The sequence below is a fragment of the Herpailurus yagouaroundi genome, unplaced genomic scaffold (genome assembly GCF_014898765.1).
Source record: "Herpailurus yagouaroundi ecotype Mexico unplaced genomic scaffold, PumYag 141, whole genome shotgun sequence".
In the NCBI taxonomy this organism is placed as follows: domain Eukaryota; kingdom Metazoa; phylum Chordata; class Mammalia; order Carnivora; family Felidae; genus Herpailurus; species Herpailurus yagouaroundi.
The window spans coordinates 38807493-38951671 of NW_024412396.1; the positions used below are offsets into that span (position 1 = coordinate 38807493).

Genomic DNA, 144179 nt, shown 5'->3' on the forward strand with positions numbered 1-144179 from the left:
TGCTGTGGTTATACGAACAATAGGCATGAACACATACAGGGGAGAAGGGTTTTTAACAGTCATCTGGATTCAGGAATCATTGAAAACAGCTGCAGAGATGATACACCAAGAGGTATGGTGCTTTATCAATACCTTCAGTAAGAACAAGGAAGTATTGATAATGACCCAAAGTGCGAGAGTTCAGAGACTGATAGACTACTCCACATGGTTCACAGGATCACCACAAACAACCTAAAGGAGGCTTGGATTGGAGGGCAGAGCACTGAACATCACTACAGCTTTACAAACTCTTAAATGAAAAGCCAAAGATTATCATTGGAGGGTGGAAATCGGGTGTAGGACACTCCTTGTTTGTGACTCACCATGATTCTAAACACATCCAGGTAAACAGTGTGGGTTCTATGGCCAGAGTACCAGTGTGAATCACAGTTCTGTCACTTCTCAGCTGTGCCAACTTTATCTCTCTGTGTCTTGGTGGCCTCATCTGCAAGATGAGAATTTAATGGTACTTATCTCATACAGTTGTGGTAAGGATGAAATATGCTAACATATGCCAATATATAATATGTACTGGATTATTAGTCATTATGATTATTATCATTACAACTATAAGTAGTAATATTATTATTACTATTTTTTTTACTCCCCTTCTTAACCAGGTATGGAGCCCAACTGGCTTAAGCCCATCAGCATACCTCACTTAACCCAAGTCAGAGAGAAGCTTGGCCCCTTGTATAGGAAATACCGAGGTATACACTCTCTTCCCTACCAGGCTAGGTAGCTGAAGAAGTCAAATTCATATCCCTTGTGGCTGGAGAGTGTCCTGGAGATGCTAAAGGCCAACTTATAGGCCCTGAGGATAGAGCCCACCAGAAGTAGGAAGCCAAGAATGAATCCTAGTGGCAACATTAAGTGCTAGTTCAACCAAACCCAAAACCAGCTTCCCTAGAATATTGGGTTACATAACTGTAAATCTTTTGTAGCATACACTAATTTGGATCTAATTTTGTTTCTTAGATCTTGTATATACCTATGATTAAATTTATAGAGATGTTATTAATACATCTTTATTTAGGGGCGCCTGGGTAGCTCAGTTGGTTAAGCGTCCGACTTCGGCTCGGGTCATGATCTCATGGTTCGTGGGTTCAAGCCCTGCATTGGGCTCTGTGCAGACATGCTCAATGTCTGGAGCCTGTTTCCGATTCTATGTCTTCCTCTCTCTCTGCCCTCCCGTGCTCTTGCTCTGTCTCTGTCTCTCTGGGGAGGGGAGGGGGGACATTTAAAAGACAAAGAGCTATTATTTGATGAGGATTCTCTCAGAGTCTACACAAATGGGGGCTTCGTGACTTCCATCTAGTTCTTAACCATATATCTTAGTCCATTTGGGCTGCTATTACAGGATACCATAAACTGTTACAGACAACAGAAATGTATTCCTCACAGTCCTGGAGATTGGCAAGTCCAAGATTTAGGCACCGGCAGATTTGGTATCTGGTGGAAACCTGCTTCCTGGTTCATGAACTGCTGTCTTCTCTCTTCACAAGGTAGAAGGGTCAAGGGAACTCTGTGGGGCCTCTTTTATAAGGTACTAATCTCACTCATGAGGGCTCTACCCTCACGATCTAATCACCTCTTAAAGGCCCCACTTCTTAATACCATCACATTGAGTTTCTACCTGTAAATTGAGGTGGGGGGGGCGGTAATAAACACTCAGTCCGTAATTAATGTAAACGTGTAAAAAGGCACAAATTTGAAGAGCAACTTTAACTCAAATTATAATCACATATGCCCCGAATGCTACTCCAGCATTTCACAGCTTTGTTAAACAAGTCTTCTCTACATGCATTGTCTGAAATATCACGTGACAGTTTATCCAAGACTTCCCCACTGCTTTCAGGCCCTAGTCAGGGCTCTTGCAAGTGCAAGTAATAGAAATCCATCCCAAGTCAATTTAAACCAAAAAGATAATGCAATGGCTTGTTCAAAAGGGAAATTCAGAGTTATGCTAGGAATAGTTTACATCCAAGAGCTCGAGTTATGTGATCAGGAATCTGTTTTTCTCTCTTTCACCCATATTTTTCTTTAGTATAATGGCAAAAAGCATGAGCTCTAGAAGCAGGCTGCCATATTTAGAATCCTGGATCCACCACTAACCAAATCAGCTGAGTTCACTTTGCCTCTGCTTTTTTATCATAAAAAAATGGAGAAAATAATAATATTCACCTCATAGATTTGGGAGGAGGATTAAATGAGTTAAAAATATAAACTACTTTATCATCATCATTATTGTCAGCATCAGGTGGGATCTTTCCACCTGGTGATCCTTATGCGATGATTAGTGAGAGAAATTCCAGAGGAGAAGAGCACCTATTTCCAGAAAGCATCCATCAGTGAAAGCCCCAGAGATCATTCTTATTTGCCACACCTGGATCGTGTACCCACTCCTACACTAGATGGTGGGGTTAGCCTGAGCTGAACAACTTGGACTGAAAGTAGAAGGTAGAAGGAAAATTGGAGTGCCATTACCAAAAAAGGAAAGAGACATTAGATTGGCAAAAGCAACAAACGTCCACTACAATGTCAGCTACACCCTAAGTATTCAAATAGTAAATAATAGTAGTTGCTGTTTTATACAGTGAACAATAGCATTCATGAAAAGGGCACAGCCTCTGAGCCATGTTGTGAAGAAAATTCCTTTATTGTTGAAAAGGTTGGATTTGATAATGATAAAAAGCCCCTTCCAGGCTCGAGATTGAGGTCTTGAAAGATTTTGAGACATAATAAAAAATAAAAGTAAGACAGAAATAAATCTTCGGGCATCTACAGAACGGGCAGCAATTATCACGAAGTCTCCACTTTTGAGATAACAAATAAAGGACGGTATTGAGCATTTGCTTTAATTGGAATTAGCCATGAATGTTTTAGAGATGTGGGCAGTTTTGAAGGATCACCTTCTTTTCAATATGAAAGAACAAAATAAGGTTGGATAAAAGCTTGCATATGTGAAATCTACAAAAACAAAACCATTTTAAGCATATTACCAATTTTCTCATTATAAAGTCAGTCAAGATTATATTATTTTATCATCAAAATTGCAGTATAAAGAAGTTACCTTTAGACTTTCAGAGTAGACAAAAGAGATATACATCTCACGACATGGATTAAAATTTTTTAATTTTCCCAAAAGTGAGGTAAAGTACAAAATAATTTCCAAACATAATATGATCGAAAACAATTGAAGCAAATTAAAACCCACTAACATTGTTGAAAATACCCACAGTGCTTTTAATAAAGTCAGCACAATAGTGAATAGAAAATTCACAAAAAAGAAAATTTCATAAAATTGTCCGGAAGATAAACACTTGGCAAGAATTCTCCATCTTGACAATAAGAAGGGAGTCTTTTCCAGGGCACTCAACCTGAAAGCCCTGTGTCTTCTCACGTAATGACTCTGCCTACCTTCTTCTGCCCCTGGTTGCTGGGGTAACAATCACAGAAGACATTGTCTTCCTTCCTTGGTCCTGGGGGTTTTCACAGATTTGTTTGAAGCTGTCTTCTTTCTCCTCTCTCTTCCACTTATCCTACTGGGATTTGGTTTCCAGATCTTTCCTCCCAGGCCCTATCACGCACAAACACCAAATCTGAGATCTGAGCTGAGGTCTCATTTAAGCACTGGTAGTCTTCTGTCTCTCTTTATTGATGCAGGTGATTTCTAGATGCAAATTAATTAGCAAAGGAGCTGTTCAGGAAGTGTGATCAGACACATTAAATACACAGAGTAGAATCACATTTCCCTCTGCATTTAGTGTCTCACCCACAAGGAGTGATCGGTAACCTGCAGGCTCTCAGGAGGATTCATTTATGGGTTTAATTCAGTCACAACAACAAAAACACCTCCTTGTATACAGCAGAGTCCCATGTACCCTGCTGCTGTTGAGGTGCCCTTCAAGTCCTCAATCTTTGTGTTACTTTTTCATGTAATAACAATGCATCCTAAGTGGAGGGCAAATTTGGAGTTGTTTTTCTAGCAGAGGTGAAGATTTACACGAATCTTTCTCGCTTTGCCCAGTAGATCCCACATGTAAAAGGGCAATAAGATGTGGCAGGGCCCCAAGCACACAAAAGTTCAGCCTGTGGCAGTGACACTGATGCTTTCCCACTCAGACAATGACCAATCCAATGACCTTGGGCATCTTGGGCCTGTATCACTAACAAATTGAAATAATCACCAAAGATCTTTGAAGAGATAGAAGATCTGTATGCTTGAAAACTATAGAAAGCTTATGAAAGAAATTGAAGAAGACACAAAGAAATGGAAAAACATTCCATGCTCCTGGATAGGAAGAACAAGTATTCTTAAAATGTCAACATTACCCAGAACAATCTACACATTCAGTGCAATGCCTATCAAAATAACACCAGCATTCTTCACAGAGCTAGAACAAACAATTCTAAAATTTGAATGAAACCATAAAAGACCCCAAATAGCAACAGCAACCCAGAAAAAAGAAAACCAAAGCCAGAGGCATCACAATCCAGGACTTCAAGCTGTATTACAAAGCTGTAATCATCAAGACAGGATGGTACTGGCACAAAAACGGACACATAGGTCAATGGAACAGAATAGAGAGCCCAGAAATGGTCCCACAAACGTATGGCCAATTAATCTTTGACAAAGCAGGAAGGAATATCCAAAGGAAAAAAGACAGTCTCTTCAGCAAATGGTGTTGAGAAAACTGGACAGCAACGTGCAGAAGAATGAACCTGGACCACTTTCTTACATCATGCACAAAAATAAACTCAAAATGGATGAAAGACCTAACTGTGAGACAGGAAACCATCAAAATCCTAGAGGAGAAAACAGGCAACAACCTCTTCCACCTCGGCCGCAGCAACTTCTTACTCAATGCGTCTCTGGAGGCAAGGGGAACAAAAGCAAAAATGTACTATTGGAACCTCATCAAGATAAAAAGCTTCTACACAGCAAAGGAAACATTCAACAAAACTAAAAGGCAACCGACAGAATGAGAGAAGATATTTATAAATGACATATCAGACAATGGGTTAGTAGCCAAAATCTATAAAGAACTTACCAAATTCAACACCCAAAAAACAAATAATCCAGTGAAGAAATGGGCAGAAGACATAAACAGCCACTCTTTCAAAGAAGACATCCAGATGGCTAACAGACACATGAAAAAATGCTCAACATCACTCATCATCAAGGCAATCCAAATCAAAACCACAATGAGATACCACCTCACACATGTCAGAATGGCTGAAATTAGCAACTCAGGCAACGACAGATGTTGGTGAGGATGCGGAGAAAGGGGAACCCTCTTGCACTGTTGGTGGGAATGCGAGCTGGTGCAGCCACTCTGGAAAACAGTATGGAGGTTCTCAAAAAATTAAAACTAGAACTACCCTATGACCCAGAAATTGCACTACTAGTTATTTATCCAAAGGATACAAAAATGCTGATCCAAAGGGGCACATGTACCCCAATGTTTATGGCAGTGCTATCAACAATAGCCAAACTGTGGAAAGAGCCCAAATGTCCATCGACTGATGAATGCATAAAGATGTGGTATCTATATTTACAAGGAATATTACTTGGTGATCAAAAAGAATTAAATCTTGCCATTTGCAACAGTGAGGTTGGAACTAGAACGTATTATGGTAAGTGAAATAAGTCAGTCAGAAAAAGATAAATATATGATTTCACTCATGTGGAATTTAAGAAACAAAACAGGTGAACATAGGGGAAGAGAAGGAAAAATAAGATAAAAACACAGAGGGAGGCAAACAATAAAAGACTCTTAAATACAGAGAACAAATTGAGAACTTCTAGAGGGGTGTTGGGTGGGAGGATGGGCTAAATGGGTGATGGGCATTAAGGAGGGCACCTGTTGGGATGAGTAGTAGGTGTTATATGTAAGTGATGAATCACTGAATTCTCTTCCTGAAACTATTATTTCACTACATATTAACTACTTTGAATTTAAATAAAATTTTAAAAAATAATTAATTGAGGGGCATCTGGGTGGCTCAGTCAGTTAAGCATCCAACTTCGGCTCAGGTCATGATCTCACTGTCCGTGAGTTCGAGCCCCGCATTGGGGTCTGTGCTGACAGCTCAGAGCCTGGAGCCTGTTTCAGATTCTAAGTCTCCCTCTCTCTCTGCCCCTCCCCTATTCACGCTCTATCTCTCTCTGTCTCAAAAGTAAATAAACGTTAAAAAAAATTAAAAAATAAATAAATAAAAAATAATTAATTGAAATTTAAAAAAAAAAAAAAAAATCTTTGTTTGACTCCAAGATGGCTATTTCTACAAGCTATTCCTGCTCCATGGCCTTAACAGAGAGACAACTCAGCACCACCTCAACCTTAAACTTGTCTACCTTCCAAAACATACCTCTTCAATCCGGAAAAGCAGGAATCAAAAAGGAAATTTCTTTCCAAACTTAACTGTCTCTAGATTTTCCAGTTAGTAGGAATTTGAAAGATTCCTAACCTCTGGGCTTCCGTGGAGGGAGGCCAAATGTTTTTTCTAATAATCAGAGCATCCATAAGCCTGGAACAAAGCTTTGTATTCAGAATTAGGGTATGCAATAGTGAAATACAGAACACACACACACACACACACACACACACACACACACCTATACCATTACTGGCCAAATCAGCCTCTTCTGGGACAGAAAGAAGTCTCTACCTGCCTGAGATTCACAAGTAACTACTTCTATCAGAATTAAGAGATTTGGCAAAAAAGAAAAATCCTCCAAGCAAGAAAAAGGAAAGCCATTTCTAGAACTCTAAAAAGACCATATCCAAGAAAATGTGGCTGATAAATGATTATGATATCATATCACACGATATATGACTATAAAACGGGCAATAGCCAGAGGCTGAGTACAGGTGGTCTGACAAAAAAAAAAAAAAAAAAAAAGGCACAGTTACATGAGGGTTCCTGATAATAATGCCTCACCTTTCTTGGGAGCAGCTGTTCCAGTCCAGGTCAGTCCTGGGACAATCTGTTAAGTTTTAGCAGTGCTCCAACTGGTGTTAAGGGTTAGGTCCTGTGGGAGATTTGGGTCAGAACTCCAAGAACTACGCAGCCCCTTTCTGTCTCCCACCTGCCCACCACTAGAGTCCTGATTTCCACATTAGCCCTAGAGAGGGCTTCCTGTGGACCAGAGGGTGACTCGAGACTGGGCTGGACATCTCAGAATCACCATAACCACAGCACATCTCACATTCCCGAGACTGGAGTCAAAACATTCTCCTACGTAGAGTCTAATCCAGAATCAGAATATCTGATCCAATAGGGGTGCCTGGATGGCTCAGTCAGTTAAGCATTTGGCTCAGGTCATGATCTCACAGTTTGTGAGTTCGAGCCCCGCATCAGGCTCTTTGCCATCGGTTCAGAGCCTGGAGACTGCTCCGGATTCTGTGGCTCCCTCTCTCTCTGCTCTTGTCCTGCTCACACTCTCTGTCTCTCAAAAAGTGAATAAATGTTGGGGCGCCTGGGTGGCGCAGTCGGTTAAGCGTCCGACTTCAGCCAGGTCACGATCTCGCGGTCCGCAAGTTCGAGCCCCGCGTCGGGCTCTGGGCTGATGGCTCAGAACCTGGAGCCTGTTTCCGATTCTGTGTCTCCCTCTCTCTCTGCCCCTCCCCCGTTCATGCTTGGTCTCTCTCTGTCCCAAAAAAATAAATAAACGTTGAAAAAAAAAATTAAAAAAAAAAAAGATAAAAAATTAAAAAAAAAAAAAAGAAAGAAAAGAAAAGAATATCTGCTCCAATTGCCTTATTTCCCTGTGCAACTTGTAGTTTCAAGCACAAAAGAAAAAAAAAATAGGCAGGGGAGAAAATTCTGGCCAGTTTTATTAAAGTCATACTAAAACTGAAAGCAATCAGAAGAGTCAGAAATTTTGGCAAAAGTGCTCTGTTGGCACTTGGGAAAATTCATGTGAAGCCAAAGCCCGGAGTACAAGAGGGAGCCAAGGAATTGAGATCTCAGAAAAAGCAGGAAATATCGCCCAACAAAATTTCACCACGTACTGGTAAGTTTGTGTGAACTTGGTGCTGGAGGTAAACCAATAATTAATGGCTACGAAACCACCACTCGATCATTCAAACGGCCCAAGATCCTTAGAGCACAGGCATCTGGTTGAGAACGTGTCAGCAAATGGTTTTCATACCACTTGTAAATTCATAACTACAAATTTTGGAATTAAAGTATGTTCTTGACCATTCTACCTGGACAAGGAAGGAGTCACAGTTCTGTGGACTCATGGACCCTAGAAGAACGAGGCTAAATTGTCTTTTCTTTCTTTAAATTCTGTTACTCTGGCTCAGGTCAGTCTTTTGATATTTAAAAAGATTTATTCTCACATGCACAGTGTGATCCATATAATCATCAGACTAGTAAATTTTTAACTTTTTTGCCCTTTTCCATAGGATGTCTCAAACATTTTTTTTTAAATAAATATTCAATTTGGGAGCAGCAAACAGTGAAGAAACAAGTTTGTTTTGAGAAACACAGCCAACATTCTCAATAGCCATGCCCCATCCTTGCATACAATTGGATCTGACAGATGTACCCATCCCTTGAGTTAGAGATAAAGGACCACAACTGGCAGCTTCCAGTCTCTTAAATGTCCCAATTTGTAGTCACATAGCAATTGGCATGAAGTTAAATATCTGTGTCTGATGGCATAAGGTTTAGGTTATACACAGATGTGACTAAATTTCACCCAATCCAACTTCTCAGTTCTCTTAGGCCACATGTTCAGTGGGCCAAGGCCTATCTGTAGCGTAAGAATGCAGGCTGGGCAGCCGTTGTTCGAGAACTCCATATTTGAAGGGAATATTTACTCCATGCCATATTTACTGGCTGATCTCAGGGACGAGCTCAAAGTCAGAACCCCTTCAAAGTTCTGCCAAACACACATCAGCACAGTGTGTGCTCAAGTGGCCTTGTTCATCTTCAGTTTGGAGTTCTTAACACTGTCAATCACTCCTTTACCTGCATAGACTCGTTTGGAGGCCACCCTCACACTTGAGGGTTTTTTTCTGGAAGAAAAACGTAAGTTTTCAAGTTGCCCTTTTATTATCCCATATGCCAGATGTTTCCAGTAGAACAATGAAAATAAAATTATATAAATCACATGCAGTCACAGGTGCCTTCAAATGCTCCCGCACAACACTCAACACAAAGAATCCAGCTTTCGTGCTGCTAGCATAACCTCAACCAACTAAACTATCTCTCTTACTTAAAACTACCTCTAAACTCTTCAGGCTGTTCACCAGTATTTGGCCCCCTCCTTCCTGGCACATGGTAGGATTATACTTCTGACCCTGTTGAACCTAGCAAGGGTATGTGATTTGCTTTGGTCAACAAATGCGAGCAGAAATGTCACCTTGAGAAGGAAGTTTTAGGAGCCGATGCCACTTGACCACATTAATTTCTTCCTCTGCCAAGGTGATCATCAATGTTCTCAATGTGGCTGCTCCACCAGTCTAGCTCCCTGAATGAGCATGACAAAAATATGCAAAATAGATAACAATGCGAGCAAGCAATACACGTGTTACTTTAAATAATTGAGGTTTGGGAGTTGTTTGTTATGGCAACACAGCCTAGGAAAAAACTATCAGGATCCTGAACACTATGGTGAATGTTACTATAATCCAAAACAAGAAATTTGCAGCTATATCTGTTACACTGTAGCATATATATGTGTATGTAAAATTATATATATATACACACACACTATAATGCTACATATTCTATATGATATATTATTACATTATATATATTATAGTTAGCCACCAATTAAAGTAGACTTCTCTCCCATCTCCTCCATAAAATAACAAAAAAACCTCCCCAAATCAATTGGATGATCTAAATTGCTTGAAAATAAGTGCTCACGAATCTCAAAGAAACCAATTCCCCCATAAAAACAAGTACTTGATCCATTTGTCAAAATCATTTGCAGAGTTCCATGTCTTCTCTAAGACCAAGTACATTAATCAAACACAGGGCTTCAAAGGGGCTTCATTCTGAGCAACCCGACAGACAAATAAATTAGCTGCCAATGGCTCCTTTATAATGGAAGAGAGCCAAGCTGACCCAAGGGGAAAGGAGTAAATCACAGAGGGAACCTTCCAAGCAAAAGCAGCATTTGGGGACCCGAAGCAAACCAATAAAGCCTTCCCATATACTCTTGTTTCCAAGAGTGTGAGCCAAGCACATGTGTGTTTATTCTCTAATAAGAAGATGCAAACGTCTCACATCTGGTTGATTTCTTAGGTGCTACAACCATAAAGATGTCTGTGTCTGGAATACCCGCTGGAGCGTTGTGCTCAAATGTGGCAGCTCATAAACCTGATGGCACACATCATAGCTATGATCCATAAGAACGTTTCCCTCTGAAACAATGCACTTCTGGAAGGTTTTCTTCTCTGTCGCCGGGATGAAATGCTTGAGGTTTCTCCTGTAGGTACGTGAAGAACTGTCCATTTTTAATTTGCAGAGCTTTTCACTGGTGACTCAGTGAGGGATGATGTCATATGTTATCCCACAACGGCTGGTGTGGTTCTCTCTGCTCACTTAAACCATTCCCTCTGTTTCTGTGGCAGACAGCGCTCTCGAGTTTCCATCTTTCGTCAGCTTCTTCCCAGCCAGCCCCAGGCAAACAGCCTCCCCAGCAGCAGATGAAGCCGGAAGTCTGACAGCTTGAGTCTGCAGTGGGACCCCTAGTGTTTTCCCCGCTCCATGCCCTGGCCGCGTTCCCCGCAAGTACAAACACACACACACAGAGCTCCCATTGTTGCAGCCTTCCCCAGCCCACTGAGCCTAATATGGAATGCAGCAGGAAACCCATGATTTCCTGATACTCCGCAAGCTGGAGGAAGCAAGGGGAAAACTCCATTAAAAAGCCCAGCTTTCCTCCATGTTAGATGTAAAGTGGAAAAGGGGGGGGGGGGTTGATTAGCAGAACTGAAGCCGTCTGGAAGAGCACAGCGAAACCCTCGGGCTGTTGAAATTTCTAGACTGCCAGGAAGCCCCTAGAATTCAGAGAAAATGAGGGTTTCTTAACTCAAACTGTAGGGAAAGGGGACACGTGCTTTTAATCGTTCTCCCCAACGTGCGCCACCTTTCTTGGCCAGTATGGTAAGCACGAGGGCAGGTGCCAGCCGCCTGGGACAGGTCTGTGGAATCCAAGGCAACCTAAGGAAGGCAGCGTGATCTGGAGCCTGCCACTCGCTTCCCGCGCTCCATGGGCTCTGGGAGAGGCAGGAGAAGGAACAGCAGCTGCAGGGTCACAGCAGCTGGAGCCGCCAGGATGAACTGCGAGGAGGGAGATGACAGCGGCTGCGGCTGCAGGAGCACGGAGGAGAAGAAGATGTTGAAGTGCGTGGTGGTGGGCGACGGCGCCGTGGGGAAGACCTGCCTGCTCATGAGCTACGCCAACGACGCCTTCCCAGAGGAATATGTGCCCACTGTGTTCGACCACTATGCAGGTAAGAGGGGGGGGGGGGGGAGCCTGTCCCTGCACACGCGGGGAAGATGCGGGCGGCGACACCCCAACCGCAGAGGGGCCTGCTTGATTTCCAGGGGCACTGATGGGCGCGGGCCCGGCGGTGGCCCCACAGCGGGGCGGAACCCACGGCCGAGGGCTTTGCTCCAACCCTTAGGACACTTTGTGCATCCCTTCGTATCCAAAACTTTCCTCCCCACTTCAATCAAATGAGTAACACTGGGAAACTAACCCTGAACTACTCCTCCAGGCTTTGGGGCGGGAGATCTTACTCAACGTTGGCCTGAAGAGTTAATAACTTTTTATGTGAAAGTTCTAAAATGTAGTGCAATTGCAACACAACTTTTTCACCAGAAAGAAAGAAAGAAAGAAAGAAAGAGAGAAAGAAAGAAAGAGAGAAAGAAAGAAAGAGAGAAAGAAAGAAAGAAAAACGTAGGCTACTGTAAACTTGAAGAATTTCATGAACTTGCTTTTGAGAAACAAGATTTGTTTTGGAAATTAAGAGAAAAAGTAAGAAAATGGAAAAATTGAGATCAGTTAGCACACTGACAAGTACACCTACAAACTTTAGAACATTCAAAAAAAAAAACAAAACCGATGAAGTTGTGGCTACAGTATTTTAACTGTCATGCCTTAAAATGTTTTGTGTCCGATTTGATTGAAAAAAGAAAGTTACCACTAACCACGCAACTGGTGAGAGAGGTATTTTTGCCACTTTTCATATATTTACCTCATGCCATTTCATAAATGAAATGGTAAGATTAACAAACATTAGAACACTCATTTTTCTAATGAATTCATTTGGTGATGTACTATTGTACTTTTATGTTCCTAGGGTTATAGATGGGGGGAGTATTAAAAGATTTTAAATATCTATTAGGCAATCTGTATCTTGAATTAAAAGAAACATCTTTAATGAATATGTTTTTAAAGTAAAAATGAAGATAAAAATAAAATTTGAATCATTTTAAAGTATATCCAGAAAGGATCAAATCGGACACAAAATATTTGAAGGCATGACAATTAAAATACTGTAGCCACAACTTAACTGTTTGGTGTTTTTTTTTTTTTTTTTAATGTTCTAAAGTCTGTAGGTGTATTTGTCAATGTGATGACTGATCTCAATTTTTCTGTTTTCTTTTTCTCTTAATTTCCAAAACAAATCTTATTGTTTCTCAAAAGCAAGTTCATGAAATTCTTCAAGTTTACAGTAGCCTAATTTTACAACTTTTTTCAACAGAGTGATCAGGTTGGTGAGTTATCAAAGATTTGAGATTTCACAAGAGGAAAATTTCCCTTCCTTCACCTTGGCTTTGGGTCAGGTTCAGCAGGGGGGGAAGTGACACAGGAAACCTGTGTGAATGTTGGCTTTGCTATGTGGCCATTTGAAATCCTCTTTCTAGAGGAAGTAGCTTCTTTTCCACAGCTAAACAATCACCTAGGTCCCACCCTTCGCCTATATTTACATGATTTATGACAATACTACATAGCAGATAGAGAGAGAATCACAGTGAAAATAGTATCCACTTCCCAGAAGGTTTTTCTATATTTGTAAAAATTAAGAGCAAGTTTTCATGCTGATTCCCTTAAGTTTTTCTGAAAATATGACTATGCCAAGAGAAGAACACTTTAATGAGAACAGAATAAAGAGAACAGGAAAACTTTTATGCGGAGAAAAAAGAAACTAATAAAATTAAGAGGTCTGGGACTTAAGTAAGTTACTAAGACGTGAACTTCTTAGCAAAGGTTTTTTTATTCGACACCCTCTTTCTGCCAGGAAAGAAAAACTGGCTGGTACCTAATTTCAACAACTTTTAGATCAAAGGAAGGGCCCAAAATATACTAAAGGGAGAGGCTTAAGTGCTTTTGAAAATGATGCATCCTGATCCCCATCTATTGGTTGAACTAATTATCAGTCCAGTATAAGGAAGAGAGAAGACAAAACCAACTTTAGAGATAAAGTCAATTTATAAAAAAAATATTAGAGATCAAGCAAAGGCTGAACTACCACCAGTTTCCACTAGGACCAAGTTATTTTATGTTTCAATTGTGTACATACTTACTGTTATGTGAGCATCAAAGCATCTTTTTTTTTTTTTTTTTTAATTTACATCCAAGTTAGTTAGCATATAGTGCAACAATGATTTCAGGAGTAGATTCCAGTGACTCATCCCCTATGTATAACACCCAGTTGAACATCGAAGCATCTTAAAGATTTTGGCTACTCTATGATTTCACCTCTCAGGAAATCACGGTCACTTTACCCAAAGCCATACTTTGCACGTAGTAGACATTCCCAAACACTGTTACTTTGATTTACACTCTGTACCTTTCTAGGTACACAATCATCTCACAGGCTTTCAGTTAGGTTATAAAGGAAATGAAGACATGAGCCTCATACATCTAGGGTCACAATGAAGTGAACATTTCCATTCATAAAGAAATCTTCCCCATCATAAAGACACGCTCCTTTTACCACTGCCCTTCCCATATATGAGCTAATTGAATGTAAATCCTTACATGAAAACCTTCAGTCAATTGTCAAAGAACTAATGCTGTCTTCCCCATGTGGAAAAGCATCCAGTACCCTGTCCCTGGGTCCTACTGGCCCATTCTGAAAGGACAAGCAGCAACTGAATTACCGAGTCTTTAAAATACTGCAGTTCAAGGGACACCTGGGTGGCTTAGCTGGTTAAGCGTCCAACTCTTGATTTCGGCTCAGGTCACGATCTTAGGGTTGGTAACTTCGAGTCCCGTGTGCCAGTGCAGAGCCTGATTGGGATTCTTTCTCTCTCTCTCTCTCCCTGCCTCTCTGCCCCTTCCCTGTTCATGTGCGTTCTCTCTCTCTCCCTCTCTCCCTCTCTCTCTCTCTCTCTCTCTCTCTCTCTCTCTCAAAATAAATAAACTTAAAAAACAAAAAAAAAGTAAAGAGAAGAAAAACGCAGTTCAAGTTAAAGAGAGCCTGTCCCTTGAAGATTTTTCCATAACAGTGGCCCATCCCAGGAAAGTGGAGATATAACAAGAAGGGTATGAAGCATACCACTCAGGATGGCAGGCATTGAAGCCAGACAGCCCACTTCCAACATGGGCACTGCCATTGCCGTGCTGCCTTGAACAAGTTATTTAACCTTTCTGTGCCTTAATTATCACAAATGGACAAAAAAAGGACCATAAAGGCATTAGGAGTGTTGGTGAGGCAAAATAAATAATAACATGTGAAGTTCTTAGAACAGTGCCTCACACATGATAAGTGTTAGGTACCTAGCAGCTACTATTATTAAGAATAAGTTCTTGGGGTGCCTGGGTGGCTCAGTCGGTTGAGTGTCCAACTTCAGCTCAGGTCATGATCTCACAGTCTGTGAGTTCGAGCCCCACGTCGGGCTCTGTGCTGACAGCTCGGAGCCTGGAGCCTGCTTCGGATTCTGTGTCTCCCTCTCTCTCTGCCCCTCCCCTGCTCATGCTCTGTCTCTCTCTGTCTCAAAAATAAATAAAGTTATTAAAAAAAAAGAAGGAATAAGTTTTCTACACTTGCACACAGTTATGAAAGGAAATTAAAATGTAACTAAGAGGTAAAGACTCCAACAAAGAAAACTATAATTCTAGTGGTATTTGTCAAATGGAGTAGGGTGTGATAAATGCATGTGTTGTCTTATAATACAGTTATCACATGTATTGATAATTGACAAATATGCATGAAGTAATAGTAGCGGGATATTAAATTGGGAGGGGAAATCTCAGTTTTGCATGAGTCCTTATGAAAAAAGTTAACCAGATAGAAAAAAAATTTTTTTTTACGTTTTCTGAATCTTAGTTATTTTCCCTCCACCCAAATGTACGTCTCCTCCAGGCATCTTTCCTTGACTGCATAAGGAGAGCTCCTTGTTCCATCTTCAACCTATCTCCAGAAATGTGTTTACTTTGTAGAAGACGAACGACTTCAACCCTGCAGAGCAATTTGTCTGTTTCCTTGTGTTTCCCACTCCCACCGTGCTCTGAGCTCCTGAGAGAAAGGGTAGTGTCTTGCCAAATCCCACGGTCAGTTCTCAGTCATCATCTACTGGATGGCTTAGAGGCTTTTTTTATGGCTAATTACTATCTCTCTGCTTGGTTTCTGGGATAACAGGTTCTCCTGGCTTTTATTCCCCTCACCTGGCAAATCTCTGTCCATCTCCTCTGCCGCCTGCCCCATCTCCTCCCCACCCCCATTATATGTTGGCACACCTCAGTGTTCGGTCCCTCAGTTCCCTTCCCTATTTTGCTCATGCCTAAGTTGGTTGTATCTAGTCTCATAGCTTTGAATATTATTTATATAGCACCAACTCCCCAGTTTATATCTCTGGCTTTGAGACTCAGATTCATATATCCAGCTGCCCATTTGAATATATAATAACATCTAATTTCTCAAGCTGTTAAAAGAAAATTCTTTAACTCCTCCCATCTATTTCTCCCCTAGTCTTCCCCGTGCAAGTACACGACCACTACCTTCCACCCAGTTGCTTAGAACAAAAACTTTGGTATTACACTTGACTCCTTTCATCCTATGACAATACCCCCCACCCTCTCCATTCAAACCGTTTGTTATTACCCTGTTACTACTGTTATTACTTTGTTACTACTGCCAATCAGCGCAACATTCAAAATACATCTCAAGCGCCATCAGTTCTCGCCACCTACATTGCTTCACTCTTGTCCAACTCACCTCATTTCTCATCTAAGCTAGTGTGCTCACCTCTCACTTCCCTGCTTCCCAACTTGCCCTCCTCTCGTCGGTTCCCCACACAGCCGGAACAGGGGCTATCCATGGCCCAAATCCTCCAATCCCTTCACACTCAGACCCCATCAGTTATCATGGTCTACAAGGCACTCCATGACTTGGTCCCTGTTACCGCCATACTCTCCTCTTCAGTATTTCTGCTCTAGCCACACTAGCCATCTTGGCATCCCTCAAACACACCGATATCCCACTTTCCTTGAAGACCTCACACTTGCCCTTCCCCCAGCCTAACACTATTCCCCCAGATCCTCTTCAGCTTCAATTGACCACATTATTGAACACATTCACACACAAACATACACACACACACACACACACACACACACACACACACAGAGTCACTCTTTAACCACTTATCCTGCTACATCTTTATTCATAACATTTCACACCACCTGGCATCACCCTTACATTTATTTGGTTGCCGTTTTTATCCCACACTGGAATGTAAACTCCATGAGGGCAAGGACTTTGTCTTGTTCACTGCTCTGTCTCCAGCTTTTAAAGCAGAGCCCAACATACAGTAGATTCTCAATAGATAGTTATTGCATAAATGAATTAGTATGTCTTAGTCATCTTTGTCCCTCCAGTGCTTAGGTAATTTCTGGCCCATTGAAACGTGGCTGAATAAACGAATAAACTGCTTGTCTGATCTTTAGGAATGAACATGTTTGGAAATTAATTACATTTATTCTATTTTTGAACTATTTTGTTCATATTTTAAGTATCATTTTATCTCTACTGGAATTGTAACATAGCATTGAGTTTTCTTGACCTAAGCGGCCATTGTCACAGCTGTTGAATAATGTAACTCTGCAATGTGTACATTTCATTTGGAAGCAGATGAGCTGAAAATTGTTCCATATGCATTATAGTTCAAAGCCTACCTAAATTTTGGGTGGCTCCCTCCAAGACTTATAGTTCTTATATACAGAACATGTTTCAGAGTAACCCCAAGTTCAACTAAGGGCTAGGACTAAAAATTGGGAGCAGTGGGATGAAGGTAGGTAGGACCACTCATACTTTCTACAAGTGAGCCTGAGAAACATCTCTGGGCCTTGCTTCCTACTCCCTTCTAGGATGACTCAAGAATTCCTAACAACATTTAGAGTTTTCACAGCTCACCATGGAACAATCACATTTCTTCTTCCCTCATATCTTTATCTTATCTTGAACTTTGAGTTTTGCAACAGACCGCACCCTCCCTCCACACCCCCCCTCCCCGCCCTCACTGGTAAATTATTATCAAGGGATGTTTCACATAACATATGACATAGGGATAACACCTCCATTTTGCATTTAGTTAGATTGTATGTTGAGTTAGATTATGTCCATGGTTTGTATGTTTATCTACATGGGTGTGTCAAATAAGCCTGATCGGGTTGAAGCCTGTGCACCGTGTACCTCATTCACCATTTCCATCATCCTCTGGCTTAGAATTGATTTTGTCTGTGGCTCTTTCTTCTGTCGCCCATCCCTCCTAGAGTTTGTCAAAAACTACCTGTGTTTCAAGACTCATTTTTGAAGTCACTATTTCCAAATCCAGGCACCTATGCAGGAAATTAACATGATTTATGGAAAGAAGGGAAAATCTCATTGCTCTATCAGCTGAGTAAGATGTAAAAGAAAGTTGTTTTCACAGAGAGCTGGAAGTCCAGTCTAATTTTTCCACAAATTAAATGGTGATCAGTCCAAGATAGACTCAGTCACCACCTGGCCTTAATAGCCAGATCAAGAGGGGAAGCTATGTCCAATCCACAGAGGGGCAGGAAGGAATAACATAAAATAATAGAAAGTGAATGAAAGCAAAGCCCCAGGCCTATAAAGGTTTGTGACATAGTTCTGCCCATTTGTGATTATTTACTCAGGAGTTTCTCTTTTGTTTTTTCTGAAGACACCTGAGAGTCTCTAGAGAACGGATGAGATTCATTCTCTGTAAGCCAAAAGGAAGCCTGAAACAACTCTCATGGGACTATGAAATGAATTACCAGGATTTTAACCTTAGACGACAATATAAAAGAAGTTTGTGTAAGAGGAGACATGAATGGACCAGTGGAATCACTCACTCTGTTCCTTCTAAATGCAGTGATGCTCAAAAACATGAAGTCTTGGGGCGCCTGGGTGGCTAAGTCAGTTGAGCAGCCGACTCTTGATTTTGGCTCAGGTTATGATCTCACAGTTCCTGAGATTTGAGCCCCAAGCTGGTTTCTGCACTGACAGCACAGAGTCTGCCTGGGATTCTCTCTCTCTCTCTCTCTCTCTCTCTCTTTCTCTGCCCCCACTTGTGCTCACTTGTGCTGTCTCCCTCTCTGTCAACATAAATAAATAAACGTAGAAAAAAACCCCACAAAGTCTTATAGATATCCAACCCCCCAAGGTCTCTTTTTGAGGTGGTGTAATGTATAGCTGATGCTTTTTCTGGACCCTTGGAGGCCACACCAAAGGCGCAGTGGCAGGAATTATACAGACAGTTCCTCCTGCAGTCTACACTGAGATGCTTATGAAAGCAAGCACATTCAGAGGCTTCAAGGGTGCAAATTACACTCCGAAAGGCAAAGCATGCTGCAGAGATGGTCAATTTTCAGCCGCATGCTCTTTGGCATAAGAAAAGATAGAAGAGGGATAAAGAAAATTAAGTTTCTGTGACCCAAGAAAAACCATGCCCTCAGCATTGGACACCACATCTGCCATTCCCAGCCCTCCCGCATTCCAGTTTTAGCTGGCAACATGCCAAGGAGGGAGACCAGTCCAGGCTTCAGCGGACAGGCTCCCTGTGACCAAGACATTTCGTTCCACATAGCCTGGCCTCACTCCCTTCACTTCCAGGCTAGAAAACCCTTCATAAATTTTACTACCTACCTGCCCATTGAGGTTGGGCTTCAGGTAAATGGTATTTTATTTCTGGAATAGCTTTTCCAAAATCTGCCATTTCTCCCACTTCGTGTGGGCCAAATAGCGAATTTGGCTCAGGGATGGCCCAGCACATTGGACGTTTATGTTTTGGAGACACTTAGTCTGTTTTACAAAGGCAGCATGAAGGTGGGTGACAAATATAAGGCCTCTCGGGAACAGACAGGAAAGAAAAGTCAACAGAAACAGTCTCCCTCATCAATCCTGACCACAAGATTGCAAGGGTCTATGATGGAGGCTCTGTCCTCGGTGTAAGGATACAGCTTCTGATATTATGCTGAAAATTGACTTCCCCACATACAGAAATCCATGGCACCCCTTAGGTGAGTCAGCAGAATCCCAACAGTTAACTCTCTGGCCGTAACGCAGTCAGGATAATTCCATCATGAATTCAGTAGAGACCAACTGTGAGTCACAGAGTGGCCTGGCACTGTTCCTGAAAGCTCTGAAGTCTACCAGCTTCTTGGAAGTGTCCAATTTTCATGAAACAAAAGGACCTGATTTCTGTGTATTCGCTCGGTTTCGTCTTGGTTGTGAAATACAGCTTTTATTTCTGGCACTCTTCATTCCCAGGGTGAGCATGAATCTCATTATGGCCATGTGTGACCCAACAAGAAGTGTGGTAGTAATATTTATGAAACTGAAATGCCACTAGTATATGTATTAACAACAATAACAGTCGCTATGCACTTCCATAGTCTTTGGTATGATTCAGGCATATTTGGGATATTTTCACACATCAGTTTATTGCTTCCTCACAATGACCCTGGGAGGTGTATTATTTTCCCAATTTTACTGATGAGGAAATCCAGGCATGGAGACACTAACCAATTTTCCCAAAGTTGAATAACTTGTAATGGAGGAAGTGGAGGTCATGAAGCAGTAAACAAACAACACAGGCAGTGTAGAGTTCGGTAGCTAATAACATCAATCTAAAAGCCACTGTTAGTTAGGGTATGCTAACCCAAAAATGTAAGGGATTAACACCGTGGCAGGATGTTTCTTGCTAATGTGATGGTCCTGGGCAAGTAATTCAAGTCAGTGAGGCTGCTTTCCTCTGTTTAGTCATTTAGACACCCAGGCTCCATCCATCTTGTGACCCTGCCATCCCTTGGGATCTCATCGCTATCTGCATCCAACCAGCCTAATGAGAAAGAACATGGACAGACTCAGTGGAAAGTTTTCTGGGCCAAGACTGGAAGTGACAGACATCATTTCCAGTCACACTCCATAGGCCTTGTAACTTAGTCACCAGGTCACACTTCAGGCTGAAAGAGGCTGGGCTATGAAGCCTTCCTACATGCCCAAGAGCGGAAAGAATAGATTTCGGTAGAAACCAGCTATCTTCACTTGTATCAGCCTCTCCATCCACGAAATATCCTTTCACACTGTTTCCCACACGTAAAACAAGCTTGCCCTTTTCCAAAGAAGGACTGCCCAGAGTCCCACGCTGTCACTGCACCAGGTCAAAGCCCAGTGTTTGCGGATGATACACAACTCTTTTTTTTTCTCACAGCTCTTTGCATTTGATGGAGATGTGGCTCCTTGTGGTCCAATAGGAAATTCAGTATCTGTCCCATTTATACAATCACCCCTTAAACAATGGTGGAACAGGGATGAAATAACCAAAATATTCAAAACCCCTTCAAAAAAGGAAAAAATGGCAGCGGGTGGGGGGGGTGCCTGGGTGGCTCAGTCGGTTAAGCATCTGACTTCAGCTCAGGTCATGATCTCACGATTTGTGAGTTTGAGTCCCGCATCAGACTCTGTGCTAACAGCTCAGAGCCTAGAGCCTGCTTCAGATTCTGTGTCTCTCTCTCTCCTCTCTCTCTCTCTCTCAAAAATAAACATTTTTTAAAAAGGGAAAAAGAAAAGGAAAAAATGGGAGGCACATAGCAATAACAGAATCCTGATGGCAAACATTGGGAAGACTCCCTGTGCTGGCAGTGGAAGAAGTTTCTTGAATTGACCCTGATGCTATTCTCCGGGAGGAATTCCTTCATCCCTCAGTCTCCGCTTTTCCTGGCTCAGGTCTGGGAGGCTCTTCTTCCTCATCCATTGTCCTCTGTGATACACATCTGAATTAGACCTTTAGGTGCATGTGTTTCTTGGGGACTGTAACACTTTCACAGCCTGCTTCTTGCTTGTACAGTTTTGGGGGGCTCAGTGTTGTTTCACAGATGTAAGCATATCTAGTCCACGTTTGGCATTTCTTTGGACACACAACTCTTTCAAAAATTTACCAGGTTTCTGGTAATTTCCGTGTACCAGTAACCATATCCAAGACCAAAGTATGTCTTTCTTAGACGTAATTCTTAAACAGTCTTCATTTGTCTGCTTCTGGTAGCCAATGCCCTTTTTTCTCAAATTAACAATAGCTACTGGGAGGCCATATGAAGCAGCAGGCTTAGATGCAAGGGACCTGATCTTTGACACATAGCTGATTCTCTTGCTTAAACAGAGAAATGGACATTTATGGCTCAAATCCTTTTTTTTTTTAACGTTTATTTTTGAGAGAGTGCAAGCAGGGGAGGGGCAGGGGGAGGGGTGTACATTGGGAAGACCCCCTGTGCTGGCAGTGAAAGAAGTTTGCACCCTCTGTACAGGATCCAAAGCAGATGTCGCTCTGACAGCAGCGAGCCCCATGTGGGACTCGAGCTCATGAACCAGAAGATCATTAACTGAGCCAAAGTCAGACACTCAACTGACTGAGCCACCCAGGTGCCCCCAAATCCTTTTTGAATTGTATCTTCTATTTGTGGAATCCAAAAATAATCGATTTTATTCGAGGGGCTCTGTAAGTCCATTAATATTTGTGTTCTATCAAACTCTGCTTAAAAAAAAACAACCAATGCAGTTCTTTTCTTTCTTATAACACCTTGCTAAACACAGTAACAATTAACATACAAGAACGTTCTGGTTTTTCCCAATTTTTTCTTCACATGCTACAAACTCTGTAGGAACTGTTCACCTTCCAGGCTTCATAGACAATAGTTTTTCAAAAATACAGTTTTGCCACAGGATAACTTAGATCTCTGTCTTTCCAGCCTATCCTGTTTTCTTACCACCTGCCACTTAACAGCTCAGCCAACAGCACACTACTTTAGGTTTTTGTAATGATGACACCACACTCAATAGACTAGGATGCTATAACAAACAGACCCAAACATCAAATGATTCAAACTATGAGAATTCTGTGTCTTGCTCAGATAACAGATTGGGCAAGTGTTCAGGTTGATGAAATGGGTCTGCTCCATGGGCCATTAAGGATTAACTTTTTTCTGTCTTGTGACTCTGCTGGTACCCAGAATACGGAGGAGTGAAGGCAAGGAGTGACGGTGTGGGCCAGATCCACAAGTGGAATGTGCCACTTCTGTTCACATCTCATTGGAGAGAAGCCAAACCCTCGGCCACACATTATTACGAGAGGTTAGCTTTATGCCCAAAGAAAAAGTGAGCAGATGCTAATGGACACTTAGTAATCTTTGCCATAATCACGAAGTTGACATTTCTCGCATCAACTACAATAGGCTGGGCGCCTGGGGGGCTCAATCAGTTAAGCATCTGACTCTTGATTTCATTTCAACCCAGGTCACGATCTCATGGTTCGTGAGTTTGAGCCCTGCGTCAAGCTCTGTGTGGACATCAGGGAGCCTGCTTGGAATTCTCTCTCCCTGCCTCTCTCTCTGCCCCTCCCCTGCTTGTGCATGCCCTCTCTCTCTCTCTCTCTCTCTCTCTCTCTCTCTCTCTCAAAATTAAAAAAAAAAATACTTTAAGTAAAAAAATACATGGGGCGCTTGGGTGGCTCAGTCGGTTGAGCGTCTGACTCTCAGTTTCGGCTCAGGTCATGATCTCACCAGTTTGTGGGTTCGAGCCCCATATCAGGCTCTGTGCTTACAGTGCAGAGCCTGCTTGGGACTCTCTCTCTCCCTCTCTCTCTGCCCCTCCCCCCCAAACAGTAAATAAAGTTCAAAAAAAATTTTTTTAAATACAGTAGACCCACATGAACAATATGAATTGCCCTAAGCACCATATTTAATTAGGTGTTTATTCAGCTACAGATGACATACCTGTATTTCCCAAACATACCTGCTCATCGGAAAAACCTGCTTGTTGAAAATGCAGATTCTTTAGTCCATGCCATAGTTTTAGTCTGCTGTATGAGACCCACTGAGAGAAAGAGCTGTCGATATAAATTTCAACAAGCATCCTAAGTGTTTCTTATTAGATGGACTCTATTAAACTGCCATTTTACAGTTCAAAATCTTTCGGATTTCCTAAGTTCATGTAGTTCAATCTAATGTAATTTAGCAAGTTCAGAAAACCTTTCTTTATACTGTAAAGATGCCTATAAATCCAGTTTAAGAGGAATAACTCCATGATAATACATCAATCATTAAAAAGCAACTTAAAAATAGATATCCACATATATAATTTCTTGACTTGGGAGTTTCTAACAGGGAAAATTGTGTAAAACAGAAGAGGCCCTTAGAGCCTCTCAGAAACAAGTAGCAAATGCCTAAATGAGGACTAGAGTGTTCTCATCAAAGATATGCCCTCAGAATTCAGGCTGGGGCTTGGAGAGACCCTGGAAGAAAGAGAACGTACAAGGCTGAGAATCAGAAGGGCTGATGGGAGAGGGCTGGGGTGAGGAGGGGAGCCTCCGAGCTCAGAACGGAGATGAGTAGAAATTGTAAAACAGCAGAAAGGGGGCTGACTAAGCAAACTGAGGCGCCCCAGCGCCAGCTGCTGGGAGAAAAGCCTGGGCTGTGACTGACGTGGCCCCACAACCGTGAACCTCTGTTCGTAGAGCCTGCTGTCTGTAAAACAACCATCAGCCTGGAAGACGTTCAGTGGCCTTATCGAGGGAAAATTAGAGAACACCTCCTCTCGTGGGAAGAAGCAAAGGGGTCTTGAAAAACAGGAAGGAGCCTGGGACCCTTGGGGTGGTTTTTGGTGCAGCTCTGCATGTCTTGGACACTATTTATTGTTCTTCCATATCCACCCAGCCCTACGATTATGAAATGAACATAAACATCTGTTTCCCCTTGGCCAATCCTTCTGTTCTTCATGCTTTGACCTACATTTGGGAAAAAGGAGAAAAAACAAAAATGGAAAACCTCCTAAACTGCAATCACTGAGAGTCCAGAAAGGCTACTTCTTGGGCTAGAATCTGGTTCCTGAAAGAGATAGCATGTCAATTATGGGAGAGGCAGAAATTTCAGAACTGGGGCTCAGGCACCCTTCCTGGGTCAACCAGTTGACAAACAGTGCTGCTAGTGGGGACCAAGTCTTCCTTTGGAGTTTCTCCAGCTGTTTTAATACACATTCGTAAGCCAAGCCTCAGAATGCGATTCTCCTCGCCAACAGGGGAGAAACGATGTTCTGTGAGGCCTGAGCAGAATGCAACATAGGGAGCAAAATTGCCTCCAGATCCTTTTGCAATCATGTCTACAGTTGATTAATAAAAACAGCAATTCACTAATGCTATTCAGCTAAGTATGTCATATGTGCCAAGCAAGCCCTGTGTTATTTTGCTGTCTTCTTTGGGCCTCACATCATCTCTAGGTAGTGAAAGTCTCCTTTCACCTGGCAGAAAGGATTCCAACCTATCAGCTCGAAGGTTATCTCTTCAGTGAGGCCAAACCACTCTGATTCAATTGGGCTTCCTTTCGAGACCTACTTATTTCCTCTGTAGTTACTATCTCATTTATTTAATTGTCCATTTCTTGTCTCCCTCTAGAATGTACACTTCACAACGGCAAGCTTCCTTCTGTCTTGTTTACTCTATGTCTCAATGCTGGGGAATGAGCCTAGGACACAATAGACACTCAGAAATGTCTACTGGATGATTGCTTGAATGAATGAATGAATGAATGACACCTGAGAGTCTCACAGTGCACTTACACTAAGGTTAGCATTCTGTGTGAATAGTCAGGATAATTTTCTGTGTTGAAATTTGATCCTCTCAGATCTTAAAAGGATGTATCCTAAGCATCATAAACACACGTTCAGAAATGTTGTATTGGCTTCATTTAGAACTTATAAAGCAATTTTATTTTTCTTGGGGAAAAAAAAATCCAAAAGACTTTGTTCTAGTCAAATTTCAATCTTGTGAGTTCTGAGTGATTTAACTAGGCAAAAAGTTGTTTTCCTATTTATATAAAGCATTTCTGTTTTATCTCTGTTTTTCAGGATGTTATGTACTAGAGGCAAAAAGAAAAACTTAATTCCTTAAAGTATGTGCTGTTTAACTTTCTTTTCAGATAGGAGATTAGTTATGAGGAAAAACAGTGAGTTGATCATCTCCTAAATGTATAACAGGTGTAAAACTCCTAGGAATTATGATTGATACTTATAAAATGTAATCATTCAGTAGCTAGAAAGTATACTAATTTTCAGCTGATATGCTTGCAAGAAATGCAATGAACATGTTCGTATATATTAATAATGAGGCTTTTTAATGATCTCACAGTTCATGAGATCCAGCCCCACACTGGGCTCTGCACTGACAACACGGAGCCTGCTTGGGATTCTCTCTCTCCCTCTCTCTCTGCCCCTTCCCTGCTCATGTGTACACTCTGTCTTTCCCAAAATAAGTAAATAGACCTTTAAAAAAATAATGAGGCATTTTATACTTGTCAAAGTGAGAGTTATTAGAAGAAAACTGGCTATGGCCTCTCTCTCTCTCTCCCCCACCCCCAAGACTCCTTTCTGCTCATGTTGGATACACATGTACTGTGAACCCTACATGCTTCTTTCCTCAACCAAAATGAATTTTGCATGACACTTGCCATAGTTCAAGCTGGTAAATACGAACCTTAAGAATGTTCAACAGTAAATGTGTTTTTAACCGAACTTTCCAAAAGAGAGGATTAATGTTAAATCTTAAGTGTCAATATTAGGCACAAACTTTACTGTAGAGGTTTAATGCTATTCATTCCGTTCATTTATCCTCTTAATAATTCTCCCTATCAAGTCCTTCCTTTCAGATAAACTGAATCCATCAGGCAGCAGATCGAAGCTACTTTCACTCAAGCTCAGCAAAGATGGAAAAATCCTTAGTAGTATCATCCTCAGAATGATGGCTCTTAATGTATTTGAAAGTGGAGGAAATTTTCATATAATACACCCAGCTCTTTCCAGCTCCTTTCAGAGAGACCTGACCTTGTATTTCCCCATTTTTCATGGGTAGCTTCTCACAAATTCAGTTACATCAATCGCGAATGACTTGCATTTCAAATCCACAGCTGACACACAGTAGCTTTTGTAATGGTTTGGTAGGAATGGAGATCTCACCAAAATAGGTAGGTACAGTCCTAACAGGATATAAAAGTCTAAACTAAATCTTTTTTTTTTTTTTAATTTTTTTTTTCAACGTTTATTTATTTTTGGGACAGAGAGAGACAGAGCATGAACGGGGGAGGGGCACAGAGAGAGAGGGAGACACAGAATCAGAAACAGGCTCCAGGCTCTGAGCCATCAGCCCAGAGCCTGACGCGGGGCTTGAACTCACGGACCGTGAGATCGTGACCTGGCTGAAGTCGGCCGCTTAACCGACTGCGCCACCCAGGCGCCCCTAAACTAAATCTTTTCAAGGTCTTCTATCTTGTTTCCTTTTTCACCTGTTATTTAAATGAAGTTAGGTCAATCGGACTAATGTAAAGGACTGAAGTCACCAGTATGAGAGTACTACATTTCTCTCCCAGCATTTTAATAAACCTCTATTAAGTTATTCCCAGGTTTATCTGCATTATAATATTGTGTTAAGAGTTTCAAAATACCAGATTTCTTCAAATCCCCAAATTAATCTCGGCTCCATAGGTTTAAACATGTTTTGGTATTACAGGAGACCTTTGGTTCCCTGTGGTTACCAGAGATCACTGTGTTTTACAGTACTGAATACCCTCTCCTTGTAATAGATCCACTAGTCTTACTAGGATTTAGTATGTAATAGACTACAAATCATCCTGAATGACTTTTATGCTTCATTTAGTTCCTACCAGTTAACACATTAAAAGCTTCTTTAGCCAGACATCCTATTTGGCAACCTCAGCAATTACTATAGATTGAATTTCAGTTTCACAAAAGACATCCTATTCCAGGGTAGTCTAGCACTCAGTGGATTTTTCTGGATCCTGGGAGAATCTTAGGCTCTAAGCTATAGGAGTCCTGGAATACTTACAAGAGATCATGAGTAATTTCGGACCCTACCGCATCATCAACTAACCTTAACTATAGTAATCTACACAGGAAGAGAAATCACTTCACATCACGCCTAGTTCCGTATGTGGGTCCTCAAATGATTTCCAAGCCTTCAAGGATTAGATGTCCAAGTGTTAGATCTGACTGTGGTGAAGGAGAGAAGGAACTCAGAAACAAACAGAAACATGACTTTCAAAGCATCTACACGACATTTGAGAACCCATTTTGTTTGCTTTCAGTGTCACAAGGAGCTAGTAAACTCTCCGTGGTTTTCCTTTCTGATGACATCACTGCCTCAACTTTTCCATCTTTTACCACCTCGTGAACAGTTTCAATGCCTGTTCCCTGTGACAGGAGGAAAAGAGTTTCTGTTCTACTGACAATGACACTTAGCTCCAATTTTCAGCCAATGTCTGCTTACTCCCACAAACCCTACAATTAACTCAGAGCCCAGAGAAAAAGCACCAAATAAAGCATATTGAGGGTGAGAAGGATCAGCCCGCAGAGTGATCTATTTGTCCGTTAAAAGTTGTTACTATTTTTCTATTTCTTTGTAAGTGGACACCCTACAACCTTTAAGCAAAGTATCTGAAAATGGTGACTTCGGAGGGTTTAATGCACATTTTTTTTTCTTTTCAAGGTTCTTAAAATCAATAATCTGCTGTTGAAAGATATATGACATTCTCAAGAAAGAGCCTCAGGAAAATTGTTTTTGTTCTTATTTAGTCTTCCCATGTTCTTCTTCTTTTTAAAAAATTTCTTAATGTTTATTTTTAAGAGAGAGAAGAAGAGAGGGGGCAGGGGCAGAGAAAGAGGAAGACACAGAATCTGAAGCAGGCTCCAGGCTCTAAGCTGTCAGCACAGAGCCCAATGCAGGGCTTGAACCCACGAACCATGAGATCGTGACCTGAGCCTAAGTCAGACGCTTAACTGACTGAGCCACTCAGGTGCCCCTCCTACTTCTTCTTTAAAGGATTTCAAACTTTTCTTTGGTACGTGCATGAAGGTTTCCTCCCCCTCTGCGGAACCTCCATACAGTGACTTCTACATGAAAGGGAATGTACATCTTCTAAGAGAAAGGCAGTGGTATATGAACTTGACAAGCTGCCAAATTTCATGCTAATACTATTTAAATTTAGTCCTTTATTAGGGAAAAAAAGACTTTAGAAATACTTTAATGGTATATGTGAGAATCATAGAAATTCAGTTATGGTAATTATAGCATGATGTAAAAGAACTCAGAAAAGACTGCATATTTCTGCCTCGGTGAATGAATCAGCGATTCAGAAGGAATAATGCAAGTCTGCCCCTGAGCAATGTCTGTCCAATCTTTGGAAAGAGAAAATTGAGCAAAATTTTTCTCCATAATTCTCCCAGGACGGGGTTCTTTCAGCCCCAAATTCTTGGTACTTTTTCCACTAAGATCCACTGGGATCCTTTCTTCAGGACAGATGGTGATCCTCCCTTGTTACTCCCCAAATTCCTGCTTTTCTCTCATTTGAACATCAAGTCTCAGAAATATAATATTTCTTGTATTCTAGGGATGAAGACAAGCACAGGAATGCCTGGTCCCTGGAGTCTCTGACTGGGTAACTCCAGCCCACTCCCCAGGGAAGGTGCTGTTTGAAAGTAGGGGCTGGAGTTCTATTCCGTTAAATCAGAGTAGGCTCTTTTCATGAGAACCACATGTTCTCAGAAAACATCCAAGTGTGTCCTGAATTACAAAAGGCTGCCAAACTCCTTCCTCCTTCATGCACACTGTCCCTCAAGGACCAAAGATGTAGGCATTCAAAAGGCAGAAGTGGATTTTTTTTACTAAAGAATCTAGCCTTACGCCTATTTCTAAGTATCTATATTGTTGTGCTTGGTCTCTTGAAGCAGTAAAATCCCCCAAGCTTTCCTCGTCCATCTCTGCTGTCTCTCGGTGCTGTGAATACCCTCCTTAAAATAGCTGCTTTTCTCCCCTCTGCCAAGTTGCTTCTCCTAATAAGCAAGGCTCTTTCCTCCATCACATTTAGGCGTATAGTAGGCACTGGCTTATAAATGCTAATTATATTTCTAACACCAAAGAAAGGAGGTAGCACCTTTTCCAGGGTGAGGAACACAGTGGATGCCCTACTGATGAGAAGTGCTTCACATGTCTCCACGGACACCCAAGATGATTGTCTTAAAACGTAAATGAAGGAGTTAGACTAGACAGGTTTAAAAATGACATTGCTGTACAATTTCCAAAGTGGTTTTGGCATCTCCCCCTTCAAAGGATCTGAGATGATTTGGGTGTGAATGGACCCACTTCATAATGGGAGCAGCCTGGTATTGTGTTGGGTCTGAAGGTCAAGAGAACAAAGGTGGAGGAATGCATGTTCTTCAAAACGGGTTTTATTTCTTGCTCTCCTCACCTCTGTGTATCTGGAGAACAAAAAAAGGAACTAGGGAGGAGAGAAGGAAGGACACGGAGTAGCCGCTCCTGCTCTAAGCTCACCTATCATTGTTGATGATCAGTGCCAAGAATGAGTAAGAACAAAATTTGGGGCTCAGGGGCAGATAAATGGACCTTAAATTTGCTTCTCCTGGAATTCAGAGCTGAGAGCCATTTGTGAAGATGTTGGAGGCACCTCCAAGTGTTAGCCATACTGCTGCATACAGTGGAAAAATTGGAAATTGTGATCAATCATGCAGACTATTGCTAGAGTAGGACCTATTAGTCTAAGAAAGAGATCTTATGGTTCTGCCTGTCTCTAGATCCCCACCACATCTCTCTGCAGTGAACTCCCAGCATCGACAGATGCCCTTCCTTGGAGTTACGGATGTCTTTTCTCTCATTTCCATCCAAGTTCTGCATTTACACATGACATTTTTATCAAATGCCCTATTCTACCATCATCCTAGGTGATCCACAGAGGTGCACAGAATGGGGGAGCACATTCAGTGAGTTGATTATTGCCCAAAAGCTTCATTCTATCACCCACAAATCAGTGTTTTCCTCCCAGGGAGGTTACTGTCTGCAATTCCATGAGAAACTTGTGAATTAGTCATAGAGGCTAACTTTCATACCAATTTTATCAACTGAAGGCTGGCAGCAATGTTTTCAATATGAGCATTCCAACCTTGAACTTCATGGACATCTCTGGAAGACTGAAATAAGTGCAATCCAACTCATTGTTGATAATCTGCGTGTCTGTGTGTGTGTGTGTGTGTGAGAGAGAGAGAGAGAGAGACAGACAGACAGACAGAGACAGAGACAGAAACAGATGTAGAAGACAAAGGGAGAGAAACCCCAACTCTCTTGGTAGAAAAAAGACGGAAGGATATATATTAACATATTCCTTATGTATTGCCATTACATAGGTAACTCTGTTTTTCCAGATTATGGTTCCTCCTGTCAAGATAGCTTCAATATGTTTGTTTTTAAGAAAAGATGGTATTAGGGACAGCTAGCTGGCTCAGTTGGTCAAGCATCAAACTTCAGCCCAGGTCATGATCTCATGGTTCGTGAGTTCAAGCCCTGCATCAGGCTCTGTGCTGACAGCTCGGAGCCTGGAGCCTGCTTCAGATTCTGTGTCTCCCTCTCTCTCTGCCCCTCCCCCACACTCTCATACGTGCACACATGCACACATCCTCTCTACCAAAAAGAAACATTTTTCAAAAAGAAAGAAAAGATGGTATTATACTTAAAACTCTTTAAAAATGTCTATAGTCCCATTTCATAGCCCAATTTCAGTCCACCAGGAAAGCCGCTAAAGATAGCTTGTTGAGCAAATTTATTACCACCATAACTCTCTCTAACACATAATTTTGCATTGAAACCAGGTGTCTAGGAAGTAACCTGTCTTCTTAATAACACAGCATTGTAGTGGTCCCGAGGCAACTAATCTATATTAGCCAAACATCCCCAAGAAATCACAAATTGTATAATGCACATGAACATATTTTGTGTGTTGGAAAACACTATCAAATGTTACTGTTTCCTACTAGTAATAAATCACTTTATTTATTAAATGCACCACAAGTGTAGAATGACATAAAATGTCACTAGCCACAAAGTACAGCAATAGCATAAAAGCAAATACGTCTTCTATCCCCAGCACTACATCTCTAAGAACGCAGTTAATCCTGATTTGTTCCTTCACACATTCATAAGCAATATGGATGTGTGAGTGCCAGAAATAGGGCTCAGAACCGGAGATAAATGCTTCACGTACTGTAACTTGTACATACAGCCTGCCTGTTCCTTTTATGGGTGGAAATGCCTCAAGACTGTTGGCATTATCTCAGCAGCAGGTGTGAGGAGGGGCTGAGAGAGGGTCTCCACGGCCCAGATCACCCAGCTGTATTACCAGAAGAATCGTTTCTAATCAAGAATGTAAATCCATTTTTACGATCTTAAAAAGACTCACAATAAGAACATTTGGATATTAAAACACTCTATTCTAAAGACATAATTGTAATTGTGCTGTTTACTCTTGATAATATACCTCAAACAACCTATTGCCTAGTGAAGGATCCAGGCCTACTTTATACCAAATGCACAGAGTACTTAATAAATACAATTAGTCCCTACTAGGGTAGATCCAGAATTTGGCTGTTTGGAAGATTGTGTTAGTTTCTTTCTTGATTTCCTAGAATTCTCTCACTTCTAAGCTAAGGCTCACCATTTTCCTGTACCCCCATCCTGGAGCCTCTTGCCAGCTCCCAGGATTGTTCCTCACACCCTCAACTCATCACAATTTGGGAAGTGATGGAGGTCGATCTTCAAGGAAAAGCATTTTCCCCAACTGCATCCAACTATCACTTAAACAATTGTTATCACTTTTACACCTAATTAAGATACAGTTGGAAGTTGATGGTGGAGAGAAATTTTCTATGGAAGCAATAGAAGTTGCCTCTAGCTTTCCACAAGAGGGTTGTATTTGCTACCAAAGAAAGGAAGACAAACAATTAACTTGTAATAATCTCATCCCTGTTTTCACAAATAATGACATCTTTAACTTCTCAATTTTAACTCTAAAATGCCTATTGAGAGCTTGGGAAAATCAATTTAATATTTGTATATTCTGTAAAAGTTTTATATTTACATATTGGGGCTTCTGACATGACCATGATGCTAGTTTTCTCCTCTTCCTGAAAACCATCCAAAAGGAAAAAAATGGTAAACAAAAATATAAACTACATTTCCAGTAAAGCTAGGACATAAATTCCAAAATATTTTTAAAAGGGTGCCCCAAACAGCAGAATTCACTGAAGAAAAAAGGAAGGAGGGGGAAAGAAGTTGAGGAGATAGAGCCCAGTGGTGACCGGTCTCAAAAACCACAAACAAAAATACACTTTTTAAGGTGAGAGACACATGTAGAAGAGAAAAAATGATATACCATGTATGTAAAGGAGTGCGTGCAGAAAAGAGAAGAAACTGAGGGTTTTACAAGCCTCCATAGACCTAGTTCAGATTGTGGAAGCTAGTCATGAAGAATCATACGGATAAAGCCATGTGCAAGAGATATTTATTCCAAGTCTTTAAGGACACTTCAATATTAGAAAATCTATTCATAAAATTCATCATATTAATAGGTCTAAGGAGAAGAACAGTATAGTCATCTTCACAAAGATTGACAAAGCATTATAAAAATTAATATTAAAATTTGATTTAATAACAACAGCAAAATAGGGAATTGATGGTGTGATAGCCTCCAAAGAAAACCATTGCCAATTCCTCCCCTCTTTCTATAAATATGTCACTCCACCATCATGAGGTAGAGTTTATTCCCCAGCCCACAGATCTCAGCTGGACCTGTGACTGCCTTGCCCAAAGGCATGAAGAGAAATTGATTTTCTAACACATTGGAGCCTAGGATTTCCTTCCTCATAGAAACCAATTGTCAATGCAGTGAAGCCCAAGCTATATGGAAAAAAGAAGAACTAAGGCACTCTGGTCAATAGCTCTAGCTGAGCCTCCTTACAATGTAGCACCAACTGATACACATGTGCATGAGCCACCTTGGTAGCTCCAACCTAGTCAAGCCTCCAGGCAAGCTGAGGTATGATAAAGCAGAAAAACTGACCAACCAAGCCCAGTTAAGTCATAGAAGCATGAGATAATAAAGTGATTATTATTTTAAGTCTCTAAATTTTGGTGTGTCTTCTTATGCAGCAATAGGCAACTCAAACACACAGGGATTTTGTTTATATATCTATCTTAGTCTAAAAGCCATCATCATGCTTAATAGGGAAAGGTGAAAAATATTTCCACTGACGTCAGGATTAAGGCAAACATTCCCATATTACCATTATTATTTAACCTCTTATGGGAGGTATAGGATGATGCACTTGGATGAGAGAAAAATATTAGAGGTATTTTCCAAAAAAAAAAGGTTTATTCTCTCACATCCATCCATTCTGGTCTGTTTGCTATTCCTTGAATGCACATTTCCCCTTTAGAGATATTGTTCTTGCTGTTCCCCCTGTCTGGTCCTTGTGCCCCAATAACCATGTGACTGGCTTGCTCACTTCCCTCAGGAATCCACTCAAATGTTATTTTATCAGCAAGGTCTTTCTCAATCACTGTATAATAATGAACTACTCTCCACTCACTTTGCATTTATAACCACCTAGAATACTGCACGCACATATGTGTGCACTCACACATCACATTCTTATATCATTTGTCTAGTAAGATGAGGGGCCATACTTCTAGCATTTAGAAGAATGCTTGGCACTCAATAAATATCTTCTGAATGAATGAATGAACATTTACAATAGTATGGGGTTTTTTTGTTTTTTGATGTTTTATTTCTTTTTGAGAGAGAGATTGTGTGTGTGTGTGTGTGTGTGTGTGTGTGTGTGTGTGTGAGAATGGGGGATGGGAAGAGAGAATGGGAGACACAGAATTCAAAGCAGACTCTTGGCTCTTAGTTGTCAGCACAGAGCCCGACGCGGGGCTCAAACCCACGAACTGTGATCATGACCTGAGCCGAAGTTGGATGCTTAACCGATTGAGCCACCCAGGCACCCCACAAGGATATGTTGCTTTGTAATTGTTTTTATATGTTGGCTCTTCCTTAATTCCCAAAATTATTTGTATCCACTCTACCTTTTTCCTGTGATTTTATGGGTCCTTTATAGTGGATATTAGAGCATGTTTATGAAAAAGCACAGAAAATTGACCGGTTGCATAATTCAGTGAACCCAACCATCTTGCTGGGTGACATTAACAGCTAGTCAAATAAATCAAAATCACTGTCTTTATAACATGCCATGCTTGAGCTGTCATTTTTCCTGGCTATATGGGCAAAGAACTAGCCATGCTTTTGCAAACTTTTATCATATAATTATCTTGCATAGCCATGTTAGGAACGGATGCATACGTACATAGAATAGTCAAGAAGATGTGCTTTTGGAGCACCTGTCTGACTTGGTCAGTGAAGCATGCTACTCTTGATCTCAGGGTTGTGGGTTCATGCCCCATGTTGGGTGTAGAGGTGACTTAAAAATAAAATCTTTAAAAAAAAAGGAGAAGAAGAAGAAGAAGAAGAAGAAGAAGAAGAAGAAGATGCTTTTTATCAGACATACCTAAATTAGACACACAGTTCTGTCATTCACTGGTAATTTTGATTTCGGTCAAGTCATTTAACTCTCTAGTTTGTAGTGGTTTGGGGGTGGGAGGGGAGTTGATTTTGTTTTTTTGTTTTTTTGTTTTTAAGTAGGCTTCACATCCAGCATGCAGCCCAAAGTAGGGCTTGAACTCATGACACTGAGATCAAGACTTGAGCTGAGATCAAGAGTTGGACACTTAACCAACTGAGCCATCCACATGCCCCATTAAATTTTATTTCTTTATTTTGAGAGAGAGAGAGAGAGAGAGAGAGAGAGAGAGAGAGAGAGAGAACATGTATGTGTGAGTGGGGAAGGGGACAGAGAGAGAGAAGGAGAGAGAGAATCCCAAGTAGTCTCTGGGCTATCAGCACACAGCCCAGTGTGGGCTCAATCTCACGAAACATGAGATCATGACCTGAGCTGAAACCAAGAGTCAGACCCTCAACCAACTGAGCCACCCAGGTGCCCTTAGTCTGTAGTTTCTTTACGTGTAAAATGAAGATATAATGGGACTTACTTCATCTAGGACATATGAAGATTAACTGAGCCAATGTGTCAATATATTTAACAGTGTTGAGTAAATGTCAGTAGCTTTTGCTCTTGTTGTTTTTGTTGATGTGGGAGAGAGACTTGATCCAACTTCTTTGTCCTGTAACATCTGACATACTAGACTGTGTTTTCCCTAACTGTGGTCAGTTTCCACCTTTCAGGGAAGAGTAAACAACACAAAATGTCCCATAGAGTAACTCAATTTAGATTGATGTTAGTCGGTTTGGTTCATAAGAGACTACAATGAGGATGGGAGTTATGAAATATACATATATGAAGATTTCTTCATAAAGAGAACAGACTCATGGTCCTTGGGGGTTTGGACACTGACATGCCTAAAGCAGTGGATCACGTGAAAACAACTTTCTGGGGTCCCTTCTAGACCTGCGTTTTATTTTCCTTGGTAAAGCCGCCCCCACGCTGTGGGTTTCATCAAATCATCTTCGACTAGAGAATCCTAACTGACAATCTCAAGTAAATTCTTACATTCTTGGGCATTCAGGCATACTTTCTTCCCTTCTGATACTTGAAAAGATTAATTTTCACAAGGGCTTATTAAATTTAAATCCAAGATAGGAAAAGCTGTCTTACTCTCCCAAAACTACACTTTGCTGATACAATAATCCCAAGGAAGATTTAGACAACAGCACAAGGGAGGAAGGTGAATTAGGGTACCTGGAGAGTGGGAAAGAAAGAAAATAAACACAGTCTATTTCTTAGTGCCACTTCCTTCAAGGAAGTTTGCCAGAATATGGAGCTGACAGCTGACACATAGTTGACCCCCTCATGGGCAGCTCTCCATGGCACAGTCCATATCCAAACAGTAAACCATAGTTGGTTTAACATTAAATCAGATTACCATGTTTCTCATAAAACATTGAGAAGAAATAATAAACAAAATGTGATTTCTGTAGTCATAATAATTATATAAATGCCTCTATCTTTCAAGTAGTGAGTCTTACCCATTTGGCTAAGTGATTAATCAGGAATCACCCCAACCCACTTTCACAATGGCGTTTTCCCCCAACCCCATCTAAGGATGGGGAAACAGTGAGATTCTACATCCTATCATCTCTTAGGAAAGACATATTTTCATGAGTTCTCTTTATTATTGCTTGTTGCAGTATTTATTCCATAGTCCTCTGTGGAGATTTTATGCTTCTCTGATACGCTATGCCCATTGTGTTTATTTAAAAATCTTAGTATCTTTGGTTGCTATTATTTTCTTTTTTAATTGAAGTGTAGTTGACACACAACATTACATTGGTTTCAGGTATACAACATAGTGACTGGACAAATCTGTACATGATGCCATGTTCACCACAAGTGTAGCTACCGCCTGTCACTATACAACACTATTACAAGACAATTGACTGTATTCCCTATGCTATACCTTTTATCCCCATGACTTATTCATTCCATAACTGGAAGCCTGTATCTCCCACTTTATGTTTGTTCATCTGTGTTATTAGCTTCCACATATAAGTGAAATCGTATGGCACTAGTCTTTCTCTATCTGACTTATTTCACTTAGCATAATACCCTCTAGGTCCATCCATGTTGTCACGAATGACAAGATATTCTTCTTATGACTGAGTAATATTCAATTGTATGTATGGATGTGTGTGTGTGTGTGTGTGTGTGTGTATGACATCTTCTTTATCCATTCATCTATCATGAGTTTTCTTAATGCTTTAAAAGGTGAGGCAGTGGCCAGTAGTCAAAGGATAGGTGAGCCATTCCAAGTTGAGGAAAATGTTAAGGTCATGAAAAGTAGCATATAAAAAAGAAATGGAAAGGTTACCTGGGAATTAAAAAATTAGAATGCCTTGTATTCTCAAATGGCAATCAAAAACGTGGCTTTTGAGCTCATACAAAGTGAGATATGAAATAAGTAAGCTCTTTCCCAATCTCTTACTTTGCTCACCTGTAAAAGAGTTAAATACCTACCTCACAGATACGTTGTAAGGAATAAATGAGCTGAAGTGCATAAAGCATCTAACAAGCATTGAATGCATGGAAATATTATTATATATTTTTATGATAATTTAGAAGTAGCATCATTACCGAAAAAGTATTTTTTATCTCTATCTGGCCTCTTACAGAGTAACTAACTGTACCTTCTCTGAACTTGATATTCTTGTTGGGGGTGGGAAGAATCTCAAACGATTTCTCCATTTTTTAGTCCACTCCCAATTTCCTGGCTCTGACGATGAGCAAAAGTGAAGGTAATAGCCAGTCACAAAAGATAACGTATTGTAGGATTTTGTTTATATGGAGTGCCCAGCACAGGCAAATGCATAGGGATGGAGAGTAACTTAGTGGTTTCCAGGGACTGGAGAAATGGGTAAATGGGGAGGGACTGCTAACGGTTACAAGGTTTCTTTTGGAAGTGATTAAAATAATCTAACATTGATTGTGGGAGTGGTTGCACAACTCTGTGATTGCACTAAAAAACCACAGAATTGTACACATTAAATGGATGGATTATATTTATGGCATATGAATTATATCTCAATTTTAAAAGCTGTGAAAAAATAATCGGGAACGGGAAAAAAGTGAAGATACTAATGTGACCTCTTTGCTTATAAAAGTTAAACTGAAACTGGGTAGTAACTAAAGACTGAAATAACGTGAGGGAAATTTTCATTTCTAGCCCTTACAGAGATGTATCAAAGTTCTTGATTCCTGAATGCATATTCAGGACAGCTATAGTTTGACAGCTAGAGTAACAACTGGTTACTTGGCAAAATCACTCTTCAGTCTGCCCTCATCCCTATTTCTCCTGTCACTGCTTTATTCATTGTTCTTTCCCTGAATCATTATAACAGCCTCTTAATCAGCTTGTCTTCTCTCCTTCGATTCATCCTCTCTACCACCACCAGAAAGGTTTTCCAAACAAACACAAAAAATCCAAGCATGTCAGTATTCCACTCAATATGACTCACTGGCTCCCAACCATTTCCAGCATAGAATTGTCTGTCCTTAATTGTTCATGCTCCGACTCCTCCCCCCCCCCCCCCCCACGTGGACCCTGACACTGGGCCAGACTGAACAATATGTGTTCCCCACACTCTCACTTCCACGTTTGTACAAGCCACCTGGTACGTCCCACCGTCCTCGCCCACTTGGAAAACTCCTGCACATCCTTTAAAACACAGCTTAAACCTCACCTCCTTCTTACAATCGTTGCTTCTCCAGTTCTACTAGATGATTCCTCTTCTATGATTCCTTCATTCATCCACTCATTCACCAAAAATATTTTGAGTGTCTTCTGTGGGTCAGACACATAGCACCTTGTACATAGCACCCTTTATTATACCAGATCTCATACAGCTGTCACTTTTTACACTGCAGGCCCCTCCCAATAGACTATGATCCCTCAACAGGAGGCATCGTGTTCTTTTGTCCATCCTTGCATTCCTGCCTCAAGTATCCTGCCTGGTACATTGTAAATGCTTAATAATTCCGTGGATAAATGAAAAAAGGAAACTACAGAGATTATTTGAACATTGCCAACATTACTTACAAACCGCCCCCCCTTTCACTTCAATATAAAATGCCTGATATATAAGAGATATGTTTTATTGGTATTAGTAACAGTAATGCCGTGTTTTGGTTGTTCAGATCTAAACAATACGGAAATGCAATACACATACACACATATAATTATATATACTGTCATATTTGAAAGATGAAATAGACCATTAAAATAAGGTGGTTTTGGGGCTCCTGGGTGGCTCAGTTGGTTAGGCTTCCGACTTCGGCTCAGGTCATGATCTCACGGCTTGTGGGTTCCAGCCCTGTGTCAGACTCTGTACTGAGAGCTCAGAGCCTAGAGCCTGCTTCGGATTCTGTGTCTCCCTCTTTCTCTCTCTCTCTCTCTGTCTCTCTCTGCCCCTCCCCCACTCATGCTCTGTCTCTCTCTCTCCCTCAAAATAAATAAACATTAAAAAAAATAATAAGATGGTTTTTCTGGGGCATCTGGGTGGCTCGCTTGGTTGAGCACAGGACTCTTGATTTCTGCTCAGGTCATGATCTCACAATTTGTGACATCGAGCCCCGCATCAGGCTCTGCCCTGACGACAGGAGTCTTCTTGGGATTCTCTCTCTCCCTCTCTCTCTCTCTGCCCCTCCCCCGCTCCGCATGTGCCCGCACTCTTTCTCTCAAAATAAATATTTTTTGAAATAATAAAAATAAAATAAGATAGCTTTCTCACATTTGACTTTTCAGGTCTTTTTTTAAAAAATATATATATAAACTTGTACTTATGGAAAGATAGGTGAATTTTCCTGTCCCCACAGTTCCCAGTCTACAATGTTACACAAGACTTTGTTTTCTTTAACATCAGTTTCACCTGCAAACTGCAAACCGCATTCCCTGCCATTTACTAAATGTATCCACTGAAGAATGATGACCCGCTAAAGACATCAGTTCGCTTTCTTTTGACTATGGAATATTTAAAAACCAGTAAACTTGGAAACATTGTGATCCCAAAATACTCCTATGTTTCCTGCCAAATTTATTCCATCTAATCTAAATCTCCTGAGGCTTCTATATTAATATAAAAGCACTCACCACTTTGGTAACTCTCTCTTTACTAATATATTAAACTAAGTTCTTAGGCTGCTTGCTTCTTTTGTGATTCTAAATTAGCCAAAGGCATATCAAGACTACTAGTAGTTTCAAAATATGATACATTCCACCAGAAAACTGGTCTGGACTCTTCAAAAAAATAAAAGCAACATAGAGAGGGAAAAGGTAAGGAGACCACTCTAGATTAAATACTATGTTTTAACCTGATTGGATCCTGACTTAAAAAAAAAAAAAAAAAAAAGAAACTACTGAAGACATGTTGCGGGCAATTAATATGCAATGCATATGTTTAATATGCAATAATTTAGGTTACATTATAACTTAAGGTTAATTTTCTTGCATATAATAATAGTATTGTGGTTTGGGGGAGAACGTCCTTATTTTTAGTTGATGCTGCTAAAGTACTTACGGCTAAAATGTCACCCATACGTCTGCAAATCACTTTCAAATGGTTCAGAGGGAAAATCTGTACTCCATATACTTGAAGTTATAGAGCATATGCATATGCACCAAAATGTTGATATCATTGAATCTAGGTTGGGGGGGTGGGTAGGGTGTTCTAATCATTCTTTCAACTTTTCAGTATGTTTCAAAGTTTTCAAAACAAAAAAATTGGGATAAAATCTACTTCAAAAAAAGTTTTTTTTTTTTTAAATAATAGTTGTGCCCTGTGCTGCAACACACGTTTTTCAAATTGAAGTGGTCACTTGGTATTAGAGTTAAATAAATCTGTTGTTGGAACTGATACAGAGAAGGGAGTGCTTGTTTCCGATTATTAATGCTGGACCTGTGTTTCAGTCAGAAGATTAAATTATCTGATCCTACTCTAGAACCATCCAAAAGACCTGGAGTTAGAATTCTTTTCTTCCAGAGAGGAAATTTCAAAACGCAAATGTATTACTTTCTTTAACAAAATTTTTTTTTTGCTTGGATAAATATTTCCCCAGGGGAAAAATATGCACATAGGACACAGGGAAGAAATTCTCCTTCAAAAACACATTTCATGATTTCATTGTTCTAAAAGCTAAATGCAGCTCTCACAAAGACTGTAAGTGGTTTCTGAAATTTTCTACATACGTCAAATCTCCCCTTCTATATCTATTCTCTTTCCTCTGACTCCAGAGAGTCTTTTAAGTGGCCAGCATGTTCTAGAAGAGGCTGCAGATGTCATGAATCACTTGGCATAGTCCCTTTGCTTTAAACAGAGTCTTGTCAACAAAACCCTCCATGTGAACCAAAAATGATGGTAGATGACCCAGCTGAATGCCTTTTGAGATATTCTTTCCAGCATCCGTATGGGGCATGGAATGTTCTCTAGAGAGGCAAAAGCAGTGAAAGCCCCAAAATTCTCTCTCTGTAGAAAGAAGTCTGAAACACGTGCACACACACACACACACACACACACACACAGTCTATGGGCCTTGAGTTGAGAAGAGAGGATATTTCGTGAGATATAGTTTGCCGGTTGAAATAAGAGAATATAGCAAGAGAAAAAAATCAGAGTTTCTCTATTATGAAAAAATAGAGCTAGACGCTAGCAGGCAACAAGATGACATAGCCTAGAAAGCATGATTTGACAAAACATTAACCAGCTCAGTTTATCTTGTGAGAAAAAAAACTTCAAAACATGAAAAGATAACTTTCTTCAGATTCCAAAGTGTTCTACACAGCACTTGAAATAGTATAAATGTTTCAATATCAGTCCCTGGCATCCAATACCAGTCAGATCAATACCAATCGCTGGACGAATTTAATTTTGAACACTAAAACATATCTGCTCTTGAGAGTCTGTGTGATTTCTGAAATCCTCCTGGTTTCCCTTAGGCCAGTGGCAGGAGAGTAGTGTGTGACACGACATTCTGTTAGCTGTTAGTCAAAAACTCCAATTCCACTCTTGTTGAGTTTCGGTTTAATTATGGCTCCAAAGGGTAATGTCTTGTTCAGTTTTCCCAATAGTATCTGAATATAGAAAAAAACAAGAGCTATAATTGAGAAACGCTGACGAAAATTTAGATATTCGTTGTGTAAGTCAGATTGTATTGTGAAGTTCTACTGAATCTGAAGGTTAGGCTGAATTAACTGATGTGTCTCATCAGACCATCTCCATCACACCCAGTCCTGCTCTCTCAGCGCAGGGAGATCAAGGGATTTCTCACATGCTTTTTCTTCTTTTGCAAGTACAGCTGAGCTGTGAGAGGAATTTTCCGTGCCACTTAAACTACCTGTTCTCCCACCCTTCTCTGTCCTGCTAGTCCTATAACTGCTAACCATTGACAAGATTCGGACCATCTTCAACACACTTTAGAGTCATGATAATGGCCTAGATTTCCACCCGAAAATCATTGGCCTATCATGGCAAATTTTTCACAGGAAAATTTTTTTCTTAATAACTCCTAAGTGAAAGCTGAAGGGTGGGGGGGGGCAGGTGGGGAATATAGAGTTAAGGTATATTGAGAAAGCTAAAGTCAGATTCATCTTAGAAGTATTAAAGACAGCTCCCATATTCTGCTTGCTTTCTTGTTTGCTTGTTTCTTGGTTTTGCTCAGGCATTGTTAAAAATAGAGTTTAGACTGGGCCACGTTTAGGAAGTTGTGGAAATAGTTAAAGCAACAGTCATCATCAGCACGGTATAAAGTTAGTTTGCCAAAAATCAGGGTCAGGGAAAGTCTCAAGCTATGTCCTTTTAGTCGTGCTTAGGGTGATAACACAGTAGCATGGAGTTTATGGAGTGCCATTCGTACTTCGGGAACTGTGAGGAGGACTTTCATATATATCAGCATGTTTTCGTGGTGATGCTGGGAGTTGACAGTGATTTCTCCATTTTTGGAGAGGAGGACAATGCAACACAATCAAGAAACCTGCCCATAGTCGTGTCCTGTATGAGCAAGTGACGCAGTTGACATCCCATCCCATGCTCATAACCATGAAACCCGCTGCCTTATCACACCGTAGGCTGAAGTGCTGGGTAAATGAGGGGCCCAAACTCAGCCTATGGTCTTTCTAGATCATTACACACTGCTAAACACAACTTATTTGAATGAATGACAAATCAATTTTAAAGTGGAAATTGAAATGAGAGTTCACCCAATGAATTTGACCCATATTACCAGAGAAACTTCAAGGGAGCCTCATAGAATCTTTGTGGTCCCAAGTCATTCTAGAACATTAGAAGTCAGCAGTCCAAATACTTTTTTTAAGTTTGTTTATTTTGAAAGAGAGCGTGCATGCAAGCAGGGTATGGGCAGAGAGAGGGGGTGGGGGGAGAGAATCCCAAGCAGACTCCACACTATCAGCACAGAGCCCAACATGGGGCTCAATCTCACAAACTGTGAGATCATGACCTAAGCCAAAATCAAGAGTCAGACGTTTAATTGAGTGAGCCACCCAGATGCCCCAGCAGTCCAAGTACTTTTACTAATGTTTTTGGGAAATTAAAATGGCCTCAAGTTGTTTCTGAAGGTTGCTTTGCCCAGAACCCCTAATTTAGCTGTCGGAACCTGATATGACTTACCTACTACACCAGTCAAGGGCTGCTTCTGCATTTCAGGGGTTAAGAGAAACAGGTCAGGATGTCTTGGCTGTAATTTTGTGATGGTCATGGCTGTCCACTTTCAGGACAGAAATACACAAAAGCAGACTTCTCTCAAGACAAGTAGAGGAAGGGAAACAGAAGGTTCTTTACCAATCCGTTTGCGATATTTTCTGGATAAGGGCAGTGGTAAGTGTCATCATGCAAGTTAGCTCCAGGCTAAAAGACCAGAGATAAAATTCTGAAAAACTAAAATAGCAACCTTTGTGGCTATCTGAATCTCACTATTTCTAATCCTCAGGACCAATGGCCCTGACCTGCACTACCTTTATAAAGGGTCATGGCATTTTATATTTGATTCCATACAGTAAATACTCTGTGAATATGGTGGAATGAGAAAAGTGAATAATTTATAATATTGAAAATAGGACCCATGAGAAAACCCTAAAGGACTTAGATTTGGTTAATAGGAAGAAGCAAAGCCTGGGAGGTGACTCACAGTCAAACAAAAACATAAGAAGTTTTAATAATATGAGTATGTGACTCTACTTTCTTTCTGGAATAGTCTAAGTTTTCTTGTGTTTAAAAGAAAGAAAGTAAAGATCCCATCCTTTTCTAATGTATTTATTTATTATTGTCATCAAAGCCATTAAGTACTCTTTGGCATGAAATATTGCTCTATTAGTTGCTGTGTCAAGCAGTTTGGACAGAAATCTTCCACAGTCCTTTAGGAATTATAGCTTAATTCCTGCAAAGCCTGTTACAACAACAATATAACAAATACTTGCTGGTTGATTGATCACAGAGGAAAAAAATGATATGGCTGAAGATGTGAAGGGCTCTGGGCAGCAGAAGAGAAATAGTGAGTAAACAGAAAGATACTGGAATATTTACATTGTATACATGGCAGAAGCAATAAGGGAGGAGGAGATGATAAATGCCAAGCTCAAAATGTCAAGAAAAACCACCAAGCCCACAAACTGTAGGACCACCTTATAATCCTATGATTAAGCCTCACAATGGATACTGCATAAATACCTCCTGGCTTTGTAGAACCAACAAGAACATAATGAAATCAAGTTGTATCAGGATTTTCATGAAATTAGATTTTTGAAAGAAAATTTTCAACTCATTTAATGCAACCAAGCTATTTAAGAGGCATCTGACTGACTCAGTTGGTAGAACATGTGACTCTTGATCTCAGGGCTGTGAGTTTGAGGCCCAAATTGGGGGTAGAGTTTACTTTAAAGAAATCGAAATAAAAAAGACCAGAGGCACCTGTGTGGCTCAGTCAGTTAAATGTCTGATCAGCTCAGGTCATGATCTCAGGCTTTGTGGGATCGAGCCCCACATAGGGCTCTGCGCTGACAGTGTGGAGTCTGCTTGGGATTCTCTCTCCTTCTCTCTCTCTCTCCCCTCACCCTCACTCTCTCTCTTTCAAAATAAATAAAGATTTTTTTTAAAGATAATCTAAGACATTTATAACAGGATTCCAATGTATTTGTTTTCTCATTTGTGATAAGGGTTCCATGAGATGAAAACTGTATTTTGTTAAGAATGTGTTCAACAGTAGACTATCTAAAAGCTTTTGATTTCAAATTCAACCCATGGCAAATCCTTCGCCAATATTTCACTTTCTTTCTTCCCAGAGCACTCATGAGAAATAATGACTAATATAAATCCCAGATATCAAAGACTACCCAGGAAAGTTCCTTTGAAGTTAGTATCAATTCCCTAGAGTGGTTCACAAATGCTACTTGGGGACAGCTCTTACACAATGGGAGACCACACCATACATGCATTCATTCCATGGTCACCGGAGGTCTGCACTTTTTAAAAAAATGTTAATTTTAAACAGCAAGTCAGAAATGCAATGCCATCCCAATAGTACTGGTCATCCATCCTTGAAGCTTTCTGGGAAGGCAAGGACCAAAAGTTGTTTGCCTCCTCCCATGTCTTAGATACAGCCATAATCACTAAAGAAAAAGAAAGAGGTAGAGAGGAAGAGCTTTCTAGCCCCAGCAACAATTTGCAGGCTTTATTTTTATATTTTAAACAAATATGTATTCCCTTCGTCTCTGGGCATACATTCAGAAGAATGACTTATCAGTCGTTTTTGGTGACTTCAAGGGAAAGTTAAGGAGTTATTGATATAAAGAAAAGCAAATATAAGCAAAAGACACTCACATTAACTACCTTTATGTGTTTTCTGCGGCTTTGCTGATGACAAGGGCATCAATATCCAGTTAACTTTGCAGAGCAGTTAGTTATGTTGTTAAGAACTCACAAGGAGAGAGCGCGGGCTGGCACCCAGGGCACCCTGGGGAGTCAACCTGCGCCCTGCAGGGTGTCTGAGGAAGCACAGCCCGTCGATGCTGCTTGATTTGGTAGCCAAATGTCAAGCTAATATATATTCTGGTCAGAAGACTCCATGGTATGAAGATAAATGGATAAATGGTATAAGTATTCCATTTTTGAAGACCAAATTACCCTCAAGAGAATTAAAAGGTCCTGGTGGAATCACCGGTGCCTCTCAAAGGTTTCTACCAAATGTCATCTCTTGGTAGAAAAGACTGCCAAGTAAATCCTTTGGGGGTAAGCCCAGAGGAGGGTGAGCAAGGTGGAAACAGCGGGAGCAAGAGGCAGAGAGCACTGTAGGGCAAGCAACTAGCAGTGACAAGCAGAAAATTTCTTTAGAGCTCCATGTTTTGTCTTTAATACCCTTCTGAAATTGGCATTCTATCCCATCGTATATCTTTCTTTGTTTTCATGTGAAAATGAAGTGTTGTCATTTGGCTGTTTTATTGGAAGTTGATATTGCAGGAAGAAGCACACTTTTTCTCTCTGTGCCATATCCCTCAAACCCAGTTTCAGAAGCTGAGTCCTGATGAAAAGGCACACATTAGTAATCACCGTAAGTTTCTTTGCCATAATTCTCTTTAAATAAGCCATTCTCCACCACCATTTTGAGAGAAAAATCCATAAGCTCTTATCCAAACCAAATACAACTGTCAACAGACCTATACAAGCAGTTATGTTTTATAGTTATACAAGAGAGGTAAGTCAGAGTTTTAAAATTAAATGGCCACAATTATTTGCTACATGCAATATTTTTATACAAATAAAAAACTCTGCCAAATAATTCAAACTCATTTGAATTTAATTCATTGCCTATTGAGTTTTGCAGTCAAATCAATAGAAGGCATGCGCTGTGTCATCCATATCACCAAATACAAGGAACCCACTGGATTCTAGGGGGCATTGGAATATATATTGTGGGCATAGAAGTATTCAAAATGATAGGGTGGCCAAATGGAGAACTAAACTAAAAACTAACTGAAGAAAAACTCCCAGGGGAAAAAAGTGATAAAATACACCTTCAGACTCTCCCCACTTTCTACCTGAACAAACCCTTCTAAAAGCCAGAGAAAGAAAAGAATTTCTCCCGCTGTATATCTCAAGGTACCCAGATAGCATCATTAACTGGTCTGTCAATTACAGTGACGCACCCATAAGCACCAAAGCTAGTTGCTTTTATTCTCCTGCCCTTTGCAGTGACATGCCTGTGCATAACTTGGTATTTCTGATGCACCAGCAAAGGATTTGACCTAATGACCCACACAGTGACCCACCCACCATATTTAACCTAAATAGCAAGAATAGCCTGAAAAATATTGCCATCAAACAACTCAGCAACTGAGGAAGGCTTAACTCATGACTCCTTTGGACGTGATGTGGCAAATACAACAACAGTGACTACTCTCAAATGGTGGCCTTCTTTTGAATTAGGCTGTCAGAGTCATAGACTTTTCCAAGACAACTAGTAGTCATTGACACACTTGTGCAAAAGGCACTATCTCTGATACGCTGCTAAAAGGATAGCATCATGGCTAGCATATTTTACAGTTGAACTCCTACAACTAACCAATATCGATTGGTCAACAGCACCTATTCCCACCCACAACATGTACCGCAGTCATTTCTGAAAGAGATGGTTCTATTAACTCCGCATCTCCAGGTTCATCATCTCTAAGGTGGGAACCATAGAGCTCTGTCTTCACGGGCTCTTGGGGAAGAATAGGAGAGATACAGTATGCTCAGAAAAAGTGCTTGGCAGCTCACACATTGCAAGAAGGCAAGAAATGTTAGCATTTTAGTTTGTGACACTATTGGGGAAAGGCCTGGGCAAAAACAAGCCACTTTGCAAATTGATAATGGCTCCCATCTTTGAACACCTGTCAGATCTCAAGCATTATATTAGTGGTATGTCTACACATTATTGCTAATCCTTACAAGAATTGCACAAAAGTGTTAACATCCCAGTTTCAAGGAGTATTACATAAAAATTAATTTTCAACAATTAAGGGAGTTTTCAAGGAAGCAAAGCTTTCCCTTTGATGTCATTATACTGGTCTCTGATTGAGTCCACTCACACATGGTATTTGTGTACATAAAAGCATCACGGCTTACTGAAAACAGCATGAGCTTGAAGCCACACTGGCATGAATTTAAATACAATGTCCAGGGTTTACTGGCTGGGTGACCCTCTCTGCACCTCAGTGTCCTTAACTATCAGATGGACTCACATGGACATTGTGAGTCATCCCATGGCCTTCTTCATACTGGCTGCAGAAATTAGAAGACCAAATTTGTGTTCTACTTCTCACAAGTCCAGCTTAGACTGTGCATTTTGTGTAAGAGCATCTTTGTCCTCACTTAATTTTTCCTGCATTAATTTTTTTCTTCCTGATTTCGTCACTTCACAAAAATCTTATATTTGTTTTAACAACCCCCTTTAAACAGGTCCTGGAAAAGCATAATATTGAATGCATAAAGAACAAAATTGAATCGTGTCAATTATTGATAAATAACCAGTAATATCAAGTCACTGACTAACTAAAAACCAAAATTTTCCTCAATCGTGTCTATGGAAATATTAAGCCCAAAGGGTTTCCATCTAGTTCTAAATAGTTCTGTATGCACTAAGGTAGTAAAGCAGCTCTTTCAGTGGTGTTTCTCAGCATCACTTTGTCTTACCTTTGAGTGATCACAGTATGGACTCAATAGTAGGAAAAAGTGCAAGATTATTTTGTTCCATTGAAAAGAAAGGCAGAATAATCAATTGGCTGCATAATTAATTATGCTTAGAAAAATATATATGTCTTAAACAGTCCAAATCTGACCTAAGTGTAGACCAGTATAAATCTGGGACTATGATCTCTTTGTGGGGAAATGCTTACAAACTGAAGCATCTGGAAAACTTCTAAAATCCATAACCACCAATGGTAGCGACGTCATAGAAGACGTCCACAGCCACCCACAGTAGCTCAGACCATTGGAAACGTCAAAAAGAAGAAGTGATTAGGCTTTGAATTTGAACAGACTTGGATTCTAATTCTTGTTTTGTCACCTGTTACCCGTGCAGCTGCTGTTACTATTAGATGCTTGATGACTTTTCCTAAACCCAGAGAAGTTTCCATAGTTTGTGCAAGGACTCCCAGTGTTCCAAAGACCCAGCTTTGGAGTTCCTCTCCCTTCTCTCCCCACACCCCATCTCCCTCCTGGCAACAATCAAGGGAATTGGGCCAAACCCCATGTCTGTTTCCCATCACCTTCTCAACTACTCACTTCTCTTTCCTTCTTGTCATGTCTTTGCTTCTCTCTGCTCATCTCTAACACCCACCTTACACCTTAGGCCTCAAAATACTTCTGTCTCAGGCTCTCCTCTCTCATCTCATGTGTAAACTAAAAGCATGACATGCAATTTTAAAAATCAAGAGTCTTGAGTGTTTAGGAAAATTGCCTTAATAATAAGCCAGTGACATCAAGAGCCTGGTAAGTTTCCAGAAGTTTTCTTCAGAATCTCTACAAAAACCACATAGTGGCTAAACTCTGGACTTTGAAACAAGGCAGGCCTACATTCTTTTTTTTTTTAAGAGACAGAGAGGGAGAGAGAAAATCTTAAGCAGACTCCATGCTCAGTGCTGAGCCCAGCATGGGGCTCAATCCCACAACCCTGGGATCATGACTGGAGCTGAAATCAAGAGCCAGACACTCAACCAACTGAGCCACCCAGGCACCCCCAGACAAGCTTCCATTCTACACCCAAATCTGACTCTTACTACTAGTGTGTTCTTGGAGAAATCATATAACCTGAGACTTTTTTTTCCCTTAACTGTTAAAGTGACAAATTAGATGAGATGATTCACGTAAAGCACTTAGCACAGTGCCCACATGGCAAGTATGCAGTGACTGTTAGCTATTATTAATCCTGTTAGCTCCCTCCTCCTATTTCTTGCACCTAGCTTTCCTTTGCCCACTAAGATTCAAGATATAGTTTTAACAATTTTTTTCTGTTTAACAGTGTGTAGAATAGGAATACTTCCTACTACTGTTTTTATATACATTTATAAGAGTTCAGCTGTAGGCTAGTTCAGGATCTAGGCTATTGTGGCTAGCCTAGAAACCTAAACATTGAGGGGGCGGGGAGACTATATTCCAAGTTGCAAATTCATCAGATCACGATCCGTTTACCACCTTGTAAGAGATCTCAAAGTCAGTCCTTAGTGGAAATAGACTCATTAATTTCTTTTAACTACTCCCTGTGTTCCTACCCAGATCCATGTCACAGGTCTGGAGACAGAATTGGAAGGGGATGCAGAACAAAGCTAAGATCAGAAAGTAGAGCCAATCAGGGAGGCTCTCAAGAGACATACAGAAGTCTTTATTGTTACATGAAGTGAAGAATGGAGTAGGCAGATCAAAGAGTAAGTTTGTGTAGATTGTAGTGAAATAATACACTGAGGTTTTCTCAGTGTAGACACTCAGGGTTACAGTGGCTCTGTAGACCCTCAACAAGTCTCTTCGGCAGAAGACTTGGAAAGGTATGTCCTACGGGCGGTACACAGTTCTACAGCAGCAACCCCAGTGGCAGGTCCCTGCTCACCAAATGTATCTGGATTTCCAAAGCATGAAATTGGAAATTAAAACCTTTTCCCCTTGGCAGACTCTATCCTCTGTTTATCATTTTCCCTATCTACTTCCTCCTTTCCTGTAGGCCCAGGATCTAGTGCGGTCTAGTGAGTAGGGGGAAAAAATAGAGAAGGGAAGAAATTATGAAAATTTTCATTGTATCTTGTGCTGGAAGAGACTCTATAAGTTTCTACTGGCATATGCAAAACTGTCTTTTTTCTCATTTATAAAAGTGAATCGTCTCTTTCCCATATTTGACTATGTCCTCAGGTAAAAATCATCATGGGGGTCACTGGTCTGACCACTGGTCATCATAGAGATCTTGTTCCTTTTGCCTTCTTCTCACCTACGTGTTAGGGGTGAGATGAGATAGATTCCTTATATAAAGTATGCTTATAGCCCCCAATAAGGTAACAAATTATGATGTGGACCATTGACCAGGTATGTTTATCTTTTGATTAGTGTATTGAAACACATGAATATATTTTCTTTCATGATATAGTGATTCTACAAATTCATATGTGGGCAGAATTTTGATAATTTATGTCAAGGTAAATGTGATTAAATGAAGTAAGCCATTTTTAAATCTAAGGAATTAAAATACTTTGGTTTGGGAACTCATCAACTTACATGACTTAAATCTGAGTCAGATTTCCCTTGATACTAGTGTTAAGGAAAAAGGATTTGTTCCCTCCCATCCACCCCATGGCCAGATTATTATTTATTACTACTCTTTTCCATTTCAGTTCCCTTTGTTGTTGTAAGGTAATCAGAAGGAAATTCCATATTTTGCTAATCCAAGAAGATTTCAGAGTCAGAAAAATGATGGGATTTGGTCTCTTAGAAAATGATCTTTTCTTCTGTAATTACATAAATTCAATATTGATTTCTATCTCCTAACATTGCTCTCTTTCCTCAGTTTACCATTCATTCATTCAACAAACATTTATTGTCATGTTGGAACCACAGTGAATAAAGGACATGGTGTCTGCATCATTACAAGTTACAGGGGTGGTTCTAGCTTTAGATGAAGACTTTAACACGACTCAAACAACGTCTTTCAGCCCTGCCTTCTCAACCCTGGTTCCGCTGTCAGATTGCTTTTCATAGTTACAAATGGCTACCAATAGCTCCTGGAGGTACGTCCTTATCCACTCACTTCCAGCCAGAAGGAAGTCCATTCCCCTATAGCTCAAATAAAGGACCTGGAATGAGACTTATTGGTCCCAATTGGTCTGACTTGGGTTATATGCCAGTTTCCAACCAGTTAACAAGATAAGGGATATAGAACATGTGATAGGCTTATAGTAATCACAGCTCACTCTTACAACCAGTCAGAGCCCACTGCATAATGCTGAGAAGCTCGGGGCACTTTTAGAAAACAGAGGAAGGTATGAAATTGGTGCTGGAAGAAACAAGACACATCCACCACACTCCCTGTCCCTACAGAGCTAAGAGCGTCTGAAGAATTGGCAGGATGACGGGAACTCACAACTCAGTGCATCCATGAATCATTTCTGATACATGAGGGCTAACAAGTGTGAGGCCCTGGAAATTTTCCCCTAGCAACAGAATTCAGGCTGATTTTTCTGTTAAAAACTACCACTAAGCAGCTGCCATATGCTCAAAATTGCTGGCCTCTGGCAGCGATTTAGAGGTGAAACCTTTCATGTCCAATTAGCCTACACTTTGATTCATGCAGTGCCTAAGAATTCACCTTTATGTATAAGCTTGAGGCCTCTGATAAATTTAACAAGAGCTACTGAAAGTTAAAGTGTTTGCACGGATGTCAGTTTCCTCAGTTGATCACGACTTAATTTTCCCCATGTAGTGCTGGTTACAGAAAACTGAATAGTTGGTTCCATTCAAACCTCACATTAGTAGAAATATTTGTTCTCCCCCTTGTTTACAGCCTTATATATTGAATTTAATTCTCATCTCACTGTTACACCTCATCTTCAATCCTCTAACTCAGTGGCCCTTCATCTTGGCCACACGTTGTGATCGCTTGGGGAGGTCTCTGAGGTACCCATGCCTAGGTCTCAGCCCCAGAGATTCTGTTAGCACTGGTCCAGAGCACAGCCAAGGTTGAGAACCACTGCTCTAAGTAGAACCTTGTTAGAGATGAAGTGTCTCCTAGGAAACATGTCCAATTTGCACCTGTAACTAACTTAAATGCTATAGTCGATCAGGTAAAGAGTTGACATTGATATAGGATTAAATAAAGTTTAGAAATAGGGAGAAGTGTCCATCTATTGGTGCATACTTTATCCCCCACCACCACAGACACACCACGTCTGTGCTGCCATCGCCTGGGCTAAGGCATCGTCATCTTCCTGGACCACTACAATAGGTTCCTAATTCTCTCTTGCCAGCTGTCACAAAGCAGCCAGACTGAGCTTCTTAAAATATAAATAAGAACATGTCACTTCCTTCCTCAAAAACCTTCAAAGGCTTCCTACTGCTCATGCTACAAAATACACAAGCTCTCCAGGCCATTGTCTGCTCCCTCCCTTCATTTACTGCACATTGGCCACCTGGACCTTTCATTTCCTCCACATCTTTTCCATCTCAGGGCTTCTGTATATGTTGTTCATTCTCCCTTAAACACATACACACACACACACACACACACACACACACACACCTGATCTCTTTGCACTACACACACACATATTTTTGCCTTGATCACTTTGCTTATTGCTAAGATCTCAGCTTAAAGTCACCTCCTCAAAGAGGTTGTCCCTGACCCCTAATCTAAAGTGAGTCCCATGTTTTACACTCTCTCAGTGCCCCATTTTATACCTTTCTAATGTGGGGTTAGTTTTACAGTCTCTGGATCCTGTTCTAGACTCTAAGCTCCCTGAAGACAAGGACAATTCTGTTTTGGTCACCTGTTATGCCCCAGCACCACTTTCTCTGACCCATAGTAGATGCTCAATAAATATTCACTGTAAAGAAAAGAAGTCTGTTTTATTGTACCATTGTACCATTTACTTACACTGAGGTAAGAAATGGATCATGAAGTATATAGCCATATTTACTCAACATAGTGTTTAGAATCCTGTTCACTATATTCTATAAGCATTCCCATTATGAAGACCCAGGACAAAGTTTTCCACAGTTTCAGTCCTCAGCATAGTTGTGTTTCTCTTGACTAACCAATTTTGCTGCCATATTCCATAAATAATTCTATTTTGTTTCTGTAATGATTCTATAAATCATTAGCCAGTTAGGCCTCCCTCTTCACTTTGACTGATAAGAAGTTCAGGGTCAAATTTGTGAGCTTCCCCATCCTCAACCCCTGCCAGCATTAGAGGAGACTCTCATGATATGTATTTTGCATTCTAACCTCATTCTGGTTTCATCTAATCAACCCTCCCTTCATTTTCCTTCTGCTCCTCATTTTTAATTATAATGTATTTATAAGCCATCTTAAATACTGTCTGGAACTAAGCAAGACATAATAAATAAATTAAATAATGACAAATAAGTTATTCAAGGAAAAGAGAAAGCATATCTATGTGATGAGTCGTGTTTCCGGGGAGTCGATACATAAGACCTCGTTTCCCTGCTTGAGAAAGAGAAGGAAGAATCCAACAGAAAAAGACCAGAATGGGTTTAGGCATGTGGGTAACAGTGGGCTTCCTAATCCATCACAAAAAGCATTGGAAGACCAAGACCTCTGTATCCAAAGAGACCTCTGAACTTTTACTTTTCTGGAGAGACAGATCCCAAAGGGAAAATGGGAGGGCTGAGCACACCCGGTTATCACTCCCGGATTTACCAATCAGAACATCCTAATTCTCTCCTCTCTTCGGAGAGGTCATGCCAAGAGTGTTAACAGTAGTTGAGACCCTTCACATGGAAACTTTAATCCGAGGCAAAGAAAATCCTCTCTCCCCAAACATCATTAACTTCCAAACATTTATTTTAACTAGTAGATATTTTACAATATACAGTTTACTATATTCATTTTCTATTGCTGCTGTAACAAATTACAAACTTTTCACTTTACATTTCCAATGGTCCAAAATGTATCTCACTAGGCTGCAATCAACATGCCAACAGGACTGTATTCCTACCAGCTCTAGGGGCAAGCCCATTCCCTGCCTTTTCCAGCTTCTATGGACCTCTTCATATCACTCCAACCTCTGTTCCCATTCTGACATGTCTGATCTTGACACTCCTGTGTCTCTCTTTCCCTTATGAGGACACATGTGACTACATCGGACCCACCAACTAATCCAGGAAAATCTCCCCAACTCAGATCCTTAATTTAATCACATTAACGAAGTCCCTTTTGCCACATGAGGTAACATATTCACAGGTTTTGGGAATCAGGAGGTGGATATCTTTGGGGGACCATTATTCTGCTTACCATTTTTACACTAAATAATTAGGCATCTGTGGATATGCCAAGATATGAATTTGAGATATAATTAAAACCATATTAAAGAACTGTCTCCAGTATCTGGAAACATCCATTCAAATCAATTCCTTCCTTATACCAACAGTTTAGTCCAAAGAATGATATAAAATACTTTTTCGCCCTGGCAAAGTAGTCCAGGAATATTTCTAAAGCTGATTTTGACCCTAACAAAAACATCACTGCCTCCTAATCAATAACCCTCTAGCATGCAGGTGTGATAAAAGAACTGTTTTTTTATCCACTCCCCCCCCACACACCAGGGTCTGTGTCCTCCAGACCCTCCCACCCCTTCCACCCCACATACACACCCCCCACACCCCCACACCCCCACACCCATGCACCCTCACACCTCCACACCCCCTTACCTCACACACACCGCACCCCCTACACTCCCCCCCCACCCACACACACCCCACACTCCACACACCCCACCCCACACACACTTGCCCACCCCACACAACCCCACACCCCCTCACCCCCAGCCTGGAACTCAACCGGTCTCTGTGGTCCTCTAAACCTTCCCGCCCCTTCCACCCCCACTCCTGGGATTTCCTGCCCTCTGGTCACTCCTCACTCGGACAGCCCTCTTCCCAGAAATGCAGCAGCATCAGAACAGGGACACGAAGTTGGGGGGGAGGGTAAGAAGCATCTCCTAAGAACGGGAATGTGAACATGACATATTTGACCGAGAAATTAGGAAATTCCCACAACTCTTCAAAAGAATTGGCAGGATTTTTCGACAATGTTCCTAGCCATGCTGTTAGCTCTAGATTTGTTATGCATATTGTTTATTCCTCTTGCCTTTCCTTACACTTGAACAAAAGGTCAAGGCCTCTGTGATTCTCAAGGTGAAAACCCTTCAGAATTCAGGGTGGTGACGTGCAAAGGGACATTCAATAGATACTGGTTTGTCATTAATCATGAGCATCCGGCCGTCATGTGCCTGCAAGTGCTAATTCCTAATTCCCTCACCTGCTAAAAATACACTCACCTGAATGCTTCAAAAGCACGTAGGTTTTAGACTGTCTTGTAAGTGATTTGTTCGGTATTTTCTCTCACTGGTTTAGACCACTGCCCTCTTCTTGCCTAACCTCTGCTTTCCTGCAGCCATCTCTATTTTCAGGTGGGTCAGCACTTACTGGTCTGTAAGGCTGCTCTCTTCTCACTCTTCCGCGGGATCATTTAACCACAGCCAGTCACGGAAAGCCAGAAGACCTGATCTTTGGATCTAAAGTCTAAAAGAGAAAACCTTTTGCTGACCGTTGAAGGGTCAGCCAATGGGACGATTCTTGTTTTAAAGCGTGAATTTGTCTCAAGAAGTATGGTTAATGCTCATTCATCCGTCACCAATTCTATATTTTCAAAAAACTATCTGGAGCATAGTTAGCATATGTGCTTTGCTATTTTTCTCTCGGCTTCCTGGCTGGGGAGTGAGATTTGGAAGCAGGGTCCGCAGCACCAGCACCATCCCCCTCAGGGCTCCCAGGCAGCATGGTGGTTGGAGTGATGGTGGGGCCGGTCCCTGGCAGAGGCTGGGGTCAAGGGTTTGGGCTGCTCCCCCCGGGCCCTGAAATTGACAACCTCAAGGGCCTGCCTTTGTGTCACACAAGACCAGATCAGGGTTGTCTCAAGTGGCAATGCTGGGAACTAGGCAAACACTCCATCGTTGTCTGTCTTGGAGTGTGCCCAAGCCTTGGGCTCAATAGCTTTCCTTGTTTTCTAGAATTGATCGGCTTCAATTCGACTATTGTGTTTCCTGGCGCCCACACCAGAAATTATCACCAGGACCTCTGCTGTGATTTCCTGAGTGTGAGGAAAGCTGCAAGTCTCCACAAACCCCCCTCCAACCTATCAGATGCTCTTGAGATCCCTATTAGAGTTTTATCAGTTGCATGATCATCTTTAAAATGTGGGGCGCCCTGGGTGGCTTAGTCGGTTAAGCCTCCGACTTCAGCTCAGGTCATGATCTCATGGTTTGTGGGTTCAAGACTTGTGTCCAGCTCTGTGCTGACAGCTCAGAGCCTGGAGCCTACTTCAGATTCTGTGTCTCCCTCTCTCTCTGCCACTCCCCCACTTGTGCTGTGTCTCTCTAAAAAAAAAAAAATAAATATTTTAAAAAATTTTAATGTATACCCTCCTGGGGGGGGGGTGGATTTTAGGCTATCCATTCATTCAACCAGTACCCATTTATTGAATATAAAGACACTGCTGGACCCTAGAAGTTTGTCTTTGTCTGTAAAGAATTCACAATCTAGTCAGTTATTAATCATTTATAGAACGTCAATGGGGGAGGGGGGAGAGATCCATAGGTATTGATAAGGGAGCAGGGAAAAGGAACATACCAATTACTAGGCCAGAGACCAAAAAAAACAAAAAAACCCACAGGGTGAGGGGAGCTCACCCAGGGAAATGAAATTTGTCTGACATCACCAGCTGCTCCTAAAGCCACAACTGCACAGGCCCTTACACTGGACAGACAGACAGACAGCAATAATAGACACGTCCACAGATCCAGAAGCACACTTCTTAAAATAGGTCACAGAGGGCCGCCTGGGTGGCTCAGTCGGTTAAGCATCGACTTCGGCTCAGGTCATGATCTCATGGTTCGTGAGTTGGAGCCCCGTGTCCGGCTCTGTGCTGTCAACTTGGAGCCTGGAGCCTGCTTCAGATTCTGTCTCCCTCTCTCTCTCTCTCTCTGCCCTTCCCCCGCTCACACTCTTGTCTGTCTCTCTCTCTCTCTCAAAAATAAATAACAAACATTAATTTAAAAAATTTAAAAAAAACAGGTCACAGAACTTCAAAAAGATGCTCAGAAATCCCCATATACAAAAAAAGCACATTGGTTTTTATTACGCTCCACACTGCCGGGTACAATCTACTGAAATATTGAAATAAATTACTGAGGAAATCAGCCCTTTTCATGGTCTCATTTGCCCAAGTCACTTGTCTCCCTCCCTTTACTCAGGCTCTCACACTTTGCAGTCAATTTCCTCTCAGTGATGACCCAGGGGAATGAGACAACATTTTCCAAACCTCAAGATTACTTGTTTATAATTTCCTCTTTTTACAGTCCCCGTTTTTGGCACAAGCTCCTTCCAGGCCTCGAATTCCCACTGAGAAAACTAGCGGGCATCTCCAGAGGCTTTGCTCTTAGTTGGACCAATGATGTGATAATGTTCCCGGCCCCTTAGTTCCTGAAGACCAGTGAAGGGGCAGGTGAGAGTGAGCTGTCTAGCTGCGGTCCCACCCGGCTCCTTCCTGCATTTCTTTTCTGGAGTATACCTCCCCGCCCACTTATATCTGTCAACCACCTGGTCCTGTGTCTACGTGACTTCCACTGGCAGGCTCATTTTGCTTCTGACCAATTAGTGATGACTCAGAAGGACCATCATCTTATCTCTAATTCCCCTTTCAACCCTTGAGTCTTTAACCTTCTGGTCTAGTAGAAACTGCAATTCCAACTACCCTTGGTATCCTTGGCAATGTAGTAGTTTCAACTACTGAGTATCTATGGGTTCCAAGAGAAAGACATACGAGACATACGAGAGCTTGGCAGGTGACCCCCTGAGCTGTAAAAACAAATATCTGCATTATAAATGTGTCAGGGATACAAGAAAGTATATTAAATTAAAAATGTGTATTATCGTCACCTTTCCCCCCCATTCCTGCCTCCACCCCCACTGCTCTGGAAGAGAGAAAATACCTTTGACTGTTCAGCGTCCCTCCCCTCCAAAGCCCAAAGGAGAGTGCCAGGCAAGCCCTGGGCTTTCCTGTGTTGCAGAAAGAAAAGTAAAGTATTTAAAGAAGGTGTGCTGGTAAAGAATGAGGATGGGGCAGATCTTCGAGGCTGTTGGTAGACTATGAAAAATACTGAGAAGATGAATTTAGGATGTGGTGCTACAATTTTTTATTTAGAATCCCCCTTCGGTGTCTTTGTCTTTCGTTTATGGTCAGAAAAGCATCAGCAAACCAAGAATAAGAATTCAAAGCCTTAGGTTGCCAATCTGCTGACCCAGGTACCCTGAGGCACCAAGCCTTGTACAAGGTTTCTTTCTAGCTTCGAGTGACAGTGCAAATCACAAAGCCTGATGGTAGCCTCACTGAGTGCATCCCTCTACTATTTATGAACGTGTCCTTAACAGAAGTGGCTAGCATCCTTCAAAACTCCATTTTATTGTTAGATCGTTTGAGGAAAAATAGTTAGGGAAAAACATGTGAACAGGGACATCTAAGTGGTAGATGTTACCTTATACAAACTGAGAAAATACTTAAAAATTACAAGATGATCTCACAGACATTTATTGCAGAAAGCTTCCAAGAACTGCCTTATCTCAAATTGCCACACATACATCCTCTTTTGATCATAACTAATCAGAAAGTATTAATATTTCTGGACAGTTGTTAACAGGTAAAAAAATAAAACTGTAAAGAGCCCCTATTTTGTTGGGGGATACTAGACTACAATAAATGAAATAGAGGGAAAAACTCAAGCGCATAAAACTCTAGGCTTCTGAATAACAAAGAGGCAGACGAGTAAATATAATCTGGGGCAACAACCATGCACAAAAGTATAAAACAGAAGAATTGCTTAATGTTCTCCAAATTATCTAGTAATTCTTTGGTAGAGAAGTTATTGAGAGCAGAAACACACACTCTAACCGTTTGCTGGGCTGGTGTATTTCACTACACCTAGACATTGTCAGTAAAGGGCTATATTTGGAACCAATTTACTGCCGTTGTCTTTACAGCTCATATACTTGTTGTGTTTTACAACTAATACATTTCAGCAGATCCCAGCATCCTTAAATGTACAATATTTTCTTGGTACCTTTGAAAAGCAAGGATAGAGCATTAGTGGCTCATCATAATTCTCTGAAGATGATGAGGGGCTCCACAATATAGTTTATAACCTTCCGCTGCCACAGGGATATCACAGGTGCCTTCTTGTAAAAATATGAGCTTGCTCCCACAGCCTAAAATAAATCTGCATAAGCCTAAGACAAAATCATAGAGTGAACCTGGAAGAAATGGTAGAATGTAAGTGACGGGAAACAACCCAGATGACATTTAATCTAATCCATATAGAACAGTGATAATCACAACAGGATGAAACTGTTAGGCACCCAAATATCATTTTTTTCTGACTTACATGTTCATGGTAACAAAGTATGGAAAACATGAAGAGTCTTTTCTATAAATATTTTTACAGATGCAATGCAGAATTTTACCTCCTCCTATCTAGACATTATATCCTCCATATTTTGTTTCATTTCTCCATATTCTTTAAAAGGTTGCATTGCCAGGTTGCTCCATAACTGAACTGAATCCCCAGTCAATGAACATTTAGATTGTTTCCAGCTGTTAGCAATTATAAAATCTTTGGTGATAAATTGTCATAATGTGTGTGTGTGTGTGTGTGTGTGTGTGTGTACTATTGTGCACAGATATGCTGGGGAGACACGCTGCAGAGGTAGACCCATGTTCAGGCTTTTGACCTATATTGACAAATGACTCACCAGAAAACATGAACCAACTTACATTTCTTCCATCAGTGTATGAGCGTCCACAGCTCATGTATTCACCAATACTGGGTACCATTCCGTTCATCTTTGGCAGTCTGATAATCCAGAAATTGTATCTTGTTTAACTTGAATATTTCTCACTCCAATATTTATTGGTCCGGGTCTTTATTTCTTTTCTTTTGGATTAATTATTATTCTCATTGATTAGAATGTACCCTATGTATCAAAGATAACCTTCTCTAAACTTCATATATTGTGACCATTTTTTTCCCAGTACACTTACTTTTCTTTCTTTTTTTATTTTTTTTAAATGTTTATTTATTTTTGAGACAGAGAGAGACAGAGACACAGAATCCGAAGCAGGCTCCAGGCTCTGAGCTGTCAGCACAGAGCCCGACGTGGGGCTCAAACTCACGGACCATGAGATTGTGACCTGAGCCGAAGTCGGACGCTTAACCGACTGAGCTACCCAGGCGCCCCTCTTTTTTTAAATTCAAATACATCAGAGGTGCCTGGCTGGCTCAGTTGGTAGAGCTTGCAACTCTTAATCTCAGGGTCATGAGTTCAAGCCCCACTTTTAGGTGTAGAAATTGCTCCAAAAAGAAACTTTTTAAAAAAATGTTTTTAAACCCAGTATTGTTGTTGAGAAAGGAACACGCAGGTTTCAAGTCAAGACAGCATGCTGAAATAAAATTAAATATGTCAATCATTTTCTTCATAGTGTTCTTCACGTGCTGTTTTATTTCCAAATAGTAACCAACTGTCTAAACACAATATATTGAATGCTTCATCTCTTTCCATTGCCACTTAGATCCTAACTCCTTGCACATGTAGCAACAGCTCTGTGGCTGAGATTCCTGTTCTGTTTCATTCATTCTTATGCTGGCGTCATGCTTCTCTCATAACTTTAAAATACATGTTAACATATATTAATATGGCTATCCTGTCATTTTTTTAATTAGTTGCTATTCTCACTAGTTTAATTTTTTATATGACTACTGTAATCACTCTGTTGTGTTCCCAATTCAAAAATCCCATTGGAATCGCTTTACACTTATTAAATAGAGGATGCCTACATGTTATCTTTATAATACGGAGCTTCCCACCCAAATCCATGAGTGTTTCTCCATTTCCATCTTTTAGGTAGCTCAACAGAGTGCTTTGTTCCAGAAAGGTCTTGCACATTACTAGGCAGTTTATAGTTTTTGCTGTTATTGTGGAAAGGATGTTTTCCATCATATTTTCTAACTAGTTATGGCTGGCACCTGATAGAATTTTTACGAGCCTAATAACTCTTTGAAAATTCTTGACAGGAACACACTATTCCACTTTTATCGTCACCAGGTGTTTGCATTTCCAAAGTGACTACTTCTAGACAAGGAGGGGAGCGTGCTGTTGCTACTTTCAAACTCCCTCCTTCCTGGATTGTGGGTCAGGTATGACCAAAAAGATAATATCTGCCCAGCATTCTGTAAGTTTTACGTTTTTCCCACATATTACCTCACCTAATTTCACAACGCCCGTCTAAAGCGGATGGGATTCTCTACAGTAATCGAGTTATTAGTCTCATCTTAAAGATGTGGGAACAGAGGCTCAGATCTGAATCACTCTCCTGGAGAGCTGGTTTAAAATGCAGATATCGGGGCGCCTGGGTGGCGCAGTCGGTTAAGCGTCCGACTTCAGCCAGGTCATGATCTCGCGGTCCGTGAGTTCGAGCCCCGCGTCGGGCTCTGGGCTGATGGCTCGGAGCCTGGAGCTTGTTTCCGATTCTGTGTCTCCCTCTCTCTCTCTGCCCCTCCCCCGTTCATGCTGTGTCTCTGTCCCAAAAATAAATAAAAAACGTTGAAAAAAATAAAATAAAATGCAGATATCTGGGTCCCACCCGGGACCTATTTCTCAAAATCTTAGGGGTGAGTGTGAAACCAGGGAATGTTTTTTTTGTTTTTTTTTTCACTAGCTCCCCCTGGTGGCCTACTATGAGACATTTAGATCGCGCAGTCAAAAGGCTAAAATTGAAAAGTTTCCTCCTCCATCTTAGGCATTTATTCTACCATACCTCAGTGGAAACTTAATAATTGTGAGGGGGTTTTAGCAATTTATGAAGAATCTGGAATTTTTTAAAGTATCTCTGGGGCGCCTGGGTGGCGCAGTTGGTTAAGCGTCCGACTTCAGCCAGGGCACGATCTCGCGGTCCGTGAGTTCGAGCCCCGCGTCGGGCTCTGGGCTGATGGCTCAGAGCCTGGAGCCTGTTTCCGATTCTGTGTCTCCCTCTCTCTCTGCCCCTCCCCCGTTCATGCTCTGTCTCTCTCTGTCCCAAAAATAAAAATAAAAACGTTGAAAAAAAAATTTTAAAGTATCTCTTTATATAGGATATTCTGCAAAAGGCATGCTCTGGTTTGCCACCACAAGCCTGTGTGCAGGCTTCACTTATAATTCAGTCACTTCCTCTCAAAGTCTTAATTGAAAGATGGCTCCCCTGTACTCTATGGCTAATGCCAAGCTGCCTGGCTACAATGGCTTCCACAGCCTTAGTGAACCTCAGGATGCCTTGGCAGTGGTCCTGCCCCAGTGGCCTAGAATCTGGCAATTCTGTAGCTAATGATGGTTGCCTGGAAAAGTGGCAGAGTGCCCCAAGCACAGATCCCACCCAGGGGACCCCCATTGCCGAGGCATCCTCTTACAACAGGTAGGCCAGCTCTCATGCAGGACAACATTGCTGGTGACCCCATCTTGCTAGTGTATTGAAAAACTCATGGTGACTCTTTGGGAAATGCCAAAGATTCATCTGCAGAAAATAGGTGTCTCAGAGAAAACCTTCATTTTGGGATGAGTTTAATACGCTTTTTGGGGGCGCCTGGGTGGCTGAGTTGGTTAAGTGTCCAATTTCGGCTCAGGTCATGATCTTATGGTTCATGGGTTTGAGTCCCACGTCAGGCTCTGTGCTGACAGCTCGGAGCCTGGAGCCTGCTTCGGATTTTGTGTCTGCCTCTCTCTATGCCTCTCCCCCACTCACATTTTCTCTCTCTTTCTCTCAAAAATAAATAAACATTTCAATTTTTTTTAAATGGTAATAATACACTTTTCAGTTACCCAACCAATATTTATGGAGTTACATGGAAGGTCCATGCTAGACTCTGAGATGTGAGAATAAAGAATACACAACGCTTTATGACCCACTGAGCAAAAGAGCATGGAAAGAAGCTTAATGTTATTTGGGGGAATCAAGAAAAAATTATGGAAGTGTGTTTATCACTGTGGGAGTTTCCCAGACTGACAAGTGTGGGGAAAGCATTCCAGAATTTCTTTTCCCAGAATTCCAGGGGGAAGAGCCTAAGCAAAGGCATCATGAGTATTGGATCATTGGCGGGTAAGAAATAAAAGAAAGCTGGAATGGTAAGCCAGGGCCAGACTACAAGGACTTTGTACACTCTTGGAAGGTGTTTGAAGTTTATCTTGGAGCTGTTCAGGAGCCATAGCTGCATGAACTCTGATGGCAGGAAGGAAAACCAGCAGATGAGCCTGGGAGAACCGGATGTGGATCAGGAGGCCACTGACAAGGCTGGGAGTGAGGGACTGCACGGGAACAGCTACAAAAAGGCTAAAGAAGAGTCCCATTCCTGAGGTACCTAGCAGGTGGAATTGGCAGGATGTGGCGACCAAATGAATGCTGTGGAAAGAAAAGCGAGGCCAAGCAGGACTCTGAAATTCCAGGATGTGGACGTCATGGAATCACAGCTCTTTGAAATTCCTTGAAAACCCTTGATGGGAACACACTATTAATGTGAGCCTCCCCAGTCGGTTCCAAAAGCCCTGGAACTAAACAAGCTCTTCCCCCTCCTCCTCCTCCTTCTCTTCCGTCATCAAACAAGTACTGGCGGGGGCAGACCTTTCCGGAACACACACCCCAACCCAGAACCGAGGCAGCTTCATTCCCACAAGCTCTGTTCTCAAAAGTACTGTTATTTCAGAAGCCATTTGTTCAGTGATGCCACCTGACATCTGCATAAGTCTTGCTCTACAAAATCATCCTGCTCACGCTCCCTTTTGCTCCTCAAACTTCCAAGAAGAAAATCGAGACTTCGGGAAGCTGCGGCTTGCTCAAGCTCCCCCAGAGTTCCTTCAGAGTGAGTTCACAGTTCCAACCAGTTCTTCTGCCTTCAAATCCAGGGCAGGTACAACCCGAAACAACTACAAACCAAATCCCCTTCATAATACCTAAATACCTAAAGGAGAAAGGGAATAGGACCGGAGATGGGAGACGTATAGCGGATATGTGTTACCCTGTTCCAATGGAACTCTCATTATTGTAGGACATACCTGCAGACCTAACCCCCAAAAGAGCCCTCAGTTCAGAGTCCTAACAGATTCTCGGGAAGGCTGTTTGGTTTTCTGCACAGTCTATATTCTGCAGGAACAACACCTCAGGCTTACGCATCAAGTAAGAGACTTCCCCAGGCAACTTTTATTTCAGGGGGGATGGGAGGGAATGAGGGTGGGGAGAGTCTGCAACTCAGCAAACAAGAAGCATTCCTTGCAAAGAAGGGGGTAGAGCTGGCTGGGATAGGCCAGCGTAGATGGGTGAGAAAGGTTTCAAGCCACATGAAGAGAAATATATACAACGGAAGTTTGCAACCCACCAGGAAGGAATTCACAACCAACTCATATTTAGGAAAATGTATTATTTCTAGTTTCATACAGTTTTCTAACTTATTTTAACTTGAAGGAAATCTCAGATGCTTCTGAGTTGGTCCCTTAAAAAATGAACATGCACACTTTGAGGCTTCAACCAGGTCACAAATGCACGTAAGCAGTGCCTGAGAGCAACCAGTGGAGCTAGGTAAATCACTGTCCCAGACACATTCTTCCAGAAAAGAAGAAGAGCAGGGGATGAGGGTCAGAAAAGTTCAGAGTGGGAAAAGGTCAGTGGCTGATGCTGAAGGTGTCCAGTCAGCAAGCATGATGAGAGTCAGAATCGAGAGTTTTCATTTAAATCTCCGTTTCTTGCAGCCCCCTGGACACAAGACAAGCCATTGTAATGACTACCCCTAGCTATGAACAGCTTAGAAAGAGTTTTGTTTTGTTTTGTTTTGTTTTTTTATTTTACATCCTAATTAGTTAGCATCTAGTGCAACAATGATTTCAGGAGTAGATTCCTTAGTGCCCCTTACCCATTTAGCCTGTCCCCCCTCCCACAATCCCTCCCATAACCCTCAGTTTGTTCTCCATATTTATGAGTCTCTTCTGTTTTGTCCCCCTCCCTGTTTTTAGATTATTTTTGTTTCCCTTCCCTTATGTTCATCTGTTTTGTCTCTTAAAGTCCTCATACGAGTGAAGTCATATGATTTTTGTCTTTCTCTAACTGACTAATTTCACTTAGCATAATACCCTCCAGTTCCATCCACGTAGTTGCAAATGGCAAGATTTCATTCTTTTTGATTGCCGAGTAATACTCCATTGTAGGTATGTATGTATGTGTATATATATATGTGCGGATGCACACATATATATACACATACACCCCATCTTCTTTACCCATTCATCCATTGATGGACATTTGGGCTCTTTCCATGCTTTGGCTATTGATGATAGTGCTGCTATCAACATGGGGGTGCATGTGTCCCTTCGAAACAGCACACTTGTATCCCGTGGATAAATGCCTAGTAGTGCAATTGCTGGGTTGTAGGGTAGATCTATTTTTAGTTTTTTGAAGAACCTCCATACTGTTTTCCAGAGTGGCTGCACCAGCATGCATTCCCAAGAAAGAGTTTTTATACCCCTTTAGGGTAAACGCAATTTGTTCATTTCCAGGTGATAGAGACCTACTGGCTTGCCCCATATCTCACCAAATGAGTCACAAAGTATGAACTTGAACTCAGACATGAGCAGAACTCCTCTGAAGCTTGGATATAAGGCCAAGAGCATGAAACTGTCCTTCTGCTGTCATGCCAGGACAGTGGTTAGCACCCTCCCCCCAGGCATTAATAATCCAGGGGAATGTACCTTTGTTTGATCCTGCTATTAACTAAAAGTTGAGATGGTCTGAAGGTGCATGTTAACTTGTAAATCTTGTCAGGTAGACATGCAAATAATTCCTGTTCAGTAGAAAAGAGAACACCCCAGGTTATCTTTTCCATAGGACAACATTCAGTCTCCTAGTGAAGCTAGTCACCTCATGTCAACATTTTGCTTTTTAAGTACCTATAAATGTCAGCTCTTCAAAACGCTCCTTGTGCAAGATTTATCATCTTACTAGTTCTCTCATCAATGAGTTAATAAAACTTTGACATATCTTCATCCTATATTTAGCTGAGAGCCATGTTTTTAACTTGCCTAAAATTCTGTTTCCTGCCATGTATATCCTCTAGTGTTTCTTCCTCTGAAACAGCACCTTTAAGGTATCACATCCACACACCTCTTCAAATCTGCCTCATCCTACCTCCTCCAAGAGAGCACGCTCAACATGAGCGATGCAGAGAGCAGGGCATGTGCTGGGAAAGGAACGGAAGCTCCCTCCTGACCTGGAATTTTCACGATTCCAGTCCTTTGGATTCATCATATATTCATCACATTGACTTCAAAAGACTGCTCTTGGCAGATGAGACCTTCCAGTCCACCACATAGCAGGGGGAGGGACGTTGGATCAGATTCCTAGTGCTGGGCTGGGCTGGCGGTTTGAGCTGGTTTACAGGGAATGGCCAACACTTCCTCATCCACTCGGTGCCAGGAGGTGACTAAATGTCAAGAGGAGAAGGCTCAGAGCCTGCCTGGGTGAAGCTAGCCGACCCTCCAGAGAGCAAACCCCTGACTTAGACTTTATTAGCACCTCTTCCAGCTCACAAAATTAACCACTCCGATCTGCACAGAGGAACACAAGGAAGCAAAGAGTTTAATGGATTTGGAGAAGACAGCCTTCATTTTACATACTTAACAGGTCACTGACAACTTTTCACACTCTACTGAGAGAACCATCTGAGCCCTTAGCAGGTCCTTTGACCCATTCTCTTGAAAGCCTCTCTAAGCTCAGTAAACAACTCTAATAGCTCCAAGAATAGAAGGTGGTCTGGGATTTTAGCCTGACGTTGTCTGCCAGGCAGATTTGCTGGCTGCAGGCGCTTCCCAGCATTAGTGTCTTGCCAGAGAGCTTCTAGCCGCGCGCGGCTCTGCACATTTGGAAGGACTTTCTTTTGCCTGAGTCACCTCTGGTGCTCCATTCCTATACTGTGTGTTAAGCATCTGTTGCATATACCAGCAACTGTGCTGTGTGTTCTGCAGGATGTGAAGCATGGAGAGTCTGTCCTCAAGGGTATTCCGATCCAGTAGGAGATACAAGACACAGATCTAAACAGCTATCATCTGGGGTAGAAAGTGACCAGTAATTCACAAATATCATGAAATTTTGTGCCAGTTAATATGCACTGCATATACAGTGGAGCAGCGCAGACTGGCTCTTGTCGTTACTAAAGGTTCAGGAAAGATCTGTCGAGGAGGGAAGGTAACAATTGTGGAGCACTCACTATGGGCCAGCCTCTGTACCAGGCATTTTCTCATTTAATTTGCTCTCTTTGGGAAGTGATGTTATTCCCATTTTTAACAAATGAGAAAGGAGAGGCTCAGAGATGTTAGGTAGCTTTCCGAAGGTCACTCAGATAGTGAATGGCAGAGACAGGTGTCGAACACAGAACCATCTGACTTAAAAGATCCTGCTCTTTCAACCTCACTACATTTACTATTAGCATTTTGGGGCATGTCTTCCTTCTGTGCTGTTGTGACTGATTTGTTTCCAAATCAAGGAACTTTGTAGGATACAAGATAGCAAGCAATAAGGCATCCACTACTACGTTGAGATACGGACTCACAAAGCCATTTGCAATCTCCACAAGGCGTGATTAATGCTCGGATCTGTCCCTCGGTCTTCCTTAGAATCATCTGTGTGATCCACTCATCTTCCTTCCAACGTTTATTTATTTTTGGGACAGAGAGAGACAGAGCATGAACGGGGGAGGGGCACAGAGAGAGGGAGACACAGAATCGGAAACAGGCTCCAGGCTCTGAGCCATTAGCCCAGAGCCTGATGCGGGGCTCGAACCCACGGACTGCGAGATCGTGACCTGGCTGAAGTCGGACGCTTAACCGACTGCGCCACCCAGGCGCCCCTCATCTTCCTTCCAATAGAATAGGAGAATAGGAGGGCAGAAAAGAGAGAATAACAGCGCCTTCCAGGGGCTCTGCCCCTTTCTTTAGGATTCTTTCTACCAGGGCTGACCAAACACACAGACTAGACAGTCCCTACACAGCAAAGCTGAAAGCCAACACGGCTTCTGCCCAAAAAATGCCACCCTCTCTCCTCCCACCACTTTGCCTTAACACAAGGAAATTATTTCAGTTCCTTCTCTTTCATTTTCTCTGGAGAAAAGAGCTCTGGATTTCATAGCTTAACAAAGCCTTCAGCAAAAATGTCTAAATTAGTGAGTCAGGACAGCCCTCCATGCTCACCTATGGGGCTCCATCTCCCCCAGTGCACCCTGGGTAGCAGGTGAACCACCCCTTGCCCCTCCCCAGTGCACCCTGGGCAACTCTTGGCCATTCGTGGGACTCAGCTTAGACATGTCCTCCAGAAAGCCTTCTCTGATGAAGCTCCAGCAGAGAAGGTGCGTGGGGGTGTGTGCACGCACACATCACACACATGCACACACATGCAGTAGGGCCCCCTGCATGTTCCCACACGCCACCAGCACCCACACACATGCACACATGCATAGTGATACAGTAATACCCCTGCTGTGTGCTCCCACACCCTTCCATGCTACGACATAGCATTTACTACATTGCGTGGTGCCCAGGCTTTGCCACTAAACCCCTCCTCCCCAGGCCCCATGACAGGAGGAACTGTATCTGGTCTTTCCACACCAAACACTGAGCATGGTCTAGGAACCCGATCAACCCTTGAGTGAGAGAAGGACAGACAGAAGGGAAAACTATGCCCAGACTCTCATTCCACAGTCCAAACTCACTGGGCTGGCACTCACACAGGCCTGGTACAAGTCCCTGCAGTCAAAGGTACCCAGAGAGAGAAGGGTGGGGCCTGAGGGAAAGCAGCCTGGAGGGAAACCCCAAGAGCGCCCCCATGACAAAGGTCAGTGCCATTGCTTGGGAATATATGCAGGGCCCAAAGAGGCCATGAGGATAACTAGGCATCTGGGCCTCACTCCACAGATGGCTCTGGGCTTGGAGGTCGTGGGAGGCTCCGAGAGGGTCTCCAGAACAGCTGGCCCTGACCTGCATGTACTGGGCTCACCAGAGGCAGGAAATTCCATGTTGTAATGGCTGGATTTGTTCCATTCATTCCTGATCCATGACTAGGTAGTGACTTGGTCATTAAAGAAACCATGTAGGCAGATTTCAGGAACATCTGACTGGGCTCCACGCATGCAGGAAGAGGAAAATATAACAGAACAAAGCTCTGGAAATATGAAAGGAAATAAAAATGTTTGAATGCCCCCTCTTCTGTCAGCATCGGCACCAGGGATGCATGGAACGGGGTTCACTGCTTAAAAACACAATTTGAAAGCTCGTCGCAGTGGCTACAGCCATGTTATCAAGCTGAACCCATGTTGATCTGAGTAGATTAGAAAAATCGTTCCTGGGGTCTAGGGAGGCAGCGCTTTTAAACAAGTGCTTTTCAAAGAATGAGCCATTGAGAAGTACTTAGCATACATGTAGTCCGGGAACCTGAAAACAAATAAAGGTAACAGCATAACAGAATCAGCAACTCTGAGCAGACTGGAGAATCTGGCCAGCCTCTGTAGGAGATACAGTGATAAAGGTTGCTATGCCGTCTGTCTGTCTTTCCTATACAGCGAAGGGTAGAAGGAGCCAAAAATCATCTTTCCCTGCATTTGCACATTTTTTGATCAAGTAGGGGGAAAAAAATCACATTCTCCCACATACTTTACTTTCTTTTTCTAAAAAGAGATTAAACGGGGGGGGGGGGGCGGGGGGAGGGGCTGGAATTTAAATTGGCTCTTTTCATTCATCATGAGAATTGTATTGCTTTTGCATTGCATGTGTTCAATCTGAGTTGAGTTTCAAGATGAGACTTTATTTCATTTCCAGACATGTACAGAGTAGTGGGTGTCCCTATATCACTTCTCACTTTTGGCCACAATTGCTTGGCAAGGCAGTGAACCTGCTGGGTAAATCAAACTGCCCACTTCTCCCTCTATATGCACCCTTTAGGTATGTGAAAGCGAACCCGTGCAACATCTCCTCTGGCAACTGAGGTTCAAAATCGTAATAAATCAGTTGGGCTAACGCACTGGACTATTCAATTTAAAAACAAAACAAACCAGGGGCGCCTGGGTGGCTCAGTGGGTTAAGCCTCCGACTTCAGCTCAGGTCACGATCTCGCGGTCCGTGAGTTCAAGCCCCGCGTCAGGCTCTGGGCTGATGGCTCAGAGCCTGGAGCCTGCTTCTGATTCTGTGTCTCCCTCTCTCTCTGCCCCTCCCCCATTCATGCTCTGTCTCTCTCTGTCCCCAAAATAAACATTAAAAAAAATTTTTTTTTAAATAAAAAAAAAAACAAACCAAAATAACCTTTTTAAAATGAAGGTGAAGCCCTTCTCGTTTCATTATTAGCTTTGCCTTATAGACTCTAAACTATGTCAGTGGGCTACTATTCTGTGCTTTTGTGGCTTAATCAATATTTCAGGGACAGACAGAAGCAGAGAGAGTTCAAACGGAGAAGTTGCTTACACGATTCTGTATCCTGAAAGGTGGCTCCAACAAAAAAAAAAAAAAAAAAAGGAAAAGGAAAAAATACCCTAACCAAGAAAGGGTCCAGCATCCTTTTGCTTCAGGATCTTGATATTCCAGGGCCTAATGGGGATCGATGAGTAGCCTACAGAGCGTCCTAGTGGCACAAGTGATATTCATCTCAGTTGAGAAATTTGGACTTGGCTGAGCTCATCTGCTCTCACTGCAGGCCAAGGTTGCCTTTCACTTGCAAATCATGCTGTCGGCTTGGTTTAGAATATACATGGGTGAGGCATATGCTTATCCTTGCCTCCCAGGAAGATGTTGGCATGGAGACATGTGAAGCCTCCTGATGGAAGCTCGCATTTATGGACTCTCCTCTTCTCTTCTCCCCTAGTGACTGTGACAGTGGGAGGCAAGCAACATTTGCTCGGACTGTATGACACGGCAGGACAGGTACGTTTTTGCTGTTTTGATTCATCAAGGGTTTGGGAGTGGGGAGAATGATCCATTTGGCTAGGCACAGGGGGACTAGCAGTACAGATATTACATTTTCTGATCATTCGGGGCAAATTTATGGTCTGTCTAAGTGAAACTAAAGGCACATTCTTCATATCGTAAAAACATTTATAATCACAAAAAAACTCAAAGAAACGTTACTCGAGGTGTTGATAGGCAAGTAACAATTCATTGATGGACAGTTATCAGTAACCAAAATAACACATTTGCCAAGAGTCTCAATTTCTTCCTGTCCATACCGATGCCAGATTCAGGATTAATGAGTCAATTTTATACATATTAGTTTCACTCATTTTTTTTCGTGCTATACTCTTTGCACAGCCGTTATTTGAATTGCCTAACGAGCTGTGGAAAGGTCCAAAAAGAGATGGGGGGTGGGCGGGTTGGGGGGGGGAGCACGGGAGAGGGATTAAGTGCTGGAAAGAAGAAAAACCAGGATCCCGAATGGTTTCCAGAAGTGAGGGTCAACCCCTGTACAACTGGAGGTTGACTCTAAATTCTCTTGAGATTCTTGAAATATTTTCACTCTGTCAGAGATGCCTTCAGGTTGGAGAATGTAACCAACCAATTACGTAAGGACATAGACTAGAAAGAACCCTCAACACTGATTCAGTCAGCACATGCCCTACTTAGATGAAAATGCCACCTTACCTTTCTTTCCTCACACCCTACACTCCACTCTGAAAGGCTTCTAATGTTATAAATTCATGGGGTGGAGGCAAAGTGGTTAAGCAATTGATGGCCATGGCCCAATTTCTTTCATAGAGCTCTTGTTACCATTGGGTCATTTATTTAGGTCAAAATCAGCGGGTTGTTCAGTCTGTCCAAATTCATACATCTTAAGTCCTTTGGAGCGAACGTTCACCAGGCTCTTTCCCACTGTGAGTTTCCTGCTAATTGTTCTTTGTAGTTATGCATTTGTCTGGGCCTTTTTCCCACAATTATCTGGAGATATGTCTTTTTGCTCAACCTGAAAACTCTCCACTAGGAAAACTAAGAATAAATGGAATTCTCTTTGGGATTTCTGTGTGCATTTGCAAGGACCACGTATAAATGTCTGTGGGACACCAGAGGCTGATGCTGGGCAGGCCCGGGCAGTGGGGAACTGGAAAATCTTGCACCAGACTCAAGACTCCTAAGAGTGTCCAGTTTCCCTTTGTTTGCAGATGGCTGTTGTAGCCAGCTACTCTCAGGAACTGGGTGGGGAAAGAGACTTCTCACCTCAATATCAAGACACTCAACTAAGAAAGGATGCTCCAAATGCCCAAATGGGAAAATTGGTTTGGCTCCTCTAGTCAAAGTACAAGGGTCTCCAGGCACCTCCTGCTTAATTGTGCCTCCACTAGAAAGCCTCCTGGCAATAGAGGTACACTGCTGTTTGGACTGGATTTGCCTACTTTTGTTCAGTCTTAGAGTCATTAGGCTGTCCCCATTCATCAGAAACTCACAGCCTGATAGAGAGAGGAGTTTACACCCTTCACTCCCGTAGTCAGAGTTCATGAATATAATCTAGTTTGAAAAGTTCCGTGCGGCAAGGATTATTGCCTGAGTCTGAAGCCTCTTGCCTTCTGAAAAGCTCCCTGTGTCCCCACGCTCCCCTCTTCTATAGCAACCCCTGACAATTGTTAGCTTCTGTGCATTCACTGTCCCCGGAGCAACCTCCCCAGGCCTCTGTTTAATTTCAAATCCAATAAAACTGTTTAAAAGCGCCTATAGAGTTTAATTATTCTTTCCCACTGCTGTCCTTTTTAGAAAAAAATTTTAAATAACACGAGTATAGGAGTTGAAGCTCTAAGGCAGTATAGAAATATCTTTAAACTCCAAATTGAAGGAAGTAGAATGATCCAAACCTCCGACAGAGGTGAAGTGATGGGCACTGATAAAATATCACAACAAGTGGGTTGTAGATACTTCTTCAACTTAACTTTGACTCTAATGCTTTCCATCAGCTCCTTTGAAAGCTCAAAAGGTGGACAAGGTTCACAGGGGAGCATGCAGCATGGGGAAAAGGAGTCAGGACACATCTTAAAGTTCCTTCTAGGCCCTAAAATTCTATGATTAGGACTTTTAATAGACGACTTCAAGAAGGCCTAAAAGATCTGGAGTAATTAAGCTAAATGATGGGAGGCTAGACTCAAGGGAGACCTCCCAGCAGTAAAGCAGTGTTAAATATTGGAGTATGTTACACTAAAGGGTGACATGCAATTCATTTTGCAGGATAATGGTGGTTTTCAAACTTGAGCAGACATCAGAATCACCTGTGAACCCTGTTAAAACCCAGCCCCTGAGCCCCACTTTCAGAATTTCTGATTCTACGGGTCTGGAATGGGACCCAAGAATTTGCACGTCTAACAGATTTCCTGGTGCTGCTGCTGCTGGTCGGAACACCGTATTGTCAGAATCACTGTTCCGGAACCTTGCCATTCAAAGTGCGGCCCACCCACCGGCAGCATCGGCATCACCAGGAAGCTTGTTAGAAATGCAGATTCTCAGGCCCCACCCCCCAGCCTACTGAATCTGAAAATTCATCTTAAGAAGATCCCCACATGATCCGTATGCAATAAAAATTTGAGAAACACGACTCTGGAAGTCTTTGGTGGTCGAAGCATGGCTCCTCACCCTTCAGAGGCTGCAGCAGAAAACAACCCTAACCTGAGTGGATTCCCATGGTCCTACAACTCTGCCAATAAGGCTTTGTAACAGCTTTAACTTACAAGCATGATCCCCAAATTTCCATTCCCAGCCTCAGGCAGGATAATCCATCATCCTGAGTTATATTCTAGCAAATGTCGCTGAGGTCACATGCTCAAGGAACATTTAACTAATTCAAACATACTCATATGGCCAGAGTTACTAAGAAGAAAGAGAGGTGATCTCACAACCAACTGATTCATTCCCGAACCGCACAAAAGGAGATAAGTCTCTGAAACCAACTATAGAGTTCTGTCTTGCTGTGAATCATTCGATTTTCCTACATGAGTAAACCAAGGAGTTAGTGTCCCTCCTCTGTGCCTTGAGCTCACTGTGGGTCAGCGTTGATGAAAACAACCTCAAGAGGCACAGGTTCTGAACGGAAAAGTGATAGGAACTCAGTACTTCTGCCTTCAGAGTCAGCCCAAGACAAAAACAGTCGCACCCGGCTCCGTCCACATTGCTATGTCCAGTCTGCCCCGGACACCACTGCAGCCCCACCAGGCCCTCCTCGGATGTGCTCCTGGCCCTTCACGAGCCTGCCAAGCATTCGCCACAGACGGTCTATAATGAAGCCACGTGCATACACGGCCAGCACATGGCGGCTGCTATTAAAATAGCTCCCGCCCCGAATCCCTGAAGCAAACAAATATTGGGACTTCAAGTGGAATCCTTTGAAAACAAAGAGTTCCTCTATTAGGTGGAATCCCAAACGCGAAGTGAGGCAACGTGAGGGATTGTTCGCAGGCTGACTCTGCAGGTTACCCCCTAGCTGACGCTGGAGAGGCAAGAAGGCCAGGCCCATAAAGCCAAACCTATCTAGGTCTCGCCAGGTCGTGCTGCACGGCCCATCTTTGGCTCAGATCTTTGGCTCAGCTACAAAGAATCCCAGAGCCAACTTTTCCATGACGTACTTGCAGGCCAGTCCATTTAGAGTGCGTCATTAGAGACTAAGGGGACGACGAGGGTGCCGGCGTGGGGACGCCGCGGCAAAGCCTGGGCATTTGCCAGCTGAGGAATGCCGAACCGGTGTGTCCCGGGTCATGGCTCAGAGCCAGGCGTCTTCCCACCCTGCTGCCGGCCACATAGAGTGGAACCAGCCACCGCAGTGAGGCATCTTGCCTCCCGCTCTCGGTGGGCACACGAGCCATGTGGGTGAAGGTCTGCTCAGATTGTGGCCTCTCAGACCCAACTCCAGGATAGACATATCTCAAAGGCAGCACTTCCAGGGAGGAATGAGGATCTCCTGGTGTCGGGAGCCCCGTTTCTCAGCAGGGTGAACCCCCAGGTTCTCTGCACACAGTCCCCCCACGATGCAGTGCTATTTGTCAGCAAGCACAGGATGACGCGGAGAAACCACAGCCCCCAGCAGCTCAGCTGTCACCCGTGACCGTGGGAGTGTGGGAACAGAAAGGCCATCAGCCACACCCCTCCCTCAGCTGAGACTACACACTGCTTGTCTTCACCTGCCCAGATTTCTGAAGCCCCTCGGCCCCCAAGGGCTTAAAGAGGCAAGTGGCCAGGCAGGGAGGCAAGTACAGCTGGGGTCCATTAATGGCAACCCAGGGTCCACTTGGAAGGACACGAGCCTTCCCTTTTGCTATCGGCTGACCCAATGGGGCCATCAAGAGCACAGAACCTGGCATCCTCCATGGATCCTCCATGGAAAGCTTGCCTAAAACAAACTCTAGGCTTTGCCTAAAGCCTCAACACAAATGTTTTTCCTCAATAAGCAACGCAACCTTCTTGCTCACATGCATCTTAACGTGGTTTTAGAAGTGTGCAATTTGGAGGATGTGAAAGAAGTTTGCTCACGTGACAAGTTATTGGTAAAAGTAACCTTAGGACACAAACTTATTTCTTCTCAAATTATAAAAAAAAAAATAGAGCCGTAGAGACATCGATTCAGAGGTGCAATCGGAGTATGCAAGCACTTGGGTCTCTTTACTACTCAGTTTAGAAAAAGTTAATTTCGGGTTCAGCCCCAGGAGCCAATGAGGGTAGGGACACTACAGCCGTTGTTGACAAGACGGACTCTTGACCACCAAAGAACTTAATACATCCAAGACGCTGCTGTAAGCGGTCTACACATACTAACACGTTTTATTCTCAAACAGCCCTATGGGGCAAGCACCTCATTTTACAGGTGACCTCATTTTACAGGCGAAGAAACTGAGGCAGAGAGAACTTACCCAGCGTCACAGAGTAGTCACAGGCAGTACTGGGATTGGAACCCAAAGAATGCGTCCCCCTAGCCCATGCTCCTAAGTACTATGCTACACTCCCACCCTCTGGATGTTACCCACATTTCCCAAACCAAGCCTGACAGATAGGAGTGTACTTGATGGGAGAATCCAAAAATGAGACATGTGCTAAAATCTGGGATAAATGTCACTAAGCCCAGGAGGACTTTGAAGCCGAATTCTACATCCAATTTAATGTGGGTGTGGGCTGCGGTGGGGTTAGGGGAGACTCAGTGCAACTCTCCTGTCCCTCAACATGTGGTCCCTGGACCAGCGACATCGGCGTCACCCGGAAGCTTGTCAGAAATAAATCGGTGGCCTTCGCCCCAGACCTGCTGCTGCATGAGAAGCTGCACATTAACACGACTCGAGTGTGCCTAAGGTCTGAGGAGGACTGGTCAAATAATTTCACTTTGCTCCCCACCTGGGCCATCATGCCGTGGCTCTTCCAGACACATGTGGAGGGTGTTTGGCCATCTGATGAGGCTGTCCCTGAGCTGTAGTTTCTTAATAGTTGCCCAATCCAAGAGCACCAGATCTGCCTTCAAACCAGTCTCCTGCCTTTGGGGTAAAGTTGGTGGAAAGTACCCAAGAGCCCACCTTGCCCCAAATCCTTCCCTATCCCCTGAGACCCCCAGCCAGCCAGCCTCCTTGCCCATTTTAGCCCTCCAGAGCCCCACGCAAGTCACAAGTTTAGAGTAACACCTTGTCTCTTCAAGAAGCCTTCAAGACTGGTCTTCCATTCTCAGCTTTGACATGAGAATGGGGTGCGTGAAATACCAGCTAGACCATCGATCCATTTCCCAGAGCCCCTTCCCATCATCCCAACATGAGGTCATCCAACCCAGGCTCAGAATGTGCCCTGTTGAGAAAAACTCATCAGCTGATACAAATTCAAATCCCCCAGCCTCCCAGCACCCAGCCCTCCATCTCACGAGGACACTTGCCTTTATTAATGCTGAACGCTCAGCCACATTTCATCGCCACAGCCTGTGGCAAATGGGGGCCGACGGGAGTCCTGCCGGTCCAGGTGTGAACCTCCTTCAAAGGGCTCCAACTCATGACCGGTGAGATCATGACCTGAGCCAAAGTCGATGCTCAACCAACTAAGCCACCCTGGCACCCCAGAGTTACACAGCTGGACTAAGCTTTCCACAGGAGAGATATCCAGAACACAGAGCAAGATAGAGCCCACTAAAGGCGAAGGTCAGAAGTCACTCAGCTGAGAGCCTTGGCTACCCTGCCAGGAGGGTAAATGATCAAAAACACCCAAACTCTTCTCCCATGCCCACCCACAGTCCCACAGGCAAACCCTGGTCTTCCTAACTTTTCCAGAATGTAAGCAGAATTCCTTTGATGGCTTCTGGGTAAAAAAATCAGATAAACATGATCCTTTCAGACCACCAGTTATTTGTTCCTACCTGATCCAGTAGTAACCCTTCTGAACACGCAATTTTGTTGGTTGGCGTTGAGGGTTTAAATATACAGTGTCTGCTGCCATCTGCTGGTAATTTCTAGCAAGTGCAGGCCATGAAATAGATCCTAGATCTGAAGGTCCAACATTTCTTAGATTCCTAGGTCAAGATATATATCCGTATTAAGGTATCCAGATAACTGAATTTTCAAAAAAAAAATGCTTAATCTGCTGCTTAAAATTCTGAGCTGAAACAAATAATGGGGTCACAATGAAAAGCTGGAGCTGGATTCGGGCTAAAGAGCCCATCCCAGTATTTAATAGCTCTGAGACATTTGTTCACTACTGAACTTCTCTGAACTTACGTTCCTCTTCTCTGAAATATGAATGTTGATGCTGCCATGTCTCCAGTGCTAGTAAGGATTCAAGACACGTAAGTGCCTGAAACAATGCCTGGCCCTTCGTAATAAGCCCTTGATCCATCCTCAGTGACGAAGATAAAGATAATGCAAATCATTTGTTCTCAACTCCATGCCAGTTCCAACCAATTATATCAGAATGCCCAGCTACCCAGGCCCACTCTCCACAAATCGTGATTTAATTGGTCCTGGAGTGTGGGGAGAGAGGCAGCAGGGGGTCAGGATGGTCTTAAAGCTCCCCAGGTGATTCTAAAGAAAACCCTGCAATAAATGCCCCACAGAAAAGCCATGTGTTCATAGGCAATTCACTGCGGAGAACCTGGTGTCATCCAATCAGTCAATGGCATTTATGGAATGTTCGCTGTGGACAGAGTAGAAGCAGGGCATGAGGAAAAAAAAAAAAACCAAAACAAAAGCCAGGATGGTCCCTGCTCCATTTATCACAATCCAGATGGGAAGATGAAGTGGGAAAGGGCAGGTGGGGTATCATGAGCAGCTGTAGATTGTGGCCTGGGAAGGAGAGTTCTTAGCTTGTCAGCCTCACAGCTCCCCTCTAACAGAAACCCCCAGAGAGTAAGGAAAGCAGTGCAGAGACCAGGGGCAAGAAGTTTTGGTTACAGGGCTCGTTGGGTAAAGAGAAGGGGAGAGTGACAAGAAATGAGCTGTCCACTTTCCCACTGCCCTGTCATCGCCCCCCCCCCCCCCCGCCACCATCACCACCACCACATACACGCACACACACGCACGGGCACAATTCAGCTGCTATGCAGCCAGTAGGCCGGGCCCAGCTGTCCACTGTGACCAGTGTTTATTCAGCAATGCACCCAGCTCCTACTTACTTGCTTTAATAGAAAAGTGATAAATGAGCCACGATCCGTGATTTTTTTATATTCTTTTAGTTTATTTTCTAGGACTTGGATTTTTCAGCATCCTTGCCATCTTATGCTGCATTTTTTTTTGGGGGGTAACTAAAAATCTTTGCTTAGGAGCGGCGGGGTGGCTCAATCGGTTAAGCGTCCGACTTCAGTTCACATTAGGATCTCGCGGTTCGTGAGTTCGAGCCCCACATCGGGCTCTGTGCTGACAGCTCAGAGCCTGGAGCCTGCTTCAGATTCTGGGTCTCCCTCTCTGCCTCTCCCCCATTTGCACTCTGTCTCTCTCTCAAAAATAAATAAACATTAAAAATAAATAAGTAAATAAACACCTCTGCTTAGGTTTTAGTAGTGTTAGCAAGAGTGATGGCTGCGGCCATGTGTACTGATTCCCTGTGGGCTGGGTACTTGGAGTATCTAAACAGAATCAGAGATCAGCACATGCTCATTGACCAGAGATGCCACATAACCCACTAAAGGACTTCCTTCTAGTCACACGTATACATATATATGCGTACTCCCTTTTTATAAAGACATCATGAGACTCAGTAGAAAGATAGCAAGGTTGATATTTTTAAATATCCATGACCTATTAAGGTTAAAAAAATCAAGGGACACAAGGGGCGCCCAGGTGGCTCAGAACCATGATCAAGTCATGATCTCATGGTTTGTGGATTCGAGTCCTGTGTCGGGCTCTGCTGACAGCTCAGAGCCTGGAGCCTGCTTCAGATTCTGTGTCTCCCTCTCTCTCTCTGCCCCTCCCCTGCTCACACTCTCTTTCTCACTCTCCCTCAAAAATAAATAAACATTTTATATTTATATATATATATATATATGTATACACACACATATAATCAAAGGATACAACAATATGAACTATGTAATCAATTTATCTTTTTTAAAATGAACACATGTCTGTTACATATGTAAATAAATATAAAATATTCAAAAGGATACGGTTAAACCATGGCTTCCTCTAGGAAGAGAGGAAAAACTATTAGAGATTACATATTTGAATTGCAACGAGCATATATGAGTCTAATAATGTTTTTTCATGTTAAGAAGAGGAGTCAGGACCCTAGTAAATGAATAGCTATGTTGCATATGCCTATGTGTATGTGGTAAGTGTGAACATACAGATTTGGTTGCCCTATGTATGTACGTAGTGTGCATATATATATGAACGATCCATGGTGTGTATGACAAGTATGTCATATTGTGGTGTGTGCAGATATGTATGTATACATAGTGTATATTTATGTAATATCGAGTATACACACACATAAAATTACTTTTGGCTTATGTGTTACTAAATTCTACGAAAATATAAACGTTATATTGAAATAGCGGATTTACCTCGGAACCTCCTAGAACATTTCACATACGGTGAAAGTTACTTGCTGACACTTTCCCAAAGGTGAGATGTTCCAATGTTTTACTTTGTCTTTATCTTCTTCTGCTCTGACAGCATATACATAAACAACCTACGTAAGCCAGAACTCTCCAACCAGAACACATTCTGGTTTGAAACCTGGGGAAAGAAGAATCAATCTGGTATTTTATTATTTAGGCCACACTGTGGCCTCTAGGTAGACTTCACAGGAAACCCCGAATTCTGAACTCCCAACCCTCACCCAATATATTTCTACAAAATTGTGCCGTCTGATTTGGCAGCAACTCTTTGCTTTACATTTACAGCTAGCTTATGCTAAATTAAATTTGCATGGAATTTTTAAAAATTGTGTAAGAAGAGAACTGCTGTGCCTTAGCCGATTGCACACTAATTTAAATCCACATTCAATACAACACAACTCCATTCAATACAGCACAATGCAACGGGGAACTGTAATAATCCTTATTGAATTATACACATTAAATGGGTGAACTTTATAGTATGTAAATTATCTCACTAAAGCTCCTTAAAAAATTGCTTCCTAAGTTTTTCCTAAATGGAAGATATTTACGGGACACCTGAGTGGCTCAGTCAGTTAAGCATCTAACTCTTGATTTGGCTCAGGTCATGATCTCACAGTTTGTGAGTTTGAGCCCGTGTCAGGCTCTGTCCTGACAGCATGGAGCCTGCTTGGGATTCTCTCTCTCCTTCTCTCTCTCTATCCTTCTCTCATCCCCCGCTGGTGCACACGCACATGAGCGTGTGCATTCTCTCTCTCACAAAATAAATAAATAAATTTTAATTTTGAAACTGTGGGGGGGGGGGGCTGCTATTTACAACCTCTATACACAGCAAAAAGGTGTTTTTCTGACTGATGGCTCCTTTATTTCTAGCAATGCCTATAGGGAACCACCAGATCCCAGGGCGGGAGCAGGAGCAGGTCACGGGGAGCTGTGGTGGAATCTTGCCCTGAACACTCAAGCACGTAGGGCCCGCCTTCCCGAGTCTGTACAAACTCTTTGCTCTACCTGCAGGAGGACTACAACCAGCTGAGGCCGCTCTCCTACCCCAACACAGATGTGTTTTTGATCTGCTTCTCTGTCGTAAATCCTGCCTCTTACCACAACGTCCAGGAGGAATGGGTCCCGGAGCTGAAGGACTGCATGCCTCACGTGCCTTACGTCCTCATAGGGACCCAGGTTAGAGGCGGGTGATGGCAAGGTGTGGTGGGCAGGGCAGGAGGGCAGCAAAAAAGGAAAGACCAGGCTTCTCTTGAACAGCCTATTTCACCAACACTAGGGAAGAGTGTGTCTGAGGTATCAACCCCAGAAGTAGCCGTGCCTAAGATCTGCATGATTATTTAGCTCGTGGTCGAAAGAACAATAGAGCTATTTACACGAAGAGGAGGTTTTGATGTGATCTTTAAAAATTAATCCCTCTGCTCTTTATTTTTAAGTAACAAAGTACTTTTTGAAGTAGACACCCTTCTCCAGTCCTGAGCCAGAGGAACGAGGTGCGGACGTCGATCGCGCTAATTACCTAATCTTTTTTTTTTTTATATCTGAAATCTACAATTGTTTGAAAGTCACAGAATAGGTATGGATGTCAAAGTGACCCCAAAAGTCCAAATGGGCACATTACTCCAGGAGCTCCATAACGCCACTGGAGAAAGACAGAAATTCACTCTTCTCTGTTCCCTTTAAACCTCTTGGTCTTTTGGATCTTAGGAAAGAAGTTAAAAACAGATGTATTAGATAAACAAACCTGTGGCTGTAAAGGGCCTTAAAATGTTTTGAAAGCTAATAAAGTTCTATAATTTGAATTACCAACAGGAAGCCAATTGCACAAATGTGTTCAAGATTGTTCCTCCTTCTTATAATTTTGAAAGGATTTTGTTCTTTGCTAAATTACTATCCAAAGCCACAGAAATGTAATAATATGGAAGGGTTTTATTATTATCTGTTTCATAGGTTCCTGTTTTCTATTTTTCCTTTTATATTCTGACCGAAAAGAGAAATTTTTAAAAATAGTAAAAGCATTTCCTAGAGAAGATCTGGACAGAAGATGAACACATCCAAAAATCAGAGTATAGTTAATGCTTCTACTCTGAAAGAGAATTGCTTAAAAGCAGGCTTTTACCCTAATTCCAGATGATGATGTTTGACCATACTGACAGAGCCCAGATCCCTGCTGCCAAAATATGTGACAGGACATAAACCTCTCTGTGCGATTTGCGCCTCTTTTATAACTGGTGGCACTACATTGGACAATCAAGACCAAAAAAGAGGGGCACGAGGGTGGCTCAGTTGGTTTAGCATCCAACTCTTGGTTTTGGCTCAGGTCGTGGTCAGATCGAGCCCCACACAGGGCTCTGTGCTGACAGCACGGAGCCTGATGGGGATTCCCTCTCTCTCTGCCCCTCTCTACCCCTTCCCCACGAGCATGTACTCTCTCTCAAAATAAATTTAAAAAAATTTTTTTAAATAAATAAATAGACCAAAAAGAAAAAACCCGCAGATCGCTAAAGCAGAGCAATGTGCTTATAAATGGTACTCTAATGTATAAATATTTCGGTTTTTCTTTAAAAGTCACATTTACACCCATTCATGTGTGCATAGGTTCACATACACATTGAGATCTTTTTAAGTTTATTTATTTATTTATTTATTTATTTATTTTGAGACAGAGAGAGACAGAGAGGGAGTGGGGGAGGAGCAGAGAGAGAATCCCAAGCAGGTTCCACACTGTCAGTGCAGAGCCCGAGGTGGGGCTCGAACTCAGAAACCGTGAGATCACAACCTGAGCCAAAGTCACATGCTTAGCCAACCGAGCCACCCGACACCCCAACACAGTGAGATTGTAAAGCAACTAAAATATTTATTTAAATTATGAAAACTAATCCCAACATACAGGCTATTTTCAAAGTAGTTCTACCTTTGAAAAGATTAATGCTCATTCCTTAGGTAGACCTTTGGAAATTCCTCTTTAGGATATGCCTTCCAAGTCTGCATCAACATTCCTTAAAATATCCTCATAGGAGACAAATCTTTATCCCTATGAGGGTGAAGACAAAGATGTATTCACAGCCAGGAAATAGACTATTAAGAAATGAGTAATATAATTTGGGATCAAATGAGGCATCACTGCAAGGTAATAAGACTGATCAATCATTGTAATATCCTGTAAGTGGGATCTAAAAATAAGTAGGAAATTTCAAAAACGCCTGAAACAACCACAGAATTATTAGAGTGAGTCTAGCCCCCGGGGGAATTGCTTTTGGAGAAGAAAGCACATGGAAAACCTGATGTTGACATTTACAAAGAAATCCCTTTATTTTTTCGATGTAATATGGGCATGTGTATGTATGCACCTCCTTAAAGAAAAGTCAGTCGGCAACTTCATAGATGTAAAGTGGTGGTGGGGAGAATCTCTACCATATCACGGTTTAAAATATCTACTTAGCCTAAAAAAATAAGTAAGCTTATCACTCATGGGGTTTTTTTTTTTTTTTTTGGTTTTTTGTTTGTTTGTTTGTTTGTTTGTTTTGCCAGATTGATCTCCGCGATGACCCCAAAACCTTGGCCCGTTTGCTGTATATGAAAGAGAAACCTCTCACTTACGAGCACGGTGTGAAGCTTGCGAAAGCGGTACAGTCAGATTTGGATTTAATTTGAAATATATGCTGACGGAAGAATTTGGTGCATGGTTTGGAATGAGTGAGCTACGTGGACTTTTGCTTTAAAGCGCAGTGTGTTCAAGGATCCTCTGTCTGCTTCATACTGTCCCCTCTGTTCTAGTGACACTGGAAGGGACCGTTTGGTTGGCGTCTTCCCAGCCACCATTGTCTGTTCTTCTTTTAGAAAAAAACTTGGTGAATTTCAACTCCTGAAGCACTTGTCATTTGATTTAGCAACATTTAGAATATCCAGTTCTGTATTTAGTGTGAATAAAGGGACTCATCTCACTACTTATTATCAATGTAATTTATTTAAATGACCCCATAAAAGGTATTTAGTGATTTTCTTGGGGAAAACTTAGATTAGCATCTGGCAGGGTTATATTTGTTCAATATTTCTCACCATATAACGAATAGCCACTTAGAGCAGCCGGATTATCTCAGAAACAGCATCTAGAGCACTCACGTGGACCAGAAAGAAGATAACTAGTTGGAGAATCCAAGTGGCTAAGGACAGATAATAGCAACTAACTCACAGCTGAAACTGTCATCACAGACCTTTCTGCATTCTTGAGAGCTTAACAGGAATGGTGATTTTGATGGGGAATTTTTTTAGACCAAATCTTTGTCTCCCAATGACCACCAAGATGTGTGCAAAAACAGACACTAAAATGGACACTAGAGGAGGTGTTTTATGCAAGAGGAGGCTTTTAAATCATATTTCCATAACCTGAGTCACTTCCTCATTGATAGAGTCACAAACCCATAGACCCAGACTAGAAGTTTCAGAAATTGCTTCTACTTTCTTTTTTTTTTAAACCAGTATTATTTTTTGTTTGTTTCTTTTATTTGTTTCTGAGAGAGAGCAAAAGTGCAAGCAGGGGAGGGATAGAGAGAGAGGAGACGGCAAGAATCCAAAGCAGGCTCCACACTGTGAGCCCAGAGCCCAGCATCAGGCTCGATTCACAAACTGTGAGATCATGACCTGAGCCGAAGTCGGACTCTTAACGGACTGAGCCACCCAGGCGCCCCTCTTTTACTTCCTAAAGTAACTAACCCTGCAAAACTGCGTGCCCTGGGCAGAATAGGAGTCACCCTTTTAAACTGGCCAAGAAAAATATTACATACAAATTCTTCATAAATAAAAATGTGTGTGTTTCTCTTCTGGAAATTTTCTTATAGGCACCAAAACTAAGGGATACACTCGAATAGAAATGAATTATGTTTATATGGACACAATACATGAGGATATTTCACAAGTACTTGAGACAACACTTCCTACTTCTGTGAATGTCATTTTACAACTACTAGTATGAGCCATTCATCGAGTTCTTGGGATACTAAGCCCTTTACAGGCTCTGTCTCATTTCAGCCTCATGGTAACCCGCTGAAGTAGACAGTGTTTGTCTCATCGCACAGGCAAGGAAACAGAGTCTTAGGGAGATGAAAATGTTGGATTCACACAGCTGATAATGACACAAGCAACTCTAATCCAGATCTGTGGATGTCACCGCTGTGTACCTGACCATGATGTAAACTGTCTCCTCCAACCATTTATCTTGCCTTCTGTAAAATGGGTGCATGTCTGGAGGTTCTTCTACCTATTCCTCAAACATTCAGCTTAACTTCTCTCACTAAAGGTACATAAACATCAAGCCACGAAAACAATCGTATGTGATTCCCAGCTATCTGTTTTTCACGAGCAGGTCCCAGAGGCTCAGCACCAGCTTTCTGCATGAACTTGGTTTCCGCTTCCCCTGCTTCTGTCCTATCTCCACCATCATGTTGTCAGTGTCCTAGCCTGACTTCTCATTTAGGAAATTGTTTCTCCCTCTGAAAAGAAGTCACTCCAAAGCCTCCCATCTCGTCTCATACTTATTTTAGGAACAATGGCTGAGTTCACCACTTTAGTGTCTTTTGCCAGTTTCTCCTAGCAACTGCTCTCGGATACGGAGAGAATCGTGTTTAGCTTATGAAACCCAATTTAGAAGAAATCCAAGCAAGAGTTTAACTTGTTTCATCACAATTCATGTAATTATAGAGATGCTTTAAGTCTCTCTGCTCCCTGACTTTCCTGTCAAGTAGTTGATAATAACAGCAAGCATTTACGGAGTGTTTGCAGTGTGCCAGGCTTTCTGCCAAGCGCTTCACATGCCATGTCTTAATTAATTCTCACAGCAACCCCCCGAGGTGTGTCTATTATTATTTTCACTTTCCTAGAGGAAACTGAGGCTCAGAGAGGCTGAGGTCACACCGCTAGAAAGCAGCAGAGCTGGGGTATGACGCTGCTTTAACCCACATGTTCCCCTGCTCCCTCCTGTAGTCTGTAAAGAAACCTGGAGTCTTGGGGCTTCTTTTCTATACACTGAAGCCCTGTACTTTAATGTGCATCTTCTCCCCGTAGTTCAAGTGCTTTGCAAGTTCAGGTCTTTCATATTCAACTCCTTTGGGGTCAGTACCTTTCCATTTCCAGAGCATTTTTCTTCTATCACCTCTCTTTGGCCGCAAAGGGCGTTTTATTTTCAAAGGCCACTTTCATACCATACATAGTTACCATTCTTTACACTTGTCAAAAGTCTACCACATTTACATGAATATTTTTGCATCCATTGGTAATAAATATTCATCGTTACGCCTCTGCTTGTTTTATCCTCCCTCTCCTTGTCGTTATTGCATTTGTTCATCCCCAGCCAGCTTCCTCATGGGCGCATGTCCACACTACTACTGGCCGCACTTGTCAATAACTCACTGAACACCTCACATGCGCCAGCCACCCCGCTGCACTGGAGCTCTAAGATTATAATTCACTGGGCGTTTGCTTTCCCAATTCCATCTGATTCAACCTGACCATGATTTTCTAAGTTCAGACTTCCTAAGGTACGTCTTGACAAAACGCTTTGCCATTCTCCCTTTTTTCAGCCTTTGGCCTCTTTTTCGCCTTCTTCTGCTATCTACTTCACCCCGCGCCTTCCTTATGATTGTTCTCACTCTTTGTCTTGGTACCCGTTTCCTGCTGGTTTTGTAACATGTATGCACCAGTGGGTTTAAAGCGGCAAAGTTGCTGGGGTGCCTGGATGGCTCAGTCGGTTAAGCATCCGACTCTGGTTCAGGTCATGATCTTGCGGTCAGTGAGTTCGAGCCCCGTGTCAGGCTCTGTGCTGAACCTGGAGCCTGCTTCAGATCCTGTGTCTCCCTCTCTCTCTGCCCCTTCCCCGCTCATACTCTGTCTCTGTCTTTGTCTCTCTCTCTTTCTCTCTCAAAAATAAATAAACATTAAAAATAAATAAAAAATAAATAAATAAACATTAAAAAATTTTTTTAAAGCAGCCAAATCACTGTAGAAATCCTGGAATCAATGTTTAGTCATCCTTTAAAAAAAATGTCTATGTACTTTACAGAGACAAACAGAGCGTGAGTTGGGGAGGGTCAGAGAGAAAGGGAGACACAGAATCTGAAGCAGTTTCCAGGCTCCAAGCTGTCAGCACAGAGCCCGATGTGAGGCTTGAACTCACAAACTGTGAGATCAAGGCCTGAGCTGAAGTCAGAAGTTTAACCGACTGAGCCACCCAGGTGCCCCAATGTTCAGTCGTCTTAATCAACTGGAGTCTTGCATTCCTGCCTACAGACTGCAAAAGTCACCGTTACCCTCCTTGTTTTGTATGCTGGCCGTTTCTTCCTTCTCTCACGGTCTTTGAAACTTGGTCACTCCACAACTGGGCTCTGGGTCACAGAAATGAAGGAGAGATAGCTCCTTGCCTCAAGGGGCCCATAGGCCAGAAGAAGAGGGTGACTGCAGACAACGGCACGTCACCTGAATGAATACTTTTAATTTTTTTTTTTTAACGTTTATTTATTTTTGAGACAGAGAGACACAGCGCATGAACAGGGGAGGGTCACAGAGAGAGGGAGACACAGAATCTGAAACAGGCTCCAGGCTCTGAGCCATCAGCACAGAGCCCGACGCGGGGCTCGAACTCACGGACCGTGAGATCATGACCTGAGCCGAAGTCAGATGCTTAACTGACTGAGCCACCCAGGCGCCCCAAGAATGCTTTTAGTACTGAGGTAGCAGAGAGCAGGGAGTGATGGACACATTCGGGGAAGGAGGACTCAGAGACAATTTCTTGAAGCAATTGACATCTGAGCCAAGTATGAGGGATAAAGGCAAGTTTATCAGGGGGACAAACTTAGGGACAAGGGAGGAAAAACTTCCAAATAGAGAAATTAGTGCCTGAAAAAGGTGTCCTTTAAAGCATAGGGAGTACAGGGGCACCTGGGTGGCTCAGTCAGTTAAGCATCCAACTCTTGATTTCAGCTCAGGTCATGATCTCACTGTTCATGGGATCAAGCCCCGCCTTAGACTCTGCACTGGAAGCATGGAGCCTACTTGGGATTCTCTCTCTCCCTGTCTCTCTGTCCCTCCCATGCTCGCTCTCTCGCTCTGTCTCTCTCTCTCAATATAAATAAACTTTTTTTTAAGAAGCATAGGGACTACATTGGCAAGTGATGAACCAAATGTCACCCACAAATGCTTTGATCAGTCCACATGTGTAGTTTTTTTTTATTTTATTTTTATTTTATTTTTAATTTATATCCAAATTAGTTAGCATCTAGTGCAACAATGATTTCAGGAGTAGATTCCTTAATGCCCCTTACCCATTTAGCCCATCCCACCTCCCACAACCCCTCCCGTAACCCTCAGTTTGTTCTCCATATTTATGAGTCTCTTCTGTTTTGTTCCCCTCCCTGTTTTTAGATTATTTTTGTTTCCCTTCCCTTATGTTCATCTGTTTTGTCTCTTAAAGTCCTCATATGAGTGAAGTCATATGATTTTTGTCTTTCTCTAACTAATTTCACTTAGCATAATACCCTCCAGTTCCATCCACGTAGTTGCAAATGGCAAAATCTAATTCTTTTTGATTGCCGAGTAATACTCCATTGTGTGTGTATATATATATATATATATATACCCCATCTTCTTTACCCATTCATCCATCGATGGACATTTGGGCTCTTTCCATACTTTGGCTATTGTCGATAGTGCTGCTATAAACATTGGGGTGTATGTGCCCCTTAGAAACAGCATACCTGTATCCCTTGGGTAAATACCTACTAGTGCAATTGCTGGGTCATAGGGTAGTTCTATTTTTAGTTTTTTGAGGAACCTCCATACTGTTTTCCAGAGTGGCTGCACCAGCTTGCATTCCCACACATGTGTGTTTTTAATGTGATTTAGAGGGTAACACTGAACAATGGACACTTTACATAAAGATACACATTTCTGACTTCTTACACACACACACACACACACCCCAAAAGCTCTGGCAACACAAGGCTAGCATTTCCTCATCAACTGCAACGTTTAAACAGTCTTTCAGACAAGGGATGTATCCTTCAGTTTTTCACAATCCCCACCCCTCCATACTAACCTTCACTGAAGCGGTGCACTACATTATCTATCCACCCTTGAGTTGGCAATCTCTGCCTTATAGTCTTTTAAAAAAGTCAGCTGCAAATCCATCCAGCCTAGAAACGTTTGCCTCTTTCAGCAACTTGTTACGATAAAATTTCTCTCACAAGTCACTAGGTTCCTTTTTTTTTTCTTGGCTTTCGTGTTGCCTGTACCTCTCCTAATTCTTAAGTAAGAAATAGAGAACTTCTCTGTTATTAGCTGGTTCTTTAGATACCACCTTACTGTGTTTATTCCATTAGTATTTGCTCCCCTCTCCATTTAGAGGGAAATGGCTTACCTTTTCTTTCTTTCCTCTCTTATCACCTTCACTGCCTCCAAAACAACGTCTCTTTTGTTCATTAGTTTTACTCTTTCGGACACATTTCTTTTTTTTTTTGCTAGCGTCATCCCCACAGAGTGTTAAGACTCTGGCTCAGGGGACAGACAGATTCAAACCTCTGACACTTCTTCAGTTGCATGACCTTACGGAAGTAACTTATCGTCTCTAGCATCACTCTTCTGAGCTGCAAACGAGGTGACAGACCTACCTTGCAAAGTTCTTACAACGATTTAGTGACCCAGTGACACCTGAGGTTTGCTCAGGAAACTCTAATTGTTGTTAAATTTGTGTGCCTCTCAGGTGCGTCTACAGCCGGGAAGACTTCATGGTCTTTTTCAGGGTATGCTCTATCTTACTCTGTAACATGTCCCACCTCCACAAAGACAACCTGGAAGAAGTAGTTGGTTTTCTTTCACTTGATTGGTCACCGTGGGTTTTGTTTGTCTGTTGGTTTGTTTAATTTCTTCTTGTCGGACTCTTGTATGTTCTGTGCACATCTGATAAATTTCCCAGCCTTGGGATGATAAATTTGAGCTATTATAAAGCTATTAGGAAAGTGTTCTCTCAGTTTACATTCCTCAGTCTCTATTTTTTTTCCGGAAAATAAATCGTTTTGGCAAAGCACGTCACAGATAACATGTGGATCTAAACAAGGATCCACAAATCCTGCGTTCTTACAGATTGTTCTAAATATTTGGCTGTGTAGGTCACTTTGTTCCAAGGGGTAGATGAAACTGTAAGGGAAGTCATGCTTCTTTGGGACAGTTTTCCATTTCACATTGTTGAGGTCATAAATGAGGTGGTTTCTCTTTAGCAATTTCTCTAACATGGCTGTACCTTCTTCTGCGAGTTCTTTGACCCTCAGACCACTGATACATGGTTAACAAAAACTCACCTCTTTTTTCTTTAAGTTTATTCATTTATTTGAGAGAGAGAGACACCGTGAGCTGGGGAGAAGCAGAGAGAGAGGAGAGAGAATCCCAAGCAAACTCCGTGCTGCCACCGCAGAACCAGACACGGGGCTCAAACCCACGAAACTATGAGATCGTGACCTGAACTGAAACCAAGAGTGGGACGCTGAACTTACTGAGCCACCCAGGCGCCCCACAAAACACTCACCTCTTACCTAAGTTCTGTTTCTCACACATTCTTCCCAAATCACACCCTGTTTGCTACTTTTCCTGGGACTATCAGTCCAAAACCATGTTGTATTAACACGGCTACCCAATAATGTCTTGATCTACTGTTTCACTATCTTCCAAAATATCTGAACTAGGACAGACAAGTGTGGGCTCTTCCTCCACCTTCAAAAGGCAAGCCCTGCCATGCTGTCAGCTGCACTCTGGGAGGTGAGGGAGGGGGATGGAATGCCCCTGCCCATCTTGCAGGATCAGAGGGCCCAGAACCCCATGTGTGAGCTGAGCCCAGGTCTCCCATGATTTCCAGGATCAAGTGAGGCTCGTGATCTTAGCGAGGAGGTATTCCAGGTAGGACGGCCCCACAACACGCTCTGCGTATTTTTTCAGGATGACAGAGAAGGACTAGCACGTTGCAAGCAGCCATTCAGTTGACATCTTCACTAGAGTAAGGTGCATTTCACATGTTCATATCAAGCACTGGCCACAATCCCAAAATGTAAGATATTTCATGACATTATTAACAAAATGTTCTCTACTTTTCATCCCTCTTTTGCATCTAACTAGTTTTAATGATTCCAAAAGCCATTCTTTAATCCAAAGGGCAAACCTTAAAATGAACCCACAAAATAGGTTTTTAATAGCCAACATCTTTTCTTTGGATATTTTCCTTTAGCTCATACAGTATCTATTCTTTATAGGGGGGAAAAAGTGCATTATATCCGGACACAGCCAGAAAAACTTTACTTCATGTGTGGTTTTCATGTATGTGGGCTAATCGTCGACTTGAGCAACTTCCTGCAGAGTTGAGGGATAAGGATGATCATCGCAGAACAAAGAAAAGAACACACACCAAGAGACCCAGATTCTAGTCCAGTTCTTCCGCTTTCTGGCTGGGTGCCCTTAAACAGTTCATTTTACCTTCTGGGGCTGTTCCCACTCTATCCTAAGCTAAACCACAAATTCCTTTATTCCACAAGTTGCAAGACGACTGGTCGCTGACAAAGAAATCCCACATTCCTGCCTTGGTTGGCCCACAGAGCATTTTTTAAGTTGGTAATTATTAACTAAAAATCCAAAAGTCCGACTCATCTTGGGCACCTGGGTGGTTCCGTCGGTTAAGCGTGCAACTTCGACTCAGGTCGCGAACTCACTTTCGTGGATTCAAGCCCCACGTCGGGCTCTGTGCTGACAGCTCAGAGCCTGGAGCCTGCTTCGGATTCTGTGTCTCCCTCCCCTCTCTGCCCTTCCCCTGCTCACACTCTGTCTCTCTATCTCAAAAATAAATAAAGATTAAAAAGAATTTTTTTTCAAAAGTCCATCTCATCTTGAAAAATACAAAGATGGGCACCAGTGAGTGAACCGTGGCAACAGTGGTCTAAAACTGAGTAAGACTGCCAGCTCTAGAGGGGGTGTGTGCTTCACAGCTCACTGCATTCCTCACCTCTCCCTATGGTCTGGCACCAGCCCTGCCTCCCTTATTAACATAAGCTACTGGAATAGGCATGTAATTTTGCTATCCTGATTTAGTCACGTATCTGCTATGGTTTCCAGGGGCTCACCATCATCCAACTATCCTCTTCCGCATCTGCTTTAATTCTTCGGTTTTTCTCTTTTTTTTTTTTAAGTTTATTTATTTATTTTGAGAGACAGAGAGAGCAGGCAGGAGAGGGGCAGAGAGAAAGAGGGAGAGAGAGAACCCCAAGCAGTTCTCCGCACTCAGCACAGAGCCCCATCTGGGGAGATCACGACCTGAACCTATATCAGGAGTTGGACATTTAACCAACTGAGCCAAGCAGGCCTCCCTCTGGCGTGCTATTTTTTAAATAAGAAGCTATAGTTCTGGACTGAATTTCTGTATTTCTCAAAGAGATTTTGTGATTGCCAAATACACCACAGTATGAAATCATCAACAGCTTTGAAATAAAGCCCTAAGCAAGAACAAAATATTTAATCACTTAAATACACATAGAATGTATACCAACTAGGAGGGTGTCTTTGTCAGTAAATGTATTTTATGATTTTTATTTGTACATGTTTTGGGTTTTTCAGCTCCTTAAAGTATGCCTTTAGAGTATGTTAAACCTGGGGCTCCTGGGTGGCTCAGTCGGTTGAGCGTCCGACTTCAGCTTAGGTCGTGATCTCATGGTTTGTGGGTTTGAGCCACGTGTCAGACTCTGTGCTCACAGCTCAGAGCCTGGAGCCTGCTTCGGATTCTGTGTCTCCCTCTCTGTCTGACCCTCCCCGGCTTGTGTTCTGTGTGTCTCTCTCAAAAATAAATAAAAATTTTAAAAATGAGTATGTTAAAACCAAATAATAATATCAATTGGATATTACCTTGCTGAGAGAGACCTCATCGGCAGTGCGTGTTAGTGAAGAATGACCTAGCAAACCTCATCCCCCACTCTTCCTATGTGCTTTACCAACCAAGCTGACACTGCCTTCTCACATACAGAAGGAGATACATTTCACTTGTACCAGATTTACACATTCTGCATGCATACGAAAGGGTGCTAAAAACAACATCATGTAGCCCTGTTGTTCACAAAGTATATTTAAACCATATCACTGGCTTTGAATCCTCTCTCAATTTGTACATTTGTTGTATTCTTACATTCGGGATGAGTGGTTACGGATCACTTTCAGAACTTGCTGCTTACCAAAGGCAATCCATGGCCATTTATTGCTAATACCAGAAAGTGAAAAATACAAAAATTAGAATAGCCGATGCAACTGGAAATGTAAAAAAGGAAAAAAAAAAAAATCCAACCCAACCCCGGCCGTCTGTGGGACCAGGAGCGGTAGCACTTGGCAGGGCAGGGGGCTGAAACCACTCTGCTGTTGTCTCTCCTGTCCCCCTCACGCCTTTCTCTCTTTTTGTGTTTAAGATTGGAGCGCAGTGCTACCTGGAGTGCTCGGCCCTAACTCAGAAAGGTCTCAAAGCCGTTTTTGATGAAGCAATCCTCACCATTTTCCACCCCAAGAAAAAGAAGAAACGCTGCTGCGAGTGTCACAGCTGCTGTGCAGTTCTCTGAGGCTGCTGGGGACCGGCCTCCACCCGCATCCAAGGGTGAGACCAAGCTCAAACCACGAAGGAGGGCACGACCAGAGAGGAAGTCCCTTCGCAAGCACGAAGGCTTGCCCTTGCACGCCAGGAAGACCCCCCCACACACACACACCGCCCTCCAGGAGCACAGCAGCACACTCGTCAGCCACCTGCCCGTCCTCTCTACCAGCCAGAAGCATCCAAATCGGAGAATGCGGAGCCCGGATTTCAGCCAGTGCCGCTGCTGACCATGCTGAAAACAAAGGCAAAGACCATGTTGCATTTTGCATCCCCCCCCCCCCCCCCCCATGAACGGGAAGCTGATGGAAAAAAATCAACAAAAAAAAAAAAAAAAAAAAGGAACTTGGTTCCTATATTAGTGGCCTTACCCAGTGTCTTCTACAAAACACGGGAATACCATACTAACCCTTCCTCCTGAATCTGTTGTTCCCCCTATGTGTCTTGCATTTATTTGTATTGTTCTAAGAAGTTTACTAATATACCAATTTACTCAGGCCTTACAAATCCATACCAAGTTAGCCTAAAGACAATGTATTTTATACGCATTTCCATATTCAGCCTGTTTCTACCAAAGCTATTAGAACCAATATGTACCTCTGAATGCCTGCCTGACTGTAAGAAGAAAACAAGAAAATGTTTAAACTTTTGGAAATTTACAAAGCCAAGATTTTTGAACCCGGTTGAATTGTTGTGGGTCCACATTTTTGCCAAAGATTCACCCTGGAAATGCTTTCGCTGATGGGTAGCGTTATTTTTTTTTTCCATATTTATATTGTGGCAAGCTACAAATGAACTGTGTTTAAGAAAGTAGTTTCTCTGCTTTTCAATCAAACTGACCCGGTGAGAATATACAGACCTTTTAAAAATCTTTTAAAATATTCTTTATTCAGCAAAGTGAACTTTCCTGCTCCCTCCCTTCCCCATGGCAGACCTGTTCCCTCCCTTGAATTCACACTTACTCCCATGCCCAATGATAACCTGATCTAAAAGAAAGACCTGGCCACAGGGCACGAAAAAGCAAATGTTTAAAAGTCTCCAAAGGTTAAGCAAAGTGCCTCAATTTTTTCACTTGCATCAACCCGAAGTGCTTCTCAGCTTACCCCATGCACGCTCCCAGTTCTATTTAAACGACATTTTCCAAGTACAGCTGGTACTAAAATATTGCCTCTCCCTAGTTCCTACACTCATTATCCCAAATGTATATTTAGGGGATGGATCTGTGTATACTCAGCTCTGGATCTGTTTATCCCCTGCTTCCAAAATGATGTGCTCTGTAGAACAGGAATTTCGGTCTTGGGAAGTAAAAGCCCCCAGAAAGTAATTATGTGCCCTTTCTATATGCTTCTTCCAAACATCCTGGGATTCTTGTTTCACCGAGTGAGTTTTTTCCTAGCTTTTAATTAGAGACTATAAAGTCTCCTAATTAGTCTTATTTGCTTACAATTACCCTGGAAACACCCAGGTAGGCACTTTACTTTTTATTTCAATTGCATAAGCCAAGTGCCTCTTTGCAACATCAAATGACACCAATTTCAGCAGAAGAATCTTTGCATTCACACTCCTTCTGTTGGAAAAATCCAGTCTTTCTAGTCCCTTCTGCTCTTGGAGGAAGCACATAAAAAAGAAGCATATGATGTAGGTCTTTTCCGTTAGGACTTTCCATGACACCCCCTCAGTTGTTTAGGTTTTGTTTGTTTGTTTGTTTAGAATTTCTGAAATGTGTTTCCCTTCTTCCACATTGCAAGTTCTATTTCTCTTCCCTCCCATCTAGTTGCTAAACGTTTTCTTAAACACACACACACACACACACACCCCAAACTGAAAGAAAACGGGAGTTTTGTAAGTCAAAGCTTGACAGAGAAGACAAGGACTTTCTGCCTCTGTAAATGAAAACCAACTGTGCATAAACTATAACCCTGCAGAGGTTATGGATTCATTCTTTACAAACAACAATGAGCATTTAGTCCTGTAATAAATGAAGTGCCGTTAGCCACTTTTGTTGCATGATTGCATAGTTACATCTTGCTAAGGGGCCACTCCTCACTTCTCATTGATGTGGATGAAAAATCCAATGCTGTATATTTGCTCCACCAAGGAGGATTTTCCAGATGTGTGCATTCAACAGGCAAATGGTTGCCCAAGCCATCATCTCCCTACTGGAACACAGAGATTAACTTGTCCACAGTGGGAAGACCATTCTCTCCTCTAGAACAAGAACCCGGAGAGAGACTGTTAGTGTCTGGGTGGAGAGGCTCCAGCCCTTAGGTGCTTAGGAGCTAATTATTAAATAAAATAACAAAGAACAAAGCAACCTAAATGAGTTAATGTCATTCCACCAAATTAACCATGTATTCCCTGTTTCAAGGCAAAAGGTAGTTCACTGAAAAGTGTTTTGTGCCTTAAGATTAAACAAAACTATATCCTGATGCCAAAGATAAGAAGACATCTGAAAGAAGGATCTGAAGAAGGATCCTTTAACGGTCTACACAATCTTCCAAAGTCAAGAAGGGGCAGCCGATCTCCATTGGAGGGTAAAGTCTTAGCTTTTCAGACTAAAAGAGACCCCAGAAAATATAGTCCAACCCCCTCATTGTACAGATGAGGAAACTCAAGTCCAGATGGGTCAAAAGAGGTGTGTTATGGCAGAGCTGGAACAGACCTCAGCTATTCTGCTTCCCAGGTGAGTATGCTTACCTCACACTACAGTTGATTCATAATCACAGATGTTAAGTTGTAGTTTTGCAGGTGTATTACCAGAGTTGCATCTGTTTACTCTATAGACGTTAGCCACATGTCAAATGCATAACTTAGGCCCTATAAATTAGATAATCTGTCACACTAGTAATAACCTAGAGACTAGAGTTTGATCTACAGTATGCTCGGAATCCACAGTATACAATATACCGTATCCCAATTTAACTGCACAGTATACAACAATGTAATCTCAATCTAATGGCTTAACCAAGTAGCTAGTTTGGTAGATATTTTTTTCAATCAGATGGTTGGTGTCTTGGTAGAATTAATGGACTCCTTGGGCTATTTTGGAAACACACAGGATACACGCAAGTCAAAGGCATGTCACGGTAAGTAATCTGGGCTGATTTCTGCCAAGAAAAGTTATACTCAAAGAAGAATTACTGAATGCAATAACTACAGCAACCCTAAACCAGGAAACTCTAAACTGGGAAATCCAAAAAATAACTCATATACATATGACAGGAAGGAAATTTTGGTCCTGAGACTCCAATAACAATATGTCTGATCATGATGTGCAAAGAACCACTTGGAAGATCTCTAGTCTGTAAGAGAAATGCCAGGTAAAGTGGATATAACCATACGCAATTGCCATAGAACCATCAATAAGGAAATAATATTTTTTTTATTTTTTTTTAATGTTTTTATTTATTTTTGAGACAGAGAGAGACAGAGCATGAACGGGGGAGGGTCAGAGAGAAGGAGACACAGAATCGGAAGCAGGCTCCAGGCTCCGAGCTGTCAGCACAGAGCCCGACGCGGGGCTCGAACTCACGGACCGCAAGATCGTGACCTGAGCTGAAGTCGGCCGCTTAACTGACTGAGCCACCCAGGCGCCCCAAGGAAATAATATTTAAATGGTAGTAAAGAAGTAATCACAACCATGCTCACAATTTTAGGAGAAATTAAAGAAAGTTAAACCCAAAACTTGAGGCCAACAAAAATGTTATTATTTAGAGTATAGATTCTTGTGAGCAATAACCTCACAAAGTAGAGAGTCTTCAGAAAAACAATATCGGACTAGAGGTAAACCTTTAAAGATGCAGTATTGGGGCACCTGGGTGGCTCAGTCAGTTCTCTCTCTTCCCTCTCTCTCTCTCTGAAGAGTTCTCTCACCTCCCCTCCTCAAAATAAATTAGCATTATAAAGATGCAGTATTGCATTCACAAAGGCAAACTCATCCTGGAGACCAAAGTGATGGAAAATTAGAAATTGAGGTTTTGCTTTAAAGGAATGTTTAAATGGACGCCATGCTGGAGATGATTACCTAGCCATTTATGTCTTCAGCCCCTATGATCAGATGCCAGAATGCAAAATGTGCATTCTCTCTCAAAGGTGAGGGCCACAGGTCACCAGATATTCTCTTAAGAGTCATTGAATAGGCTGCCCAAGTACACATAAGGAAACTCAACAAAATATTTTCATTTCCACAACTGTTAGAAACAGAAAAGGAAAAAGAAGATGGGGAAACTGAGTTTCTTACAAAGGAAGTTAGGTCCTTTTAAAAAGGAAACATTTAGAGAATGGAGAGAAAACTAAAAGTAAACACAAGGCAAAGACACACAACCTGACGATTCTCCCAGAGAGTGGAAAACTTCTGCCCGGGGCCTCCAGAGGCCTAGGGAAGAAAGGAAGCCTGTTCGTGTGAAGAGCGTTCCAGAGTCAGCCAACAGGGTTAATCATATGATAATTCTAGATAATTCCACCTCACCATTCATGAAAAATGATGAAATTCTGGCCAATGCTCTTTGGGTCCTCAGTAGGAATGCGGGCAGGTCATCACGGTTGCCCATCCACAAGCAGACAGTCAAGGGAAACTTGCCGAGGAATACGAGTGAAGAAATTATCTTGAAAGTTTCTGAAGCACTAACATGACGTAAAACCTGAAAAGGGTGACTTAATGATATCTGGAAAGACAGTTACTGGTAGGAATGCCATTTATTCATCTTCAGTGGAATATCTCCGAATGGAACAATGGCATTTGACATGCAAAATGACAATAACGGAACACAAACACATGAGATAAGCAACAATTCATGGTGCCTCCGTGGTCAACAAAGCCGAGAAATGAGATGAAATGCCGAGCTCTAGACAGAGGTACTTCAGGCATCAGAGGCTGGGTGGTGTTCACTGCAGATCCATGTGGGTTAGGGGAGGAATAGGTCAAGGAGGGTTTGGCTCATCTGTGAATTCGGGGATGCAAGTTCAGCAACAGTTCTTGGCTTTGTTTTCTTAAATGTTTAGTTATTTTTGAGAGAGAGAGAGAGAAATAGCACAAGCGAGGGAGGGGCAGAGAGAGGAGGACAGAGGATCCAAGGGGGTTCCATTCTGACGGCAAAGAGCCTGATGCAGGGGCTCGAATGCACAAACCTCAAGATCATGACCTGAGCTGAAGTCAGATGCTTAGCCAACTAAGCCACCCAGGCACCCCTAGTTCTTGGCTTTTAACTTCCATGACAGGAGATTAAAATAAAAGCTACATGATTAATTTTGGTCACAATCTATTTTTTTTTTCTCCCCAGGGAATATTATGTCAAAATCTGAAGTTGTTTTGTGCATTTGTGCTTTAAATATGTTCTACCCCGGTAATTTCGTTGTGTCCTTGAGCTTCATGCTGCTATAGGCAGAGTGATTTTGTTGTATTTTCAGCCGTGTTCTCCAAGCCTCTCGGTGTATGCAGTTATCTTTGGTGAACACGGTCTGACCAGTGTTTTAGGGGACAGGAGGTTTGGGGCAATATGAGGAGATGGTCCCCAAGGCCCACAACTGAGTCTCACCCACAAGCCATATTAGCTCCCTGAGCTTCCCAATAACCCCGCACACACCAGTCTTCTTCAGACTTTATGTTAATTCTTTGCAGGAGAAAACAGTAATACTTTCATGGCATGATGGTATGTTTGGGGCAGCTTTGCAAACACACACCTAAAATTACCACCACCTGCCATGTTTTGAAGCAAGTTTTTGAAAGCAATCGGATTTTGTTCTCCTAGAGGAACCATGGGCAAGAAGAAGGTTAATGAATTCTGCATTCTTCTCATTGCCTGGCTTAAATTGTTTTTTGCTCTGAGTAAACAGTAATTACTGGCTCAGTCCATCTCAGCAGAATTTTATCCCAACTGAAAAGAGTCCATGTGCCTCCCCATGTGATCGCTACAGGGGAAATGATAGACAAGGGAAATAACTTTGGCTTTCTTACAACCTGCTTCTTATAGAATGGCTGTTCTATGTACGCTTTTGTAATTAATGGAATATTACTTCATGTACTCTTTAACCTTGCACTTTGTTTTATGCCATGTTCTGACTTTTACGTCATTAAATAGTCTTTTTTTCCCTTACTCTCATTTCTGAGTGATCTGAGGGTGTCTTCGTCAGCCACTTGAGAAAGGCCTCGGTTAGAATGAACTTGTCTAGCCCTTTGCTACTGAAAGGTGTGTCCCAGGATCCAACTGGCAGCATTCCTGTGGAGATAGTTAGCACTACAGAAACTTGGGCCCACTCCAGATCTAACGAATCCGAATCTGCATTTTTTTTCACGTTTTATTTATTTTTGAGAGAGAGAGCACAAGCAGGGGAGGGGCAGAGAGAGGGGGACAGAGGATCCGAAGCAGGCTCTGCTCCAACAGTAATGAGCCCCATGTGGGGCTCCAACTCACGAACTGTGAGATCATGACCTGAGCCAAAGTCGACCGCTCAACCAACTTAGCCACGCGGGTGCCCCCAAATCTGCATTTTAATAAGACCCATGGGCAATCTGTGTGCACATTAAAATTTGAGAGGTACTGATCTATGAGATGACCAAGTTTACCCTCTGTTTTTACATCCATGCATGTAGCTGCCTGATGAAGAAACCATCAGCTTTGCTTGTCTCTGTGATACTACCCTTTGGCTACTCCTTAAGCTAATATTTGAGTTGTTCATGTTTATTGGATGAATAAAAAAGGCTTTCCCGAAGTCCTTTCTTTTTCTCGTCATGTGCTGCCCAGCTGCACTAAAGGAATAAGCATATTTTGAAATTCAAAGCAGAAATTCAGAGCATCTGGTTTGAAAGATCTGAAGTGCTTCTGTTCTTAAAGGGTTTTTTTTTTTTTTTTTGGTGTTTATAAGAGAGAGAAAAAAATGCCCTCCAAAACTGTTTTCCAGAAAGAAATGAGAAAAACTCATATCACAGGAAGTTATAAAAATGAAGCTAAAACAAATTTCTGAAGCATAAACTCTTGGTGAAGCTTCTGTCTGCATTGCTTAAGATGGGAGCATGGTAGATACCACAATAAGGATGGACGACAGACGTGTCCTCTAAACAGAGCATTCCAGGGGCGCTTGGGTGGCGCAGTCGGTTAAGCGTCCGACTTCAGCCAGGTCACGATCTCACGGTCCGTGAGTTCGAGCCCCGCGTCAGGCTCTGGGCTGATGGCTCGGAGCCTGGAGCCTGCTTCCGATTCTGTGTCTCCCTCTCTCTCTGCCCCTCCCCCGTTCATGCTCTGTCTCTCTCTGTCCCAAAAATAAATAAAAAAACGTTGAAAAAAAATTTAAAAAAATAAATAAATAAAATAAACAGGGCATTCCACAGATTTATATCCTCAGTCCTAAGCACAGACAGACTTGCATTCATTTATTCAATGTATTTTTACTGAACATCACCGTGGACCACTCTTTTTTCCCCCCCCACACACCCCCAGTGTATAAGAGCTCTTTAAAAATTGTACACACAGGGGGCGCCTGGGTGGCTCAGTCGGTTAAGCATCCCACTGGATTTTGGTTCAGGTCATGATCTCATGGTTCATGAGCTGGAGCCCAGCACGGGATTGCGTGCTCCAGCACAGAGCCTGCTTGGGATTCTCTCTCTGCCCTCTCTCTCTGCCCCTCCCCCACTCACACACGCTCTCTCTCTCACAAAGTAAAAAACATTTTAAAAAATTGCATGTACATGCACACACACACACACACACACACACACACTGAAATGTATCATATTCAAATCCCATTGTTGCTGAAGAGGTCCTGAAGGCAAATTATACCTGCAAATGGCTTATTAATTTTCCGACTAGGGCATCAGCGATTCCATCCCAGAATAAGGACTTGATGCCATTGTGCAAACAGAGTCACTCAGGGACCGCCACCTCTGCAAAGGACCACCTCCTGCTTCCACTGTTGACAGAGTTCTGACTTTGGTGCTCAAAATCAGGGGTCCCTCTTCACGCTCTAGGCTGCAGGAACCCATTTGTGTCCCAAGATACTTTTAAACTGAAAACGCTTTTTTTTAGGTCGATTTATTTATTTTTGAGAGAGTGAGAGAGAGAAAGAGGGAGAGAGAGCATGTGCACAAGTGGGGGAGGGACAGAGAGAGAGAGACGGAGACAGAATCCGAAGCAGGCTCCAAGCTGTCAGCACAGCCCAACACGGAACTTGAACCCACAAACCACGAGATCACGACCTGAGCCAAAGTTGGACACTTAACTGACTGAGCCACCCAGGCGCCCCAACACTGAAAAGATATTTTAACTAGGACAGCTTTTACACGTGGGAGTAGTTTGGCTACCAAAGTGGTTAGCATTCTTGGAGGCGTCTAGTCAAATCCCAAAACAGAATACTACCAAAGATTGTTTTCATTATTGTAAATGTATTCCTGATTTCTTGCTCATAACCACTGGTATAAGCTGCCAAAAAGTGCTTCTTACACCAGGGACCACCACAGCCCTGCACACCCACCCTTCACTTCCTTCACCAGGCCACAAAGTAAAGCCTATTTTCTCTTCTTCATAAAAAACTAATAGAGGAAGAAAACTGGCATCAACAACCAATCTCTCGTCAAGAATCCATTTACTCATCATTTTTGAATGTTTGATTTCCAGTCCCTTCACGGCAAAGCTAATGGAAAATACCAGTCTGAGATATCTGAAAGCCTCCCCCTGTTGGAATAAAAACATTTCTACTAAATTAAGCACATTGAAATGATCAAGTGCTGAAGAAGAGAGTCCCCTACTCAGAGGCCGCCTGCTTCTACTCCTCCGCTTGTCTACGGTTTATGCCGTAGAGATTGGCATGAGCAGATCAATGGCACGTTAGTTCCTTTGGGCTCTGTCCTGAAGTTGGCTCAGGTTTTGTTAATGCTGAAATTTGCAGCCCATTTCAACTGGACTTTATTCTCATTAACTGATGTTTATGTTTCAATAGGGAAATGTTTCAGCACTAGCTTCCCGAGCTTGCTCAAGCAGGAGCTAAAAGCTGAACAAAATCTTCCTCTTCGAAGCATTTCCAACGTATTTGTAAGTGCTGATGATGTCTTAATTCCACTCAGTAAAATTGGCTCCCCGCCTCACCAATGTTTTAATTTTGATACGCAAATTTCAAGAGGGAGACAGAAGATGGAGGTTCAAAACATGGGCACCTGGGTGACTCAGTCAGTTGAGCGTCCAACTTTGGCTCAGGTCATGATCTCATGGTTTGTGAGTTCGAGTCCCTCATGGGGCTCTGTGCTGACAGCTCAGAGCCTGGAGCCTGCTTCGGATTCTGTGTGTGTGTGTGTGTGTGTGTGTGTGTCTGCCCCTCCCCTGCTTGTGCTCTGTCTCTCTCTCAAAAATAAATAACCATAAAAAAATTTTTAAAAAAAAGAAGATGGAGGTTCAAAACAGCCTGGAAGCTTGGATCATCTTCCTTAGACGGTGTACCTCACTGTAGTGTAGAGCCTTGGGAATCTCTGCATGAGCAACACAGTGAGGCCAAGAAAGCATGATCAGTTCATACATTTCCTGTAGAAAGAACCTACAAAGTCACAGGATTAAATTTCTATTTTAAGTGCATAGCTCTGCATGTATGCTTCCTCAAGATAATTGCCATTAATGGCAATTAATAATTCATCATAACCTTTTTTGTGTATGTATATTTTAAGTTTAAGTGAATAAATACTCTTTTAAGTAACTTCATGTTGCATATTATTTATGACTCAGGGATAGCTATATTTATTTCTTGCTGGTAATCATATCTTCCACGTCACCAAAAGAATATTACCATTCTCATCTTGCTGCTAAAGCAAAATTTCTTCTCTTTTGGGGAATGTTTATTTGTTTGTTTGTTTGTTGGGGAATGATTGTATTTGGGGTTTGAATGACTTTCCAGAAGCCCCAATGGTCCACAATCAAGGTTGAAGCATATAACTGATCCTGTATATTGGGAAGCCTTTAAAAAAAAAACACCTCGGGGCGCCTGGGTGGCGCAGTCGGTTAAGCGTCCGACTTCAGCCAGGTCACGATCTCGCGCTCCGTGAGTTCGAGCCCCGCATCGGGCTCTGGGCTGATGGCTCAGAGCCTGGAGCCTGTTTCCAATTCTGTGTCTCCCTCTCTCTCTGCCCCTCCCCCGTTCATGCTCTGTCTCTCTCTGTCCCAAAAATAAATAAATGTTGAAAAAAAAAAAAAACACCTCAATTATTCAGTATGCTAAAGAAATTGTACAGTTGGGGGAACTTAGAGTCAATTATAAAGCCAAAGAGCCTAGGAAATGTTTACTTTACTTCTGATAATGAGGACCAGGAACAGAGGAGACAGAGGAGAGAATAATCCCTCTAAATTCCTTAACACTAGAGACAAGTCTCTGCCATACACTATCAGTTACAGTGCTTTGCACCTGCTCCTTCTTTTCTCATCCTTTCTCTGTTTCTTTTTTGAGCTATTAGACATCACCTCTTCAGAGGTCTTCAGCGTCCTTTCAGATACTCTGGGATCACAACAACAAGGCACTAAGCCTTCTGGATCTCCCTGTACACAATTCCAAACAATCCCATTCATTAAAACAAAGGAAACTCATTGTAAAAGAAATGCCAGAAGGTTCATCTAGCAAATAACGACCAAAATTCTTCTACTCCAGTAAACTTTCACTAGTAGAAATTTTGCACAGAAAATAAAATTTGCAGAATTTGCAAAAGAATGGTTTCAAAGGTGCTTCTTAATAATTTGCTTTAATGTTTTGTAGAAAACTAAAAAGATAAGGCGTACATTATTTTATAGGAAGCATCTCCTGGATGAAGAATACAAGTAGTCCTCTGGCAAACTTTGTGAAATAACAATTATTAATTAATGCCGCATTGTTTTCAATTAGATATATACTTCATTTATTATCTCAGAAATGCTTTTTATTACATTTAAAACCTAAATAGCTTGAAGTGTTCACTGGGTCACTGCAGCAAAAGTTGGTACTCTCCGGGTGGCCCTTTCACTTCCCAATCAATGAAAGAAGAGAAGCATGACCTACTGGTTCAATCAATGGAGCTAATAAACCCAGAAGTAGAATGAGCTGTGAGAATTTATAGTTTTCATTCAAAGCGTTCCCATAGAAAAAAAAAATTTCAGGAAATCCCCCTTCTCCTCACCTTTTGTTATTGCAAAATAAACATATTTCCAAGAGTAAGGAGTTTCTGAGCATTTATCTAGAGCTCGCCTAAAGGCACTGAACCATCATCACTCTGCACCCAGTGCTCCCAGTGCCTGTGAAATCAGTTGAGAGCACATAGCCTTCACTTCCACAGCTGTGTCTTTGAATTTCCCTTCGAGGCTCCAATCCTTTTCTCCCTCAGCTCTCCTGTTGTAAGCTTTGATTTGGGCTACCGCAAAGCATGATCTTCCTAAAGGTTATACAGGAAATTAGAAAAAAATTGCCATCTCCATAAAACAACCCAAGCTTGCACTGAGCCACCTCCAGGAGGGGCTGCCAACACGCTAACCAATGGCAAGAGATAGTCTAACATCAATGACTTCAAAGACTTCCCCAAGCAGTAACGACTAGGAAGGAGCACTCCAAAAAGGCATCATGCTCTAGTGTTAAGAGTGTGCAGTGAAACCTGCACAGGCTGCCTATCAGCAGTCGGATCCTGGGCAAGTCACTTGACTTCTCTGAGCTTCGCTTTCATCAGGTGTAAGGTGGTAATGGTAACATGGCCATTCCAGTGACTAGGAGCATAGGCGACGCAAGAATTCAGAAGAATTAACAGAGAGGATCCTGCTCAGAGTGAAAAAAGTCCGTAAATGGTAATAATATTTATATCTTTATTTCCCAAACAGTGCCTTGCACAAAATTAGGGGTAATGAGTATTTGTGGGGAAAAAAAATATTTGTGGAAGTGAGGGATGGGGAAGAGAGATGGGGAGGGAAAGGGAGAGGGAAAAAGAGCTTTGAAAAAAGGTTCAAGGTTAGCATTGAGAGAGGTATTTCACTCTTTTTCTTTTATTTTTTAATTTTTTTTAATGTTTATTCATTTTTTGAGAGAGAGACACAGAGTGTGAGTGGGGAGGGACAGAGAGAGAGGGAGACGCAGAATCTGAAGCAGGCGCCAGGCTCTAGGCTGTTGGCACAGAGCCTGATGGGGGGCTCGAACTCCTGAACCGTGAGATCATGACCTGAGCTGAAGTCGGACGCTCAACCGACTGAGCCACTCTTTTTCATTAATAGCTTTTTTAGTTCTAATATATATTTATTGTAGAAGGTCTTTTAATACCAAGGACCAGGAACATCGTGGAATACTACCCAGCACCACAGGGCCTGCGGATGAGAGTCTTCTGATTGCTGTTGTGCTTGTGATGCCTGTTACAGCAATTACGTTTACCTTGCCCCTTAGAGCTACATGTCATTGCTGGGTCTCTGCTACTCCAGACCCACTCATCTCTGCCAAGACCAGAAAGCCTGGTTCCATGGCGGCTTCTCCCGCCTTCCACCCCAGTCTGCAAAGGACAACCGCCATGGAGCTTCACAGGTGCATTCCTTAGCACTTTAGCGAAGGGAGTCCATTGAACCTCCAGATGAACATAGCCACTGGTGAGTTCTCGGGTCTTATGTAATAAATCCATTCTAGCAGGCCCACTTCCTTGAGCCTTTTATCCTCAAATATCCTTCCAGGACAGTTCTGGCATCTTCTATCCATTAATATAAGCCACATTTCCCCCAAACTTTAAAGAGCCATCCCAATAGCGCACTGGGACCAGATCCATGTGCCCTGGTAAAGATGTTAAATGCTGATTCATGGGTCGACGTCCCCATTAAAAAGCTCTTGTTGGGGCGCCTGGGTGGCGCAGTCGGTTGAGCGTCCGACTTCAGCCAGGTCACAATCTCGTGGTCCGTGAGTTCGAGCCCCGCGTCAGGCTCTGGGCTGATGGCTCAGAGCCTGGAGCCTGTTTCCGGTTCTGTGTCTCCCTCTCTCTCTGCCCCTCCCCCGTTCATGCTCTGTCTCTCTCTGTCCCAAAAATAAATAAACGTTGAAAAAAAAAAATAAATAAATAAGCTCTTGTCCTGTCTTATATTCTGCCACCCTCCCCCTCATCCATTGAGATAAGAAAGTTTGACGCCCTCCAGGTCCATCCTCACTGTGTTCTACCCCATCTCTGTTTACGTTCATCAGGTCCTCAGGAAGCTTCAATGGAAGATCTTGTTCTCCCATCATACAGAGAGTCCTTCCCCAGTGGAGTCATCCTTAGACTTGACCTTAATTATCCATGAGAGGTCATGGGCAGTATTTGAGGAAGGCAGGTATTATCATATAAAACATCTTCTGTGGATGGAGACTCAGCCGGGTCTCAGCAAGGGGAGGCTGATCTCTCGCAAGGAGGAGTGGGCCCCTTCTGTAAGGGAACCTCAAGCTCATCCACTAATTGTCCCCATTCCAGGTCTTCCTGTCCCACTCCTTCCCTAGGAGGACCTTGACTTAAGGATAGAAGACGGCTGGGGATCCAGACTTTTCTTTTTTATTTTCTTTATTTATTCATTTTTAGAGATCGAGAAAGGAAGCAGAGGGGAAGGGCAGAGGGAGAGACAGAGAGAGAATCTCCACCCTCAGCACAGAGCCTCACGTGGGGCTCCATTCCACGCCCCTGGAATCATGACTGAGCTGAAATCAAGAGTCAGATGCTCGACCAACTAAGCCGCCCCCATGCCCCAAGCCTTTTTAATAATTCAGCTGCTCTCCGGCTTAGGTCTGAGGCCTGCTGTTCAGCACAGTCTTTCCTTCAGCTCCAGGAGAAGAGAGTGGCTTCAAATGTGGCTTTTACACCATCCCCTGAGTGCTTCGATTGTACTTAACAACTAACTAATCCCACAGTCCTGACAATTATCATTGTTCCCACATCTCTCCAATGTTAAAGATATTGATTAGCCAGTACATACCTTTCCATATGTATCCCGTCCCAATTCATCACAAGGATTCTTAGTAACTGTGATGCAACAGATGCCTTATGACTCTCACAGCCAACAATACTGCCTGTGGCATCTTGGCTAAGCACCCCAGAAGATAGCTATGCTGGACTTCACCCATCAGCCCCCTCAGACCCACTCTCTGCTCTTATTCAACTTCCTACCCAGGCTGAATATTTATGGACCGAATCAACGAGCTCCCGTGCTCTCCTCCTTCCCATGTACTTCAGCAGAAGATCAGGGCACAGAGCAGAGTGAGACTGGGTATCTTCTCCCCCACCTCCCTCCCTACCAGGCCTTGATTCCGGACCAGCTGGGTCCTAAGAAAGGAAGGTCACAGCTCTCTCTGGGGTCTGATGGTCACTTCCTCTTCTTCTCCTTCAGCCTAGGGATGTTCATTGCTTCTAAACAAGCATTCAGAGTGTTTTATCACCCCTTGTTGGTTTCCTTATCTCTGCCAGCACATTTATAAATAGCGACTCCATTCACTTGTCCTCAGTGTCTGGCTACAGTGTATCCCTCGTTTCCTGCCTGGCCCCTTACTCACGCTGTAGTCACTTCTCAAATTGTGGCAAACCCTTACTGCTTCTGCCCTTTTTCCCTAAGTTTCTTTAAGAAGCCGCCGCTTCTGGGGCGCCTGGGTGGCGCAGTCGGTTAAGCGTCCGACTTCAGCCAGGTCACGATCTCGCGGTCCGTGGGTTCGAGCCCCGCGTCAGGCTCTGGGCTGATGGCTCGGAGCCTGGAGCCTGTTTCAGATTCTGTGTCTCCCTCTCTCTCTGCCCCTCGCCCCCCTCGCCCGTTCATGCTCTGTCTCTCTCTGTCCCAAAAATAAATTAAAAACGTTGAAAAAAAATTAAAAAAAAAAAAAAAAAGAAGCCGCCGTTTCTGTCAGAAAAATTCTGAGGGAAGTTCTTAGGGATGGGTTGAAAACACTTGTGAGGATGGGTTGAAAACACTTGTGAGGTGTCACCCAGGGTTACTCCCAATCGCCACCTACTGTCCGGCCGAGATCCCAGGCTCCCCACTACTTTTTGTGTTAGAGTGTTTTGCCTAACAACAGATCTGCACTAAGGACTGGGGTGGACTTTGCTCCTGTTCTTTGTTCCCAGGTGTTCACCTCAGCATCCCAGTCCTTGACCGTGAACCCCAACAGTCACATTTCTGTTTTCATGAGGACTTTTCCAATTCCTCTCTCAAGGGGGGCTCCTGGCTCCCAGCTGGGATATGCCAAGGATGTGAGTCCAGATGGAGCCACCTTGGGACTTACCATATCCAGTCATTTGTCTGTGTCTCTTACTAAACGTGACATTCTAAATTCGTTTTGAATGTGCTTGCTATTGCTATTCCAAGTCTGTTAAAGACTAAAAAGACTTTTTTGAAAGTTTTCATGAATCCAAAAGACAAAGAACATGCTTTATTGGCATTAACACAGATTTTCCTGGCGTGTTGTGAAAAAAGGAACAGAGTTCATTTCAACCCTCAAAATGTCGGAATTAAAGACACTTGCACAATACCAGAGTTAAAAAAAAAAAAAAAAGTCACAGAGAATCAGCTGCTGTAAGATTTTAGCACAAGGCCTAGATGATCACGGACTTTCCCCCAAGCTAGCAATGCAGTTTTACCCCTATAAACATGCAAAATTTCCAAATTTAAAAAATTACAACTTAAATTTAAAATATGCTAAATGGGAAAGAATATTCGTGATTAATCATTTTGGCCATAGCTTTGGGAGAGCATCCCATGAGTCTAAAACCAGAGTTTAGTTCTGTACATTTTTAAACCTAAGTGATGGATCCAGTTCACATTTTCTCCTGAGTGTTGTTTCATTTTTGTTTTTGTTTTTGTTTTTATCACAAAGGGGCCTCTTCATTAAGGAGGAGCTTCAAGAATTTTGCTCTGGAAAAGAATCACCCAGAACCAAACACGTTTCAATTTGAGCTACTATCGCCCTCCTCTTTTTAATCTGAGCACTTTTTAACCTGAGATAAGTGCTCAAAGACGGAGGGAGTATTTTCTCTAAGGAAGCTTGCAATTGGATTTTCTTTGGGGGCTTGAGGACAAAGCCTTGGTTTTATTAATATCTGGCCCTTTGATCCTAAATCTAGTTGAAGACCAATTGTTAAATAAGAGATGGGAATTTAAAGACTTTCTAGACCCATTTCCTAATTACTCCCACTGCCCTTAAACTATTGGCGTATTATAAATCCAGATTGGAGGAGGATTGTGGTATATACAAATTATGTTCTGAGATTCAAGGCAAAGATAAATTAATTTGCAAGTGTGTGAACCAGAGAAATTATTTCAGCGAAAACACAAATGTTGTTTTGGATTTTTAGCATCAGTATGCTGCCTCTGGGCCTTAGGCCGGAGTTGGGCCTAAGGGAGACGGATAACCTCCTCCACAGGTGGTCAGAATTAAACAGTCCTTGAATCCAGGGGGTATAGCTGCTCAGGTTGCCCGTGCACCTGGGTCCGTGAAGCTCAAAGCTGCCAGCTGTGTTCTGTAGGCCACGCCAGCTTCAGATGGTCTCGCACTCCGTGGTGGCAGTGGAACAGGCCCCGCAGTCGCAGCGGACAGCCACGGGGTAGGTGTAGAAGGGGTCCACTCCAGGGGCGCAATTGGGCAGCTTGACCGTCACCTGTCTGGTCTCATTGTAGGTACAGACTCGATGATGGGCTTCAATGTAGGGGGGTTCCAGAATGGGCTTCTATCCTCACGGGTAGAAAACAGGGAACCCATTAGAACATGCCATCTTGTTTCTTGTCCTCCGTACCATTAATCACTTTCAGAAATTAACTCGTTAGTCATTTGTTTACTTGTGAATCTGTCTCTTCCCAACAGAAAGCAAATTCCTGAGAGCAGCAACCTGCTTTCTGTACCATATCCTGAGCTCCCAAAGAGCCCATGGCACATAGCAAGTGCTCAATAAATATTTAGCAAATGAATTATCCTGATCATTGCAAAAGCCTTCTGACTGGTCTCTCTTCTACCATCACCCCCTATGGTCAATTTACAGCACAGCAGCCCCAAGTGATTCTTTCAAAATGTAAGTCAGATTCCTCTCTCTTCTCTGCTCAAAGCCCCAATGATTTCCCATCTCACTCAGAGTAAAAGTCAAAGACGTTCAGCCTCAAGACCCTCCATCATCTTCCCCACCCCTGTACCCCCTGCTATGTCTCCGGCCACCCTGTCTTGCTGGCTTCCTCACTCTGCTCCAGCCACAGTATCTCCTGATTGTCCCCCAGATCCACCAAGAACAGCAGCGCCCCAGAGTCTTTGGCCTGCTATTCCCAGTGCCCAGCACATCCTTTCCTGACCATCTTATTTATAATCACAACATCCCACCTCCACACCCTGCCACTTCCCACCATCTTCCTGCTTTTTCTTCTGCATAGCACCTGTCAGTACCACGGGACATATTACATTATTTTATTAATTTGTGTTGTATTTTTCCCACTCTAAAAAGCAAATTCCATCACGACAGGGATTTTTTTCCCATTTTACTCACTGCTGCGCCTCTACTACTCAGAGTAGTACCTGTCACCCAGGAGGTTCTCGATAACTATTTGTTGATTTAATGACAGAAAACAGCAAGGCAGCTTCTGGAATGCCCTGTGCGCTGTTCTGATAATCAAAGGATTCACTTCCTGCCTTCAACTCTCGTAAATCTTGAATTCAAAGATAATTTCACGAAGAGCATATAGATCAGGAAATCAGCACAAAGTAGTAGTTAAAATCCCAAACCCTGTAGCGGAACCCCCGTCTTCCAATAATTCACCAATATGACCACCACGAAGGGGAAGAGAAGAGGCACCCACTATGTGTTCTCTAGGCCTTTTAGGAGACATGGAGTTGCTTTGGCCACCTGCATGCAAACCTACAAGAAAGGTGATATTGTGGACATCAAGGGAATGGGCGCTATTCAAAACAGAGTGCCTCACAAGTGTTAACTATGCCAAGACTGGCAGAATCTACGGTGTCACCCAGCAAACTCTTGGCATTGTTGTAAGCAAACAAGTTAAGGGCAATATTCTCGCCAAGAAAATTAATGTACGTATTGAGCATGTTAAGCACTCAAATTGCTGAGACAGCTTCCTGAAGTGCGTGAAGGAAAATGATCAGAAACAGAAGGAAGCCAAAGAGAAAGGTCCTTGGGTCCAGCTGAAGTGCCAGCCTGCTCTGCCCAGAGTAGCACGCCTTGTGAGAACCAGTGGGAAGGAGCCTGAGCTGCTGGGGCCCATTCCCTATGAATTCATGGCCATGAGTGTTGATAAATAAATAAATAACCAAAAGACCATGTTAAAAAAAAAAACAATCTCAAATACTGCAGTCAGACCCTTGACCTTGAGCCCCTGTTCTTCCACTTGCTGAAGACCTTGGAAAGTCCACTTGACTTCTGGAAGCCTCAGATTCCTCCTCTGTGAAACAAAATCTCTACTTCACAGCCGTGTTGTGGAGATACGGTAGGATGACATGCACACCGTACAAGGCCCAGCACCAAGTAAGTGCTCAGTAAATGTAATCTATTGTTCTTATCAGGGTAGTTGCAAGGATAAGTAAGTAACAATAAAAATAACAACTTACAAGCTTTCAAAAACCAACGCCTTCACCTGTATTGGGTAAATAAAATATGTTAAACGGAGGCCCCGGATGAACTTCTTACATGACTGTCGCGGGAATAATGGCTCTGCCTTTGACAAGGACTTCCATCCGATATCACTGCCTCCTCCTACTTTTCAGGTAGCATTTTACCCTCCTCAGTTTGCTGCACGTCCTCTTACCCTCAGTAATTTGGAATCTCAAGCAGGGGTGCCAGGTAAAATCTAAGACACTCAGTAATATCTGAATGTCAAGTAAACAACAAAATTTTTTTTTAGTATAAAGTATGGCTCTACTCATTGCATGGGTAATAAGATGCCTACAGATGCCTTATGACTCTCACAGCCAACAATACTGCCTGTGGCATCTTGGCTAAGCAGCCCAAGATAGGTATGCTGGACTTCACCCATCAGCCCCCTCAGACCCACTCTCCGCTCTTACTCAACCTCCTACCCAGGTTGAATATTTATGGACCGAATCAACGAGCTCCCGTGCTCCCTTCCTTCCCATGTGCTTCAGCAGAAGATCGGGGCACAGAGCACAGTGAGACTGGGGTATTTTCTTCCCTCCCCTCCCTCCCTGCCAGGCCTCGATTTGGGACCAGCTGGGTCCCAAAAAACAATTGCTGTTTATGTGACACTCACATTTAAGTGAAATCATGGTTTGGTTTGACTTGGTTTTTGATAAATCGGGCAACCCTAACCCCAGGCCGTGAACAAAGGCTCTTTTCAGCAATAGTTCCACCTTTGAAGTAAATCCAGCTGCTTTGCTGTCACAGACATCCTCATTTTCAGACATGCTCTCCAGTTAAGTTACCAAAAATAAGCACTTTATATCTCAGAAACTTTTAGATTACTGGGAAAATAAATCTTGGCCTCTTATCTTAAATTCTCTATACATAACCTCCCGGTACCTAGTACACTAAGGGCATAAATAAAAGCTGGCTAACATTAAGGAGAATCTTGTTGTCTAAAGGTCTTGGTGCTTCTATTTCTCCAGTGAGGACACAGTCCCTGACCTCCTGCGGGTGACGAGGATCCAAGTAAAGACATTCATCAATTTTTAAACAGAAGCGAAAACGAGCTGAGTTGAAGGAAACAAGGTTTGAAATGTAGGCCCAGAGAGAGTTCCAAAGACCAGAGAGATGAACTTCGAGTGGGGATAGGCATGGCCAGGCCGAGCCCTGAGTATGAAAAGATCCCAACCGCCCCCCACCCCCGACCCCCGCCCAAGTAAGTTTGATGTCAAGTCATAGCCACAGTATCCTTAGTAATTGAATTTTTATTTGGCTCTTAAGTCTCAAGCCCCTGGATGATGCAAAAATAAAGCTAATTAGGTGGAGTCGTTTTATGTAATTTGGAAATTTTGTCACCAGGACCCAATCCGTTTATGGGGCCATAATTTTATCTAAGTGACAGCAGGTTGCTCTCTGAGTCCCTGAATGGATGGCTGTTTTTTCCAATGGCAGTGTCCTCTCATAGTGTTCACAGACTTCTAAGTTGGCATCAATTAGGTTAAAAGATGTATGACTCCAGGGGCACCTGGCTGGCTCAGTTGGAAGAGTATCCAACTCTTGATCTCAGGGTCATGACTTCAAGCCCCATGTCTGGTATAGAGATTACTTAAGAAAATAAATAAACTTAAAAAAAAAAAGTGTATGCCTCCAGATAGAGGTCAATCCCACATAATTCAACAAATATTTATTGAAGGTCTTTTTCATACATGACACTGCAACAAGGGCTGGCAAAGGCAAAGGAATGAAACTCCACTCTCAAAAAACTTAAAACCTAGCATTGTGTGGTGGGGGAAAAAATAAGGCAACAGGTGAACACAAGTCAGGGGTGGCCAGCAACTCAGAAAACCTCTGGGGAAGGAGTTGGCACTGGACGCAAACATCAAAGAATTTATTTAATAATGACAGATAGACATGAGAAGGGACATGAGAAAAAGACCAAAAGTGAGATTTCATGAGAGGTGCTTAATAAACCTTTTCAAACTCAGTCTGACAAGACCAGGGCTCGGAATATGTACAGACCCCAGGAAAACGGGCAGACTTCATATTGCTGAAGACCTCGGAAGTTGGTTTTGGAATTTGCAGTAGTGGGGAGTCATCTAAGGTTTCTGAGCCAGGGTGATGGTTTTTGAATCAGAGCTTGTGCTTAGTAACCAAGCCAGGCCTCAGTAGAAAGAGTCAACAGTCACTCTGCCGTATGATGGGATAGGGTGCTAAATGGGCCTCTTTTCTGCTCACCTGGCAAACATCTCCTCATCTCAGCCCAATAGGGTTCGAACTTTGTCCAAGATTTGTATCCTCATTTTTAATGCGCTGCCTCTTAAAAGGCTGGATATCATTGAATACAAAGGGACTTCGTGGATCTGTGGATGATAATCCCTGAGGTCCCTAAGAATTGCAATGGGGAGTTGGGGCAGGGTGGGGCTGTGCATGAGCCACTGAGGGAAGAATTGAGGACCTGCCCTCACCTGCTAGATAGTCCAAGGCCTGCCTCTTGGTGACTGGCTGGCCGTATCACAGGTAGAGGAACATAGAGAAGTGTGGGTTACATGCTTGAACCAAGGATTTATCCCTAACTTTCTACTGACTGTCTATGTAACTTTGCAGTCATTTACTCCTTGAATTTCTCCTGCCATCTGTAAAATGGATAGAATAATAGCACATCATAACCCCCTAAAGATGATTCCCAAATATACGACACTGTGTAAAATAAAAATATTAATTTTATCAGTGCTTTGTTACAGGGGCAAGATCACGCTTCTTTCAGATTACTTTTGGAGAATGCTAAATAATTGTTATTTTAAAGAAATTCCACAGAAATGCCCCACTCTACCTCATTTTATTTAAAAAGTGAACACTTAGGATTCAACCCGGGCGGCCGACCCTGAAGGCTTTGCTACCTGGGCTTGTCTTGAGACTCACCTCCCAGGTCTCACAGCGGCCCCAGCAGGCATCCGTAGTGATCCGAAGGCCCCTGCAGCCAGGCTTTTTGGCCAGGAAAGTAAACTCCCTCACGGCACAGCCCACAAAGGTGAGCAGGTTCCCACTGGACGTGCTGAGAACACAGCTGCAGCCAGCTAGGAGGAAGAGGGCCATGGGGCCGAGGAAAAGGTATGCCAGCTTCATGGCGTTCCTTCAGAGAGGGAAAGGGAAGAGAGTTTATTAACAGAGCCAGCGTCCTTCCAGGGGGCGACCAATGATATGATGGTCATTGTCAAAGGCACCTTGCTCTTAGCATTTCGGAAGAAATGAGCCAAGTATGTGTAAAAGCCCACAGACTCCAACACAGGTGCCCGAATTTTCTTCTCCCTGACTCCAGTATGGTTTCCATGGACTCCTTGTGCTCATTAGACACCCAACCCTCCCAGGGCATCCTCAGGCTTTTCCTTGTTGCAACCCAACTGCTGGACTTAACTTATGTGTTCAAGAAGTTTGTTCCAATGGTCTCTTCAAAATAAATTCAAAATATGAGTCACACCAAAAGTAATGCATACCCTAACATAACACATGAAATTATTTACGCTCAGATCTAGGGTACTTGGTGCCATGTTACCTGCCTACACAAAATTACACTCTCAGCGTCGTGGCTGGAAAATCGGAGGGGCGTAGATAAATGAACACTGTATGCCCCAGATGTATGGTTACTAACCCAACCCACCATAAAACATGGGTACGCACAAGATATTATGAAACCTGGCACCTGACTTGGCGGCATCATAAAAATGTATCGTATTAGCTACCAATTGCCTCCGCTCTATGCCTCCCCTGTAATAGGCACCCAGTTGTGATTCAGTTTAAACCTACATATTGGAAAGCATTAGAAGTGTTTAAAACATAATCCCAATTTACTGTCAGGTCTATTCTTTCTGGGTCTTGGTCATTTTCTGTGCTTTTCCACGAGCCAGAATCATTCCCTTCACGTTTGGCCCCCTGGACAGAGCCTACCTGGATGTTAAAATACGAGTGGACACTGCATTTGTGGAACATCCTCAACTTGTTGTTGCTTAAAATCATTCATTACTGCTGCAAAGTTATTTACTTTGAAATCTGATCTCTCGGTCTGATGCACTTCTACCGATCCACTTCTGATCTGTCACCTTAGCAGGGTTCTTCAGACTTCCCTTCTGGTGGAATGAAGTTACAAATATGGAGAAGCACTTACCTGATCTTGCTGGAGCTAACTCCTTTTAAGGTTCACACTTGCACCCAAGATTCCTGAAAATCACGATGAGTGATAGAAGATTGCTCTGGGTAAATGTCTCTACCCTCTGTCACTGGGCTGCTTGACTGCTCAAATATATAGGAAGGGTCTTGTCAATCAAAACAAAAGAGAGGCAGATCCCTACAGGAACCACTAAACACATCAAAGCCTTGGGATAGAAAGCCAGTCTCTATTTTCCAAAACTGATTAACTTACAGGGTGTTGTTTTGTTTCTTAACATCACCTGCTGAAACAGAAAGTTACCTTGGTGGGTGACATAATCCTAGGGAAACAGTCAAAAGTAGTTCACCTGGTTCTCAGGGGAACAAATGCACTGGGGCAAGATGGATTAATTTCCCTTCACGGGCACCACAGCTTTTCCTTCGAAGCAGGAGTCAGTTACTAGCAGCTGACAGCAAACGCTTTCCCTTAATTCACCGAACATTTCAATACATTGAAAATAACAAAACGATAATTCTTCCTGGAAAGAACACAGGATCACTAACTGAAAGGGTGGAAACCAAAAGGAAGAAACCTTTTGAAAGTCTTAAAATCAGTTAAGTATTAGATAGTATTAACACTTTAAAATGAGTCATATAAAAAAAAGTTTGAATGTTTGATGTGATTACCTTCTGGCATGGGAATTAAAGATGATTTTTCATTTCTTTCATATGTTTTTCAGCATGTTTCGCATTTTCTACATTGGGCAGCTTTTGTAACAGAAAATCAATTAATATTGATACTTCAGGAATTAAAATAAACCAATAAGTATACATTTGTGCTGCATGTAATGATATTGAATGGTGTCCTAATAGACATATTTCATTAGATTTCTGGCTCTGGAAAGTCTAAGAATGAAAGAGTATTCTTTATGAGCATGGGACACAATTTCTGTTCCAATCTACAACAGTAGCATACAAATGGATTAAAAACCTCGTTGGTCATGGCATTATTCTGGGTGCTCTAAAAAATAAATGAAGCAGACATCATCCCTGCCCTTAGGAGTTTACATATCACAGCAAATAATGACATAGCCAGAGACATATAAGAAGCACATTAAACAAATAATACTAAATAAAGAAGTTTTTTTAAAAAAAAGAATTCTTATTTTCTGCAAAGAAAAGTGTTCTTTAAATACAAACTACTCATTCAGAGCCTGATTTTTTTTCAAAACACGTAACTACCTCAGTGAATCCATCACTATACCATCAATATACCCGTCTCTAGAGTCAGATTATTATGTGTTTAATAGAAAATTGAACTGGGCTCAGAATAAAGGACTTTCTTCAGCGCTTCAGCCTGTGAGTAGCACAACCAGAACTGGGGTACTGTGGGACAGACTGCTTACCCGGTGCGATCTTCTTTTTTTTTTTTTTTTAATGTTTATTTATTTTTGAGAGAGAGAGACAGAGCGTGAACAGGGGAGGGGCAGAGAGAGAGGGACACACAGCATCTGAAGCAGGCTCCAGGCTCTGAGCTGTCAGCACAGAGCCCAACGCGGGGCTCGAACTCACGAGCTGCACGATCATGAACCGAGTCGAAGTCGGACGCTCAACCAACTGAGCCACCCGGGCGCCCCCGGGTGTGATCTTCTTAACCTGCTTGGCCTAGAGTTCGCCAATGGTGAGTTGCCATCCTGAGCCATGTTTCCAAAGAGGACTCTTCAACCCTTATTGATTAGACTTGAGACATACATAGTTCCATCTGCAATGTCACAAGAGAAGGACAACAAAGAGACACCGAGAGCACCTTTCTTTCACAATCTCCAATTTCCTCATAGCATAGAGCTGTGCATCCCACCTACCTCCCCATCAGCATCAGCCTAATAAGAATGACACCTTATTCTACTGTGTACCAGGATCCTTGGAATCTGCTGTGTTCTCACATATGTTATCTCTCAGCCTTACAATAATTCCGTAAATCAGTGATTCTTTTCTCCCTTTTCCTTTGGGAGAAGTAGAGGCTCAGTTATTTTGTCATCTGCTCCTCTCCAAAGCCTTCGACAGCACTGGGGATGGTAAATAAGCTTGTTTCATCTCTACAACCAAGTGTCAGAAGGTGCTGCTTGGGACACTGTGTCAAGAAGACATCCGAATGGTCACAGTGCGGAGGGCAGAGGCTCATCACCTTCATCACGGTTATGGGAAAGGGGAATGACGTCTGGATGCCACTTTTTTGCAATCCTTGCACTAGGCCACACCACTTGCCTCTCTACAAGCAGAGCGAGAGGTTGCTCTGGGATTTTAAAGGCTACGCAAGGCTCTAATACCTACAGACTATCTTGGTGCCATACTCTGGGCATATGCCACCTTCTCTTCTACCTCTGTTGACGCTTACACCGTTGACGTCACTCTCTTGAGGTAGCAAACAAAGATGTAACTTGATGTCTCCAGGCACAGGCCCTGGAGAGCCTTTTCTTATCTTGCTTTATTTTCAACTTCATATGGATTCATTGTCACCTTGGAGGATAAGTGACGAGAAACAGCGTCCCTGGGGACAAGGAGAGGGGAGAAGGGGCGTAGATGAGCAATCGTCTTGAGGTCTGGGGAGGCAGGACAACAGAGGAGGACTGAGCTGAGTGCCTCAAGGAGGAGACTAAGCAACCGAGGCCTGGCCCATGGAGACAGCCCCAAACGGGGAGTGTCTGGGGGTGGGCAGTGTATGCAGGAGATGAAGACACTACGAGAGCCTGGCGACTCTCTTCCCTGGCTCAGGCATGCTGCCTCTCAGTGGTACAGCTTCCTAGCTGGCTTGGGCAGGTCCCTTCCCTCAGCCTTAATTCCCTCATCTGTAACATGATGGGGTTGAACCCTATGACTCATAAGGTCCTTCCTAACGCCAAGGTAACACCTAACACCTAATTTTTTTTTTTAATTTTTTTTTTAACGTTTATTTATTTTTGAGACAGAGAGAGACAGGGCATGAACAGGGGAGGGGCAGAGAGAGAGGGAGACACAGAATCGGAAACAGGCTCCAGACTCTGAGCTGTCCGCACAGAGCCCGGCGCGGGGCTCGAACTCACGGAGTGTGAGATGATGACCTGAGCCGAAGTCGGACACTCAACCGACCAAGCCACCCAGGCGCCCCCACCTAACACTAATTTAAAGTGTTCTGTGAACAGAACAAGCTGAGGGCAAGTCAGACGGAAAACCCAAAGGGTCCTATTACAATAAAGTCCAGATTTGTGCACAAATCTTGACTCTGACGCTTGCCAACTTGTGATCTTGGACAAGTCTCGTCACCCCCGGGGTCTCAGCCCTCTACAAAACAGAAAATGCCTCCTTCAGAGGCTTCATGTGACGATTCTACAAAATGACACCTATAAATTGCTCATCTCAGTGCTTTTTACATGATAAGCAGGCGACAAATGTTGCTTCTCTTTCTTTCCCGTCATTATTGTGTGTACTTCTAAGAAATAAGAAGCTGCCAATAAGAAATTATACGACGCCAATCGGTGTTACACATACCCTGACCTCAAAGGTACTAAATGTGGAAAAAAGGAAAAAAGTGTAAGTCTGAGAATAGAAAAAGCAGTCGTTGGGGACTATGAGAGCCCACCAGCATCTGAAACCAGGAGAAATGGGGTGGCACCAAAATTGCTTCCCCGGCCAGCCTATGGTGTTTTGATGTGACGCTAAAATTAACAACACATTTTTCAGTAGGAAAAAAGTCTGCAGGGTAAGATTTAGTTTTTTAAGGTCCAGATCTCACACTTTGGGGGTACACTCTTTTTACCATGTTTCTAAAATTCAGTATATGGATAAATCTTCATAAAGACTCCCAAACCATTTCAGTTCTGACCAGGAACAGAGTCAAATTAGCCAAGTCATCCAACATGTACTGAATACCCACTCTGTTCCACAGCTACTCAGTGAGGGCCAACAGGCACAGAGTTGTTGGCTGTATAACTTCCGATGATCTCTTAAGAGTTGAGATGTGCGTGCTTTGATACGTTTTTCCTCATTGTCCTCTCAGAATACACAATGCTCTAACCAAGGGTCAAATCGATTAGCATTATGCCTCCTGTGGATGAATTAAAAAGCCACAAATGAAGCTATGTGTTTCAAGGAATTAATAGAATTAATGATTTTCTGCAAACAGATACAAGAGAGGTCAGCCTTAGATTTTACAAAGTTGTATGTTGCTTTTAATGTCCCTTATTCAGAGGGGGGAAAATCTGGGTTTATAAATGAAGACAAATGGTGACGTCTTGGAAGAAATTAATTTTATTGAAAAGATATTTCTTCCTTTCAAAGTACTGGGTATTTGGGACAGCTCCTCTTTTTATTGACTTAGATAATATTTGCCCTAGATGATGGTGCAGTTGCTATGGTAACTTTTTTTTTTTAACGAGACTAAAAATAATGAAGCCTGTGTCTGATTCACTAGGACAAGTCAAGCCTTTCTCCACAACTGTCTGAAAGAAGTAGCTGTCAGTTGTCACAGATTTATTTCAGATTAAGGGGCACATGGTTTAGGCGCTGAAGTGGAATGTTTTTATTTCCGCCTGACTCTTCCACTTTTGAAGGTCATAGCTTTGCCTGGCATGGCAGACACATGCCTAATAGAGAGGAACGGAGAAGAGCTTAATGAGTCACAAAGAAGCATTCTTTATTTCAAGTGCATCCTGTATTCTCATTGGAACGAGTCCACAAAGCGGCTGGGTCCCCAAATCCTGCATTTGTAATTTCCTAGGCAGTTGCACAGACAAGGCCAAGGCTGTTGTTAGCTCAGCTTCGAAGCAACAGCACCTCATTTGTTAGTTGTTGGCTTGGTTCCAGAAAAAGATCCCTAGGATATGGCCCCAGAGTGTGCGCGTGTGCCTTTGTGTGCCCATGCTTGGGCTTGAGTGACGGAGCAGGGCAAAGGGAGGATGGGGCCAGAGAAGAGAAGAGCTGCTCTACTCTCTAGAATATTCATTGCATAATGTAGCACATAGTTAGTAAGCAACTACTCTGTGCTGGGCACTATCCAGCCCTGGAGCTACCGGACTCATTAAAAAAAAAAATGATGTTGGGAGGTCTGGAAGTGGAATAGCTAACAACTTAAGGGAAGGATAGATTTCTCTCCTCCTTCCCTTTCTTTATCTTTTCTTTCTTCCTTTCTTCTGCCCTTCCATATTTTTTATTGAATATCACCATATGTCACACAAATGCTGAGTATATGTGATGCAAATCCAAATGGAGCTAAGAACCTGTCCTCAAGAGTCAATACTCCAGTGAAAATGATAAATAAACCAACATACAGATGACCCAGAAATTGCTCTCTTGGGCATTTATCCCAGAGAAATGGAGATTTATCTTCACACAGAAATCTGTACAAATGTTCGCAGCAACTTTCTTCATGATATCTGCAAACTGGAAACAACTCAGGTGTCCTTCAGCGGTGAGTAGTTAAATGAACTGTGGCACGTCCATTCCACAGGATACCGCTCGACACTAAAGGGAACAAACACATGACAACTTGCATGAATCTCTGGAAAATCAAGCTGAGCGAAAAGAAGTCAATCCCAAAAACTTCCATATTGTATAATTCCATTTACATAACATTCTGGAAATCACAAAATTATAGAAATGGGGAAGAGATTAATGGTTTCCAGGAGACTCAGGGAAGGGGGGAAGTGCGTGTCGTTACAAAGGGTCAACATTGTAGGATTTTTCTGATGATGGAAATGTTCTATCTCTTGACTGTGGTCGTGGATAGAAGATCAAAACATAACAAAGTTGCGGAGAACGAAATATACACATATACACAAACACAAGTAAAACTGGTTAAGTCTAAATAAGGTGGATGACTATGTCAATGTCAGTACCCTGGTTGTGATATTGTACTCCAGTTTTAAGTATAAAACACCTTGCAGGAAACTGAATAAAAGGCACGCAGTATTTCTCTGTATCATGTCTTACAACCGCATATGAATCTACAATGATCTCAAAACCAAAAGTTTGATTGAAAAATAAATAAATTAAATAAATACAAATAAATCAACATTTCATTTAGGGGGTAGGCAAAATGGGGGAAGGTGGTCAACAGGTACAAACTTCCAGGTATAAGATAAATAAGTCCTGGAGATGCACTCAACAGCATAGTGACTATAGTTAACAATACTGTATCGTATCATTGAAAATTGCTAACAGAGTAGACCTTAAAAGTTCTCATCACAAGAAAAAAATGTGTTACTATGTGTGGTGATGGATGTTAACAAAATTTAATGTGGTAATCATTTTATAATATATACGTACATCAAATCATTATATTATATACCTAAAACTAATACAATGCTATATCAATTATATATCAATTTTTTAATGAAAAAAAGAATTACTCTGCATTAAGAAAAGCAAAACAAAGAAGTTCATTTTTAAGTATTACTGTTAAGAAATTGAATTAAAACAACTAGAGGCAAGGGCACCTGGGTGGCTCAGTCGGTTAAGTGTCTGCCTTCGGCTCAGGTCATGATCTCACTGTTCCTGAGTTTGAGCCCCGCATCAGGCATCAGGCTTTGTGCTCACAGCTCAGACCCTGGAGCCTGCTTCAGATTCTGTGTCTCCCTCTCTCTCTGCCCATCCCCTGCGTGCTGTCTCTCTCTCTCTCTCTTTCTCTCTCTCTCTCTCTCTCTCTCTCTCTCTCTCTCTCTCTCAAAAATAAACATTTAAAAAAGAATTAAAAACAAATAGGAGCCAAGTCTGTGTTTTAGAAAGATCCCATGGGCTTAGTGAAGAGATAGACTGGAGTTGAGACACTGGCTGGGGAGGCTGCTGTGGTGATCCAGGTGAGTACTTTGTTCACAACTTCAAATGTTGGAAGTCCTTTGGGTTAAGTCCTATATGCAAGGCGGGGGTGTCCACTAAAGTGCCAGAAATAAGATTGTATTTAACCCAATATCCAAAATTTCTACATTTCAACATGTAATCAATATCAACCATCACTAATGGAATATTGTACGCTCTTTTTACATCCTTTTTTTCTTATACGAAGACTTTGGAGTCTGATTTGTATTAATACATACTGGCTGCACATCTCAGTTCACATCTGTCACATTTCAAGTGCTCAAGAACTTCCTGTAGTGGCTCCCATGTTGGACAGCACAAGTCTAAATCACAGACGTGCTACACGGTGGCAAGGAGTAATTATCTGAACTCTTAGACTCTTTCCATGTGTCACATCCATTACTTCTCATGACAACGATAATGCTATGAAGTATTTTTATCTACTCTTTATGAGAAACAAACTGAGGTCAAAAGAAGTTAAAAAAAAAAAAAGTGACCATGGCCTTCCAGGTGCTCAGTGATGGAGCTAAGATTCAAGTTCGCTGGGGTACCTGGGTGGCACTGTCGGTTAAGCGTCTGACCCTTGATCTCTGCTCAGGTCACGATCTCACAGTTCACTGATGGCGCGGAGTCTGCTTGGGATTCTGTCTCTCCTTCTCTTGCTCCTCCCTGGCTTGTGCTCACTCTCTCTCAAAGTAAATAAACTTAAAAAAAATTTTTTTGAAGATTCAAACTCAGCTGAGTTTTACTATATCCAGCTGCTTTAGCCACATTGTTATGCTGTTCCAGTGAGAAACCTTCTTACAGTGAGGGGATCCTTAGCTCAATCTTCCAGAAATATCTGAACTCTCACCAGCTGAGCCTGTGTGGCTGATGCATGTGAAATTTCAAAACTTAAAGCAGTAAATAGTATATTAAAAAAAAGATGATGGGGGAGTGAAATTTATCAAAATGCTTATTTTTTTCAGATTCCTGATCTGCTGGGCCTAATTACATGATTTGAGAGTCTCAGTATTTTCTTACCTAACATCGCTGAAGAGCCTATATCAAAATAAATTACAGAGAGATATCTCTCCTAAGTAGAGATGGCCCTGACATTTATTGAGTGATGAAGCCACAAGGGTAATCAGGTCCAGAGAAGGGAAACTTATATGATCGAGGGGATAGAGGAATTTCATAATAAATAGGTTTGGGTGGGGAGGTAATCAGCAGATTTTTAAGAGCTGAGCAAAGCAAAACTCTCAAACCCATGATTCTAAGTTAACAAGTCATGGGTAAAAAGCAAACTAGTCCCAGAGCATAAAGCTTAAACGGAGTGAATATTAATAACCATTTAATACTATTCCTTGGTTTCCTCACTATCTACATGACCTCTTTATCAGGATGTCACAGAAACGAACACTCCAACCTCATTATGTCCCAAACAAAGTTGTTTGGGTGTTTTTTTCTCCAGGTTCTTTCCACCTCCCACTCTTCATCTGGCATTTTCCATCTCTGGAATGAAACCCCTCGAGATTCTTTCGAGGCTCTTCCCTGTCCCAAACCCTGCCACTCCCCACCACATACAACCACAGGATTCTGTCAGTACTGTTAGCTTGCCTCCAACCCTTACTAGATGCTCAGCTACAAGCACCTACTCTAACTCTCAGGTCCGCTCCTACATCGGCAACGATTGCACACAGTAGGCAATAAACACTGAAGTAAATGAATAAATGGCTGAATGATTGTGGAAAATGACAGATGCCACTTCTTCCCACTTTCCCCCAACTCAAAACTTTACCAGTCTCCATGAAAGTTTGGCAAATATTTCCAGAACAGCAAATAGTCAATCCAACAAGAGTTGCCTTCCCATATGTAAATAAGAAGGCAGTGGGTCAGTGCACATCTCCCCCACCATCTTCTTTCTGATCCCAGGACACTAACCCTGGTGGCTTCCACCCCCACCCCACCCCCTGCCACCTGCTCCCATGTTGATAGATTCCTCCATGTGAGTGGTCAGTCAGGGCATACATATGCTTCTTGGCACTTCTTGGCACTTCTTGGCACCTCGGTCTGGTTGGTTGGGTTTCATGACTCACTTCAATTACTTGGAAGCGAAAAAACAGTTCCCCTTTCTGCAGCGTGGAATATCTCATCAAAGAAATGTGGGGAGTATGGAAACTAGATTTGACGGGCAGCCAGCTCTCTGCTTCCCTACTTCTGCTCTTCCATAGCTCTCTTTGAAAAAAGGAGTTCAGGCTTTTCTGACAGCCTGATGGGCAATGACATAATTTTAATAATCCACTCCTCTTTGGGCAAAATTAAAGAAAAAGACTTCACAATGAAATGACTGTGCCTCAAAGATGGAGTCGCTAGATTCATCCTTTTGGCATTGTTCATGTCCAGCGCTCTGGAAACAAGATGCATGTTTCAGGCATGCCTAACACTGTCGTTAATGCTTCACTTTCTGAACTGCCTTGAAGGTTGATGAGGCCTAAGGCAGACTGAGCCAGAAGCGTGAAGCTTTAAGAAGTACTGTCAGAATCCACACACACATACACACATACACACATACACACATACACCCAATTCAGTTCTGTTCCTCACGTAAAATTATGGATCTAATTCCTCAACTTAAAGAATTACAAAACCTTTTTATTTTTGGACTCTAGTCTAATCTTTTTCTTCCAATGCTATGATCAGGGTTTGTTGGGGAGAGGGGGTGCTCATCTCCCATTCCCACTTTCCCATAGTGGGCAAGAGAGAAGAGTATGCCTAGAACACTTCAGGCTCCCTCTCTCTACTCCACACTCCCGCCATGAATCTCTTATCTGATCAGTTGGTGTGACTGGGGAATAAACATGGTGACTCAACACCATGGACATTCCAAGTTCCAGTAGATTTACCAGTTAGGATGGTTTGGGCTGCAAGTAACAAGTACAAACCATTGAAGGTGGCATAAACATACTTAAGTTTAAGGAAGAAGAAGTCCAGAATCAGGGGGAAGGGATTGGTGTGGCTGCCCAACAATGTCATCAAGGACCCAGGTGTTTCGCATTTTTCTGATCTGCCATCTGAGCATGTCGACATGCCTCCCCTTATGACCTGCTCCAGCTCCAAACTGAGTGCCCTTAGGTAACAGTGTCCAAAGACAAAAAATAATAATAAATAAAGGAAATAAGGAGAGGAAAGTACCTGTCACAAGCATTTCTCTTTTTTTTTTTCCAACGTTTATTTATTTTTAGGACAGAGAGAGACAGAGCATGAACGGGGGAGGGGCAGAGAGAGAGGGAGACACAGAATCGGAAACAGACTCCAGGCTCCGAGCCATCAGCCCAGGGCCTGACGCGGGGCTCGAACTCACGGACTGCGAGATCGTGACCTGGCTGAAGTCGGACGCTTAACCAACTGTGCCACCCAGGCGCCCCAGCATTTCTCTTTTAAGAGAGGAAAGGCCTTACAGAAGTTTCCTGCTGATTTCCTCTTTAATCACATTGGCCAGAATCAGGACACATAATCATAGCTATAAGGAGGTCTGGGAATGGAAGTGCTTTCGGCATCTACGTGGAAACCCAGCTCTGCTGGCAAAGGAGAAAAGTGAGGAATATTTGTAGCGGAAATCATCACCAGTGCCTGTCAAATGTATTGATATTCAGAGCTAAGGCCATTTGCCTACATATCAAGTTGTATTCTCCAATTTAAATTCATTCAGTAAGAAAGCCAATATTTTTACCTCCTCCTGTCAGATTCCTGTGTCTTATTTTTCTATTAGTTCCAAGCTCAGAGCAAGGAGAGGGTCATGGTTACTTATCACCCCCAAAACCTAACGCGACTGCCAGAAGCATTGTTGACTCTGGGAAAATCAACCACCACCATCCCTTTGGACCTCAGCTTCTTGATCTGGAAAGCAAGGGGGTTAGATGAGTGCATCTCCAAAGCCCCTTCCAGCCCTGAAAGTCTCTGGTTCTAAGCCTGTGCATTTAGATGTCTCCAAGCAGTGAATTAAATCATAAGTAGCCTAAGAAATATTATGAAAAGAAGAAACTTGACTCACATTGACTCACATTAGCCTTAGGGAATGAAAACTTGTAAATAATGATGAACTTTAAAGCCAGTGTCAGTTTAATAATAAAAAGAACTTGTGACCATGCCCCAGGCATGGTACTGAGAGTTGCACGTAATGGGTTTACAAGAGTTTAGGAAAATCACTGCTCCTTTGAAAGGGGCGCCTCGTAAGGCAAACAGAATGACAAGGCACTAAAAATGGATCTCTCCTCATCTCTGTATCAGAATAACCTCTAATGTCTACAGGGTAGAGCCCCAAAACCCTGACAAGTTTTATAAAAGGTCCTTTCCAGCCTATCACCATTCTACATCCACACATACCCAATACAAATAACAACAGCTAATATTTTAGAAGTCTTACTCCGGCTCAATATATACAAAGCACCTTACATTTAGTTGTCTCTTTTAACCCTTACCACAAGAATATTGTTATTGTTAGATCATCTTCATTTTACATATGAATGAACTGCGTACCCAAGGTCACAGAGCTGAAGGTGGTCGAGCCAGAATTTGAATTTAGGCAGCCTGTGTCCAGAGCCCATGCCCTTAACCATTGTTATATTTCTCTGACCATATTTAAATATTTCTTTAAATTTTTGTTTACGTTGCTATTTCTGCACTAATACATAAGAGCCATTTTCTCTTCATTCCCTAGTTTTATATCTGACAGCTAGTAGATGCTACCATAAATATTGAAAGAACGCATGCATGAATGAATGACTTCCTGGGCAGACTTTTCAGTCTTCTGCAAACACACTCTATTATACCACCTTGACCTAGCTTATACGGCTCCTTCTGTCCAGGAGACTCCTACTCTTCCTTCAGGAATATCTTGAAATGTCATACCCTTGCTGTGTACTTCCCATTCATCTTCCAAAGAGAAAAACAGATTGGAAAACAAGTCACATAAGAAGGAACTAGAATCAGAGTGGCATATGACTTACTTATTAACCAGGGTCAACTACAACAGCTCCCAAGTCTCAATGACTCACGATAAAATGAGGTACAAACTTCCAGGTATAAAATAAATAAGTCTCAGGAAGCCTGGGTGGCTCAGTCGGTTAAGGATCCGACTTCGACCAAGGTCATGATCTCACAGTTCGTGGGTTCAAGCCCCGCGTCGGGCTCTGTGCTGACAGCTCTGAGCCTGGAGCCTGCTTCAGATTCTGTGTCTCCCTTTCTCTCTCTGTCTCTCTCTCTCTCTCTCTGCCCTTCCCCAGCTCATGCTCTGTCTCTCAAAAATAAATAAATGTTAAAAAAAAAAGTTAAAAAGATAAATAGGTAAGTCTTGGAAATGAGAAGTACAGCATAGGCAACATAGTCAATAGTACTATAATAACATTGTATGATGACAGATGGTGACTATACTTACATCACGGTGAGCATTAAATAATGATAGAACTATTGAATCACTACGTTGTACACCTGAAACTAATATAACGTTGTAGGTTAACTATACTTCAATCAATCAATCAATCAATATCACAGCAGAAGCAGAGGGCAGGGTTCTTCAATCATGAAGGGGCAGAGAACCCATCTGCTGATGTCACCATCTTCATGATGTGGCTTACAGAACGCCCTGCAAGGGGAAGAGAGAGCCAGCAAGACTGTGCAAGCCCGAAGTGGGTATTTGTCAAATACTTCCTAAGTATTTGATACCTATCAATCTTACCTGTCTTATTCCATAATTCATCTGTTTGGGTTTTTTTTTTTTATTAAGTTAGGCAACATTTGTCCATTTCTTGGCTCTCTTGATGCTATCCATGCTTCCAAAAGTTAACTAACAATGGTTCTAGTGTCAGCTCTAGAAGACTGATTTGAATATTATTTACTTGTTCCTAAATACTTGACCACACTTTTGAATGTGTGGGGTATCAGCCGCCTCTTCAACAACATTCACCCTGCAATCATCTGTTGAACATCATTCTAGGTATGGGTGCATAGAAATGAAAAATATAGTCAGAGTTATTGTATTGAGGAGCTCTTAGTCTAAAGGAATACCCTGAAAATTAATCCAATAATTTCATCAGTGATAAGGGCTTTGGTAGACATGAAGACTATGGGTTAAGAAAGACACTTGAGGCATCCTCAAGGAGGAAGGAAGGCCTTCCTGGGATGAAGCATCCTTTGAGCTTGTGAGCATGTGAAGGACTTAGGAGTGAACATGTTGAGAGAAAGGAAAGTGACACTCTGGGTAGAGGAAAGAGTATGAAAAAGTTCAGAAGTTAGGACTCAGAAGAGTCAGGGAATGAAAAGTCATTTGGGCATAGGAAGGAGTGATGGGAGAGGGAGGGCACATTCAGAGAAGAGCAAGGATATGTTCTGCTGGGCAGACATTGGAGGATTTTGTTCAGGGGATTGATGTGATTAGATAGGAGTTTCCAATAGATCTTGCTGACCCAGAGAACTTGAGTGGGTATGTGTAAGGGAAGGAGGGAGAGATTGGAGAAAGCAGACCCTGAGAAGACATGAGACCATTGAGGTAATGAGGGAGGATATCCTGAGAGTGTGGACTAAGACATGGAAGTGTGGATAAAAGAGAAGAGAGAGCAATTGAAATCTATTTGGGAGGTTAACCCAACCAGATCTATTTATAAAGGATGAAGGAGGGGAGGCATCTCAGATGGCACAAGTGTCTGACTTTGCTGGGTCAGTAGGTGGTGGTACCACTGGCCAGCAGGGGACTCTGTTCCCACAGAGGTTTGGGGTCACATGAATTCACTTGGTCTTGATTTTGAAATATCCCCCAGACTTTTGAGTAGAGATGTCTACTCACAGGTAAACACGGAGATCTGCCATCCAGAGAAAAGTCTAGGCAAGACAGAAAACATTTGAGTGATCTGCACACAGGGGTGGTGAAAGCCCTTGGGGATGAATGAGATCTCCCAGGAAAGACGTGTAAAGAAAAGGGACAGTAAAGAAAAGGGACAAGAAGTCAAATAAGGAGGCTCGTGGCTCACTTGGACCAAAGTGCTTATCTCCTCAGGATTCCCATAGCACCTTGACCTAAAGTCCTTCATTTTTATGTCCACATACTTTTTTTCCCTGAATTAGGTACAATCAATTTGAAGGTAGGGACAAACTCTTATTTGATTTAGAATCCCTAGGGTTAAGTACACAACAACATATTCAATAAATGTTTATTAAACATGATTGTATATAGTTCCATATAGTTTATGGAAGAGACAAAAAATAGGAAGTCTGGTATGCTTCAAATTCAGGAAAACATGAGGCTTTAGCATGTCATTCAAAATGAATTTTTTTAAAGATTATTTATGTATTTTGAGATAAAGAAAGAGAGAGCACACGCACACATGCATGGGACACAGAGAGACAGACAGAGACAGAGACAGAATCCCAAGCAGGCTCTGCACCGTCAGTGCAGAGCCCAATGTGGGGCTCAAACTCACGAACCATGATATCATAACCTGAGCTAAAATCAAGAGTCAGATGCTTAACTGACTGATCCACTTAACCAACTGATTTTTTTTAATGTTTACTTATTTTTGAGAGAGAGACAGAGTGTGAGAAGGGGAGGGGCAGAGATAGAGGGAGACAGAATCTGAAGCAGGTTCCACGCTCTGAGCTGTCAGCACAGAGCCCGACATGGGGCTCGAACTCAACGAACCCCGAGATCATGACCTGAGCCAAAGTCAAACGCTTAACCTATTGAGCCACCCAAGCGTCCCAGCCAACTGAATTTTAATCTAAGAACACACCTCTACTCTCTGCCCCTCATTCTCTTTACCCACTTCAGAACAAAAATGTGGTTCTATTCTCTACCATTTGCTTCCTTTCCTCACCCTTTTTCTGGCTTCCCTGAGCTCACTTTTAAAACTAAATTTAGGGGTGCCTAGGTAACTCAGTTGGTTAAGTGTCCAACTTCAGCTCAAGTCATGATCTCTCAGTTCGTGAGTTTCAGCCCTGCATCAGGCCCTGTGCCAACAGCTCAGAGCCTGGAGCCTACTTCGGATTCTGTGTCTCCCTCTCTCTCTGCCCCTCACGCTCTGTCTCTCACAAATGAATAAACATTAAAAATTTTTAAACTAAATTTAAAAACCACAGAAATAATTCCGATTGGCTTCTGCTCGCAGTTAACCATCATCTGAGCCCCTAGTGGGCAGGATTAGATCTGGAGACACTACGTGGAATTGTGTGTAACAATTCCAGCTCAAGGTAAAGTTCGTGAGGCTTTTTAATCAGAACCTCTCCCTGGGACAGTTTACTGACACTGGAAATTCGTCATGGTTACAAAGTGCTTTGATTTCACAAAAATAAGAGGTCTTCTTTGCTGAGGTGGCAAGTAGTGTTTTGTTTTATACAGATTAACCAGGGAAGAACCACAAGTTCAGTGTCAAAGAGCCAAGATTTTTTCCCCCTCCCTGAGCCAGTTGCCAGCCCATTTAGAAGATAATGATTTGTGTTTACAGTCACTAAATTAGCAAGTTTGAAAGACAGTAAAGAGAGAAGGCATTGTGTCTTCGAAAAGAGGCCACCAGTGGCAGGTTCCTGCTCCATCTGCCTGTAGAAGTCTTCATGTTCCTCAGCCGCTGTGTCCTGCTGGGTAACTAACTAAGCAAATGCAAGTTAAGACTTTGTGCTGGGCATATTGTAAACGAAAAAGCAAAACAAATAAAAACAAAAAGGTGACAAGGTTAGGGGACAAGGTTCGAGTTCTGGCTTTGGCTTCGGTTAGTACAGTGCAGCCAAGAGCCAAGACGAGGGGCCCAGACTAAACTCAGAAGCTCAGGACTAACTCTCACTGCACCGTGAAACCTCAGCAACTAAGTCAACTCCAGAATCTCAATAGGAGGGTCAACTTTTAATGGAAAGTGCGCTCACTCTCCCACCTCTGAGACCAGAATCGGGAAGTTGATGATGCCATTTCATACCTAATAGCAGAAAAAAATATGTATATATATAAAACACCCAATACTGATAAGAATGCTGTGCAAATGGATTCTGGAGACCACATAAAATGGCTCAAACCTTTGGAAAACACTTTGTCCATATGTCTCAAAGTCTTTGAAAGTTTTCTACTCTCCTATTCCTGGGAATTTGTCCTAAGGAAAAAAAAATTCTAAAATATGAATAAAACTTATCAAATATGCATTTATTGCAGCATTATTTTACAAAAATAGCAACAAGAGATATTCTACTCACACAGGACAGGGAAGTATTAAAATATGGTCCATCCACATAATGGAATGATATTTATCAGTTAAAATTATTGCACAATGGAATAATATTTGTCAATTAAAATTATTACAAAATGGAATGAGATTTATCAATTAAAGTTATTACAAATACGGTAGAATGTAGAAAAGCATTTATAAATATGGTTGATGGAAAAAAATCAGAATGCAAAAATATATGGCATAACTACATCTGTTAAACAGTTATGCAAGCCTATGGACAAAAAATGGATAATCATACAAATAATTTATTGAGGTGAGTAGATTGTGCCAATTGTAAAAACTGAATGATTTCAAATCTTCAAGGAGAGAAAATTCTGACACTATTTAAACAATCCCAGAGAGAGGGGGAAAAAAAAATGCCCCAATTCTTTTTATAAAAGCACTAATCCTAAAACCAGAACAAGAGAGCACCAGAAAAGAAAGCTATAATCTTATTTCTCTTACGAACACCAATGTAAAAATGTTAAATGAAATATTAACAAATTGACTCCAACAATATATTAAACAAATAATATACTACAGCCAAGTTGCCATTCTCAAAATGCAAGGATGATTCAGTAACAGGAAGTCTGTTCATATAACTCTCCACATTATTAGGTCAAAGGAGGAAAAATGCATCATATCATTTCGGTGGAGGCTGCCAAAGCATGTGATAAAATGAACACTATTATTCCTGATTTAAAGTAGTATTTAAATTCTTAGTAAAATAGGAAAATAGGTACTTTCTCAATATCATATGTATATTCCCATGTGTATATAGTTATTCCCCTATATATATAGCTATTGGTTATTCAGAACTATAAAAATGCAGCAACAGTTAGTTGATCTGATGAGTTCCTTGAAGACTAAGTGAGTGTAACCACCTTTCCAAGGCTCAAAGGCAAGCCTTGGTACCACAGTGGCCTGGTGTTTGCAGATTGCAGCTTTGGGTCCAAGTTACTTTACTCTGTAACCGTTAGGATGCCTTGAGCTGCAAATAACCCCCATTCTCAGTATTCTCCAATAGCTTCCCATCACATAGACAGGGGACTCCAAGTCCCTCCTACAGCCTCTAGGAACTCACTCTAGTGTTCTCACCACTGCCTCCCTCTTACCACCAAGCTCCATCTCACTCGGCTGTAGGTTTTTCTCTAAAGCACACCAAGCACTTTCCTGCCTTGGGAACTTGGAAGTTGCTATTCCTCCTGCCTGGAAAGTTCTTTCTTCAAATGTTTTAATGGCTGGCTCCCTCACTTTGTTCACTTCCCTGCCCAAATGGCATGCCTCACAGACACCTGACCGCCCAACAATACTCCTTATCTCATACTCTGCTTGGCTACCTGACATCATATTACACATTCATGTGGTATTTTCTCTCCTACCAGAAAGGACATTTCATGAGGGTAGGCACTTTGACCATATCGTTCACTGCTGCACAGCCCATACCTAGGACAGTACCTCACACCTAACAGCTGCTACGTAGAAATACGTTAAATGTGTTGCTAAAGCAAGAGAAGCTCTGACTTGTACAGATTTAAACAGTTAAGGAATTTATTATCTCACGAGGCTAGATGCCCAAGGCTTTCTCTCTCTTTCTCTGCAATTCTCTGGGTTCTCCCCTTTTTTGAATGTCATCTTTGTCCTCATATGGAGGCTGCCCTCAGGGTCACAAGATGGCTGCTCTAGCAACTGGAGCCATGTGCTTTCTCTTTCCTGTCCATTTGAGAGAAAACAAGACTCTCCCCCTGTGTTAGTCAGAATTCTTTCAAGATGACACGTAAAATTAACCATCACACTCCTATCAGAGAATAAAAGTCATTCCCTTCAGTCTGATTGAGCCTCCTTATTACAACCAATCCCTGAAAAGAAGGCACGAATTCCAAGTTTGGCTCATGTGAATTAGGACCTGCTGCTGGAGAAGAGCTGAGTCAGCCTCCACTGCCTCCCATGGGAATGAGGAAGGAGTGGATGAATGCTTGTCCTAGAGAGAAAACCAGCTGGGAGTGTGACAATATCTGACTTCAGGGAACTCCTCAAGCCCCTGGAACCCTCTCTAGAGTAACTGGCCTCTAGGGATCTTAAAACATGATCGTTTCCTTGGGATATTTCTTGAGCTAAATACCCCTCTTAGATCAGGGAGCTGCCTCAAAAATTTTCCTCCCAGAAGAGCCTGAGCCCTGGGAGAAAGGGAACCAAATACATGCCTTTTGTAGGAGGGAAAAGGAGATGGAAACAGCAATGCAAACCACATTTCATGGGAGAGCATTTCTTGCAAATCGGTATCAAAACGTGAAGCATACACAAAAATACAATATTCTTCCACAGTAATTAAAGGTCATTTAATTCACATTCAGACAAAGTGAATAGAGACAGCAATTCGGCACAGGAGAAAATATTTTGTCAGCAAAATGAGCAATCCTGTGAATTACTGAGAACGTATCACCAGCCAGATACCCTGAACTGGTAAACAAATAGTTTGACTAAAAAACTGCTCGGGGCACAACTTTTGCATCAGGGTGATTTACCAGGGAATAGAGCCACAAGGAGACATGGAAAATCATCTTAAGTATTGTCTGTCCTTTTGATCAATATTACAATATCCTATGTCACCTGCTGCAAAAGCACAAACTGACTTCTAATATATCACCCCTGAAAGATATTTGATCATTTTATTACACTGTGACTCCTTCACTGAGAAGCTTTAAATCCCATATAATTCATGTCTTTTTAATTAGCTGTTGGGTTGTTGCTTACTATACGAAAAAATTTGGGGGGTGACTTGAAAATGCCATTTTCTCAACATTAGATACAATAACACCGTTACAAGTTGGCCTCCTTCCCCCACTCCCAATGCTAAGAGGCTGCAAACAATGCACAGCCAAGACAAGCCTTTAGTTTCTAACGCAGAAAAGACAAGACTTTGAGTATAACTTTCCTGCTCTTTCTAATTGTCCTGCAAGGGTATCATCTTCAAAAGGGCTTCTGTTAACTCACAAGACACTAGCCCCAACCTTATCTGGCATTTATAAGCTCTTTCTTGAAGAACATCCACCAATTTGGCAATGAACGAAAGGAAAAAGTGTAAGATAGGAAGACGCACGGCGTTGCATTCACAGCCAAGAAAGTGGATACAAGTTACCCCAGAGCACGCACCCAGCAAGGGACAGAGCTAAAAGCAGACTCTAGGATGATGGCTCCCTACTCAGGGTTCCTTCTGCTACAACACTACTCCTGCTGTGGCAAAGTTCTCCCTCAGCCAGGCAGCCAGGTCCTTTCTGATGTGTCTTGCTATACAAACAGTAAAACTCCTGGTCATGTCCTATAGTCAAACACAAATTCAGCTCTGAGGTTTTTTTGTTCATCCAAAGCAAAGATCTAGTGAAGATCTAAATACCCGTAAGGACATACATGGACCTAACCATGAGGATATACACAGATACATGCAACACAGAGTTGTTCAAAAGAGAATCTAGTCAACGATACTGTAATCACATCTTATGGTGCCAGATGGTAGCCATATTTGTGAGGAGCAGAGCATAGCATATAGAGAAGCTGAATTGCTATGCTGTGCACCTGACACATAACGTGTGTTGACTATACTCAATTAAAAAAATTTTTTTTCGAGTCGTTCAAAAGCATCACAGCTATTCCTAGTTCTGAGACATGAGAACTTTCTCCCATCATCCCTTCCTAAGCATGTGATGGGGTCAACAGTAGCTTCACATCATTTCCGTAGAAAGCACAAGATTAATTCTTTAGGCTGTGGCAGCCATCTAGCAATCAGGAGACAAGCCTGAGAACAAAAGCCAGTGTGAGGAAGACAGCAAGTGAGAAGATGGAAGTCCCCGGGTCTCATTGTTCCACTAAGTTAACCAACCTTCAGACTTCTAATTATGTGAATTTTTAAATATGTTCACTATTTAAGCCACTATTAGTCAGGTTTCTGTTAGTTGCAGCCCCATCCCACCCAACAACGTACAATGAGACCAAGAACAAAGGCTGTTGTGGTGAGGAGGTAGAACGGAATTCACTTAAAACTTTTTTTTAACATTTATTTATTTTTGTGTGAGAGAGAGAGAGACAGAACGTGAGACGGGGAGGGGCAGAGAGAAAGGAGACACAGAATCTGAAGCAGGCTCCAGGCTCTGAGCTGTCAGCACAGAGCCCGATGTGGGGCTCAAACTCACGAGCTGTGAGATCATGACCTGAACTAAAGTTGATTGTTTAACCGACTGAGCCACCCAGGGGCCCCAGCACTGAAGTCACTTAAATGAAATATTCATGCATTTAGATCAGGCAGTTCAGAAGCGTCATTACTGGGGTACCTGAGTGGCTCAGTCAACTGAACATCTGACTCTTGATTTCGGCTCAGGGCATGATCTCACCATTCATGACTTGGGCTCAGAGCTGAGAGTGCAGAGCCTGCTTGGGATTCTCTCTCTCCTCTCTCTGCCCCTCCCCAACTTGCACGCATGCTCTCTGGCTTGCTCTCTCTCTCTCTCTCTCAAAATAAACAAATAAATAAAAATTGTTTAGAAAGTTGCACCATTACTTGAGTGGGTTCATGAATATATTGTTGATAACATTTCTAACCAGCTAATTCAAGAGAGACTGATGGAAACGGAGATAAAATCTAAGTCTCATGCCACCCAATAATTTGACCCCCTTTTTCCTCTCAATCAACAAAACTAATTCACAGAAATTGGTTTGCAATTCTTATTTGTTGATCTTACTTTGTACAGGCCACTGTGTTGAGCGCTTTACACATATTATCTTTTTTAATCCTCATAACAGCCTTAGAAAGTAAGAAATATTATCATTCTTATTTTATAAATGAGGAAGGGCAAGCAGAAAGTAGCCATCAGACTTCCATCTTGCCATAAATTTCTTCTCTGTGATAACCTTCATCCTTGGTTGTAAATGTTTGTAAGTAATAAAATACACAAAAATATCACGAAGTAAAAGAAAAAAGACGGAAAAGTAGGAGACTCTAACAACCCAACGTTAGAATAAATTCGTCAGGGCTTAGGCAAATAAAGCCAACTTATTCAGAATTTAGAAAAAGCTAATATGGAAAAATCAACTTTACATCCACTTCTTCCAATTCCATTATCCCATTTCTCTCTAGCATACTTTTGAGTGGGTTTCTATCTCACCTCTCCCATGACTAGATACTGGGAAAGTTCCCTTCAGAAAGGATACCTACCTGTTAATGAAACATTCTCCAGCCCTTTCCAAAGTTTCCCCTAGATAATTAATCTTCCAATTCATATTCGTAAGCTACTGATCAGATGTCATCAATAGCAGTGAATCCACATTATTAAAATATAAAGCTTTTAAAAATACATCTGTAGAAAAAAAAGACAAAGACAACAAAAGACATGTTTGTTTACTTTAGAATAGCATAGTAACTCTGTGATATTTAGTCAACTCCCCAACTAAACCAGGATTTCTATTATTCATAACCCTGACATTTGATCAAAGTAAGATACTAGAAAGACTATGTGTGGCTTATGTCTCCATGCTCCTTTCCCTGGTAATTAAGCCAAACACAAAATTCATTATCTGGTTTCTAGTCACAATAATGAGCCAGATTGTTCCAAAATCTCAAGATGTCACAGCCAAGGATTTTTGAGGGGTTGTAGGTGAATCTGAAGAAACAGAAAATAGTAGCAATGACAATGGTTTTAAGAATAGCTTGTCAGGTGGAGGAAAAAGAGAAAAGGTTGTGAGTAGGAATTTTTCAAAGCATCACAGAGTTCTGTAATCTTTCCTCTTAGGAACTTGTAACTCAAGATCACTAACATATCCAGTAGCTTTAGGATACTCTGGTGTCATAGCGGGTTTTTCAGCGTTCCATAAAGAATATTCTGTGGCAGGCTTCATCACTTTTTCTGTTTAGAAAAGCAACAACAATCGTTACTTAGAGGTTACCCCTTGAATTCATTCTCCTTATGGGACATCAAGAAAAATAGCTAAAATATTCTTAATATGGAAATTTCATTTGATAATGGGGGGGGGGCGGGGAGGTATAGGACTGTCCATATCCCAGGAATGTACTAGTAAAGCCATCAGAGAGGAATATAAGATCCAGATAAAGTAAATATATTTAAGCATTGTTGTACATCTATAATCAAGACCATCAAGGGACAAGTAGAATCACATCATGCTTGTACATGCATTATCTAATTCCAGCAACGACCCTATGAAATGGGTGATGTTAACCTTATTTTACAGGAAAAGAAAATAATAAACTGCCAAGAGTGATATCTAAAATCTTAAAAATCTCATTCATCATCTATCCTGGGTGCATATTAGTTTGTGCTGCATTTCAACTGAGACTTTTGAAATGAAAGACTAGCACATGAAATCACTGAGCACAAGAATAGCATTGGATGTGCACATGAATGGACACAAATCTTTTCTAGACCACTAGTTCTCAAATGCTTTGGTCTAAGGATCCCTTTATTCTCTTAAAATTTTTTGAGAACTCCTGGGTCCCTGGGTGGCTCAGTCATTAAGTATCTGATTTTCACTCACATTGGTGAGTTTGAGTCTCACATCAGGTGAGCAGGAGCCCTGGGTGAGCCTCACTTCTCTTTCTCTCTGTCCATCCCTCTTCTCTCTGCCCCTTGTTCATTTGCATCCTCTCTCTCTCTCTAAAAAAAAAATTTTTTTTGAGGACTCCCAAAAGCTTTTATTCATCCATGGATATTTACCATAGCAGAATTTAAAACCATGGATGTGTTTTAAATATCTACCAATTAATTCATTTTTAAGTAACAATAAGCCTATTACATATTTTTAAATGTTTATATTATTTTACTGAGAGAGAGAGAGAGAGAGAGAGAGAGAGAGAGAGAGAGAGACACGGGCAGAGAGAGAAGGAGAGAGAATCCCAAGCAGGCTCAATGCTGTCATCACAGAGCCCGATGCAGGGCTCAATCTCACCAACTATGAGATCGTGACCTGAGCCAAAACCAAGAGTTGGACACTGAACCGAGTTGAGCCACCCAGGCTCCCTGCCTATTACATATTAACGTAAATAACACATTTTGTGGAAAATATTTTTTTTTCCAATAAAATAGTGAGACAAACTGCTCTGTTATACACATTTCCAAATTGCTTCACTATCTGGCATATAAAAACATCTGGATTCTCATACATATTTTTATACTCAGCCTGTTGTGATATGCTGTTTTTGTTGATGTATATAAAGAAAATATACCCTCACAAGGATACATAGTTGGAAATGAGAGGAATATTTTAATACCCTTTTCAGATAATGTGTATTCTTTGATACTAAGCCAAAAGTCAACATGTAGTGGTTTCTAAAAGGTTGGTTGTAATGCAGAATTTGAAACCCTACGAATAAGCTTTTCAGAATGAGTTACATTAAAATCCATTGGTCTCTCTTGCACTTTGAATGGATTGTTTACCCATGCGTGATATCGTAACATCCTGCACTGATCATTTAGAGACCATTAACTCACTAAATGGTGCACATCTTGCAAATTTTCGCACATTTCATCATACAACATCACAAAATCACATTCATTAATTTCATCAATACTCTTATTGTAAAAGTCTTTACATTTTTGGAAGCTGAGAATCTCACCGTACTGAATACAAATTTTCCAAAATTCCCATTTTCCGTTAAAGTCTCAAATTTCATTCTGGCAACCAACACTGCCAGTTATTTTTCTTGAAGTGACAGATCACTGGTTTCATCTTCTAGAAAATATCTGCCAAATATCCAATTCTAAATCACCAGTTTGCCTGTTATCCTTTCAAGTAAAAATGGTGTCCCATGAAAAGCAATCCGCTTACTCAACTCTTAGCTCAATCATACAAGCGCTGTTCCTCAACAACATCATATTTCAATATGCAACAAAAGTGCTTTATGTATACTTCCCATATTGTCATTACACAAATATTAAAATGATTCAAGGATTGAGATTTAGTCAAATTAATCATTGATACTGCTTTATCAAAGACCTTCTTTTTTTTCTACCAAAGACATTCTTAATTGAAACTGGCATCATTTTTTAAAACTGAGAGTATGCGTGGGTGAAAATGCCAATGACTGCTACTGTATTATGGTTTGGTGCCACTGTCGTAATTCATGCTCAGGTGCCAGCACTTTAATCTCCATTGATTCTACACTCTCAGTGGAAATGTCAATACAGTGAAAAAAGAGCAAGTGACACCTTAATACTATTCTGAAAATAATTTTTACCTTGCAAACACCAAAAGGATCTCAGAATCAAAGATCATGCTTTGAGAAGCACCACCCTACAAGAAAAGATGGCTAAACTGAAACTAGAAGGGAGAGGGAGGGAAGCAAGAGAGAGAGGAATTTGATTTTTGGTTAATTTATTTCTAGAATTCATTGTCATTTTTTACCTACACTTATTCATGGTGGAACTAAAAATAAATACATCACAACACAGTTTCAACTAGCTTTCACTAATGGTTATGAAGTCAGTAGTATATGGACTGGCATTGATTATTGAGATTTCTTCTTGAATCTCAAAATCAAACTTCTATAGATTTTAAAAAAGCTGTTTTAGTTGAAAGATAGATAGAGATAGATAGATTTTATTTATATATATATGATATATGTTATATTTGAAGAAAAAGCCTAAATCTTATAAATCCATACCCTTTGTTGAAAAAGTTACATATTTTATTAATTAAAAAACAAACCAATATTGGGGTGCCTGGGCGACTCAGTCAGTTGAGTGTCAGACTCCAGCTCAGGTCATAATCTCATGGTTTCTGAGTTCAAGCCCCACATTGGGCTGTCTGCTGTCAGTGCAGAGCCCCTTTGGATCCTCCACCCCAATCTGCTTCTGCCCCTTCCCCACTCGCACTCTCTCTCTCAAAAATAAATAAATATTAGGGACACCCAGGGGGCTCCATCAGTTAAACGTTGGACTCTTGGTTTCGGTTCAAATCATGATCTCACAGTTCATGAGCTTGGGTCCCACATAGAGCTCCATGCTGTCAGTGTGGAGCCTGTTTGGGATTCTCTCTCTCCCTCTCTCTCTGCCCTTCCCTGGCTCCCTCTAGCTCTCAAAATAAACTTTAAAAAAATAAACAAACAAACAAACATTTAAAAAAGCAGACCAATATTAAAAGTCTTGCTCCCACATTTTCTGCTCTTGCCCCTACAGGTAACCATTTATATTAATTTCTTACTTGTCTTTCCAATATTTCTTTAGGCAAATACAAAAAAAAATAAAAATAAATCTTATTTTTCCCTCTTTTTTTATTACAAAAAAATGTAAGTATGCTGTATAAACTCTTTAATACTGCTTTTTTCACCCATTGATGTATTTTGGAGCTCTCTTCTTATCAGTTCTAAGAGATCTCCCTCATCCTTCATTACTAACTGTATGGTATGCTCTAGCGTATTCTGGTGCCATAGTGCATTCCATATGTAATACCCTATTGCTTCACGGTCGCCAGTCTTCTACTACCCCAGCCCATGCCGTAATCAATAACTGAACACATACGTGACTGCTTCTTAAACCCAGCCTTTCACCTCCTGGTCGGGGGAAGGTATAAGCATGCTTGTATTCTAACCCCATGGCCAAAAACTTGATCCCTTTAGCTCCAATCTTTCATCTTAGAACTCCAAGGAGCTTAATTTGAAACTGAATGCCAGCAAGTTTAATTTATACAAAATTACATTATTGTGCAAACAGGAGAAACCAACTTTGATAGACTTAAGAGAAAAGAGAAGAAAGGCTGGAGCCTAGGCTCAGGTATCAAGCAAAGCAGGAATGACCTGGTCAGGGAGACCACCTAGTCACAAGCCACCACAGGCACCACCACCACCACATAATATTGACCAGCTCTGCTTGGACCTTCTCCGTTGGACACCGGATGCACACAGTGGACCCTCATCACTGGATGAAAAAAGGACGCATCTTCTAGATCCTAAAGCCCAGGAAAGTGGCAGGAGATGAGCTCTGTGGATTCTCCCATGGGTAGGAAGGGGATTCAGATGTTGGCAGTCAAAAATCCAATGGATATATACCAAGCGGAAATTAGCAGCACAGCCAGAATTAGAACCCAGGTCTCATGGGCATGAGTGAATTGTTCTCCCCTCTGTGTAGCCCTTTTTTCTGTCTCAGTGAAGACAGTACCTGCACAAACTTGCTCCCAGTTAGAACTCAGATCCTCTGGCCCCTCTGGCAGCTTTGAGGATGACATCACTAGTGGAAGTCTATAGATTCTCCATAGCAGGTGACCAGCAAGGGAGAGTGGCCATTCTTTCCTCTTTCTCTATTAAGATTAGCTATTTCCAATTATTTTTTACTCTGTAGGGATCTAAATGTGCCAGTGTTTGTAGAGAGCCCTGACTGATAAAATGTCAAATAGACTATCTCTCAACTTCTCTCTCAGGGGACTCTGCCAAGGCATTAGTCCATTAGTCCAGTGTTTCTTTTTTTTTTCCAATTATTCTCTTATGATGAAATATGTATTATATAAAATTTACCATCTTAACCATTTTTAAGCATACAGTTCAATGATATTAAGTATGTTCATAATGTTGGGCAACCATCACCATCATCTGTATCCATAAATCTTTTCATTCTTGTAAAACTGAAACTTTGTACCCATTAAACACTAACTCCTCTGTTCCTCCCTCTCCCCAGCCCCTGACAACCACCATTTTATTTTCTGTCTCTATAATTTTGACTAGTCTAGTAACAACAGACAAAGAAGGACACTATATAATAAGGGGACAATCCAACAAGAAGATATAACAATTGTAAATATTTATGCACCCAGCATGAAAGCACCAAAATAGGTAAAGGAGTTAATAACAAACATAAAAGAAATAATCGGTA

General features: G+C 42.2%; 2 protein-coding genes and 1 pseudogene across 2 annotated transcripts; 2 read left to right on the forward strand and 1 right to left on the reverse strand.

The window, feature by feature from the left end:
- Positions 1-10837: 10837 nt before the first annotated feature.
- On the forward strand, positions 10838-96890 carry RHOJ (ras homolog family member J). Its single transcript, XM_040477340.1, has 5 exons — positions 10838-11525; positions 71766-71824; positions 81954-82118; positions 84471-84566; positions 94412-96890. The coding sequence occupies exons 1-5, from the start codon at positions 11282-11284 to the stop codon at positions 94556-94558; spliced, it is 711 nt and encodes a 236-aa protein (XP_040333274.1). The 5' UTR covers positions 10838-11281; the 3' UTR covers positions 94559-96890.
- A 13571-nt stretch (positions 96891-110461) lies between these two features.
- Positions 110462-117527, reverse strand: GPHB5 (glycoprotein hormone subunit beta 5). The gene is made up of 3 exons (XM_040477341.1): positions 117285-117527; positions 116045-116255; positions 110462-111217 (listed from the first exon to the last, which is right to left on the reverse strand). The coding sequence occupies exons 2-3, from the start codon at positions 116246-116248 to the stop codon at positions 111029-111031; spliced, it is 393 nt and encodes a 130-aa protein (XP_040333275.1). The 5' UTR covers positions 116249-116255; positions 117285-117527; the 3' UTR covers positions 110462-111028.
- On the forward strand, positions 111975-112788 carry LOC121031348 (60S ribosomal protein L21-like; annotated as a pseudogene).
- Positions 117528-144179: the final 26652 nt, after the last annotated feature.

What these genes read in the sequence shown, in the direction of transcription:
- RHOJ (XM_040477340.1), top strand. Translation starts at nt 11,282, where the DNA reads ATGGGCTCTGGGAGAGGCAGGAGAAGGAACAGCAGCTGCAGGGTCACA. An exon ending in TGTGTTCGACCACTATGCAG is followed by an intron (nt 11,526 to 71,765) that starts GTAAGAGGGGGG and finishes CTTCTCCCCTAG; the next exon opens with TGACTGTGACAGTGGGAGGC. An exon ending in TGTATGACACGGCAGGACAG is followed by an intron (nt 71,825 to 81,953) that starts GTACGTTTTTGC and finishes CTCTACCTGCAG; the next exon opens with GAGGACTACAACCAGCTGAG.
- GPHB5 (XM_040477341.1), bottom strand. Translation starts at nt 116,248, where the DNA reads ATGAAGCTGGCATACCTTTTCCTCGGCCCCATGGCCCTCTTCCTCCTA. An exon ending in GCCGCTGTGAGACCTGGGAG is followed by an intron (nt 111,218 to 116,044) that starts GTGAGTCTCAAG and finishes CCGTGAGGATAG; the next exon opens with AAGCCCATTCTGGAACCCCC.